The sequence below is a fragment of the Anastrepha ludens genome, chromosome 3 (genome assembly GCF_028408465.1).
Source record: "Anastrepha ludens isolate Willacy chromosome 3, idAnaLude1.1, whole genome shotgun sequence".
NCBI classification, from domain to species: Eukaryota; Metazoa; Arthropoda; class Insecta; order Diptera; family Tephritidae; genus Anastrepha; species Anastrepha ludens.
The window spans coordinates 116,987,790-117,131,968 of NC_071499.1; the positions used below are offsets into that span (position 1 = coordinate 116,987,790).

General features: G+C 35.5%; 1 protein-coding gene across 4 annotated transcripts; it reads right to left on the minus strand.

Annotated features, from left to right (window-relative positions):
- Positions 1–4,526: 4,526 nt before the first annotated feature.
- On the minus strand, positions 4,527–117,924 carry LOC128858871 (uncharacterized). 4 transcript variants are annotated; one of them, XM_054095418.1, is made up of 6 exons: positions 116,578–117,924; positions 109,225–110,754; positions 54,426–55,315; positions 27,591–27,662; positions 6,890–7,936; positions 4,527–6,133 (listed from the first exon to the last, which is right to left on the minus strand). In XM_054095418.1, the coding sequence occupies exons 3-5, from the start codon at positions 54,841–54,843 to the stop codon at positions 7,863–7,865; spliced, it is 564 nt and encodes a 187-aa protein (XP_053951393.1). In that variant the 5' UTR covers positions 54,844–55,315; positions 109,225–110,754; positions 116,578–117,924; the 3' UTR covers positions 4,527–6,133; positions 6,890–7,862. The 4 variants fall into 4 exon arrangements, with proteins under 4 accessions (XP_053951393.1, XP_053951392.1, XP_053951391.1 ...); XM_054095417.1 differs by lacking the exons at positions 4,527–6,133; positions 6,890–7,936 and having other exon boundaries at positions 26,253–27,662; positions 109,225–110,243; positions 116,812–117,924; XM_054095416.1 differs by lacking the exons at positions 4,527–6,133; positions 6,890–7,936 and having other exon boundaries at positions 26,253–27,662; positions 109,225–110,246; positions 116,812–117,924.
- Between the last annotated feature and the right edge of the window lie 26,255 nt (positions 117,925–144,179).

Genomic DNA, 144,179 nt, shown 5'->3' on the forward strand with positions numbered 1-144,179 from the left:
CAGCCCGCTTGTCCCTACTTCCGGCTTCCAGCTCGCCTGCGAATGTTTTAACTAAGCTACCACCAAAAAAACCAAAAAACAAAAAAGAAAGTACTTGAGAAAATTGCAGATAATCTACAGAAAAGTCAACTGATATTAATGGGCACGCACATCTGCAATTAATATGTTGCTGCGGCTCCTGTTGCCGCTGCCGCCTGAGATGGCAAGCTGTCACAGGGACATTAGACACGCAGGAGGGAGGACATTTTGGCAACATATGCGCACAGCTTCGAGTGTCGCCTTAATGAAAGTGCCAATAGAATTTTTTTGCAGCGTAGTAGGCAGAAATTATTAAAATTAGTAGGCAAGGAAAATGTAAGACTTGTCTGGGAATTTTTTTATGCCTGTTGGAGCAGCTGGGTGTGGTGGATGGCGATAGTGATTTTAGGGTAAATTATTTTCTAGTATAAATTTGTTATTTTTTATAGTAAAAATTATATTTATATGTTATATGTTCGTGTGATATTAGATGCAGTTTGGTATTTAATATAAAAAATATTTTTTTGTTTGTTTTTAATTATAATTAAATTGTATTTATTACTAACTGATGTTGATGGACAAAATCTAAAGGAACTAAAATTGCGAAAAACAAGCATAAAAGTAGGTTGAAACATAAAGCATAGGTAGCTAGGTAGGTGGAGTGGCTGTCGCAATGACACACTTAGACCTTTCGTAAGTCCATTGAGATACCACTGGAACTTATCCTTACCCTATGGCTTCCTTTTTAACATGAAGCATAAAAGTAGAAAACTCACCGGAGTTGAATGCGCTGGATTTGGGAAAAATAACATGGTTGCCATATATATTTTCAACAAAAACTTTTACTCAAAATATATATAAAAAATAAATTTTAGCCACTCACTCTACTTTAGACATTCAATATATTTCTAATTTTCATACTAAAATATTGCGCAGGGTTGCCATGAAAAATAAAATATTCCTAAGTTGCTCACTAAAAATAATTAAATACTGAATATTTTTGGACACATAAAACTTAGACACAACGAAATAAATTTAAAAAACTTCAGGGTTGCCACACACACCTTTAATCTAATAAACAAAGTTAAATGCAAAGAAACATAATTGAACTCACTTTTAAATGTAGCCGCTTCAATACTATATTTCAAACTTTCAAATTTGTATACAAAAAATATTTCCAAAGGGTTGCCATAAAACATCAAAAATCAAATTCATACGAGTAAGTTGATGACAAAATATAATAAAATGCTAAATATCGCTTCGAAACAGAAAATTGATATAAATAAAATAATTTTAAATTAAAATTTTAAAATTCAATTTATATAATAAAATAAATGTCAGAATTGCCATACAAACTTTAAATACAAAGTTAAATTCAAAGAAAATCAACTCTTTTAATTTTAGCCGCCTCAGTACTGTATTTTAAACTTTAAAATTTGTACACAATAAAATATTCCTAAAGGGTTGCCATGGAAACATAATTAAATTTATATACGCAAGATGATGAAAAAATATGAATTTTAAAATACTTATATCGCTTCGAAACAGAAATCTCAGGTACACAAAATAAATGTTTGAAACTTCAGGGTTGCCATACGAACTTTAAATACAAAGTTAAATTCAAACAAAATCAACTCTTTTAATTTTAGCCGCCTCAGTACTGTATTTCAAACTTTAAAATTTGTATACAAAAAAATATTCCTAAAGGGTTGCCATAAAAACAAAATTAAATTCATATACGCAAGTTGATGAAAAAATATGAATTTTAAAATACTTAAATCACCTTGAAAAAGAAAATTCTGGTACACAAAATAAATTTTCGAAACTTCAGGGTTGCCACACGAACTTTAAATACAAAGTTAAATTCCAAACAAACTAAAAGAGCTTATTATTTAAGCTATTTCAGTACTTTTTTTTCAAACTTTCAAATTCTTATACAAAACAAAATACATAGGGTTGCCATAGAAATATAATCAAATTCCTGTATTTAAGTAAGTTGAAAAAAATTATGATTAAATATTGAATGTCGCTTCAAAACAGAAAATTAAGATAAAAAAAATTTATTTTAAAACTTCAGGGTTGCCATATACATTTTGAATACAACACTAAACTTCAGAAATAAGTTTTCTAATTATTTTTAAAAAAGTGTAGTTTTCTTTAACTAACTTACTAATTTAGTTTCTGTTAAATGCTGTTAAATAATATATTTTGAATTAGCAAAGCTTTGGCACAAATTTTGCGTAGAGTTGTCATACAAATTGTTAGTGAAAAAATATTCAAATATATAGAATTCGAAACTGAATGTTGCTTTTCGAAATTTCCAATACTTTCAAGCATCTATCAAGTATTAAAATAGGTAGGAACCAAACAGCTTTCTAGATTTGCCATATATATGTATTTTCGAAATAAAATTTTTTTAAAACACACAGATTAAATTCCTCTTTTTCGTTTTCAATTTATTGTTGCCCTGTTTTATGTGAATTGATTTTTGTTGTTTCCAATTTTTTCTTTTTTTAAATTTTATGCGCTTTTCCGACCAATTGACGCTTGAAATTTCAAATCTAACAAATTATTATAAGGCCTTCGATTTTCGTCGCCAAGCAATTTCTTGCTTTTCTTTTCAGACGCAACTCGCTTTCACTAAACAGGCACAACTCCAAAAGCATACCGAAAAAAAGTGTGAGCTCGCTCGCTACAGGATAATGCAACGACATGCAGCAAGGACAATTGCAACCCAGACAATTAAAAATGCATTCGTTGACAATCGTAAATCATCTTGGAAAACAAAATAAAAAAATGAAGGGTGGAAAATAAGTAGTGAGAATTGTATGTATGTATGTGTGTGCTTAACTATTTGCGCCTTCAAAAGGACATTGCATTGTCCGTCGCGTCTTTTGTGTACTCGAATGCAATTCTTTGTGTGTTTTCGCATAGTGTTGTTCTTGTTAATCGTGTTGCATTTTGCATTTCTAAAGCCCTTATGAGACCTCTTAGATGCTAGAAAGAAACAAAGCGGCAGAAATTGTGGCTATAAAACATTTATTCGCCCCTTTGGCAAACACTCGCCATACGAGACTTTAATGCTGGCTTCTTTGAGCGCAAATACGTAACTTCATTGAATTATTGATTTATGATTTAATTGACAGCTTTATGAGGTGGCATAAGCGCTTGTGTGCACATATATATCATACATACGCATGCATACTCGCATACATGTGCATACGAATGCATATTTTTCTATACTTCTTTTATAGCACTGAGTCCTCGATATCCTCGTAAATCAACAAATAAAGTGAGCCTAAGAAAGGTAGTGTTACAGGATATGTTTTTTACAATCCTGCGAACAAAATAAGCTGGAACTTTTAGTGTCAGTTTTGTGTCAATCGGCAATGGCAGCTGACATTTGATAGCCCTAAGCTGGTATTAGAAGCGATTGTTTTTTTGTAGTAATACGTTTGCGGCTGATGGACTTTAGGTAGCATTTTTTCATATGGAAATGTGTCATGAAATTATTGAAGATGAAATTCGTGAAATGAATAAAAAAATTAAACTGTTCTTATTTCAAATTTGGTTAAACAATTTTTTTTTAATTATTTAATTAACTTATTTTTTCACTTCATTTCACTTCATTTTACTTCATATTATTTTATTTTATTTTATTTATTTTATTTTATTATTTTACTTCATTTTTAATTCTCTTTATTTAATCATTTTTATTTATGTTGGTTTCATTTTATTTTATGGTTCTTTTTTATTTAAAAATTTGAAATTATTTAGTTTTATTTCATTTTCCGTTTTATTTTATTTTATTTATTTATTTTTCTTTCTCATTTATAATTTTTAAGTTATTTAATTAACTAATTTTATTTATTTTTATTTTACTTAATATTAATCAATTTTTTTTTAAATTGGTTTCATTAATTTTATTTTATACTTTTTTATTTATTTATTCCTTTTTAATTTAAAAATTTGAATTTATTTAATAATTTAATTTCATTGCATTTCGTTCTGTTTTATTTATTTGATCTTTTATTTGGTTTCATTTTATTTTTATTTATTTATTCTAATATTTCATTATTTATTGTTATTTTTATTTAAAAACTTAAATTTATTCAATTTATTTATTTTTATTTTTATTCGAATTGATTCTACTTCGATTTATTGGGTTTTATTTTATTTTATTGTTTTTTATTTATTAATTTATATTTCATTTATTTAATTATTATTTTTTCATTTATTTCTAACTTCTTTTAATTAATTCTTTTCTCATCTTATTGTACCTCATTCATTTTCATTTCATTTTATTCCATTTTTTATTTGCTTTTACATATTCAGCCATGTTATTTATTTATTCTTTTCTTGTTTAAAAAATTTAATTCGTTTATTTTTATTTACTTTTATTCCGATTTATTTTATTTGGTTTCATTTTATTTTTTAATTCTTTCCATTTATTTATTTTTATTTTACTTTATTAAATATTATTTTTATTTTATTTATTTATTCTTTTATTTAATTATGTATTTACTCTTTTTTATTAAAAAATTTGAATTTATTTTATGTTGTTTATTTCATTTTATTTTTTAATTAATTTCATTAATGTACTCTTATTTTTATTTTTACTCCGTTTTATACATTTTCTGTATTTGGTTTCCTTTTATTTTATTGTTTTTTTTTTTATTTATTTCATATTAATTTACATTATTTCGTTTAATAGTCTAAATAATTTTATTTATTTCCATTTTATTTCTTTAATTATTATTAATATTTTTATTCGGTTTTGTTTTATATATTCCTTTTTATTTTTACTTTTTTTACTTCATATTATTTTATAATATTTCATTTTATTTTATAATTAATTTTATTTATTTATTTCCTTTTATTCCATTTTTTATTTGGTTTCATTTTATTTTTGAATTTTTTTATTTATAATATTAAATATTTTTATTTCATATTATTTTATTTGCTTGTTGTTGTTTTTTTTTGTACATAACCTTACTTAAAAATTTCTTTCCATATTCCTATTACACGATGAAACACATACACAGTGTACTCACTTCAAACACCACCCGGTAGTGAAACCATATCATATACCAAAGAATATAACAAAAACGTAGCCTACTTTTAGTGAAACCTTGAATGATAAATTAACAGCGGAATATTGAGTGCTTGCCACATACCCATTGAGCGAGCGCATTTGCTTTGCCACTCACATTCAGCGAACTATCTCGAGGCGATAACCACCAAGCAAAATCGTTGCATACAAACAGGCTGAGATGGAAAAGTGTTAGTAAAATGGCAGTGGCAATAAAAAGAAAGCGGTGTAGTGTGGAAAAGCACGCTTTAAGGCGCTAACTGCGCACACATGCACACACACAAGCATTTTACTTCATAATTTTGATTTATTTTTGTTTCTCACTTTTTTATTTTATTTTTTCAAACCATTTTCACCACATTGCCTCCACTTATCTGATTACCTGCGAGGTAAAAACTGTTTTAATTCAACGGTGCTTTAATGACTCTATCATCAAAGTTCTCCGGTAGCATCAAGCACAACCGCCGCCACACTCAGGCGGTGTTCAATTAAAAGTAATTTATAAATTTTTAAAATACAGAGTTGTTGGTGCAATTCACCTTTTGGGGCACTTGTGTGGCAACGTGAAATATATGCACGTATTTTAATGGAGAATCAATTAGTTAGAAGAAAGTTATTGGCGGAAAATACATCCATGAAGTGGGGGCATCATTTTCTAACTCTATTTTGCCTGACAAAATGCCAATTAATTTATGAAAATTTAATTTTGTAAATTACGTTAATAAATACTAGGGGGGCAAATGGTTTAGAGAAATTAGCTGTAACTTGTCATTAAAAAGAAATTTAATTTATTGAGTTGTTTGTTTGTTTGCCGAAAAGCCGAAAAATTGTTGTAGTTAAACAAAAAAGCATAAAAGGCATACAAATTTATAAAAAATTATTACGAAACTATTTATTAATTTATTTTGTTTGAAAAACCGAAAAAGACAAAAAGAGAGGTATAAAAACCCATAATTAATTTGTAGGTAATTAAATGTAAATTATAATGCCTTAAGAAAATAAGGTTCCCTCGAATTGTTGTTGCTTAAGGTACTTGACCACCTTGGAAAGCTAAAAAGTACAACATATTCAATAATTTTTTTTTCATGTTCTGTATAATATATTAAAATAAATTTTTTTTTAAATTTTTATTTAGAGCTTATATAATACAAAAAAAAATTGATTTATTAAAATTTCTTTTTTTAACATATATCCAGGAGGCGCCAAAGTCGAGGCCTGAAGAAAATCATGTCTTGCGGCGGACAGTTAATCTTAGAAATGGTAATTCTAAAACAAAAGAGAGAAACAAAATTTTCAAAAGGAAGGTTCCTTGCGTGAGAATTTACCACAAACTGACAAAAAAAAATAATAAAAAAATGGCGGATGTTTGAAAAAAAGTTAAGAAAACACCCCTGTTTTTCACAATGTTATGCTTAAAAAGCAATACTTTATTAACTTTTTTTTTGCAAAATGTGGTAAATTGGCATACAAAACATCTTAACAAATAAAACAAGACCAAAATCATTAAAATCGGCTAAGCAGTTTCGGAGATAAAGTGTCCGCCATTCGAAAAAAAGTAATTTCTGGAAAAACGCGTTTAAAGTTAAAACTTGCTATTTTCTTTCAGCTGAGTCAGCAAGTAATGAGTGCAGGATGCGCCTGCACATTTTCACTGATTTCACTTTGTTAGAATTCGAATTTAAAAAAACAGTTTCAGGTGATGATTTTTAAAAGTATAAGGATTGAAAAAATGTAAAAAAAAAAATTTAATTTTTTGAAACTTATAAGGTGGTCAAGTACCTTAAATAAGGTTAAAATTATTTCGTTTTCCTGATGCTAAATTTCGGTTTTCTATACAAAACTTTGTGCATTGCTCGATATTCTGCAGAGAAAAGCCAGACTAGCAGCCACTTTTCCTATTCATGAACTGATATTTGATGGCAAAAATAAAACTAGAACACAATGGCCTAGAAAGTAAGCAGTTGCAAAATGCCCCATTCAAGGTGTATGTAAAGCAATTATTCTTCTTTCCACGGATATGGATGGAAAATATGAAACTAGTACGTAATGGACTAGAATGCAACCAGTTGCAAAATTACCAATTAGAGGTATATGCAAATGAAATACTCTTCTTTTCATGGAAATGGATGGAAGAGATGAAACTAGTACGTGATGGACTGGGGAGTAACCAGTTGCAAAATGTCTAATCCGAGGTGTATGCAAAAGAAACATATATATATATATATATATATATATATATATATATAAAATCGTTAAGAATGACGAAATGAGAATCCAACGAATATAAATGTTGATGGGGTCATTGAACTACTTTCTTTTGTGTCCATTATGAACCAGTTCGTTCACTTGTATAACACTCAAGCATCCGGTGATTTGTGCGGCCACTTATTAATCATCCAATTTTTTTTTGTTTTTGTCAAACTAGCAGCAAACCTTCCTATTCACGAACTGGTATTTGATGCCGAAGATGAAACTAGTACGTAATGGACTAGAAAGTAACCAGTTGGAAAATGCCCAATTAGAGTTGTATGCAAAAGAAACATTCTTCTTTCTAAATAAAAAATCGTTAAGAATGACGAAATGAGAATTCAATGAATATACATAAATGTTGATGGAGTCATTGAACTACTTTCAGTTGTGTTCATTATGAACCAGCTCGTTCACTGGTATAACACATGCGTAGGTTGATTAGTCCGCCTACTTGTGCAATATAGCGCAAAATAATCATTCCATTTTGTTTTGAATAAATATTTTACGAAATACCTGCTGTCATTCTTACGCTGTCTAAAATTCCACCTCTTGTCTGCAGTAAATCCACAAACTCACCTGAAATGAGAGATAGAGAGAGAAAGCGAGTGTGAGAGAAATATTAAAACAAATTTATTTTACAAAATTGTTATGCCTATTATAAGGTATAAGTAAATATTTAATACAAAAGTCCATGAGGCCGAGGTGTAAGCCTCATTTTCTTTCAATTATTTAAATTTACTGATAATTTTATGAAATTTGGTAAAAGATCTAATTCTGTCTTGAATAAATTTAATATTTTAATAAAAAAATTTCCATTGATCGTTGGTTGCTAACAGGTTCCTAAGCACGAGTTTTCTTATTATTATTAAGTTACAGTGGGTTTCACGCGATGTGGGCAGTGCGGTGAATAGCGACGAAACAAAGTCCCTGATCTGCATTCACAAGGAGCCTTCGAGTCTTAGACAATATCTTAGTGTTGACAGTTGACCACATTCGAAGTTGTGAAGGACTTGGTCTACATTGGGGCCAGCATTAACAACAGAAATGATGTCAGCTTGGAGATCAAACGGAGAATAACTCTTGTCAAAGCCCAATTACTTTGGCACGGGCAATCTCTCTCTCGAAGAACTAAACTGACACTACACAAAACGCTCATAATTTCCGTCCCGGGTATATGGCGCAGAAGCATGAACGATGTCAGCAGCAGATAAGAAAGTTTTGGGAGTCTTCGAGAGAAAAATTCAACACAAGATTTTTTGCCCCCTCCGTGTTAGTGAGGAGTACCGCGTTCGGTGGAACAGCGAGCTATATGAGCTACTTACAGACATGGACATAGTGAAGAGTGAAAATATGCAGCGGCGATGCTGGCCCATGTCACCTGTATTAAACAAGACGCTCCAGCAACGAGAATCCACACCTCCTTTGGCAGGACCAAGGGCTGTAGGACCTGTAAGCACTCTAGATTTCCAACTGATACCAGCGAGGATAGGACAGAAACAGCTCGCCCGCGATGTTGGACTCGGCCGCGGTTGTAATGCCGCATAAATAAGTAAATAAGAAATAGTAATGCTAGGATCTGTACATTTCAGTCACAACCCCATGAGAATATCTTTTAATAGCGTCACCAGAGTGGATGCCACCCACCTACTGTACGATCTACAAGGGCATCTGCTAATATTTTTTTCTTATTACGTACAAGATATTCTTTGCATTGACATTTGTACAAGATACTCGTCTACAATATCCATACTCTCCAACACAACTCATTCACACTCGAGACCGATGTACACGTTTTCGAGGTCACTTCCACATTCACGATCGTTTTTTTTTTATCAAACTATGAGCAGACACTCCATTCTCTCCGAACCAGAACTAATTTTTGTGGGAGATTGAAATGAGGTCAAGATGCTCTTGGATAGGGGAAACATTTTAGTGCTACTATAATAAATGTTTGTCAATGAACCACTTTTTATCTGAAAGATATGTAAGATGTACAAATATTAAAGAGATCCATTCCACTCGATTAGCTTTAAAATGGCTTAAATTCCTTTTGTACGCATCTGCTTTTACACTATAAAGCTTTTCAGATTCCCAGCCGTCTTTGAGATTGCAGAAAGCGGCACGACTGATGAGCTGGCTAGGAAATGTTACTCTTGATTTCTCCGAGCAAAATGAGGCTGTAAAAAGCTAGTTGAGATCTGCTGATCTTCTCTTGAACTTGTGTGTGCCGAGTCTACTCGCCGAGCTCTAGACTACAAGCTAATAAAGTTCTTCTGCCCACTGGGAAATTAGTGGCGATCTAGGCATCTTTTGAGGCTATCAAAGCGGAATCTCTCTCAAGTGTTTGAGATCTCAACCGGACGCTGTGCGTCGGAAAAATCTTCTTGCTCAAACTCAATATAATTTGAGCCCCTTGCGCAGTAGATTACAGTAATTCCATGAGTCAGAAAACAAAGATAATTAGGTGGAATCACTTCAGCATCTACTCCAAAGCTATCCTGCTTCCGGAAGACTAAAACCTAAGCATTTTGATCGCGACTGTTTAACTAAGCTTAGCGGAATTCCACACGCAGCATTTTCACTTCCGAATATCTTAACTAGTCACAGTTCGTCTATATCTTTAGTTTCTTTCCTAGCTTGTGTTATTGCAATAGACGGTTTCTATACTTCACATGTTAGTTTCGAACCTCGTTTTCTCGTTTTTCTTCTCGTGATTGACCGGCCTGTTCCAAGCTAATTTGATTACTAGTGCTTAGAAGGACACAGTGGACGACAGTGCAGACCTGTAGAGACACCGCACTAAAGAAATTTTGCTCGAACCCCATATTTCGTTAGGGAATTCCTTATGCCCACAAATAAGTTGCATAAAAAAAAATGATTTGAAAGCAGAAATCTATGGAAAGCCGAACCGCCTCCTAGACACATCAGCATTCAGGTCATTCAACTTGGAAGTGAGGTTCAATAATAATATCGAGAGTCAAAGGTTCTTCTTTCCTTAAATGTCAGGGGATACGAAATAGTTGACGCAATTGCTAAGGCTGCTTCGTTGGGAAAATTCATTAGGCCACAGTCAGCTGTGGGGTTGTAGCTCAGCGACGCAGAAGCCTGTATTCAGCTGACTTTTATCTCAGACTCACTTTACTACTAGCAGATGCTCAATATCTGTTGGAATCATAAAATATTTCTTGACGCCCTACACAGCGGCCGAAATTCGAGAAATCTTGGTCTAAACACAGCATTCATAGCCTTAAAAGTGTACTTCAACCTAATAGGTGAAAGAGACCTGACCTCATATGAAATGTACGCAGAAAAGGATGAGATTGCGTTCTATTACGTACGTAAATGTCCAGCCTTCAGTGGGATTAAGTAAGTGTGATAGTGTAGGACGATTCTCATAGCTCGTGGTATTAGACTGGACTGCTGGTTTGACAAAAGAGTAGCACCTTTCCGAAGTACAATGGACAATAACCTGAGTTCATACGACTGTGAGTTGCTCCCGAACTCCGGATAAAAGCAAAAGAATAAAGGAAAGTTTTCGTTCCACGAGGGCCGTCAGCCTTTGCATATTTTGGTAGGGCGAGGCGGTCTATAGCCTGACTATGGGTTAGAGGAATACCAAATTACGGAAACCTGTCGAGAATTGCACGTCTAGGAATCTAAGAACTCTAATGTAGTCCATTAAAGTTCGCATGCCGCCTTGACTTGGAAACCGCAAGGAACGAGAAGAAGAGGCAGACTATTGATGACTTGGCAAAGGACTGTCCGCAATGAAACTGGAAAATCGTTTAATGAAAATCGTTTTATGTCTAGAAATAGAAATGCTTGGAACACTTTTGTGAATTTTTAAGCTCCTAAAGGGAGTATGGGATAATTAAGTTTTATTTTAGCTTGATTCACTGTAAACTAAGTTAGCCTTCTAATAGACTGACGCTTAATTTCTAGAAAGTTTTCATGTTGTCCTAGAACTTATGCTTCGAAAGGCTATGGATTTGTTAAGACAAGCTTTCAGCGCCCTAAGGCCGCGTCTGGTTAAAATTCTTATCGGCTGGCGCGATAATCTTATCTTGATTGGCATGATAAGAAGAAGAAAAACCTTTCAAGAGCACATGCACCAGCCGATAATAAGACTAACCAGGCGCGATCTTATGGAGTTAAAAGTTTCAAGGGTTAGGGTAGACTCATTCCACAAAGGCAGACAATTTCGGAAACTTAAACCTCAAATGGTTGCGAACTTTGTTTTGCTGATCTTGTTTTAGATTTTCGCCATCACTTGGCAGTTGGCAAACACAGGTGATGGCAACACTGCAGATCAGTTTGAACAGCTGGTCATGAAACGGCTAGCTGACAGTTGTTGCGTCAAGTGACAGCCAGAAAAAAATGGGATAAAGTTACAACACATTTAAATGTACTCGGCTATGGGAACAGTTAGAGTACTGAAGACATACTGAAACATGCATAAATACATACATACATACAGACGCACACATAAAAGCGCAATGAAAAAGAGGTGGCAATGAAGCAAGTGCAAAAAAAATGCTACTTATGACCGGAAGACAGAAAAAATTTGCAACAAAGCAAGTTGAGTGAGCAGCCAAGCGATAGTTGCGAATATAGTAGTGAAGGGGAAGGTACGCCGGCAGAGAAACATGGCAGTATATGAAAAACCTAAGGTGAGAAAACAACAACAAGACGCTCTGCGCAGTATTAATATGCAAAGTTGCGGAAATCGAGCAAAAAAGCAACAATAAAAAATCGTAAGAGAACAAAAAACAAATCATCAAAAATGACAGCAGTTTACGATTTCATTGTCATTGTAGAGAATTCACACCAAAGCCAGAATAAACTTGCAAATAATTCATTTACAGTACAGGTCTATTCAAGCAAAATGGCGCACTTTGGAGTTAGTATATCTTTTACAAAGCGCAAAGTAGATTAGAAAAAAAGTAACAATAATAAAAAATAAAATAAAATAACTGTGCCAGCGAAACGAGAAATGGAGCGTCAAAAATGGCTCAACACAAGCGCAATTAGCGCACAAAGAAAATTCATGAATAGCAAAATGCACAAAGGGAGCTAAGAAAATTAAAAAAAAGCGGAAATTTTGTATTCTAAATTTACTGCCTGTCACCGCCGAAGACTTTAAGAACTTTTGGCTATGAATTTTTTGTCTAATTATATTAGACTGCGCAGTTGAAGCAAAGGCCAAAGGAAGCAGCAGCAGCCAGCAGGCGGCAAAAAGTCGCACGCGTTTCAAGTTTCAACTTGACGAACATATGGCACTGCCGCAAAATGCTTAACTCCAACGCCTTGTGGCTACTGTGCGACGCCTTGTATATGGTCGACTTGAAAATAAATTAAAAAAAAAACCCTGTAGGAAAAAGCATAGGTCCGGAGCTTATGCGCTTTTAGTGAATTTAAAAACATAATTAGCTCGCATTTCTGCACTTTTTGATAAAAGTAAAATGGTATATGCATTTTTCGGTAGCTCGAAACTAGTACCAAAGTTAACAGTTGGTGACTAGTGCGCTCTGCAACTAGTTTGTAACTAGTCTGCGAAATAAAAAGTTAGTTTGTAACTAGTTCACAAATGTAGATGAGAAAAAACATGCCACTAATTCATTCTAGGTATATCTCCATAGAGACGTATGCCATTTTTCTATTATTACTTTGCTTCCACCGTAGTTTGCTTAAAATTTAAGGCGTTATTATTTATAAAAAAGCGATTACAAAAGATTCTCATCCAATCCGCCTAGTGTCAACCCGCCTAATTCAAGAATAACTCTACTCCTCTATTCACTTTCAACGACAAATTTTCAACAAGAGTCTTAAAGAGAAATAAATGGAAAGACATTAAAGGCACGGATTCAGGGTACACTGTTATTTTCACAAATGGATGTGAACGACAGCGTTGCTAGTAGGAGTTACAGCGTTCCAAAGCCCTCACTAAGCATAAGCCTTCGTTTATCTGCCCTGTGCAGCGCATTTTAGGCAGAATTGACAGTAATAAAGACGGCCTTGGTTTATATTAAAGCCTCTAACGTCACTGAGCGACCGTATAGAATTTCCTCGGATGCTAAGTTGAAGAGTTTACAGGTCTTTGGGTAAAATTTCTTGCATATTCCGGCAGTCGACTGGTTTTAAATCTCTAAAATTACACGGAATCATCGGCAAGACAGCTTTGCAATATGTGAAAGTTCTGAATAAAACGTCGTATGTGTCCCTGGAGTTCGGCTAGTAACCTATTGCCACTTATTTTAAAAGCCAAGCTGATATGAAATCTCTACAATCAAGTGCTACGACTTCGCAGGTAAGAGGGAGTGCTGAATGAGCTGGATTCACACACTACTAAAAGCATAGTAGAGATTCCTGGTCGCAGAGACAATCCGAGGACTTACACCAAGGACAATTTATAGATATATTCGTTATAAAGTTTGTCACCAGGGTAGGCAGTTTGCTATAATATTATTTTAAGTGCCGGCTCGGATCGATTTTCCTCAGAGAAGCAAATAGCGATGGTCTTCGGAGGCGCCCTATTAGGTACAAAAGCAAGTTTGGCACAAATTCGATAAAAAAAATGTCGAAGATGCTGTTACAGATTGATGGTTTCTTCTATATCTTGGTAATCGACATAATAACAGGGCACTGTCTGATGAGTATAAGCAGTATGGGTCCCAATTCAACGATTTCTGTGGCTATTTGCAGTGATGGGGAGGAAGTAGGTAGTGTTGTACACTGCCATTTTCAAGTCTAGACTAGTTTATCGTAGACGCGACATCGATACGCGACCATAAGTACTTTTTCGGATGCGTAGCAGACATAGATTGAACAAGTATTTGCTTAGTGGTTCATTTTCAAGACAAAGAAAATAACTAAGAGCTCTCTCTTCTCTCTAAACAAATGTTGTTTTGGTTCTTGGCTACTACGTTACTGTCAAAACCCGCAGACAGATGCCACTACTCCCAATTTGAGCCACACTTCGGCACAATTTCCGCAATCGTACTAGTTGGGAAGTGATACTTTTTAGCACTAGTTCAGATTTTCCCTGCCGGGTATGCACACCTATGTAGTATGTGAGGCGTATGCGTACATGTGTGTGTATGTGCATATGCGCGAATTATGTTGAAAGTGTGCAAATTTGACATTTAACTGTTGTTAAGTGATGTTGACAAAGTGACACAAAGCAGTGAGCAGGCGACAAATTATCGTAGACGGACGCAGATGGGATCAAAGATTTAATTATGTAGATATGATGGGCGTGGTTTCAAATTCAGAAAGAAAGTAACAACGTTCAAAGGTTTGCTGGTGAAAGTAAAACTAATGAGCAAAGAAATGTCCAAGTTGATGGAATTTTATGCTAGTTTATTGGCCCTTGTAGAGATGTTTGTGGGCAATTAACTACAAAAGTTTTAAGTTAAAAAACTTTGATCATAAAATAAAAGGGATGAAAGGGTGAATGTCTGTAGGAACCTCTTAAAAAATAAATAAATAATTGGCGCGTACACTTCTGTTAGGTGCTTGGCCGAAGAGCTCCTCCTTCTATTTGTGGTGTGCTTCTTGATGTTGTTCCTCTTAACTCGTAAATAATGCTTTTTGTTAGAATATAAAACAAACAAAAAATTATAAAAAAAATATTTAGCAAGTATTTGTAAAAAAAACTGTACCCCGAGATTTCAACTGCAGTCAGCAAAGGGGTTCATCTATCGATTTTTTTAGCTTTGTCGGCTGAAATAATATCCTTTATGTGTCAAAAATTTAACTGATTAGGTTAAACATTTACAAAATTTGTGGCTGTCATTTGAATAGAATCGGAAAATATTGAAAATAAATATCGAAAATCTGCCCAAACCGAATGCTCAGCCGATGCCCATTGTCATCAAAAAGTCTAGAATCAGCAATTTGATGCTCATAGACTATTTTCGGTAGGCCGTAGTTAAGGAAAAATGTTACTTCAACCATCTAAGAGACGATTCAGGAATAGAAACATGAAAAAGAAATTACTATGGGTGAGATAAGTGCCGAAACTAAGCTAATATAAAGCCGGTCAGTGTAAATTATTTGAAAAAAATTACATTTAGCATTTTCTGTCATATAAAAAACTTCCGAACAAGCGCTTTACATGGAAGAAAATAGACAACGTTGTGTGCAAAAAAAAATTGTCAAAAATATACCCGATTTTAGAGCGACTTCAGACTTACACATTTTCATCCTAAAATTTAATGGACTATAAAACTGCATACCTAAAAATTGTCAAAATATTCTGATTAAAAAGTTCAAATTTTTAAAGTAAAATTTGAAAAGTTTGTTAAATATTTGTTAAATTTTCTTGAATTTTCTACAAAATTTGAAGCTTCAAATTACAAGAATTCTGTAGTGCAATAAACCATATTTTCATAAAAAATTAACGAAAAAAAGCTTGGCATGAAAAGTTTTGCGAATATCGCCAAAAGTATAGATAAAATGACTTAATTTTATTAGCATGCACGTTTCATAATCGATTAGGAGAGTCGAAACGAGCAGATAAATGCACAGAAACTGACATTATTTCAATGATCCAGTATATTCCAGTTGAGCTGTAAATAAGCTGAATTGATTCCGCCTCATTATCCTTCAGACAGCTCATGCAAAGCGAAGTTATGTTAAGTCTTGCTGCAACATCGAGTCCGATCTTAGTCGGAGCTTACCAAACACTTTCGACTGCCTCCGATCCCTCCACCCATTACCAGAGATATTTCGTAACATTCCACTATCAGCGCTCTCGCTTAACGCCCGCTGAGATATGGTCTGGCTATGGAATATTTTTGCAATCTATGCACCGATCTTGGCGCCGTCTGAACACTGCTTTCCCGCTTCGCTAAAGTTCTTTAGTTTTTCTTTGAAGTTCTTCACTTTTTTTGTGAAGTTCGTACTTTTCTTATTTGAGTGCATACAACTTTTTCCGAAGCAGAAGGGAGAGTTGTGGAAAAAATAATTCTACCGCCTCCTATGAATATAAAATCAAGCAAATTGCTGGGAAAAATGTACTTAGCGAAATGGTTGCTCGCTCCCACCAGCGCTAAACAAGTCTACCAATTTTCACACTTTTACTGGTGATTCTCACACGAAGTGGCAATATTTCAAAGTATTTTTCACGTATAAATCATAAAAGATACAACAATTTTACAGTTTTCTTGCTTCTATACAATTCCCGTGTTATTTTACGAACAAAGCTTTTTTACACTAAAAAAATACCCAGCACAACAAAGGGCATTAAATGAGACAATGTACTCTGATATAATGTATGAGTGCGAGTATGTACGAGTGTGTGCACAGAGGAGTGAGTATAATGAGCGCGAGGCTAAGGCAAAAAAAAAAAAAAACACGACGCTTTACAACAAGCAAAGTAGTGCAAACTTATATGTGGCAAGAGTACTTAGTATATGTCGTAATAAAATTGATGACTCTAACTAGCCGCTGGAGAGAAGGCAAACTGAAATTTCCAAAAACAAAAAATTAAGCGCTCTGCTATACTGGTGGCCAGTATGACAACCAAGCACTGATGGTAGTGAAAAGTTGTGAGAAGGCGGAGAAGTAGTGTGAAAACAGTTGCAGTTAACTACTTCGAAATGAACTGTAATTTAAGAGAAAAAAGTAAAATAGAGAAAAAAAGCAACAACTGTTATTAGTGCAAACTAATTGAGCCAGCCCGAGTGCGCGGAGAGTGAAAGGCATGCAAGTGTGAAAGGTGACGTAAGCCCTCCTACTCATGTACGTGCATACATTTGTCGCTACATAAATACATAATCATTTCGCACTCAAATTGCAGCTTCGCACAACAAAGCGAATATGTATTATCAAATGACCCGTAATTTACATGCATATACTTATACATGTATGTATGTGTATGCATGTAGTCGGCAACATTCGTCGACACGCGTGGGCGAACGCATAGTGCACTAGCTTCGGCAAGCAGAGAGTGATTGCGAAGCATTTCGTTTAACGCATAGAACAACTGTGTTGAATAACTGTAAAATAGCAGCATCAGTTGACATGCAATAATTAAAACGAGTAACTTCAAAAGCAAAAAACAAAAAAAAAACAAAAACACTAACGAACAGCAAAATATTTAGTACGACAGAGAGTAAGAGGCAAGCTAGCGGTATATAGACGCACCACAGTGATAGTGCGTGTGGCAGCAATACACGTACACGGTAGCTGCGGTCATGTCTATTACACTTTTAATGAGAGTGAGTGTGCAACGGCGATTAGTGTAATTAGAAAGCGAATTAAAGAAATAAAAAGAAAAAAACAACGACTGCGAGTGTCATTCATGTGTGACTTCCTGCCAATTCAGTAGTGGAATAAAACGATATTATGAAGGTTTGTAAGTGTGATAAAAAAAGCATGAAAAATGGAACGCAATGATGAGTTAGTGCAATAGGAAAATAAATAGAACATCACCGATATGTGACGACGTTGTCGAGCAACACGTTTCACGAAGATGTGCTTTGTAGCGGCATAAGTAAAAGGGTACTGAGGAGACATCCATCCGCACAAATACATATACGTACTCCTATACATATGTACATTTATGCAGTTGGCAGTGTCATTCGATATTTAAGTGTCATTAATAGCTACCGCGTAGCTACAGTCAAACGAGCAAGCGGTGCTTAAACGTAAGTGAAGCGTTGCTATGATGAGATGTGATGCGATATGAAACAAAATAGCGCAACGAAACCAACCGCGCCGTATCAATTCATTTCGATTGTTGTTGCTGTTGGTTAGCTGCCAAAGCAAACGCAAGACGAGCAACATAGAGCATTTCGCTGTAAGCCAGAGCTTCACTGTGAGCACATTAACTACATATTTTGACAGCAATCAAACAGTTGTGCGTGCGCTACATAAATTATTTGTGAAGAAACAAAAAAAAAAAAACGAAACAGCAGCTAACACATCAAAACAAAATGTACGGTCATTAATAAGCAAAAAAATTGAAGCAATGAAACTTAATGATAAAGTGGCAAGGTTATGAAGAAAAAGAAAAAATATTAAGCACAAAAGAAAATAGGAATGGCAGGCCCATAATAAACATAACTGTTAATATGTAAGTGTTGTTTATATGAAAGCCATAACTTTACGCCTGTAATAAAAGAAAAAAATAAGACTAAGGGGTGGTTACTTTTAACTAATTAAGTTAAGGTAAAAAACTATGTAAGAGTAAATTTGTACAACTTGACAGGTTGCCAACAAAAATAAAATTGTGTAAGCAAGAAACCCGTAAATAAATATAGTAGCTTTAGAAGTTGTCAGCACTCTTCAGAGGATCCAGTTCAGAAATATAGTGGTCACCGCAAAAAGTGTTTTTGAGAGGAGCTCCCGGAGATCAGGTGCAGCTCGTTTCAGGAATACAATCGGAGGTTTGCCATTTTTTTCTTTATTTTTTTATCTTTCACCGAGATTCGAACCGACGTTCATTCTCTGAATTCCGAATGGTAGTCACGCACCAACCCATTCGGCCACGGCGGCATAAATGTAATATGTGCACAAATTTGTAGATCACTAAATTTAAAAGTTTTCTTAGAAAAAATTCTGAAAAATTCGCTTTATTCGGCCTTTTAACTGTATATAACCCCTAAAGCTTGAACTCTGAGTTAAGATTTTATGATATAATAGCGTCTTGCCTGCATACTAAATCGGCTTGACATGCGAAATACAGTTCCTCCTCACTTTTCTTCTGGTTTTCTCAATTATAACGAATAACTATATAAGTCGAATAAACATTAGGGATTTATTCGTCTATGTCAGCCTTGAAATCCAACTGAGAATCTCTTTTGCCCACAAAAGCTACTTTGAACTAAGGAGGCAATGCGATAGTAAACTACTCTCCTGACGAACAAAACTAACACTCCACAAAGCCTTACTTGAGGCTCAAAAGCTTGGCCGATGGCAATATCCGATGAGCCGTTCCTTGCCGTGTTTGAGAAAAAGAGACTGCGGAAGATTTCTGCATCGCAGGAGAAGTAATACATAGACAAAGTGCAGCGAAGACAAACGCTCCGGTTCTTAAAGTATTCGATGCGATACCAGCTGGTGGTAGCAGAAGAAGAGGAAGGTCTCCTTTGCGATGAAAACATCAAGTCGAAAGGACTTAGCTTTGCTTAGTGTGTAAAATTGTTTAAGCTCTTATTGCGCCAATCAAGAAGAGAAGTATTGTAGACAAATCCGTCCTATTTCTCTTGTTTTCCCCAACCCATAACCCTTGAAGGCTTAAGTGCAATAAGCAGCTAGGTATGCCTGAACGTCGAAAGAGCTACTTACGGTTCTTGGATTGAGTAAATAGTTTCTACTGTTTTTGGAAAGGTGTCGACTTTGCTAAAAAGAGCTGTGCGGAGTTAATTTGAGCTTCGGAGTAAGTTTGTTTACTTTTCTGTTTGTTTGAGCTTAACCCTTCTAACCTGGAAATATCTCTTGCTACTGTTGAGAAACTCCTGATCAATGCTTTTAAGTACACAGTAAATATATAAAGTATAGAGATCTGCGACAGTCAGTTATAAGAACGATCGAGGGAGATTAGTAGTATTTTTCTCACTGAATATGAATATAGTAGTCCCTTATGCCAGTATTCTGAGTAATTCTAGAACAAACGTCACAAAAATCCTATTTGACTTATTTGGAAACCTTTTTTTTCGAATTTTCCGAAATAGTAAGTATCGTCTGACTTAAACAGTCACTAAAACGTTTCTTTGGAACCTGTGATAAAAATTGGGTTAACTGGTATTGTTATACGAGTTATTTCCAATTTAATTAGAACTGGGTTATATTTTTCTTAATCTTACGAGGTATATCTAATAGACCTTAAGGTCGAAGTGCTTATCTCTATTTCCTAGCTTATCTTATCAGATCTTTAGGAGAGATAGAGGGAAACGGTTGGCATATTCCAGTAAGTGGCATTTTCATCAGAGTATTTTTCCGTCATATCAATTCTGGTCTTTCTATTTCCATATACTGTATCACAGCCGACATTACAGGCCAAAAAACCCCGAAAAATGACTTGTCATTTGAGTATTTAAATTAAGTGCAAAATTCTTCAACTCAAGCCATAGAAAAGTTTCTTGACCATTTTAATTCTCCTTCTTTACATTTGCAACTTAAAATGGTTCCTGCGCAAATTGCAATTACCGTTTTTACATTTGCAATTAAACTTGTAATTGTGTAATTTTGTCAAACTCATTTCCTATTCGAAAAAAAGTTGAACTCATTAACAAGTGCTATTTTGTGTTACAAAAATATGAAATAGCAACCAGTTTTTATGGAAACGGGTATTTAATGAAAGCTAAAAGTTCGTTAAACTCTTCGGATGCGGTCCATAAATATGAACAAAACCAACACTGACAATGAAAAGGAAAAGACAAACCAACAATAGCGTCAACCTCAATAAATTGCAACAAACAACGGATAGTCAAATTGTAAACAATAGTTGATGGCGAAAAACAGTAAATGACAAAATGAGTACAAAGGAAAGGCAACATAAATGCAGGGATTGGACTATTACGTCGTAAAAAAGCAAGTGTGCATATGAAAACTGCAAATAGTAGTAAATACTTTTAAAGCACACTGTTTTAAAAGGTATGAGTTACGTGTAATCGTACATCCCGCGGTAAACCAAAGCTCCTCAACATTGTAACCAGTTCGGACTAATTTTCTTTTTCGAATGTCGAGAAAAACTTTTGGTATGCAGGTTTATGCTAATTCGTGTCCATTCTTTTAATTCAAAAGTCGTTACTTGTTTACGGTTTCAGTAACAATTTTTAATCAGGAGCGATGGATTGTTAGCCTAGGGCCCTTATCCACAAGATCGGGTTGCCATCTTAAATTTAGCTGGTGGGAGCAGGATTTCGTTTTTTAGCAGTTTGCTACAAGACGGACGCTGTTTTGGGCGGAATGTTTATTGAAAGGTGGCACTTCTTGACCTTGTCGATAATTGATTTAACCTGTAGTTGTTTAAGGTTTTACAGAGCCCTAGTACGTCCGTATCCACCACTCGCTACTTGCCAGTGACTGCTTATTTGTTAGAAAAAACTTAGCTGCACCTCCTTGTCTGATGGCAATTTACTATTCGCAACCTGTGACTCGTCCGATAGTCTTGAATTTTAATAGTTTCTCTCTATACTATAAAAAGAATGCCGTGCATCGAGACAGCGCATTTGGAGCTTCAAAGTGTTACGCAGATGGTAAATGATATCTGTTTTATTCCCTAGAACATTAGAAATAGGGGATTGTGATCTGTCGAAGGAAGGGGCGCCCAGTGATCTTAATCGTATAGCTGCCAAGCCCGGACAATTACAGAGAAAGTGCCCAACAGGCTCCTTCTCTGAAAAGTCCACACAGCTTCTGCAATGCGGGTTAAAAACAATGCTAGGATTTTCCGCATGTGTGCCGATCGTCCAGTGACCGGTAAACACAGCTACGAGTTCGCAAATTGAATGGCGAGGAGTCCTGAGCCCTTCTTATATAGTACTAGGCCTAAAAGGTTTTCAAAATAGCACATGAAGAAATGGAGCTCCATCTTTTCTGCGCTTTCCTGAGAAATAATTTGTGCAGTTCCACTTTAGCAGGTAGGAGGTTTCTGAGGCCAATTCAGTACCCTTCCTGGCAAACTCATCAGCAATTTCATATCCCTCTATGTTTCTATGTCCTGAAACCCAGATCAGAAAAATGTTACCTTCACACCCAAGAGATTTGATCTCTTCCTTACAGGAGTTTACTAATTTCGTTCTGCTCCATGGCGTCGTCAGAGCCTTGATCGCGGCTTAACTATCGGAGAAAATATTAATATCTCTCTCGCTCCCGCGTTCCCTCAGCAATTTACATGCCTACAGTACACAGTCTTGAATTTCTCGTAAAGGAAATTGAAATCTCATCCAATTTTTTTGACTTAGACATTGGGACGTTTTAATCCATCGAAGTAAACATATAAAGACGACGATTTAAGAAAGGAGTCTGGCGTCTGACAGCGGATCCGTGATAACACAATGGATATTTTTATTGATTCGAGGGTTTAGTGGTGGCCTATCAATATTCGAGAGAAACTTTCAGAGCTGTTCGAAGCCAAACGAACTTTTAGACAAGATGACTCATGTCTATGATTTACGAAAGACAGCGTTACTATATTGAAGAGAATTACAATGCTCATTACATACACAGATAATATTGAAAACTTCGACTTCATCCGGTTCCCAGCGTAATATCCTCCAACTCGGAGAAGAAGGTGAAAGAGGTTAGTTTAGCGCTGTACGAGAACAAAACAAAGAAGCTCATGGATGTAGTTATAACTTCGATGTTGTGAAGCATTTTGTATACTCGGAACCGGCATGAACATCACTAGGAATGGAAGCCTTATGATCTGGAGAGGAATTATTCTCGTCAACAGGCGTATATTTTGGACTCGGTAGGCAATTGAAAAGCGGAATCCTCATTCGACGAACAAAGACCACTTTCTAAAGGACTCTATGTAAGTCTGTGACACAGAAACGTGGATGATGCCAATTAAATCAGAGCAGGGATTAAGAACAAGCGAGGCAACTACTCCAGAGAAACGTCCCAATGTGGCGCTAAGACGTAACTATGACGTTAAAGCTCGGATGAGTAAGGAGCATTGAAATAACCAGCCTGCATTGCCTTTCATTGCCTATTTGCCTTTCCTCCTTATTCTCAAAATATAAAAAATCACCTTTCGTATTCCTATTGCGAAATCAACGTTCTGAATCTCAGCTGCTTCACTATTTAAGGCACCCCAAGGAATGGGTGTGTCATTTGAAGGGATCACGCAGACTGCTATTGCGTGAGTCCAACAATTTTCAACATTTCAAGGTTAGCAAAGACTGCATACAAGCAAAACACCTAATTTTGATTAATTAAAAGAGAAGAGAAATATGTCAGTATGTAAAAACCGCTGAAATACTTCAAAAATTTCAGTAGAAGGGAGTATTGTTGAAAGCAAAGCCATTACAATTTCGCAAAATGCGTGTTTGAAGGTTATCAGCTGCTAGCTGGTTGATGAGGGCATTGCATGCTTGAAATTCGTGCAGTAAATAGTGAGAGTCAGTGCAAATAGTGAGAAAGCGTAGGCGCCATGGAGAGAAGCAAGAAAAGCGCGTTAAAGGAAGAGCTGTCAGTCAAAGGCGTAGCAGCTGAAAAGCCGACAGCTGTCGAAAATTAATGAAAATCTAGAATTTAAAATTAATGTTGGCGAAATTGATATGCAAGTATGGAAAAAAGCAGAAAAGTAATAAAATAAAAATTAAAAGAAGTTAGAAATATAACGTGGCGCAAAATTAATCAATTATGGAAAGATTTATAATATTTGCAAATATCGTCCTACGGCAATCATATTTGACACTGCATATTAGACAGCTGTAGCATACAAACAGACAAGCAATGGAGCACGTAAGGGTCAAAATAAAGATTTCCGTCATTTAAAATAATTTTTTTTAGTAAAAAGTTGATTGGTTAATTTTGCGCCACCCTATGTATGTGATGTATTGGGTTGGCAACTAAGTGATTGCGGTTTTTTTTTAGAAATTCAAAGACCATTTTTTCATTGGACTAAATAACTTTATTCTCTAATGTTTTGCCCATTTTGATCAATGACCTTTTGCCATCTTTCAGGCAGGATCATAATCCCATGTTCATAAAGCTTCTGGTTTTTATTAGCAACAAAAAAGTGCGTGTAGCGCAGAGGGAGAGACCCGAGAGAGAATGAGCGAGAGAGAGAGAGAGAGAAAGAATATATATCTAAATAAATTCACAACATTTGTAGAGAATACTAATAGACAAAATTTACAAAAAACGGAGAAGGGTTGACCGGTGTAGGTAAACCACGGACACAAACCGTGACAACAACGCGCACTACTCCGAGCGTTTGTCACCCGCACAAACGCAGCGACGGCACAAATTACCGCAAGGCAATACCAATAAATACGACGCCGGAATGGATAGCACTTTATAGTACGGAGAAGCACCAGCCGAGACGGAAATAAGCGCCAAAAAGTAGGCACAAAAAAACGCCAAAAAAATTGGGGCCGAACAACGCCCCAAACAGTAGGCACCAAGGAAATATAATACCAAAAAGTAGGTACCAAAAATATATTTCCTATTAGTTTGCACCAACAAGCAAGCGCCAAAAAGTAGGCAGTGTTATTTCTCACTGGAAATTAGCAACCACAAGGAAAAACTCATGAAAAATAGCCTAAAGTGTATCTAAGATACATATAAGGTATAGCTCTCTCTCCCCTTTTCCTCTACGTTATATCTTTTTTCTCTCTCGCGGAACGAAAATGCCCAAAACGTTGCATGCCCTTGAAATTTTACCCTCCATTCTCGCTCGTCCATCGACGCCTAAGAAGTTTCACTTCAAAAACTGAATCAGGTACGATCGAAACAAAAAGTAATCAGATGGTGCAAGGCCAGGACTATATGATGGATGTGGTAAAACATCCCAACCAAGCTCCAATAATTGTTTCCGAGATGTGTGTGGCCTTGCATTGTCATGATGGAATGCAATACTTTTTCAATTTGTCAATTTGGGCCGGTTTTCTTCAACTGCCATATTTAATTTCGTTAGTTGTTCAAAATAGACATCAGAATAGATCGTTTGCTTGGGTGGTAAGAGTTAAAAGTAGACAATTCGTTTGTAATCCCACCAAACGATAACAAAACCTTCTTTTGATGAATATCAGCTTTTGATGTTGTTTGAATTGGTTCACCTGGTCTGCTCCACGATCTTTTCGGCTTGATATTGTTGTAAGCAACCCATTTTTCATCGTCAGTTATCAGTCGTTTTAAAAATTGATCATTTTCATTATGTTTCTTCAGCAAATCACAGCTGTTAATGCATGGCGTTACATGCGCTTACTTCAGTTCGTGAGGAAGCCATGTAACGAGTTTTTGAACATAGCCAAGTTGTTGTAAGTGATTTTCAATGCATGTATGTGATACATCAATCTTCTCTGCAATCTCACGTGTTGTACTATGACGATCTGAATCGATTATTGCTTTAATTAGGGCGTCATCAACATCAACTGGCCGACCACAGCGTTTTTCATCTTTGAGTGAACCAGAACGAAATTTGGCAAACCAATTTTGACACTACCCTTCTTTACAGGCTTCGTCACCATAAACAGCACATAACTTTTTATGAGCTTGCGATGCGGTTTTCCCTTTGCGGAAATAAAAAAGCTAAATATGGCGAAAATGTTCCTTTTGATTTTCCATTTTTCAACGAACGCCAAACGAAAACTACGCAACCGTTAAAAAAACTTTTTTTACTCATTGACAGCTGAATTGCCAACTATCAAATAACAAAATGTGTTTCACATTTTGTCTACGTCTGCAAATCTAAAAATGCAACTGAAGCCATCTATGAGTGAAATCCTCAATTGCCACCCCATTATTTTTGAGATGGGCAAAGAGTTTTGTTTGTGGGCTGGTAAAACAATAAATTCTGAATATTATTGTAACCCTTTAGACAAGCTGAAGGAAAAAAAATCTTCAAAAAATACCTAGTTTGCAAAAGAAAAAAATTCTTTTTCATCAGGACAATGCACCGTATCAGAAGAGCATTTTGACAATGGCTAAACTCCATGAATTCGAAAGTTCGAATTGTTAGAGCATGCACCGTATTCACCAGATATGGCCCGTAGCGACTTCCATTTCTTTCCACACCCAGAGAAATGCATGCGTGGAAAGCGTTTTTCATCAAATGATGAGGTCATACAGTCTGTGTCAGAAAGCAGGAACCGCGATTATTCATGAAGTATAAAAGATATATGTATATTTAAAAATTTTGTACATGAAAGTATGTACAAAACCGCGAATCGCAATTACTCAATAAGCCGTGTAGTCTTCATCGTTGTCGAGTATAGCCTAGCATCGTCTTTATGCTTTGAACCAGCTTTTCTGCGTAGCTCGTCGACAAAGAGGACCAGATTTTGCGAACTTAACACATAAGTTGCTTTAAATCATGGACTGGCTTTCCGGCAAGATGCGTTTTCATAGTTCATAGTTCATAGTTTTCAATGGGCTTGGCGTCTGGGGACTGGGAAGGCCGGTGCAATACTGTGACGCCATTTTGTTGTTTTGTTGTTTCTCAATGTGTTTTTCTAATGTGGGACCGTGCTTTTGATGATGTGGGTCGGTAGAATATGTTCGTCTCCTTCAGTTGTCGTTCGATGGTGTAGATACTCACATCTATTCCCTTTTTAGCAAGAATTGTGCGTGCTGGCGTAGTCGCTAAGATGGGTCCCGCTTAAAAAATTGAACGATCACTTTATCCTGCTTTTTTGTCGTCACTCGCTTCAAGTCGCGTTCGGAAAAGTCAGCAACATTTTTGTATACCTTATACCGCTGATTCCATATCACAACAAACTTTTTCGATTTTTTAATTACTTTTGCAGCTGCGGCGTAAAATAATTTCGGCCCTTTCGAATGCGTGCATAAAAATACCGCCTCAAAACGCTTCGCGTACTTCTCACTCATTTGTGTTGGGTGGCGTTTACGGGAAAGTTTCGAACGACACTAACCTGAGTTAGTACTGGCGTCATATCCCTTGAGTGAGACTATTAAGCAGAACGAAATATATCTTGAAGTTACAAGAAAAAAACTGGTTCTTTTCTTCTGTCACAGACTGTAGCAGCTGTGGAAGCGTACATTTTGCAGCCCTTCCAGATTCTCACTTCAGGAATGGAGTTGGAATCTCGTTGGATAAAGTGTATTGTTGTTCAAGGAGACTATTCTGAATAATAAAGTGTATTTCCAAACCATAAAATTATGTTTTTCTTATCGAACCTCAAAACGTGGTATGTGCTGAAATTGCTAGCTATCGACTTCCGATACAAGTGACTCATTTTAATCAACTGTCATCACCTTTTCTGAGTAATTATTGTACAATTTCACGGACTGAATTCAATAAATTTGTGTTCGTTATTTTTTTGTTTGTGTTTTTTATAATATTTATCAAGCATGTGATTTTATTTTATTTTTTACTTTGCTTGAGTCTATGGCTGGCTTATTGTTGGAAACTATAGTGCGTGACTTATTTGAGAATGAGATCAGCAAATATTACAACAAAACTAGCATGAGCCTATTTTTTGCACTGACCAAGGGCTTTTACAGCACACACTTTTGAACATTTTCAAATCTAAATTCATTATAAATTTGTAAAACAAATGGATATAATTTAAATAGTGTAGTTTACCTTCATTTAACGAAGTGTCGTTAATGGAAGTGTCGAAATGGATGCGTGGCAGGGTTTTCGATTTGTACTCACCTGGAAAGAAATAGGAAGAAAATTGGAAATTTAGGCAAATATTCATAGACATAAATTATTAAAAAAGAAAAAAAAATAAATATTAAAACTATAAATATTCAAATTTAGACGCACTTACTAAAATATGATATATAAGCACAAATGATATTTTTAATAATATGAATAAAGTAATTGTTATAAAATACCTATAAATAAAAAAAATTGTATAAGCAGAATTTTGAAATCAAAATTTTTCCTGTAAGAACTTTTTCTTCACTCAATCGGCCGCCAACGGTGGCATCAAAATTAAAGATAGCTGAAGAAGTGGGCGAAAGTGCGGTCACCGTAGATCTCTCGCTACTATCTTACGAAAGTGAGCGAATCGGCGGCGCTGACAGTGAGCTCGAGAAAGGAAAAACCACCAGACATACACTGGCGTACATCAGGCCTAGTACTCGTACTGATACGTAGGCGGAACAAACACCTGGCTAAACACACAAGGTTAAGTCCAAAATAAACAATACTGAGCTAAACTAGAAACGACAGGAGCTTTGTTCTGATATCTCCGATTTTATTTATTCAAAATAATTCCCTCTGGTCTCGATACAATGTTTTGTGCGATCTGAAAGCTTTTCGAAAGACTGTTTCAGGTCATTGACCGGAATGTCCTTTAGGATGTCGGTACAAGCCTTTTGGATGGTCTCTACGGACGCAAAACGTTTTCCTTTCATGGCCAAATACCATTTTTCGTATAGGTAGAGGTCACAGGGAGCCATATCAGACGAATACGGTGAGTGTTTGATGATTAAAATGCGATTTGTAGTCAAGCAATCAGTCAAAAGAGTGGATCGATAATATAGTGCATTGTCATGCAATAGGTATTTAGGGCGAATTCGACGAATGCGATGCAACAAACTCTTTCATAATCCAAAATGATCAGTTAAAATGTGATAATTCGATGTTTTGGAGATATTCAACATTCATTTTTGATACATGTACGAACAATTTCGATGGAGCTTTCGGTTATTACTGATTTTGAGCGCACCGTTTGTTCAATGTCATTTATGTCCTCCCAACCATCTCTGAAACGAGCAAGCCACTCATGAACTTTGGCAAGAGATAGACAATCATCGCTATAAACTTTTTTCATCAATTCAAATGTTTCGGTAATCGTTTTACCGATTTTAAAACAAAATTTGATATTAGCTCTTTTTCTACAACATCTCAAGAATATTATTCTAAATTTTGAAGTCGATCCGAATAATTGTTTCGGAGATACAGCCTTCGGAATGTGTGCGCTCCAAGCCACTTTTATTGTTACTCAAAATTTTAAACGCGTTTTTCTCGGAACTGTGTTTTCAAAGTCGGTTGACAAATGTTCTCGAAAACTACTCACCCGATTTTGATGAAATTTTACACAGGTGTTGGAGATACAACTTACTCGTGCTTGAACGAAGAATTTTGTTTTTTTTTCAACTACAAATATTTAAAAAAAAAACAAAATGTCAAGCAAATTTGACCAAAATTGTCATTTTTTTGGAAAAATGTCTGCCAAAATTCCAATTTTTACTTTTTTTCTTTCCTTCGTTCAAGCACGAGTTTATGGTCTTAACTAAAACACTTATTTTTGTTTTTTCATTTTTGATGAGCCTGTCAGGAGTTATGCTGACAACGCGGACGCACCTTTTTTTCGAGGGCTCACCGGAAATGACGTCTCAATGGAGGAGTTTTAATTTTTTTTTTTTGAAAATCACAAAAATATTCTTTAAATATGTATCTATAAGACAGAAGAAAGTTTGAATTAAATAAATAATTTTTTACATAGAAAAATAAATATTGAAAATAGGCGTTTTTTTACCCGACGAAACCCATGTAACCCCTTAAAAAATGAAATGAGTGTTTTCCAGAGAATAGGAGGGTTTTTACTTTTTGTACCTGATCTTCCACTTTTCAAGTTTCACAGCGTATTGCTTTTGTTTTTAATGGGCAATATTAATTGAACACTTTTTACATTGCGCAAAGGTGCCGATCGATCTTTGCTAGCAAAAGAAAACATTTATTTTCATGCACTCAAATAGCTGCTTATTCATAGCCACAGTGGAGTTCGATAAACGTGATAAACTATCGATAAATGAGATTAAGAAGTTGCATTTTCTGTTCCTTTTCTGGTGCTCAATCCCTCGTGGGACTTAGAGCACCATAAAAGAAGTTACATAATCCTACATAAACTGGTAGACTCCACAGTTATAACGTTTCAAGTTTATTGTTGTGGGCAAACTTTCCTATAACGTTGAGATTTTTTCAACTTTTACACATCGAAAACAAAAAAAATTGCTCGCTAACGCTTAACTACTGCTAACTCAGCCCCTTTAGTATACAATAACAACACAATGCACAACAATAAGTAGCTCAGATCAGTTGAATCAATTTAAATAAAACTCTCTCAGTCATATTTATAAAATATGCAATGACAGATGAGCAGCAAGCGAATTGACGACAAGCCACTTGCACAGCCATCTCATCAGTTAAAACTCAAAGAAGCACAAAGCGGCGAAAAGTGGGGAAAAGTGAGCAGTTTAAAATGAGCTGCAATGCATTAAATTAGTCTGTCCGCACGAAAGTCCGTCATAGATGTGCGTGTAAAAGTCAAGCGCTAGTGGGGGAGTCATTACGGCGCGTTAACTATTTATGGAGCGTGCAAGAATACGCGGCAAGTCAAATCTCCAGTCAGCCAATGAGCCCTAGTCATACACTTTGTGCGACTATGTTTGTATGTATGTTCGCATGTGCATATGTATTGTAATTTCGCGCTATTATGTGCTGTTAGGTATTTATTATTCTTGGCATTCATCGTTGACGCCTACATCACCATTCTAGTCAATAAGCGCGCGCACACACAAAATTCCTACAACATCATTATTATTCATTTGTGACAAAAGTGAAATAAATGAGTATTGAGAAAAATGTATATACAGGGTTCGGCATTCGAAGTGTAACCAACTTCAGACCGCTTGCGCAGCTGATGCACGGGCATGGAGGTGGTCATCAAAAGGGTGCAACGTCACGTGAAATGGTTCAAAAAGTGAAGAAGCGACTTGACCGAAATCCCCGACGAAGTGCCAATCAAATAGCGAAAGAACTGAAAATATCGGACCGTAGCACCCGCCGCATACTGAAAAATTATCTCAAAGTCAAGCCTTACAAGATCCAAAAGGCGCATGATCTCACACCAAAGCAGCAACAAGCTAGGCTTGGGAAAGCAAAGGAGTTGCTTCGGTTGGCCGAAAGCGGTCAATTTCCGAACATTGTATTTTCTGAAGTGAAAATTTTTCAAACTCGGCATTTCGTAAACACCCAATACGATAGGATTTATTTAACCGACCGTTCATTCGAGAATTTGAGTCATCGCTTGGCCACCAGGACCTGGCAGTACCCGCCACAGCTAATAGTTTGGGCCGCTGTAACCGGAGATGGGCGCTCTCCAATCGTTTTCATCGAGCCTGGAAGGTAAATGTGAAATATTACCGGGAAAGTATTCTGGAGCTTCCTTTGAAACCGTGGGCAGACAAACATTTCGGTGACAGACCATGGACGTTTCAACAACGGGCTCGGTACCGTCGCACAAAGCTCGAGTGAGTCAAGAATGACGAAAAAACAATGGCTCTCAAATTCACCAGACGGGAATCTATTATCTTTGGGCCATTTTGAAGAGCAGGGCCGGAACTATACGAGTCACCAGTTTCGAGGCGCTGCAAAAAGTCATTGTCCGCGAGTGGTCCACAACACCTGCAAGTCACATTCGGGCAGCTTGTGATTCGTTTCTGGACCGTCTCAAGCCATAGTCAAGGCAAAAGGCAATAATAATCGAGCAATAATGAATTGGCTCTTAATTTTGTATTATTTTGACACATTTTTTATTTTGAATTGAATAAAAGTAATTTTCCAAACTAAATTTATGGTCTTTTTAATTGGTTACACTTCGAGTGCCGGACCCTGTATAGTACAGTGTTTGTTTTCAAAGCTCTTTTTTCGGTAGGTGGATACTGACTTTATGGCATTTGCTGTGACAAGTCATACCGCCTTTTTATTTAATATTATTTGACACTTCTTTGCTTAAAGGCCTTCGTTGAAGCAGCGTGGAAATTTATTTCCAAAATCGATGGTCAGCAAAAAAAATGTTCACAGAGAGCTCCCCGAATCTAAAACATTCAGCGACGAGACTCAATCCTGGCTGGCAATTGTTACATAAGGCAGTAATCTATAGGTAAGTTATCAGCAGTGACCACTTCCCCCTTTAAGATTCAATGGAATCAATTTGTAGATAAGGGGCATAATCGGGTCATACTTCTTCACATGTCAGACTGCCTGGGAAACTATCGATTATCTCCAATCAAAGAAAGTTTAAGTACCACAACCCGTTGCCGGATTAAGGCCGACTGCAACAAGTCTCGCCAGGCGTCTCTGCTTTGCGAGCGAACTCTCCAATTGTTTACAACAAGCGAAGATAGGGTTCCCTCGTCTTGGTTCTTCTATTAGAGGCATGGTCTTCTCCTACATCGTTGTCCTCTAAACTCCTTTTCTGGAGCTTCTGCATTCATTTGCTCGACTTGGCCAGCCTAGCGCAAACGCTGCATTTTGATGCGCTTGGTTATGTCCACATCGTCGTAGAGCGCATACAGCTCGGAAATTTATTCGGCGGTAGTAGTTATTGCCAACACGAGGATGACCAAAGATTTTCTGAAGCATCTTTCTATCGAATAAGGTCTGCGGCACAACCCATACTTCAGCGCCAACAGCGTCTTGTAGTGTTAGATTTGTCGTGCGACAGAGGTCTCTGCTACACATTTGCTTATTGAGACCACAGTAACATCCATTAGCAAGCGTGGCTCATTGGTTTATCTTCAGGCTGACATCGTTTGTTGTTGTGACAGCTCAATTTGGCACTGAGCCAAATAGGCTTTGAGATTAAGACTAATACAGAGGTGACTTATAAACTTCCGATGTAACCCGAATGGCACAATTTTCGCTACGGCTTTTGAGCCGAAGACATATCGGGTCGTTCAATAAGACCGCAGATTTTCTTTTATATAGAAAAGAAGACAAAATTTATTAAAACTATTTTATTTTTCATAACTTTTTCAGTCTTTGGTATTTCCATATCCATTAAATGCCCACCTCTCGAACACAGGATACACATTTCAAAACTGGCCAAGACTTTTTGCATAGTTCCGACTGCATATCATTTATAACGCATTTGATTTCGTTCTTCAGCTGTGGACACGTTTCCAATAGCACCCCTGTTTTATGCGTTGTGTGGCAAGTGGCACAGAACTGGCGAAACGACATATTGTCCAAGCTTCTGTGGTTTCGTTGATGCCGACCTTTCCGATTCTGGTAGCGGGTTGCCATCTTAGCTTCCATTATATCTACACATATCTAAGCAACTGTGGCTTCCAAGATAACTTATATTAATACAAGGTGAAGTCCAAAATAAACAAGACTGGCGTTTTTGATGGCGCCGTCTTTTTAATAAGTTAGTGCGTTGGAAGTTACATCCCTAGCTGATTTCCAATGAAAACTTGCAGATATTCGGTTCAGTGGAAGCGAAGTTATTGCGTCTAAAGTGTCAGTATGTTTGTGTCATCGGTACAAAATTGAGTTTCGAACAAAGAGCTAATATCAAATTTTGTTTTAAAATCGGTAAAACGTTTACCGAAACATTTGAATTGATGAAAAAAGTTTATGGCGATGATTGTCTATATTGTGCCAGAGTTCATGAGTGGTTTGCACGTTTCAGAGATGGTTAGGAGGACATAAATGATATTGAACAAACGGGTCGCCCAAACTCAATAATTACCGAAAGCTCCATCAACATTGTTCGTAAATGTATCAAAAATGAACCGAAATCATTGTTGAAATTCATGGAGTTGAATATCTCCAAAACATCGAATTATCACATTTTAACTGATCATTTTGGCTTATGAAAGACGTGTACAAGTTTCATTGCGCACAAGTTAATTGAAAAAAGAATTCAACATTCAACATTCGAAAGACCTCTTTAAAGCGGCGAGAAAAAACGAGAAGCTCCTTTACAACATTGTAACTGGTGGCGAAACGTGGTTTTTCCAACATAAACCTGAAACTAAGCGTCAAAATGCTGAATGGAAGACCCCAGACAAGCCAACACCCAAAAGGTCGCGTTTGGAGAAGCCAAGAATCAAGTCGATGCTCATTTGTTTTTACAATTCCTAGAGAATTGTCCACAAGAAGTTCGTGCCAACGGACCAAATCGTCAATGTAATTTTCTACCTTGGCGTTTTGAAGCGTTTGTTGTATCGCTTTCGTCGAATTCGCCCTGAATACCGCGTAACAGGAAGCTGACGCTTATTGCATGACAATGCACCATCTCATCGATCCACTTTTGTGACTGATTTTTTACTAGAAATCGCATTTTAACTATCAAACACTCACCGTATTCGCCTGATATGGCTCCCTGTGACTTCTACCTATTCGGAAAATTGCATTTGGCCATGAAAGGAAAACGTTTTGCGTCCGTAAAGGCCATCCAAAAGGCTTGTACCGACATTCTGAAGGTCATTCCGGTCAGTGGCCTGAAATACTCTTTCGAAAAGCTTTTAGATCGTACAAAAAAGTTTATCGGGGGCAGTCTCCTCTGAATAAATAAACTCGAAGTTATCAGAACAAAGCTCGTGTCGTTTCTATTTTAGCTCAGTCTTGTTTATTTTGGACTTCACCTTGTATTTAAAATAAATTAATTTTGCTTAGAGCCACCTTATTTTTTTACTGAGATAATTTTCACTCGCTTTAATACACCTACCCACATAAATTTATTTAAAGCTATTTTATACTAATTTTCGTTTCATATTTCCCATCTCAAAGAGACGAGTCTCACTTTTTTCCAAAGCATCTCACTTACAAATTTCAAATATTTCAATTCCCCACTTACATATTTCTCTCATTTTTAATGCCATCTATTTTCGTTCTGTTCAGTTTCATTCACAGAAAATTCTGTGAAGCATTCCAAAACAAAGAATTCGAAAATCCCTCACAAAACTAAGTGCCAACAACTTCACGCGAGCATAGCGCTTTTGTGCATACTTTGCTATGCAAAAATGACCTCATTTCGAGCGAGCTTAAGTACTCCTATGTATTTACATACAAATTTACACGTAATTAAATTCAATTGGAAAATGTGCGAGACAGCAACGCAATGAACAATTCGAAGAGCTGACAGTAAGTTATTAAAAAGGCTGACAGTAGTAAAGGAGGACAATATTAAAGGCGGAAAACAAAAGAATGAAAACTTAGTTGAAAGAAGTGAATAGGGAAAAATGCCTAGTACTGAAATCACTCACACAAATCGAGACTGTTTATTCGCGCATAGGAAGCTCGAGGCTTGAGTATTTGGGTTAGGCATAAGCGCGCGTCCAAAAAATGCTTCAGCGGAAACGGAGAACAAAGAAAACATTCCTACGCAGCTGAATGGCGCTTAAAGAGGATAATTATTGGAGATACTCGGGTTTTATAATTGCACGAATTTGGCCAACGAATAACCAGACTCATGAAAATAGTTGGATGTTCAAGCAGAAACGTCACTGTCTACTAGAAAACTAATAAAAAATAATGAAAAGAAAAACTAAAAAAAATTAGAAGCCGTACACTGGCAGACATCCTAGAAGCAGGTTGCACTGCAACTTTCTAAAGTATTATACAGATATCCGCTCAGAGGTTTGACATTGCGTTCCGTGAGGCGATCGTTATTAGGAACATTTTTCCCATACATTGAATTTCATGTCCACAATTAGCGTCAAGACTGGGGCGAATCGAATGTTAGCCATACCAAAACCCACACAGCGACTGTGGCGCGGTTTCGTTTAAGGGTCTCTTCGCGCTTGTGACCAAAGCCTGCTACAACTTTAAATTATTTCATAAGGCTGTTGCGAATAGCAGTAGTGTGCGATAAGTCAGTGAAATAATTAGCACACGCCGGACTTGCTTAAGCACTCATAATGAGTAGAGATTTACCGCTTCACGAAGTTTTAGAAGGAAAACTAGCACTCGTGGTGTGGCCGTAATGAAGAACAATGCTTTCTACACATACACACATACTTTAATTTATTTACATACAAACACGAGTGCATGTAATTATTTTATTGGTGCCATTAAAACAGACAAACAACAAATATAGCAAATTTCAACATTCGTGGTACTTTGAACAACACCGAACGTTTGCACCAAAAACCCCACAGAGGCCAGGCCACCCGAGCCAATTTGGAAACAAAGCCTACTGTGGAAAGCACGCATATGGTGTATCAGCGGGCAACTAAACGTCCCAGAATAAGAGGTTAGCTTGCACACACGCTTGCTGTGGTCAGTGGGGCAGTGAGAAAAAAAGCAACAACAAGAGCAATATTTTAATTCGTTTAGCAGCGCAACACCAAAACTTCAATTGTCCGACTGGCAGATGCGTGTCAGCTGTTGGTTAAAAACTCATAAACTCATCGAGTTATACCGCTAGTATTTGCTATACTTACACATGCCACAGCTGTGGTGGGCAAATGAGGCAAGACGCAACAGCCGCCGCGCGTACTCGTACTTAGTCAGCGCACACATGTTGCACATTGTGCAAAACTTCTGCTGTGCTGCGCGTTGGCCTTAATCCAAACAACATATTGTACATATTTTGCTTTGTTGTTTTCTTAGTTGTTGTTGTTTTTTTTGTTAAGAAGCAGCACAAATTGCGCGCATGTAGATGGAAAAATTAAAAACGCACTTGCTTTTGTTGTTGTTGGTCTACGATGAACAAATGCTAAGCAGCAAAACAACAAATTATAAAAATTAAGATAAATAAATGAAACTTTGAATAGAAAATTTTCTATTAAAAAGTGCGCCAAAAACTTGTAGACACAAAGTTGTAAAATTGCATGGCCAAGCAAGCGGGCGCTTGGTTTACTTTGAACAATGGGCTGCCTGACTTCGATCATTTAATGGTTGGATGGCTGAAGGTGCCGCTGTTGATGTACAGTAAAACAAAAAAACAAAACGTATGGGTGGAAAATTCCCCGAGAAAAAGCCATAAAAATGTAGTTTTATGTTTGAGCGCTACAGCGGTAGCAGCAGCGGAAAAATAGCGGTTAAAAAAAAAGCTATAAAAAATTATTGGCAAAAACAACGCACACTCGGGCTAAGCAGCAACTGTCAGCGGATGAAACAAAGGCCGAGGATGTCGACACCGTCTAGCTGAGCTGAACTATTCGCAATCCATATGAAATGACTAAGCGGATGGCAATATGACGAATTTAGGTATTTGTACCATTTGAATTCGGTGGTATCTTCTTTGTTAAAAGGGTCTCTATTTAAGCACAAAAAAAAAAGACTGGATAAAAAAGAAATCACGCCTGTGTTGAATAAACTGTAAACTTTCCTTTTCCCGCAAATCCATTTAACTGAATTTTCGGTAATGGGCTTTTAATTGAAGCTCGAAAGCGACATTTTACATCACAGATGCACATTAGCTGGAAACAGCAAAGGAAAAGCAAAGAAAAACAAAAGAAAAGCAAAGCCAAACAAAACCAGAAAAAACAAAAAGCGAAATACAAAGTAAAAAGCTAAACGCTAAAATTTTAAGTCATTTTTGATACGCGAAAAACTCGTGGAAAATTAATGATTGCAGCTAATGAGTGTGAAGGCGCACGGCCGGATGTAAGCCACGCATATCAGGCTAGACTAGCAATTAATAATTTTTTTTTTGCACAAAAATATTTCACTTATTTTTCTTCCGTTCGACCACACAGACTCAAGTTTATCATAGATTTCCGTCAGCAAGTCCAAGTACACAGTCTGGAAGACCCGGATAGGTTGCAGTGGAAGGAATAGAGAGACAAGATAAATACAGTATGGATGGTAAGACGGGCAAATTGGTGCGAGGTCGCTCTTCCGCGAATCTTTTGGACTCATTGATAAATCGTAAGAGCTCCGGAAGAGGAAGAGTATTGAAGAACTTTATCCATACTCAGTACATCGCACGCCAACATCCTAAGCCGGATTCTACAGAACGCCGTACTGCTACAGAGAAAATGCGCTCCAATATCCTCATTCTCACGGCAGGATAGGCAAATTGAGTTGTCAGTGATTCCCATGGCAGCCAAATGCTGACCACAGGTGTTGTGCCGTGATTACAAACACCAGTACTCTCAGATCCTTCCTACTAAGTTTTAGGAGAAAGATCGCTAGTTTATTGTCTGGTTCTTTCACAAAAACACCTGGCTCCTCTGTAGGAGCCCAACTTAGACCAACGTCTTCTATAGGTAGGCCTCATCAGGGCCCAAAGTCCTCCATCCATAGTTGAATCGATGCAGAATTGGTTCAGGGCCTAGTGGTATGCTTGCCGAGCCTTCATGAGCCAGTTCATCAGCAGTTTATATACAATACTACTACCCCGCCACTTTTTCTCAATTAGCCACTAATTACTACATTCAAGATGGCATAGACTTCCGTTAAGCATACCGTAGCCATCTGTCTTGTAGCGTAGCACAGTGGTACATCTGAAATTAACTCCCCCTTTCTCTATTTACGTCCGGTAACCCAACGGAGCTAAACGAATTTCATGCAGTGGCTCATTTTAAGGTTTGTAATGTTAAATAATATAGGCCTCAGTCGACATAGTGGACGAACTTTCTATTCAAAAAGTAGCTGACATTTATCTTTTAATCGAATCGCGCTTGAGATATTTCTGTCTGTACTTGAAGATCGTCGCGAAAGCTTCAGGGAGATAGCAGTTTGACTGCGATTTGTACCAAGAGTTCTAAATCTTTTGCACTAATAAAACCATTTCTTTATCGCTAAAGGAAGCCATTAAAAAATAAATAATTGGCGCATACACTTTTGTTAGGTGTTTGGTTGAGCTCGTCCTCCTCCTATTTGGGATTACAGGTATAAGCCTGCTCTGATCGGCAAATGGATTTGATGAGGAGATTTTTCATTGCAGCAATACACTTGGAGGTTTGCCATTTCCTGCCGATGGACGACCGCTATTAGAAAAAACTTCTTCTTCTGTGTTCATGCACAGAGATTCCAACCTACGCACTTTCGAATGGTAGGCACGCACCAACTCATTAGGCTATGGCGACCGCCATTACATGGGCTAAAATATAATTGAAGTCATCATTACAGATCAAGGGTATGGATCCGTAAAAGACATCGAACCAACAAACTTCGAAAGGACAATATTTGAAGTAACGCTTCTCAGATGAGTCGAAATTCAAGCTACTAATATTTGGAGTAATACAAAATTTGAAATAACATTTCTCAGATGAGTCAAAATCCAAACTACCAAGAGGAAATCTATTCGAAATCGAAATTTTTTTGATTGCATTGGGTTGGTTCACTCCGAGTTCCTTCTGCTAGATCAACCAGTAAGTAATGAATATTATGTGAACGCATAAAAGCATTTGAAGGCCCTCTCAAGAGGCCAGAATTGTGGCCGAACAAATCACGGTTTTTTTACTACGTCAATACGTCGTACACCGGCTCATATATCTCACCCTGTACGTAACTGTTTGACCAAAAGCAACGTTAAACCCCTTTCGATAGATGCGTATGCCCTGATTTTGCTCCGTGGAATCTTTTACTGTTCCCCCGAATGACTTTAACACTTCATGGAAAACTTTTTCAGACGATGGGGACGATAAATTCGAATTCGTAGAAGAAGCTGAAACCGATCTCTAAGTGAAGCCCTGTGAGAAGTGCTTTGAAGATTAGAATGTGTGAATTGGTTGCCTGGAAGACTAATATGAATAGGAATGAAGGAACAATTGTACAGTTTTTGTTTCATTGATCAATTCTGAGTACTTTTGGAAGATAAGTAAAAGCTCAAATTGATAGAAATGATTTTTCGCTTATTGTAATCGCCACTCGGTGGACATTGATCAACTTCCAAGAGAATATCTGCCATGAAGAAGCTTCCTGTTAAAAGCAATCTGTCATTCAGAAAAAGGTATATAACTACAGGTACCTCCTATGCGGGAAAAGATCAAGCAGCATACCACGAAATCGGAGGAGAAGTTCGATACCTGTCAGTAATGCATACGTCACACTATTATTATACAATAATTTCAAGTATTCACCACGCCCACTTAAGATTTACTATTTACTATTTGAATCCCATTTCTTTCGTTGTTTCGGAATTAAAGCACTCGTTTGTGCGCCGAATTGCGCACAACAGCCGAGATGAGTCATGAGGGGACGAGATGAGTTAAGATGGGCTGAGATGAGTTAAGATGGGCTGAGATGAATCAAGATGGGCTGAGATGATTCAAGATGGGCTGAGGTGAGCTAAGATGGGCTGAGATGAGCTAAGATGGGCTGAGATGAGTCAAGATGAGCTGAGCCGAGCTCTTTGGTCGTATTTGGCGCTATTTTTAAGAAGCTGATGTACGAATAGAAATTGTTTCTGTTGAAAATACACACAAAAAACAATCAAATTTATTACCTCCCATTTCGAAAGTCAGCAAAAATAGTGCTATTTCACATGTCATTGGCGATTGTTAGCAAGTGGAAATTTTTTGCTAACATTTCAAGCCATTTACGCAAGCAGCACGTAACGATTTGTATATTTTGACAGAAAACGTTTAAAATCCATTTGCGAGCTCACAAAAATTTGTGTAAATTTGCTACATAAATTACAAGCATTGTTGAGTTCGTTTAATTTGTGCTTTTATTTTATTTTCAGACTTTTAGTCACTACTATTCCTGGGCATTGAAATTAACACAATTAACACAATTGCTCGCCTAGAAAGAGGGAAGTGTGAGCGTCGTAATTTAGTACAAAGCAATTTTAACAATTTGCGTTTTCAGTTTTAATCAAAATAAAGTTGGGAGCATCTGAAAGTGAATGATGTCATTGGCAAGGCTCGTTCCGTATGTTTTTTAGTTTAAGTTATACTATAAGTTTTTCATTCAGAAAACTTCACTTTGAATGTGTTATAAAATCGATTATTTGGTAATGTATAATGACTGAGAAATAAAGAAAGTCGAAGGTTTAGGAGAATGGTTGCTTATGTAGAAAGAGAGAAAGCTTTTGATTGTCATTCATTTGGGAATGGCCATAAGCGATTAATTTGAATGCGATTCAAACATCTCCAACTAGCGACTAAGGCCATATATTCTCGAGGTAGCAACCAACCACTCGTCTGAAGACGAACTAAAAGAGAAGAGCTCTGTTGGTCCCAGTCTCATATACTCGGCTTGATTCAAACTTCGTAGCGTCTGTTCATAAGCTCTGGCGACTACATGCGAGCGTCTGATATAGAGTGAATTGCTCGCTATATTAAATAATCCTGATGAGGTCATTGGGATGCATTCAACTTGAGTTATTACCCAGATTCCGCACCATCTGCTCAGAAGTACCGGCGGCAACAAGCAAGCGTCTGATACCGAGTGAGCTGGTCTGAAACATATTAAATTAGATTAGATTAGATTTGTGGGGGGTGGTCGGCTAAGTCCAAGCACTCAGTCAGGAAGACCATTGTACTACACCCGGATAAATACCTGTGGAAGGAATAGAGAGGCAGGATAGTAGCTGAAACATATTAGATCCATCAGCCAACGTAGTCGTCTTCTGATCAAAAAAGCTCGAAATCGAATTTATCACGTCAAAGGACGAAAGGTGTAGGGCACGCTACCGGTGTATTAGATTTAAATACGAGTCGAGGACCTAACATTGACCCGGATCACTCTCTTTTTGCAGCTATGAATTCGCACACGCCTTCATGCAGCAAAAAACAGTGTGTCTAATAGCAAACAGATATCTCGGCGTCGAAAATCAGGAAACCCAAAAGACTGGTGGCAGATGACGGCTCTGTCATGTTTCCGAGACAATTGTTGAACAAATCGATGCATCAAGCGATGAGATCGCATTTCTCGTACCGTGCATAATGTCGTCTTAGAAAAATTCTCGTTTTGGGGAGTCCAAAAACATAGATGGTACCAAGGAAGTTTATCCAAGGATGATAGACACAATTGTGTCCGCTCGCTTCAATGCATTCTTTACTCTTTCAATGCGCCTTTGGTCAGATGGTAATAAAGTAAAAGGGCCACTGACTGCGTTGATTTTTTCGTATATGACCAAGATATCTCCCTTATCACATCAGCAAAAAAAGCTGATTCCTTCAAAGTCGCTTAGAGCCGATGAGAGGTTTGATGTTAGCCACATCTTTGAATTCTGTACGTGAAGTTAGTATGACGAGGAATGCCGCCCTGCCAGAGAAAGAGAATCAAAGGCGTCGGCACGATCAGGAATGGAGAATATAATAGAGAAATATTATTCGAAGAAAACAGAGCACAGGCTGAGATTGAATGCATTTTTACTAATTTGATGATTGTAATTGGGACGTAATTGGGACGTGGAAGCTTCTGTATAAGACTCAATAGTGGACTGGCTTTTCTAACACCAATCCGCCCCTTAAAGGAGGGCGGTGTTGTAAAATTTTATCGAGAATATGAAGCTGACAAATAGAGGCGCCAGACATGCCACGTGCATATTCTAAAATCTTAGTGGGTCTCAAACTCGGCGCAGAACTCTACTCTGTGGAAATTTGTTCTTTGAGCGTTTGGAAAGAGAGTCGCTTACTTCAAGTCAGATGTGCGTTGCAGTTGCTGCCTGTTCTCTGCAGTGGAAGGACTAAAGCGGATTCCCTTTCCGCCAGGGCCCCAATTGTCCACATGTAGAGCTTATCGTATCCTACTCTGGAGGACCTCGCTATGTACGAATGCAGGCAGATTCAGAAGCAATGTTACCCTCTGAACTCCATCAGCTATGAATGCAAGACAAGAGGGATAAATTAGATACAGAATTTAATACATCCTGAACATATGTAGATCAGTAGCCTAGCAACAGACAGAAAAGAAAAATTGTGTAGAAAAAACTGAATTTCCTCAAACATTTAAAACCAATTTGGTGGAGACATCAAAATAAATAATAAAAATACAATATAATAAATATTTCGGCGAATTACAAAGTACAGCCACGAGATCCTGCAAATTAGGTCATCACAAATTTTGGCAACTGCTTGGGGGTGTACATATGTATGTATGTTTGTATGTATGTATGTGTTTGTTTATGTAAATATGAAGCGCTGCGGGCTATTCACTGATTGCAACTGAGCTTTGTTGAATTAGAACGAGTGCACATATACGCAAACTATACGAATATTGTAAAGCATTTGTATGAACATTCATATGTACAGTCTGCGACAAAAATATGGGACTTTCCAGTTTTTTTTTTAAATAAAAATCAAATATTTGTTAAATTTTAAAGCTTTTACATGCAAAGCAACATTTCTGTTGTGTACTTAAAAATAATTATAAACGAAACGACTAAATCCGCTCTATATTTGGAAAAATATTATCTTTATTGCAAAAATATTTATGGAATGCTAAGCGAGAAATAGGAAGACAGCATAGTACATAGAATGGACGGATCAGATCCCCATAAAAAAGGGGAGAACGGACGAAAAAACGATACGGAATGCCAAAGATTCAAAGAGATCTACGAGAGATACAACTATTTATCGCTCATCGTGAATTGACTGCATGTAATATAATAGGGAGAGAGAGAGAGGGAGAGAGAACGAGAGAGGGAGAGAGAACGAGAGAGGGAGAAAGAGAGAGAGAGAGAGAGTAGCTAGATTTACAAGCAGGAAAGATTAGAGTTCTCCAGTCAATAAAAGACAACGGAAAACGTGGGTTAAGTTCGAATCAAATGGTTGTCCACTATGGGACCCACTCAGGTTCATAGTTCATTGTGATACCGCGTGGGAAATTTGTACCTATCTCTCTTAAAACCAGTGGGTACTTTCCAAAAATTTTATATACTGACACCTGATACCTGATACCAGATTTCCACAGTACTGAATTCTTCCAATTTATTAAAAAATATGCCTACCTAAAATGGTAATTCTACTCCTGGATAGTGCCGTATAATGGCACAGGAGATACGAGATCGTCTCTTCCTCTGCCTCATCTGGACAGCTTCTGCAAAAGTCATATGTTTGCAACCTGATCTTCTGGGCGTGTCTGCCTATTAGGCAATGCTCCATTCTAATGGAAATCCGTGAGCTAAGACTATGCTTGTTTTTGGCTTAGCAGAGCTTCTGTGCGTTTAGCATTGAGAGTTTCATTACGTCACCTTTCGTTCGTTGCTCTTACAGTTTCCTCAAAAATAAGTTGCTTACAAGCCTGTCAGTATATGGCGTCATTGCCTGTGTACTCATCAGTCAACTTGGTGCCGAGACCCTCTGGAGGTTGCCGAATCCAACGGTAACCCTAAGCTACTAAAAAAAAATCATGCAGACAAGACCACACCAGTCGCCACAAATCGGTACGATTTGTTGGCACCAAACTATGGGACTACGCCAGGCGATTTCCCTACTGCGAGAGTACAACAAATAGAGGTTGAAAAAACTCATAACCCTTCCCAAGGATAAACTGAGAATTCTCATGGGCACTCTCATAGGCCACTGCAAACTGCGAATTAATCAGCACATGATCGGGATTTGGTCTACAGACACTTGTCGTTTCTGCGATAAATCTCAGGCGACTCCAATACACCTTCTCCTGGAACGGAGCTTTATAGCGCGGAAAAGATTGAGACGTGTTGGGCTATTGCAGCCAGAAGAAAGGCATATACGCTCAATCCAACCCAGCTCTATCCTGAATTTAATAAGGGAACTGGATCTGGATGAGGTACTGTGATGAGTAGTGGGCACAAAAGTCCATCAGGTCGAAGTGCAAACTTCATAGATAATCTAATATAAGAAGTGAAAAAGGGTCACGAAAGGGACGAAAGAAGTTGGGTCGGATGGCTACCAGAAATACTGGTGCGATAAAGAAATTCATAGAAAATTTGCGGGAGAAAAAACTTTTATTATCTTTAATTGTATGGGCAGAAATATCCCACGGAGCAGCCATACCAATTCTATTTGTTACTAATACAGGTCGGGAAATCTTACGAACTTCCCTTTTTTTTCTTTGCTCACTCCACTTGGAAGCAATCCTTTTGCATCGTACACGGTTCTGGGCTGTTGTTTTTGCGCTGTCCCATGCGATGTCCGCGTCAGCGAGCTCGCACACATCGACCTTCTCCAAGTACTCTTTGGCCGACCGCGACCTCTCCTCCTCCCTTGCGAGTTCCAATCGAGTGTCATTCTCGTCATGTTATCTGGTGGTTTTCTAAGCGTGTGACCTAACCATCGCCAATTTCTGCTATAAGATGGGTTCTTCATTCGTTAATCTCTACAGCACATTGTAGCTGATGGTGTTCGGCCAGAATATTTTTCTGATAATGCAGAGGTATTTGTTGACGAAAGATTGTAACCCCTGTGTGTTGGTGTTAGACACCAGCCACGTTTCACTTCCGTACAAAAATACTGACTTCACACATAAGCTGAATATTCGCAGTTTAGAGCGTCAGTTTGGAGATTTGTTGACATCTTTATCTGCTCCGCCGTCTGCCTGGATAGTAAAGACGAGGTCGCAGAATCTTTTTATCGGGCTCCCGTCAGCCGTTTGTTATGCCTTGCTTTATTGTGGTTGATTCTCATAGCTTTCATCTTGGCGATGTTGACTATATTTTTGCGTACACTGTATGTACCGTGAGTGAATTTAGTGCATGCGGAAAATAAGTAGTCTGTGTGCTTTACGGAAATTTAGAATATTTATTTGCTGAGTAATAGAGAAAATTACAAATTTATGCAAGCTAATTTTAATTTTGTAAATATTTAAAAATTACAGGAAAATTGAAAATGTTTTCAGATGTGTTTGGGGTAAATAATAAGCAGACGTGAATGTGGTTTTGTAAGCGCAAATGAGGTAATGAGATGCAATGTAGGAAATATATATGCATTCATATGTACGGCTATATGTAGGCTGGTGATATCAATATTCGGGGTCCCGAAATTTAGGGATCGACATCAATTTCTTAAATTTAGTTAAAGTTCCATAAATTCTTGCACTTCATATGTACGGCTAGAAGTAGGCTGGTGATGTCAATATTAGGGATTTCGAGATTTCGGGACTGGTTCCGCGACTTGCATTTTTTAAATTTAGTAAAAGTTCCATAAGTTCTTGCACTTCAATGTACGGCTATATGTAGGCAAGTGATGCCAATATTCGGGAATTCGGGACTAGGCCCGCGACATACATTTTTTAAATTCAGTTAAAATTGCATAAACTCTTGCCTTTTATTTTTTTTTTTAATTAAAAGCATTTAAATATACGAATAGAAATTAGAGGCAAAGAAGAGTTGAATAACATTTATTTAGAACAGAAAAAAAAATTAAAAATAACAAACAAACAGCTGAATGGGTTCATGCTCAAAATGAGACTATCGAACTCCATTGCCTATCAACTCTTCATAAAAATCGTTATTGAATGAATGTTGATTGTCTGCTAAGCCGAATCAAAGCTGACAGCCGTAAATAGCAATGAGTCACATTGATAGCAAAAATTAAAAAAATCATTTGAGCTTGGCAACTCTTTAATATTTATTTACATTTAAGCTTGGGAGCATTGGTTAGATGGAAACATTTGAAAAATTTTTGAAGTGAAAACTTCTTTAGAATCGTTGGGAGTGATTTGAGAAAAAGTGAAACGAAAAAAGCGACACACTTGGCTACGAATATTACATATACACGTAGCGACGAACTAAATAACTTTTAGGCCAGCGCCGACAGCATGGCGCGATAGCCGAGCGGCTAGCAATGTGAGCTTCCGATCCAAAATCCTTGGTTCGAATCACAAGAAAAAAATTTTTTTTATACAGTTATTTAATTTTTTTATTTTATTATATGTTTATGAGGAGCTTTTTTCATGGCAGAAATACACTCGGTGTTTTGCCATTGCCTGCTGAGGGGTGAGCGCTATTAGAAAAATAGTTTTCCTTAATTTTGGTGTTTTCACCGAGATTCGAACTGACGTTCTCTCTGTGAATTCTGAATAGTAGTCACGCACCAACCCATTCGGCTACGGCGTTTGTTTAATTTTACTGATGCAAAAATGAGGAAAAATATATGAATAAAGTTTGCTTACTGTTTACACATTTTCCAAAGGTGACGGAGAACCAAAAAAAAAGTCGATTTTCAAACAAATACGAGTGCATATGTGTAATTGTGTTAGAGTTTCGGTCACGCAGGTTTTGCTGGGGACGCTCATAATAGCAACCGCGTGTGTATTTTTATATTCGTAAATATTTTCATTTTTAAATATTTACCGCAATTATGCCGAAAAATAATGCAGAAAAGTGTCGTGAATATCGACAGAAAAAAAAATCAATAAATAATATATTAGCATCACGGAATTCATTCACGAAAATTTAATAAAGTATACACTAGAAGTATCGCGGATACTTAGAAAAGATTACAATAAAGTTCCAATGATTTTAAGTGCCGATTTTAACGTAAATTTTGCATTGGACACAGCGGTTCCTTTAATTGACGTTCTCAATACAACATTCAATTTAAAAATGTGTAACAATCGGACTGAATCGACAACAAGATCAAAAACAACAATTGACGCGGTATTTCAAAGACATGTTGACAACATCGAAACCAAAGCATTTGTATCATATTTTAGCTATCATAAGCCACTCGTATCATTTGTTGAAATTGAAAACATTGAGGATGAATAATAATAAAATGAAGAAAATAAAATATGAACTTTATAGCAATATTATAATGAACCTATAATTATCTTGCTCCTAATGCTGCTTTCGTCTTATTCTCTCTCAGTTTGTTTTACGGAAGGTTTCACTTCTATCGCGTCTAACCGTTAGACTGGTGTTTTTTTTTTTTGTTTTTTAATTTTACTTGGACTAAAAACGCTAATTTGAATCGGAAAAATCCGGAAACTGAGGACTCATTAGATTTAAAATGCGTCTACAAAAATAGTAAAGCATTTAAAGTTAAGTCTTCTAACCATAATATGAATTTGTTACATACAACTCGGCCCTCAAAAACACCACTTTTCAAGTAAATTCTGTCTATATTGCACACTTAAGCTTGTTTTTGCACGTCAAAAAGTGCAATTTTGTTAACTAAAATATTACAAAAAAAAAACACAAAACATGACTTTGATTTTATTCCAAATTTTAGCTAAAAACAAAAGTTCGCTACGATATCGGGATTCATATCAAGAGATCCCGAAGCTTTCGGTACTGAAGTCGGCCTCAAAAACACCACTAAAGATTTCGGCATTCCGGGATTGGCAACTTTTAATGAAAGGCACGTAAGCTTTTTCGACACTTGAAATTTTCGGGATCCCGGGATTGGCATGCCTTACATAGTACGTCAAAAAGTAAAATTTCGTAAATAAAAAAATTAAAAAAAAAAAATTAATAGAAACTACACTAAATAAAAACAAAAAACATGACTTTTTCTCAATAAGAATCCATTCCAAATGTCAGCTAAAAATAAAAGTTGATTTTAATATCGGAATTCATCACGAGATTTTCGGTACTAAAATAATTCTAGATTTCGGGATCCCGGGATTGACAACTCTAGTAAGCCCACGTCGACAAGCAGGTGGCTGAATTATAATGCATAAATATTGTTTCTCTGGCCAAGAAATAAATAATTTTGGAAAATACTTAAAGCAAATTGTTGGAACCAGAAAATTGTTTTAAATGAATGCGGCTAAAAGCAGAATAAACGACAATTTATTCAATGAGTTTGGCGAAAAAATATGCAAAAAATTTGCACAAGCTTTGATTTGCTTTGTAGCTGAAAATAGGTTGAACGCTAATAAAACAAAATTTAAATATCTTTGTTTTACTTTTCAGCGCCCGAAATAGCGGCATGCCAGCCCCATAAATAAAACATCATATTTTGCCAACAAGTGTCTGGTGGCTGGTTCATGGTCGAAAAATGCGGGTGTATTGTCATCAGCGTTAGCAAAAGGCCCTAAATGGCATGCAAATTAATCGCCGCACAGGGCTTTTGTTAATGATGACAACGATATAGGATTTTATTACCGACAAGTGGTTGGTGAGTTTTAATATATTGCACACCAACACCGGGTGGGTCAAATGCTGATAACTTTTTGAATCGCATGTTGCTTTGACACTGACAGCTTTCTCCCATTCGAGATCTTAACTGGCAATGGCATGGCGCCGTGGACTAAAAATGAGACTTTTTGCACTTGAATAGTGTCAAGAAATCTTGAAAACCGGTTTGTGAAGTAAGTGTTGGATGGTCAAAATGTCGTGTTTATGCAAAGTTTTTGAAGTTTTGGCTGAAATGAAGCACACATATTTAACGCATCTAGGAATTAAAAAGGTGTGTAGTGCGAATTTTGGAGCTTTGTTATCATTGCCCTTTTCTTCGAAAATTCCTAATTATCGAAAATGGTGATGAGCCCTGATTACTGACTTTTTGAGACTGAAATTGACGCTATGAACTAAGAAATTCTTTGTGCTTCAACAGGATGACGCCCTTAGCATCCCAAAAAATCGTGGTTATGACCTTTCCGGCCGATGGAACTGTTTTCGCCTTCTTTGGAGCAGACTCACCGGGAGATATCTATTGTTTTGTTGTTTCTTAGTTTCTGTTGTGTAATGATGAGTCCAGATTTCATCAACGGTGACAACTCGACGCAAAAATTCCTACAGTTCTCGCTTAAAATGTTCCAAACACTGCCTCGAAGTTAACAGCCGCATCCGCTTGGTGTCCACCCGTGAGCAATCGCAGCACCCAACGACATTTTATTTAATCGCCAACTTAGCATGTAAAATATTAATTGCCGTTCCGGTCAACACACCTATGGCCTCTGTTACTTCACGCACTTTCATTCGTCGATCAGCGAGAATCATGTCGTGGACTTTTTGAATGATTTCCTCGCTCCTCATCGTAAACGGATGTCCGCCCACGTTTAAATTCGTTGAACCAATATCTAACTGTGGTCATAGATGGCGAAGCATCCCCATAGACAACATCCAATTTTGCTTTTATTTCTCCGCATTTTTGCCATCCAAAAACAAAAAGCGAATTACCGAACGACACGATACGATCTCTTTCCATCTTAGCGAAAATCACGAAACACGTCTTACTCGAATAGCTGCCAAATCCAAATCAACCTATTAACCCGTCTGAAATTTGTTTTGCCGTCGTTTGATAGACGGAAGCATACGATGCTAACATCAACTAACTTCAAAGTTTTACTTGCACTTGAACCACCCTGTGCTTTCAATGCACGCCAATATTATGCCGGTATGGAAGCCACACAAAGCCATACAATTTCGCATTTATTCACGATGAACTCATCGTGAAATTTTAATACTTTTTTATGCCTTTTTCACAGCAGTCGACAGCAATCCAAATGTGGGAAAACTGTTTGAAGAATCAACGCATCGCACTGACGCACTCATCGCTGCACGCTTTAACGCATTGCTGAATATTTTTCAGTATTTTTTACCATTTATTAATTTTTATGCAGGAATATTCAACGCCCAAATGAATTAATATTGGCAATGTAATCACTATAAAAATCTACATATAAGGCAACAAAAAAACCGAAATTATCAGCAACTGAGCAAACGAATTCAATATGGCTAGACACTTGGGTGACACTGTGCGGCTGTGGAAAGGAAATAAAATGAAAAAAAAATTATAGGCACTTCTATGAGCCTGTTTAATGACTAATGAAATAAAGGAAGTTGTGAAAATATCCAATATGGAATTCGCGAAATGACGCGGCAGCCACTCAACGCGCTCGTGAATCGCATCTCAGAGTAATTCAAAGTTTGCTGTTTCAAACATCGAAATATTAGAACGAATACTTTTTTGCAATAACGAAGTTGTTCCGGCAGGCAATCGTACACCTTCGATTGTGCTTTTATCAAAAAAAAAAAGAAACATTTGCACGCAAATAAAATTTCATTAATTTGTAGAACGAAATGAGGTTTGATGGTTTCGAAGAGACAACCCTTTTTCCTTCTTTAACTAGGCATACGGCCATATCTTGGAAGCAGCTTTAGAAATAGTATTACAATTCAGTACACGCATTATCTTAAAATATCCTAATTATTAATTTGATATAATTTTTATTTTCTTCACAATTAATCAGCTGTCTAAATTTCTCTTCTTCTAAAATAAAAATCTCACTAAACAGCGGCGGCTATACAAATACACACACAGTTAAACTCTGCCCGTACTTATCAAGAATGAAGGAAACAAGATTGCGCCCATCAGAGAGTGCGTGACGTCACGTTTGCCGAGTTGTGCAGTGTTGCCAACCATTTGCTCTTCGCAATAAATTTAGTGATTTTTTATACCGAAAATGCGAAAATTTTTAAGTTTCGTGTTTGTTTCTTTTTTCAATTCAAAGCTACTGAAACACTAAGTTAAAAAAAACTGTATTATTAAACAAAAGGAGGTTAAAAAATGTCATTCTGAGAAGATTTTAGTGCTAATGAAAATTTGTTGATTCCTATTAAATTTGATATTTTGAAAAAACAAATTTAATTTTTTGTTTCTTTTAAGGTTATGCAAGAATATTAAATCTTCTTCTCTCAACTCTTCTTAAGATTGAAAACCATGTACACATTTTAAAAAGTGTTTAAACTTACTGAATCCGAATTAAAACCATAGGGTGTAATCGTTTCTTCTGGTCATCAATCCTTAGTGGGACATAGGGCATTAATTTATAGTAAACATAAGCAAAAAAATACCAAAAAATACTAAAGAAACCTTAATGACATTTTTACAAAAAGAGTACCTTATATAGGTACATAACCTCAAATATAGTAAAAAAGTCGTTCCCTTAACTAAAGAGTTTCTCTTAACAAAAAGAGACTCATAAATTAAATTGTGTATAACCATAACACATTTATTTAAAAAAGCGCACATTTTAAAGACATTTTGTCACGCATACAAAGTTATTTAAGTAGTTCAATAGAAATTTGGTATTTTATTTTCTTTAAATGGGCATTTTAGTGCGTTTTTATATCCAAAGCTAGGCAACACTCCAGTAGCGAGAGAGAGATTTGACTGCTGAAAGCAGAAGAACACCAGCAACAACTGCAATCGCGGGCAATGCTACCAGATGTTAAAAAAAGTAAAGCTAAATAAAACTGAGTGAATTATTTAACTAATTTTTAAAAAATGTGTATTTCACAAAATTATAAACCTTATTTTTAATTAGAACAGGCTAGAAAAATGTCATGATGAAAGAACTAAAATTACGAAACTAAATAATAAAAAAAAATGCTAAATCAAGTTTCAAAAATGGTAATCTGGCCATACTGGTGCTAAAACGACGTAACTCATTGTCAAATTCGCTGGGCACAAAGTAACGGTACCACGATAGGCGCCATCTCATTATTCTTTCCATCATGTGTACTTATAACAGATTCCCAGATTTGTTGTTGTCATTTATTTTGTTTCGCTCTTTCATTAGCACTCCAATCTGTCGCACACTTTACGCAAGATCTCCCGCTCACGTTTACATCCCCACTGTCTCATTTTTTTCGTACACTCCCCAGCGCTTTTGTTGCAATCTTTGATGTATCTCAAGCAACAATTTCGAAGCTAAGCGAGCAAGAGACCAGCCGTGGGGGAGAGTTGGAAATGCCCTCTCCCAATTCAATAGGGCAGCAAACGTTTTGTGAACAAACTACTCGATACTTGGCACCACATAATTGATTTCAATTGGACAACAATTAGTTTGTCGTGCAACATAATTGTATCGGAATGTTAATTATATTTTTCTCTGCTCTAAAATTTAGTATTTGATAAAAGGTCAATGATTGTTTTCGATACGTATTCGACATGTTTTCTAGGTATTGGGGTAGCTTATCAGAGGCTGATAATTTTTTCTGTAATGGAGGGGAATCAGTTAACCAAAAACTCTCTTCAAAAGTTGATATTCAAAATGGAGTTTAGCTCAAGGGAAGCAGATCCTATGAACTTTTTTGTATTGAAAATTTCAATTTTAGGTTCGTTTGTGTGATCAGCACACGAGTGTCATTACCGGCATTTCTCTCTCCATGCAAATGGAAAGAGAGACCTGTTGCGAAGCTTTCCGTTTGCCTAATATATTTAGCTAGCATGGAAAATAGTGATTTTTGAGACCTTATGAGGTCTTGCAAATATTTTTCGGGGGTCTCACGGCCAAAGTTTCGGGTACAAGCTAGCCAAATTTTCCTCCAATAACCTCAATAAATCTATGATTTTGTGAAAGAAACTGCTATCGGACTATATTACCAACGATCACCAACGATCTCAGGTAATCTATTTAATATAAGTTGGACGGTACGTGTACTTAAACAAGAGTGCTTTGAACTGGATTCCCGAAAAGTCAATGGTCATATTTCAGATGAAGGTAGTTAGGTGAAATGGTTGAAGAGCCAGTCTGGCACTCCTCAAGTACCACTAAAGCACCGTTTTGATACCATTGTGAGACCTCCAACAGGCAGATATCTACAGCTAGCCAGAGTTGTCGAAGAAAGGAGCACCCAGTGATTTTAATTGTCTAGTTACCAAACCCGGACATTTAGAGTGAAAGTGCTCAACAGTCTCCTTCTCTGAAAGGTCTCCACAGCTTCTGCAATGGGGGTTAAATGGTAATCCTAACTTTTCCGCGTTTGTGCCGATCGTCCAGCGACCGGTAAACACAGGTACGAGTTTGGAAATTGAATGGCGAGGAGTCCAAAGGACTTTCGGAGTCCTCCGCATATTGTATTGACTTCTCTGCAAATATCTTAAAATGGGAATATGGGAACGAGATGAATTTTTTGTCTGATAGTCAGGCTGCGTTAAGTCCTTAGACTCATACAAAATGACATCAAGGCTTATAGGCAATTGGAAATCCCTTTAGGTAGGATCTTCTGAAAGTGTAATGTTAAGGGAAAGGCTGTAAAAATATCTCATCGCTATCGTTGAAGGTTCACAGCTGTCGAAGTGCAATTTTCTCAAGTTTTATTATTCTCTTCCAAGTTTTAGTATTAAATTTAGTTCGGCGAAAATCGAGCACATAGAAAAGAAAAATCGGCGGTTGCTCGAGTCATTGCGTAAAATCAAATTTAAAAATTTTTTTAAAGTAAAAATTCTAATAAAAAATTTCATAATTTCTTATAAAAAGTCTCATAATTTCTCGTAAAATTATAAATTCTCAGAGTTACCATTCTATTGTTCATTCACTCCACAGCTGTCAAAGTGACATTTGTACATTCTCTCTTTACTAAAACTAAATCTATCTCGGAAGCAGTTCAAGTAAATTGTTTAAAAAAATTGCTGACTAGACTAACTGCAGTCGCTCTAGAATTACTCTAGCTGCGTTCCTTAGCTACGACTCTAGTGTTAGTTCATTTGACAGCTGTCAAACTGACACTTTATTAAAACTAAATTCAATTCGGGAGTAATTCGAGCTGTTAGCTTGACTAGAAGAAGCTTAAACTACTCGAGTCATTGTGTAAAAATTTCTCAGAGTTACTATTCCATCGCTAATTTACTCCAAAGCTGTCAAAGTGACATTTGCATATTTTCTCTATACTAAAACTAAATCTATTCCGGGAGAAGTTCACGCAATTATTTAAAAAAAATCTGCATACTGGGGAAAATATGGGGTTACTCTAGCCATTTTCTAAAATTTTTTCATAACGACCACTCTGGAGTTCATTTACATGACAGCTGTCAAAGTGACATTTGTCTCATCCTCCTCTCACTTGAACTATGAAAATATTTTCTATATGTTACAATTCTTATACAAACTTACACCTGCTACCCGCATCGGCTCCATTACCCAACTCCACACCTGCATTGTTGCCACCACCACCAGCAGCGCCACCAGCACCATTGCCGACGCCCTGCCCCATCACAACCGTCGGCAGCAAATCGATTTGTTGCGCACGCGGACGCATTTCACGATAGTCACTGACGAACTCATCGCGTTCACCGCGCAAACACGAAGCCAAACCGCGCGACGAGGTGCGTCGATCACCGCGCTCCTTCTCCAACGACCGACAGTACAGGTGTGTGGTGCGCTGTAGTGATTGGGTTTTCGAGGCGCTGCCGCTGCCAGTATTGTGGTTGCCGCCGCTGATATCCGGCGGTGGCAACACCAGTTCGTTGTGCAAAATTTGCTGTATCGGCTGTTGTTTCTCTTCCGGTGGCGGTATTGCGACGCAATTCATTTTGTTTGTTGTTGTTGGTGATTGTTGGTTAGGTTGACTAAATGTTGTTTATGTTGTTGTTGATGTTTTGCTGATAGCATAAATTAAGTTTGAATTAGCTTTCCACTTGATTATTAATTCGATTAATTAGCGTTCAGTTTTTTTTTGTTTTTATTTTTAATTAATAATTTTTGGTTTCGTTTTGTGTAATCCTATTCATATTGAGTTGTACATATAAATTTATGTGTACATATGTATGTATATGTATGTTTTTGGTTCCGTTACACGCATCTGTTTTAGTTTTAATTTAGTTGTTATGTTTTTTTTCTTTAATAAAAATAAACTTTAATACTTTTTTGTTACCCGGTTGGTGTAGCGCCTTCGTGAAACGATTTTACTAGTACCGTTATATTTTGTGAATTGCAGTATTATCATAAATAGCACTCAGGTGTTTGATTGCGCGTCTAAGATTAATTTTTTTAATAACCAGTTGCTGTAAATCAGAAAAAAATTATATTTAGTTACGTGTCGAATTTCGAAAAGCTGGAATCTGTACTCAAGTTGCGGCGACTGGTTGACAAGTGCAGAATATCTTACTTTTTCTGACAGTTCTTAAAAATAGTTACATATAACTGCCCCTAAAAATTATTTGTATTTCAACCAGAAACAAAAGCAAAAACATCGTGTCTGAAAGCAGAACCCAGACTCCCCAAGTACTAAGCCAATAGAGACACCTTCGGAAGTCGTTAAAGAATATTTTCTTTAAACGCTCAAGTCATGCGACAGGAGAGATGTAGTCTCTCAGCATCTCAATTATACAGATATCTATCTCAAAAACGCCAAAAATTAAGTCAAGGTCCCACCTTGTCTTTAATGAAATTTGCTGAATCGTCGAAAAAATACTTCACTCCTGCTTTACAACCCTATAAGAACTCCATTGAGCAGCTTCTTATGTCATGAGTTCACCCCTATAGCCTGTAATAGTCAGAGACGGTACCCTTTTCCTTACAAAATGTCCATCCTATTCCATTCCTTTGTGTTCATATTTTGGTCAGCGGTATTCTTCACTAGATAATCATATCCATCCTTAGAGCATACAGGCTGCTCACCAGTAAATTTCTTATCCATATTTCGATCAGAGGTATCAATATTTAGGTAAATATTCTTATTCTTGGAAGTTACAGACGGCTTACCAGAATTCTTCCCAGTCAAATATTCTTAAGCAGAATCAACTTGACAACAAAAAGTATTGTATATTTTAATATCTGTCTAAGAGATGTCCAAGAGATGGCAGGATTTTGTGAGACTGACCTTTAATGCCTAACAATGCCTTACGGAAATAAATATTGGGTATTTTAAACTAAATTTAGTCAGAAGGTCTAAACGATCTTTCTTCTATTAACCGTTTGTCCCACTTTTCTTGGGCTTTCAGCTAATGCCTTAAGCTATGCCCATGTTGGGTGTTCGTCTATAAAATTTTTGTTTTTGTGGGCGGGACAGACTAACAAGTACAGCAATCAGACACAATTAAGTACATTGTACTACACTCGGGTTCCCTTTTGAATTTTCTTTAAATCTACTCGACGTCCGGCGAAATCTGAGTAGATCTTGTGGGTCCAAGGAGCCAAGGTTCTTAACACATCGGTGCCAAAGCCACATCAGACCTCAAGCCTAATTCGAGCGAAGGCCGGGCAGATGCACAGAAAGTGGTCCGCCGTCTCATCCTCCTCTATCAAAGATGCCCACATTTCATCAGTTCAACCAGCTGCCTACTGTCCCCTCTGCTTGGTGACAGGGGGAACTGCTCGCTTATGGGTTAGAGTAAGCCGTTTGCTAATCGTGGGTTTGATGGCTGCAGAAGGAAAGTCAGATTCCACCAAGGAACGGGAGTCCGATCAAGGAGAGGTCGAATTGGACAGGCTGACTCAAAACATTCAGTTAAGGCAGCGTCGAGTCTCTCAACAGCCGCCTCAATGCCATGTTCTTTCCAAAGTCTCCCCCCTAAACTTCTGCCAGTCTGTTCTTCTAGGGTTTCTGGAGGGCAATGGCATTTGTGCCTCCGCGCCACACTGAAGCTCAATGTACCTGTGGTCTGAGCACGAATCTTCGACAAGGACTGTCCAATTCTTGACTGACTACACAAGTTTTGAGTTTGATAGAGTGATATCAATCACCTCTTGTCTTCGAACAGTTACAAACGTAGGCTGTGTGCCCGTGTATGTCGAGGCAAGAGCAAGCAATAAACCGGAATAGCCCCGTCCATTGCACTTGCTGTTGCCCCAGATTGTATGCTGGGCATTAGCATCGCAACATAGAACAAGTCCCAGTTTGCGCCGCTCACAGAACCGCACGAGACTGGTGGCCTTCCCAGGTGGTGGCCCTTCCAGAGCATCGTAAGGTAAATAAGCAGATCAATCACAAACTTCGACCATCCGCGTCTACCCCTATAATAAAACAACAGAATTGCTCAAGATCCGTCATAGTGAGATGGGATGATACTATAAGAACGGTCCTAGATCTACTCGAACTCCTGTCTATACAATCAAAGTCATCTATGTTGCTACGTCACCAAGAGGGTCGTCCTTTCTTTCGTGATGCCTGTGGATTTCAGTCTAAAGCAGCTCCACTGACAATTTACATAGTGACCCTCGTATTTCTAAATAAAACTAGTTTCAATTTCCCCAAGCATGTAGTTTAGTCCAAATACGGTTGATGTAGAACAGGCAGAAATTATTAAGTCCCAAACGAAAATAGACAAGAAAAGAAGCAAATCTCATGCACTCAGCGGGCCTACTAAGTAACGACAAATAGAAATAAAAATAAAAATAAGAATCACTGGTTAATTTGTATGTGGGTGCTGAAAAATATGGCATAAGCGCAAAAACGGAAAAACATCTATTAAACGTACAAATGTACGTACAGACAGACATAATTTGTTGAGCGCGTAAAGCATTTGTTGAAAAATTAGGCAAGCCATGACAACTACAAGTATTTACGATGTTCCACTGCGGCACAAAAATAAGCTAAACATAATTTTGTTATTTTTGTGTGTGTGTTTTTTTTTACTCAGCTAAGTGATCTCTTATTTAATTTATAAATATGAAAAACAAAACTATTTCATAAGTGATTTCAAAACAATTTTCAGCAACCCTCAGAAATCTCAGAAATGACACTACCATTTTCAAGTTCAATACCCCAACGCTCATAAATATCAGAAAATGGCCTCCACATGCGCTACACACACACACACCTACATACATATACAAGTTGTTTTCCATGGCACTTCACTCAAGTTCAGGGCATTTTCTTCCTCCAATTTGTCTTTTTGGCAATAGTACGAAAATACTTTGACTGCCGCTGCAGTAGCAGTTGTTGCCACCTTTAGCATTGCTATGCTGTGCAAGGGGAGGTCGAAAAGTACACGGAATGGAGTTGTTGGAGAGGGAAGCTGGAGAAGGAATTTTTGTAACCTACGCTACTGGCGACTCTATCCAACTATAATGACCAAATTTCAAACAAATAGATTCATTAACCTTAGAGATATCGTCGGGTAAGGAAGCCAATCAGGAAAAGTGAGATAAAAATACGAACTATAAAGAAGATTCAATTGAAAATTGAGTTGAATTTTTTTTAACAAAAAAAGGAAAAAAAAAATCATCTGTTTACAGAAAGTCTTTCTATTTCCGGAAGAATCAATGTTTTATAATTGATTTATGCTACTTAAGAATGATAGAAAGTCAATTTAAGGGGCACAGCTCCTCCACCACTTTCAAATTGTCCATTTTTTTCCTTGAAAATCCATTTACAATCTAAAGAATATCTTTTCAGTGTTAATAGAAAGTCTAAAAAGTCCCTATAAAGTCAGTAAAGTGATGAGCGTCGAGCAAAAGATGAGTAAGAACGAAAATTTTAATCAAGTTTTTCTCGAAATAGGTTTTTTTCCGCGCTGTCGAATATGTATATCCCAAAAAGTAATCAAGATATCAGCTTAAAATTTTACAGAGATATTCTTTCACATATTGACCTTTGCATATATCTCAAATTTTATATTAATTATCACTTAAAATATAGTTTTGGTCAATTTGTTTATAAAAAAAGCGTAATTTTTCACTTTTTAGCTTAAAAAAAAAAACTTATTCTTATCCCTAACTTTCTCCTTTAAACTCCCAGACTAGTGTAGCGTCTTCCAAGCGGAGATCTCCGAAAAAAGAGTGCCTTACAAATTATATATTTTTTGTAAAATGTTATTTATCAAAATTATATTTTTTATCAAAATTAAAATAATGTTCTGGAAAAAATACGGGCATGATGAGGCTGACTTAACCTATTTCTGTTTATTTTAAAGACTAAGAAAAATATATTTTTTTAATACAAATAAAATGTATGCAATATTTGATGAGCTTAAAGGAGAATATATCGCCTTGCCTTCGATTCTGCGAAGTTTTTAACCTCCCCACGTTGTAGCACAGTTAAGCGCTCGCTGGGAGAGTACGAGTATGAGTATACGAGAGTGAGTTTTTACGTAGCCAAGCAATTGAAAAATGGAAAACTCTACGTAATTTTCCACATACAGCCAAATTAAGTTTTATTGCTGCTTTTTGTAAAATGAGAGGGCATGAAAAGTATGCACACAAGACGCTGATGCCTGAGTAAAAGTTTTTGTGTGGGCGTGCGAAGTCAATGACGAAATTAGCCGGTTTAAGTGACTCACACAGCGGAGAATTAGAAGAGTGAGCAATGCATTGGAGTTGAGAGCGCTTAAAGGTAAGTGCGCAATTTATTTCTGGTGATTTTATTTTGTTGTAGTCTCGGATTTTCACTACAACGCGAAGTGACAGAGACGGAGATGAGGAGTTGAATGAAAATTTCCTTTGGGTAAATAGAATAGTGAAAGAAAACGGTCGTTAGATAATTTGAAGTACATAATAAAAGAACGAAATAAACTAAAAGCAGGCATCCGGCGAATTTATAGCGGCGAGAGAAATAAAACAAATCTGAGACTGCCTTTTTCGGAAGTTTGCTTGAAGAGATATGCATGCAGTAAACAAATAAAGCGAATTATTGTTGTTTTTTTTACTATGCAATTGGAGAGACTCAAACAGTTAGCGGGAAGAATTATGGCTGCAGCGGAAATTTGTAAAATCATCAGAGAATCGCAAAGAAGTAATGACACAGTGAATGTAATATAGTTGAATAAAAGTAATAAAAAGAAAAAAAACGGATGATTATAGCAATCAGGTATCAATATTTTGTTCGGATTTAAAAGTAATAAAAAGAAAAAAGTGCTTGCGTGAAAAATACGTTCTCGGATTGCACTGAAGTGAGGGCTCCAACAGTTTAATACAAAATTGTGGATCAAAGCTGAGTAAGTTTTCTCTTTACAGTAGAAATGAGAGAAACTTTGTTTTAATTGGGAGTAGATAACAAACATGATTCAATGATAAAAGGTTTGCTCAGTAAGCAGCTTTCTCATTCTCTCTTGACACATCGGCTCCCTTAGCAAGACACTGGGTTGCTAGCTCTAGAAATTTTGAGTTAAAGTGGAGGAAAAGTAAAATTTGTAGAAAAAACATTTCATTTTCAAAATGGTAGGCTAACGAGCAACAACTCGCTAAAGAGTTTTCATCGGTATGTTCAGGACTAGGGTAGTATGACATGAAATACATACCGTTTAAGTCAGAACATAATAGAGTAATTGACGCCATCCGAGATCGGATGTGGTGATTTAGACGGAATTCATATTTTGCAAAGACTAGCATTTCCAAAAGAGTTACAACATGGAGAATAATTGGATAGTCCCGACGCGATCGGTAACATTGCATACTGCATTATAAAAAAGTTGCCTTTGACGGAACTTGTTTATAATGAGCCCACCTTCCCCTGGACGGATGAAGTGTCCAGAGGAGGCTTAGCAAAACACAGTACCAGCATGAAAAACCTTCTTATAAAAAACCATTTGCCGGAATCGGCTCAAAACTGTAGGTCCTTCTATTTGTGGATCAACAACAAGACGCGTGCTACAAATAGGAGGAGGATATCGGTCAAACACCTAGCAGAATTGTACGTGCCAACTATTTATTTCTTTTTAACAAAATAGTTGCATATTGGCGAAGCTGCGCAACTTCGCGATCGGTTTTAAATTTAACAAATAATTCACAAAATAAAATCTTGGATTAGGTGAAATAATTTCTTGTTTTAATATGAGACTTGGCAATTTCCGCTAATAATTTCTATTTGTACCATTTTTTACATTCAAATATTATTTAAAATTTATTTTTTAAACCGTTCGCAGTTTGTTTCCATTTAAGTAAGAAAATACTTTTTTGCTACCATTTTTATCAAAAAAAGATTTAATTTATTCCACTTTATTCACCTTCTTAAATACAACCTTTTGTAACGGAGTGTCAAAAATCGAATGTCACTAGTAAGCAAACCCTTAATACTTGAATCATGGATAACAAAGACTTAATGGAAGTTTGCGAGAGAAGTATGAGAAGCGCAAAAGAATGGAGAAAAATTATATTCGTCGAAAAAAAAATTTGTATAAGGACTGTCTTAGCAAATAAAAGTGAGATGGAAACCGTTGCTCGGAAGTAGGTATGTATATATGTATTTATAATTGGCGCGTACACTCTTTTTGTGTGTTTGGCCAAGCTCCTCCTCTTATTTGTGGTATGCGTCTTGATGTTCTTCCACAAATGGAGGGGCCTACAGTTTCAAGCCGATTCCGAACGGCAGATATTTTTAGGAGGAGCTTTTTCGTGGCAGAAATACACTCGGAGGTTTGCCATTGCCTGCCGAGGGGCGACCGCTATTAGAAAAATGTTTTTCTTAATTTTGCTGTTTCACCGATTCCAACCCTCGGAAGTAGGTAACTCAGTTAAAAGTTGAAGCATTCTTTGCGGCTGTGGAATGTCAAAAATTCTGTTAACAAGTGAAGAAGAAACCCAGAAGCCTCAAGCGACAAGACTTGCCTATGGAATATCGCAATTGCAGATTTTTGGGGTAAAATAAATGTTGTATAGTTTATAGATTCTTTAACTAAAAAAAAAAATGAATTAAAAAAAAATGTTCTATCAGAAAAGCGGGCTTGGGTAAATCTCTTTGTCTGAATAAAATTTGAGGCTTGAAAGAATACATTTGCAGTAAAAAAATAGCTTGAAATTGAAAAATTTGAAATTTGAAACGCTCAACCCAGGGCAAATCTGTAAATATCCTCCAGTTTTAGGGAACGAATATTACTCATTCTCATGACACCGGAACCCAAAATTCGTAGCCCTGCTCTAGCAAAGGCAGGACACTCACAGAGAAAAATAGCTTAACTCAACCTTAACATTAGAGATATCAGCTTTCCAGCAGTTCAGGTTAGGCAAGGTTAGAATGACTGCAGAAAGTAGCTCTCCTATACAGGTTAGAAGTAGAACCATTATGAGACCATGCTGGTCTGAAATCACTGGCCGGTCCTCTTTTATGTTAGGAAATTCACTCTAGATCACACAACTAAGTTCAGGCAATACACTTTGTCAAGACTCCTTCGCAAGACTTCTCCCTCGCTTTTGTTTTTTGAGAAACCGCCATTTTGTCAAAAAAATTTATTTTGCTTGTTCCTTCGATTAATTACTAGATTTAACATTACTTTAACGAAATCTATTTGGCCTTTTTAATTTCAGAGGATCCAGTTCAGAAATATAGTGGTCACCGCAAAGCGTCTTTTTTGATAGGAGCTTCCGGAGAGCTGCAGCTCCTTTCCAAATATATATTTTTACTAATACTAAGCCTTAAAATATATCTAAAAGATAACATAATATTTGTAAAAATTTTCAGATCAATAAATTTAAAATTGTTCTCAAAAAAAATTCTGGAAAATTAGCTTTTTTCGGCCTTCTAACTGTATATAACTCCTTAAGAGCCTTTGCAAGCTCTAGTAAGAAAGCAGATTTAATTTCTCAATAACCCGACAGACGTTCGGGAATATTTTGCCTTAGAAGTGCCAAGTAAGACTGGCGATTCCTCAGGACGAGAAGTTTTGCTAGCGTCCATAAACTATTTGAGTGGTTTGATGTAGTTTAAAGGTGGTCATTTGTCTACCTATCACCTGGAAGACGGAGAATGGTCGCCTCTTCCTTTGTCTCTTAAACAGCCTTGCTTCTAACCTTAATACCTCGGCCTCCATGCACCCATATGGATTGAAACCAATAGTGTTCCGTCATCCAATTGAAATATCTACAGCATTTAGTGGAAGACTTGGCATTTTGGTTACACGCATGCGCCTTCCGATTGTAGAGCTTCTTGACTGATATACACCTACTTGTTTTTTCCTCCCTTTTGTCTTCGAACTAGGCGCTGTATGACCATCTGGATGGCCATGGCTTCCGCCTGATATAAATTAGAGTGGTCAGATAGCTCAAAAGAGTATTTCTAGTTCCACCTCTGAGGAGAAACTTCTCCACTCACTCCGCTCCCGCTGAGTTTAGAGCCGTGTGGACTTTCGGGTTAAAGTAGTAGATGGCTTACAATAATCGGTACTGATAGGTATCGATTTAAGCGCCAACTTTCCTAGAATTGCCGGCAAGTAGTGAGATATTTCAGCAATGCAAAAACCATCGGCCGTTCTAGACGAATTGGGTTTATGCGTGAATGTCAGCTGATTGAGCTCGGGTTCGACAGCCACAGTGGGCATGAAATACCAAATGATAGAAAAGTTTTTTTTTCTAATAGCGGTCGCTAGTCCGCAGGCAATGGCAAACCTACTACTGTATTTCTGTTATGGAACGAGTCTCACTTAAAAAATCATCTGCCGTTTGCAGGCGGCATAAAGCTGCAGGTCCTTCAAGATGCCAGCAAAGAATGTACGCGACTATTTTATATGTGCATATGAGTATAATAACCATCTTCTCTGAGTCTTAAGCCTGCAATAACGGTCAAGCAACTTGAGCAACTTGTTCAAGCGGGTGCAAATTCCGGAACAGTTAAAAAGTATCAAAATATATCCTCTCAAATAATTTCGCAAAATGAAACTTATGCTCAAAATTCAAGTACTAGACCGGCTGATACAGGGAAACTGCCGCACAAAATTTCCAAGGTTGCCAAGCCGCCAACTACAGTTTAAGAGCATAAAAGTTGCACATGCAATTTAAAAAAATGTAAAAAATCATTGCGCTACTGACAGGAATACCGCGCCGGCGACAATTTCTTTTATTTAGAAATTTTATTCTTCTTCATTATTATAATTTTTGTTTTTTGACTGCTTTCACATAAAAATTTTCCCTTCAGAATATTTGCTCTCATTTTCGCACTGCAATAAAATTACAAATGTGCGAAAAAATGTGCAGTCGGTGAAAATCATGCGAGCGCCCATATATCACTGCCACGTTATTTTCACAGTGCGCGCGCGAAAAACGCATACTGCCTTGCTGGTAATAAAAGCGGCATTAGCAATGGCGTCTGCGCGTGCGAGTTGCCACATTGACGCAATGCTGACTGTGGTTGACTGTTGGCGCTGGCTGCTGAAATGAGTACTAAGCAGCGCAGACAATGGCAGCGGATGACTGCTTGCGAGTTGTGTTTGCAATTTTTTAATATTTTTATTTGCATTTCTTTAGGACGTAGCACTCAGGTTGGCAGGCAGCAGCCGGCAGTTGGCGATAGAATGCTTGGGTTGGCGACTTTTACGAGTCACTTAACGCGCATCATGAGTGTGGCAAGCAAGAAAGAATGTTGAAAAAATAAACCAAATAGCTTTTTTTTGCAAATGAATGCGTTTATTTGTTAAGTTTATGAAGGAAAAACGAAAGAATATTTGGAAGAGGGAAATTAAAATTGAGTAAATGCTTCCTCTTTCACAAACTTCTGTAAACATTCTTTGTGGAATTCGTGGTAATTATGCTTAGTAAGTAACTATATAATATTTTGTATCTTCAAATAATATAATTTTTCTATCGCAAACATAACACCAGCCCACAACTCAATCCATCTCCAACACAGTCAGCTCAAGTGTTGTATATTTAATCAAACTTCAGCTTTATTTGTCATATCTATCAACACTTAAGAACACAAACTTTTCTGGTTCTTCGCAAATAAGGTAATACTATATACAGTCGGTGTCACTGAAAATGAGACAAGCTATTTTTTTTTTTTTTTTGTTTGTGTGCAATGAATAGAAAGTTTTTAAAACTTATTATAATTTTAAATTAGTTTGTTAATTTATTATAAAAATATATACCAATACTAAAAAACAATTATTTGAAAAAAAATTAAATAATTTACAAAAACTTAAAAAAAACAAATATTTGAAAAAAATTATACAATTTAGAAAAACCTTTTAAAAAATTTATTTGAAAAAATATACCAAAAATTTTATTTTTTTCGATGATGCATCTTTGTAGCTTATTTGATTTTACTGTTATATTCATTTCTTAAATTTAAAGTGTCTGCTTTTAGCAGTTGGAGTAATGAAATTTGGTTAATATTTCCTCCACAAAAATAAAATATATAAAAATCTATGAAGCAAATATTGAATTATCACATTGAAAGTGAAAGAGCTACAAAACTGCATACTTGAAAACATTGAACTTAAATTAATTTAAAAAATTTTAATTGAAATTGAAAAACTTAAATTGAATTTAAAAAATTTTAAATTTTTGAAATTTGAAAGAATTTTTAAAAAAAAATTTTTAAGGTTCTTAAAAAGTGTTGCATTCTCATTTAGCTCTTTTTTGTTAAAATATGGCCATACTGTTTTAGTAAAGTAGCAAAAAATGTAGACATTCTAAAAATAAAATAGTAATTGTGCGATTTTTAATGGTCCTCACTGTTTATATTACATTAAAACAGAATTTTTACATTAAATTTTTATAAACATAGAAAAATTAGAAAATTGTTTTTTTTTTAATTTTTGAAATTTCGATGAAATATTGTAAATTATCCATCAGTTTTTTTCAAGCTTTATTCTATTTTTTATACAGTTGTTGTTCGAATGTCACCAATACGCGAAGTTTCAATTAAAAAAATTTAGTTTTCCAAAAAAACACGATTTTTAGTGGCACTTACTGCATACTTTCAATTGAAAATCACTAAATTTTTTAAACAAAGAATATATTGTCGATATACGATTTTCAGTGACACTCACTGTAGTACACGAGTATGTACTTTATGAGTGTTAATTTAATTTATACTTTCCATTTAAAATAAATGAATTTAAAAAAAAAATATTTAGATATACGATTTGTAGTGACCCTCAGAGTATGTATGCGAGTATATATTATAATTTAGGGAAGAATGATTTAGTTTATACTTTGAATTAAAAAAAATTAAATTTTCCAAAAAATAAATAGATGTACGATATTTATTGACACTCACTGTAGGTATGCGAGTATGCATTATTTGATTATTGATGTAGTTTAGACTTTCAATTTAACAAATTAAATTTTCCAAAAAAAAAGTTAGATGTACGACTTTTTTTGATACTCACTGTATGTATGCGAGTATGTACTTTTTGATTAATGATTTAGTTTACACTTTCAATTTAGAAAATTTAATTTTCCTGGACAAAATCAAAAAAATATTGTAGATGTATGATTTTTAGTGACACTCACTGTATGTTCCCGAGTATTTCCTTTTTGAGTGTTTGTTTAGTTTATATTTTTTCAAAAAATAGAATTTTCCAAACAATACAAAAAATAGATGTACGATTTTTAGTGGCACTCACTGTATGCACCCAAGTATGCACTTTTTGAGTGTTGATTTAGTTTACACTTCCAACTTAAAAAACTTAATTTTCGAAAAAAAAAAAATAGATGTACGATTTTTATTGACACTCGCTGTAAGTACGCAAGTATTTACTTTTTGCGTATTTGTTTAGTTTATACCTTTTTGTTAACATTATCTAGGGGATTACCTAGCATTACACAGGTGGACAGCATAAATAGGAAATAAAGAGGTGGAATTTCTACAAAAGAAAAATTTTAATTGTCATAGAAAATAAATACTTTCGTATGAAGAGGAGGACATCAAAATGTGTTGAAAATTCGAAATAAAAACCAGAAATAAATAAAAAAAATATATGAGAAAATATATAAGAGCAAAATTCAGTGCAAGTTGTGTATGGAACGATGCTGGACTCAAGGAAAATTCGTGTAGGAAAATTCACTAGTACTAAACTTAAAGTGCTTTAGTGGATTTGGAATCTAGAAATTGGAAATCAGATTTCAGAAACGAATCTATTTTCTATAGAAAGAGCTGTAAAATTTTGCGTGCCGTTGTCCTAGATGGTCTCAATTACCTCCAGCGGCAACTTAACTTAACTAAATTTTTCCGACAGGGTAAGTATGATTATGAGCATACATATGTATATGTACATAGGGAGATATATGAGTGTATGTACAGATATAAGTACCTATGTGTGTATGTATATATGTATGTATATACATTAGCTGCTGCGCTCCAGCTATTGGCATTGGCTGTTTGAGAATCACTCAAGCATAACCAAAAAATGACGCCAGCTGCATGACACCATAGACGGCGAACCATGTGGCAAAGGCATAGGGCCCTGTCAGCGACATACAGGCATACTCATACATACATATGCACATAAATTTCACTTTGTGCAATACGGGCTACACTTTTTAGGCGTTTAAAGTTATTGTTTCATGAAAAGTTAGGTAAAAACCGCAACTCCACTGTTACGAAAAAGGGCTACGCCGCATGGCAAGATAACGAAATTTAAACTCACTTCAACGGTGCTAGCAAAGTTACTTCGTAAAAAATAAAAAAAATAAAAAACAAGATAATTCAAAAGTTTCTATGTAGCATGCAACATATGAGTGCGTGCGTTCTGAAAATGTAGGTGAAGTGGCTGCAATATGTCTACTAAAGAAGTCAGCTACTGCAGAAAAGTAACTACTCTCCACCGCTAGATGCACGTACGAACTTCAATGCTTGCCACTTTTACGTGGGGAAGGCAGTAAAATTACAGCAAATGGCTATTAAGAGACGTCGCAAGTGCTTCGTAGTGTGGGGCGTGCACTCATACACATACACGCATATGTAGATGTGTACGTAGGCAAGTGTAACCTACTAAGTAGCAGTACCCACCGACAAGAAGGCTGGTATGTACAGGAAAATGCTGAAATGTTGCATGTAACGCACACACGAGATTATCGTTGATAGACGGCTGGCGTGGAAGCTACTCATACAAATGAACTTTGTGCACCCACTTGGCCACTAGCGCGGGTAATTAGCATAAATACATATGAGGTAGGTAGTTGTAGCTGAGGGAGATAGAAGATGTGATGCGCAAAGCTTACTGCTGAACTACTGTTGTCTTATTCGGGGCAAATTTTGTTAACTTTTAGAAAGCACTTGCAAAGTTTTAGCAACACTTTTAAAACGAGTAGAAGAACGAAAACTAGATAAATGAGTGGAAGACGAAGAATTTTGTGGCACACACAATTTCGAGAGTGGAAAAAATCTGCACTATAGGGAGCTTAAAAAATAGAAGAACTCATAAACACAATAAATTTCTCGCCTAGAGCTTTCAGGCATACTCTTGCAGGGTACTCTGCGAACAAAGAAAAGTACCGAAGAGGAAAGCGCAGAAAGGCTGGAGCTCCATTTTTCCACGTGCTATTTCAAAAACCCTTCGGTCACAGAAAGTCCTGCGGACTCCTCGCCATTTAATTTCCAAAGTGTAGCTGTGTTTATCGGTCATTGGAGGGCCGACACGCACGCGAAAAAGCTAGGGTTACCATTTAACCCCCATTGCAGAAGCTGTGGGGACCTTTCAGAGAAGGAGACTGTTGAGCACTTCCTCTGTAAATGTCCGGGCTTGGCAGCTAGACGATTAAAGTCACTGGGTGCTCGTTTCATCGACAGCCTAGGGCATTGCGCATACCTAAATCCCATAAATCTTTTCCATTACATCAAAAGCTCTGGGCGGCTACATATATCTGCCAGTTGGAGGTCTCATAATGGTATCAAAGCGGCGCTGTGGTGCTACTTGAGGAGGCCAGAATGGTACTTCACCATTGCATCTACTTACGAAGAGGTATATCAAACCACAGGCCAACTAGGTAACGTAGTGAAAGCGCGTTATATAGATCTCTCGCCGCTTGCAAGTATGAAATTCTTAACAGCAATTTTATTTTTCATTCGTCCAGCATATGTCTGCCCCCCTCTCCATCGGCTTATTAAATGATAAAATGAAATCCTACACTGCCTGCATATAGGAAGCTAGTCAAACAAGACGGTCACAGCAAGATCCTTCTACAGGGACCCTCACAGCTCAAAAACAAATCAGACTTCACAATCTCCGAACTCAACTTGAAGTAAGACTTTATGGTACGTTTTCCACCGAGAGCCGAATGGAGGAAAGGGGAGGTGATTGGTAGATTTGATGTCGAAATCTACACTGATGGTTCTAAGATTAACTGTGGTGTGGGGGCTGGCCTCTATTCGGAGCCGCTCAACTTATCCAAATCAATTCGACTTCCTCACTATGCCAGCAATTTTTAAGGCAGAACTATTAGCAATCAGGTAAGCTTGCGAATCACTGAAACACTACAAAGAGATTGGTGCAAAAGTAGCTATCTTTTTAGACAGTCAAACAGCTATCAAGGCCTTCGACTCCAACTCCACTTCATCCAAACTAAATTTGCAATGCAGAGAGGTACTAGAACTGCTTGCTCATTGGCTTTAAATTATTGGCTGATATGGGTTCCCGGCCATAGGTAATGAGAAAGCAGATGAGCTGGTAAGAAAAGGTTCGACACAAGACATAACAGAGGCGGTTGCAGTCCCTACCCCATTCACTACAATAAAAACATCCATTGCGTCACACTACAATGCGAAAGAAGGTAGAAGCAATTAACTACATACACTACAACAAGAAAGACATGGCCGTCTTACAACACCCAGAGGACGAACTACCTGTTAGGATGCTCTCGCTCAAACATTTCACATATTACCGCAACCCTAACAGGTCACTGAAAGGTAGAGGATCATACAGCCAGACTCCACCGTCCTTTCATGCGGTAAACCTTTCCTACAGCAAATTAATGAAATCACAGACATAGAGATAAAAATGTTGCTGTTATAGCTGGTTCTCACGAAATGGATCTGACTTAAAACAAAAATAAAAGGACATTACACGAGAACAGTGGTATTAAAACGGCGCTAGTCGCTGATTAAGACTATTTAGTAGAAATACTCAACCCTCCACAACAACAACATCACAACTGCCTGCACCCTAAAACCATGCAATTGAACCTTCGACGGTGTTCTCCGGATTCGAGAGACAACAAAGATATTTGTCTTCACCGACGACATTGCGCTTGCAAGGACGGCTAAGAATGTAGGTGATATCCGCAACAACGCGATCCATGCAGTCCTTGCAATCTTGGCTAGCACAAAATAACTTAGAATTAGCGCAAGAAAGGACAAAAGCCGTCCTTATATCTGGGTGAAAAAGGTCAGAAGAAGTCACTTTTGGAAGTTGACTGAATAAACTAACTCTTATCTGTAACGCCGAAAGAACTCTTGAAAGCATGGCGTTTTTCATCGAATTAACCTCTTTTCAACAGCCGCAAAAGCGCTCATCCCGAAGCTCAGATTAACTATTCGCACTTCTCAATACCAATTTCCGAAGTTGCGAGCATACGCAGACAACTTTGTTGCCAGAGTTCAGGAGGTTGTCCAAACTCAATGAACAAAATATTCGGGTGGCTCTAAAGCAAAAAACTGCAACTAGGTGAAAAATACTTTTTTGCCTAGTGGACTTTTCAAAGACGATAACCAAAGAATTCACGTGTGAGCTCACGAAGGTTCGATTGCTGCTTCGACTTTTATGTGTTGACGAACGATCACTAAAAGCTACAAGCGGTTATTATTGAACTCTGCTGGTAAAAGGAAAAAGAAAACTTTAAGGGTTAAAACAGCCAAGCTTAAAACAAAACTTTAAGGGTTTTTTCTGTAAAAATATAAATTCAAATTATTTAAGTGGATTTACGCACTTTATTTAATGTAAAATTATAGAGTTGTGAAGGTTTACTTTCTCTTTATGCAAACACCAGACATTTTTTTTATAATATTAGGTCACTGAACCGTTTTTGTGACACTAACATCAACCTCACACTGCTCTTCATGAAATTTACTCTTCTACAACCGGCAAACATTTTGATGTCAGCCAGTAGAGACACTCAAATTAAGTAGATATCAAGCCATAGTGTGCCTCTACAAACATGTATGCAGTAAATGCATACTTTTTTACTTGCATCTTCCTTCATATCTATGGACGAGTACACACACACACACAAATGTATGTAAAAGAAATGTCAAGGGTCCACGAGCACAGCTGTGCAAAGAGTAAGTACTACTCTAGTCCAGGTGGTAGCTGTGATATAAGCTAGCGCCCAATTTTAGTTAATGAAAATCAACAACCACGACAAGTAGATGGAGAAAATATGAAAATGAAAAAGCTGTGTCATCAGCGTCATTAGGGCAGCAGTTGAAGTAAGCAGTAAGAAGCGCAACAATTGAAACATTAGTAACATAAAAGAATGTGTGTAACGATGATGCATATTTGATAGCTGTAATAAATCGGCAACTAGTCCGAAACTAGTACATTATGGACCAGTAATATTTTAAACGAAATTCATAGAAAAGGTTGCAAAATGTGTTTAATTTACTTCAAAAGTGGTTCACAGCAACTAGGCCGAAAGTAGTACTTTGTAAACCAATACTAGTTTGAACGAAATTAATAGAAATTGCTGTCAATTTTTTTTGATTTACTTGAAAAGTGGGCCTCAGCAACTAGTCCAAAACTAGTACTTTATGAACCAGTTCTAGTTTGAACAAAGTTTATAGAAAATGTTGTCAAATGTCTAAGATTTACTTCAAAAGTGGACCTCGGGAACTAGTCCAAAACTAGTACTTTATACTTAATGAACCAGTACTAGTTTGAGCGAAATTTTTAGAAAAGGATGTCAAATGTATAATATTTGATTTACTTCAAAAGTGGTTCACAGCAACTAGGTCGAAACTAGTACTTTGTAAATCAATTCTAGTTTGAACGAAATTAATAGAAATTGCTGTGAATTTTTTTTTTTTACTTCAAAAGTGGACCTCAGGAACTAGTCCGAAACTAGTACTCTATAAACCAGTTCTAGTTTGAACAAAGTTCATAGAATATGTTGTCAAATGTCTTTGATTTACTTCAAAAGTGGACCTCAGGAACTAGTCCGAAAGTAGTACTTTATGAACCAGTACTAGTTTGAGCGAAATTTTTAGAAAAGGACGTCAAATGTATTTGATTTACTTCCAAAGTGGGCCTCAGCAACTATACTGAAACTAGTGCCTTATGGACCAGTAATAGTTTGAACGAAATTTATAGAAAAGGCTCTCAAATGTTTTTATTAACCACAAAATTAAGTCCAGTGCTTGTCGGCCTCTTAGTGTCGCATGCGAGAAGCGAATTTTTGTACTTACGCCCTTTGCCTATACACTCTGCAGTACGACACTCCCTTCAAGTGACTTACACAATTTTTACTGCAGGTATAAGTAGGTATTAGCACACATATATCACAGATACATACATATAAACGCGTTCCAAGTGCATGCCTATGTGTTTGTGAACCCAAATGACACTTGCAGTAGTTCGCGGCGCTTTTTGGGATGCTTTCGAAGGCACTGAACTGTCATAATGAGCGTCAACTTTGCCAGCGATCTTCCTTGTATGTATGTACATTTGTATGTCTATTGTACCTATGTGTTACTTGACAGGCAGTTCGTCGTCTGTGAGCGTGATGCGCAGCAACTGACGCAGTGAGGCAACTAGCGCCCAAGAGGAGTTCAACAGACTACAAATATTTATTCGTACATAAATATAGTTTGTAGATGCATATGTATGTACGAATGTAGTTTTTCTTTGTTGTCTGTCAGCAGTTGGATTTTTTGTTGTATGGATAGTTGTTGTTGTTGCCTACATGAGTACGACTACTTATTGTTTATCATTTGTTGAATGAAACTTTTTCATGCACATCATCGTCATCGTCATCATCAATATGGCAGTCAAAGCATATCACGACGGATAGATACTCGTATGCTGATGAGTTTAGCTGCCGATGAACATACTCGACTATTGTTGTTATTACAATATAATTTGCTGCTGGTTTATTTAAGCTACGAAATGAAGGCACTCAAGTGTTAAGCTTTGCTCGTTTCACATAACCAGAGCGGGCCACTCTACACCCATTGCGCTGGCAGGCATTTCTATGTTCTGGAGCTGCTGCTGTGGCTTTCGCTGATTTCTTTTTTCTTTTTATTTCACTTTATTCTTTTGCGAGGTATGTAATTTCATGCTTAACGCTTCTGCTGTCTTTCTTTCGCCATGTTCTACTGTTTGTGTGCAGGAGTTTTATGAGAGCTTAATTTCATATTCATAAGTGGTGTAAGGAATTATGATTATAATCATAATTTAAGATGGCTTTCTTTACAAGAACAATTTATTTCACTTTCCCGTTGAATTTGACTGTTTCTTGCTCTATCGTTTCTGCTTGTCTCTTGCGGCATCTGCCATTTCCATATTAAGGAATTTGAATTGAGAAGCTGTATATACTGCATCAAGCTTCATATACCACATCAAGCTTCTCTGGTTCGATTATCACTTCAAAGAAGCCATTGTAAGTCTTCCCACAGTCTTCATACTACATCCAATAGAATTCCATGAAATGTACCTCAGTCTGAGAAACAGAATTACCTCGACCCATAGAATTAAATAGGACTCTTTTAAGTCATATATGAAAAGCTCCTTTTCCGATGCCATGGTTAGTCTGGAACCCATCCATATACCACATATGACTGCTCCCCGCAGATCAGATAGTTACCTGTCACAAATGTAGCACTTTGGCAAGGTAGGTAGGTAGGTAGGTATGGTTGCCCAAGGAATGAACACACTTGGACGAAGAAAAACGGTTTCGTTCTTTGTGATACCATTATAAAAGAGGTGAGGTGAAAGAGAAAGACCGATGGGTGGAAATAAAAGTTGCCTTATACGCGATCTACCAGCTTAGAATATCTATAGTCTGGTTAGAAGTCTTGAAATGGTCGGAAGCAGGCCTTGGTAGGCACGTAACTGCATTCCCACAGGTTTCAAATATTTTATATATAAATGCAAACGCCAATTATATCTATCAAAGCTCTAATTTTCTATTTCAACTGTTTTACACAAATTTTACATAAATATTTCGGCATAATCGCTTTATTATTAGACATTTTTGCATACACATTTATGTAGATCAGCAGGCATATTATTAAGCAAAGGTCAATGGACACAGTAAAACCTCTCCACAATTAAATATGTATGGCTTTCAGCGCTTTTAAACAGGAAAAAAAGTGTGCCACCATACGAGTATTCTTGAAATCACTAGAGCGGCAAAGCTTGAAACATACGGCCGATATTTTTTCTTTTCTTTTTTTCTTTGATTTCAGAAGTAGATAGAATGAACTGGAGCAGATTAAATAGAGAGCGAACTGTTATGTAGAAAGAAAGAAATACTAATCGCAATAAATTTCAATCAAATAATAATACAGTAAGTGTGAAAATGTTGGTAATGACCTTCAATAGCTTAGATGTGAATGGCATTTAAAAAAAAATTTCACTACGAGGGAGAATGTGCTGAAAGCAATTTGGGCCACTGGAGAAATGTTTCATGCAAGAAAAAATTTAAATGAGTGTAAATAAAAATGTTTAATCTTCTTCTTCTGGTCCTCAATACCTCGTGGGACATAGGGAATCAATTTAAAAAAAGTTTAGCTTTTGCTTTGCCATCAATTTAACCGCTAAAGAAGTGCGCTAAGCAGGAGAAAGAACTAAAAAAACTTAACACAAATAGCAATAGGACAAATTAAAAATGTATAATGTGGGCAAATTATCTCTAGACCAGACCAAATTACGGCAATAATGAGTGTATTTGGGTTAAATGAAGCGGGTCACTGGAAAGAAAGAAATATATTATTATGCCAGTCTATTATTGTGACAAACTCAGTACATCTTGGAGAAGTCTGACTACATAGACCCGACGGTAACATTCAATAGGAATTTTACCACTCTCCTTCCATCAAAGGAGAAATGGAGTTAGGGACTCTCACTGGCAGACGGCTCTAAAATGGATTATGGTGTTGGGGGTCTCATATACTCAGAATTGAAAAATCTGTGCGTCTTCCTAATGTCTGCAGTGTCTTCCAAGCGGACGTACTGACAATTGGGTCAAGAATCAATCCAGCAACAACAACCTCTAAACTGATGGAACCAAGTAGGAATAGCCTTACCATCTTGAGTGAAAGCCATAACGTCCATTAATCTGCGTTCCGATACATCGGAACATTGAAGGTAACGAAAAAGCAAATGAACTGGCAAGAGGGGGACCTGCGATGAATAACGCTATTGTATGTAGAATCGGTATTCACACCATTAGGTGCAGTAAAGAATATGAGTACAATTTCCCTAAAATACCTCCGAATCGCGGATTGTAGATGGAGAGACCAGACGAAATGCAAAACTAGCAGGACGTTATGGCCCAACTACAACCTCAAACAATCGTCTCCTTTGTTAAACATGAAACAACTGTCTGGGTTAGGCATCAGCAGCTCCTGAACTGCGCAGACCGTACATGATAATGCTGTAAATAACCGTTAAAGAAGTTGGTAGCAAAGATGTGGCAGCAAAATAGTGCGGAAGCGCTAATTGGATTCTGGATGAATAACCACTTCAACCAACCAACCAACAACAAGACTAAACTTTTCTAATTTAAAACATATGCTCCTAATATAACTTTAACACTTATAAACATTAAAGACGGCCGCCGTAGCCGAATGGGTTGGTGCGTGACTACCATTCGCAATTCACAGAGAGAACGTCGGTTCGAATCTCGGTGAAACACCAAAATTAAGAAAAACATTTTTCTAATAGCGGTCGCCGCTCGGCAGGCAATGGCAAGCCTCCGAGTGTAGTTCTGCCATGAAAAAGCCCCTCATAAAAATATCTGCCGTTCGGAGTCGGCTTGAAACTGTAGGTCCCTCCATTTGTGGTACAACATCAAGACACACACCACAAATAGGAGGAGGAGCTCGGCCAAACACCCAAAAAGGGTGTACGCGCCAATTATATGTATATATATAAGACTTAAAAAAATTATAAAAAAATGTTTTTAAAATAATTTAATTTAACTTAAATATATAATTTTTTATTATTTAAATATATACATATTTTTATTCAAAGATATTTTATTTATTCAAATATGTAATTTATAAATTTATCAATTCAGAGAAAAAAAATAAAGGAAAAAAACTAAACTTACAGTGTGTGCAGTTTTTTTTTGGCCCAATTTTTGTTTTTTTTATTTTTTTAAATTTCTATCTATAATGAACAAAACCAATTTCTTTTCAAAATTTTCTAGTTTAAAAAATATGCTTCTAGTATAACTTTAGCACTTAAAATAATTTCAAAAGATATAAAAAAAAGTTTTTAAAATAATTTAATTTAATTCAAATTTATATTTTTTTTAATTATAAAGGGATATTTTATTTATTCAAATAAATAATTCACAAATTTTTCATTTCAGAGAAAAAAAAACAGAAGAACATAATTTGTTAAATTTGAGCTTACAGTGTGTGCAGACTTTCTCTATACCAAATTTGTGTTTTTTTTTTTTAATTTTTATCTATTATGAACTAGACTAAATTTTTTACACACTTCGCTAATTTAAAAGATATGCTTGCGGTGTAACTTTAACACTCGAAATAATTATACAAAAACAAAAAAAAAAATTAAACAACTGCTTTATGTATTTACTATATTTTTTTAAATTTTTGAAACTTTTTTTAATTTAGTGTTAAATACATATACATTTTTTTTCTTAATGAGCCAGAAGTAAAATTTTTTATGACCATATATTTTTAATAAAATTTTTATTTTTATTTCAATTTATTACAACTACTGTGCCATTTCCAACTTTAAACGTAACAAAACCTGTAATTATTTTTCTAATAACATTAAATTCTTATTTCACTGATAATTCCTCACACTAACACGTTTAGCCTGTTATAATATTTCCAAAAAAAAAAAAAACACGAAACAATTAACGATCAGAGTTGCTTCCAACGAAAAGCGCCAACAGCGTTGCATTTCCCTTCAATCAGCCGCAGCCGCGCCAGCTGGCCACCGTTAATGCGCCAAACCGTTAGCTACACTATCACTTAGTGCATTTTAATTACCGTTAAAAATGCGTTCACCACAAAGTCAGCTGGGCAGTTGAAAAATTGTCGGTCAGCGTTAAGCCACACTCAATGACAGGCAATGGCAGTTCGCTGAACAAAATGTCAAAAAAAAATCACAATAGAGTTGCAACGAAGGCCACTAGCCTGGTTTTAGTAATTGAGATTTTTATAAAACACCCATTTAGGTCGCATAAATATTTACCACATATTTTCGTGTAATTCTCATTCCTTGCATTGACTTTAATTTAATTAAATTTTTATTTAAGTTGCGCAGCTAATTTCTTCTACACACATTTTTTGTTTTGCCACAGCCGTATAATTTAGCGCTCACATGCCAGTTGATCACACGCACACACACACACTCATACACACCGATCTTCTGACAGACAGCAGACATCATGCATCAACAATGATTATTTTCCAAGTGTCACCACCAGCTTACAATGAACGACAACAACAATGCAGATCAACGCATTTTGATGGGTCTTTTCTGCGTCTTTTGCATCGCCCGCTTGTTACGTGAATTTTTCTTCGAATAATAGTGCATCTCACAATAGCTGTAAATAATAATAATTAATACTCAGTTAATATGACAATAGCTAGCAACACAATGGCGATGCAACAATAACTGTAAAAGATGGTATGCCAAAAAAAATGTGTGCACAATTGAGAAAAGCTTACGATGCCGCCGCTGAGGAATTTTTTTGTTCGCTCAACGTTGGTATTGTTGACAATTGTGATATTTCACAATTCTTCTTTGTAGCTGCTCGCATTTTGACAGACGCACGACATGACAGCGCTGGTCAAAAATGGCGATAATTTGTCAACTTAATTGGAAGAGAATGCAGTAAAGAGCTGAGTCGAGTTGCAAATGTGGTGATGTAAGAGAGTTGAAAGTAAGCTAAAGAGGTGGTGAGAGGACGCAGATGCCTTTAAGAAATCGAGTTGTAGTATTCGGGTGGCATTATATTAACACCCGATACTCTTAAGCCGGTACTTCTTGGCATATTAAGCAAAAATGTGTGTGTATCAAAATTAGACCACTAAAAAGAATGCCAAGTGGTATTGGCCTAAAGAAAATTTGCGAGCCGGTCGAGAGGATTCAAGAAATGCCATCCCGAAGTGGAAGAGCGCCTCTGTATAAACTGAGCTTCAACTAGAAAGAGCTGCAGTTAAGTGCCAGCAAAAAACTTATTAGAAACCAATTGAAATCAAATGGCAAAGGATAGACTTAAGTTGGAAGCACTACAAAAATAAAAGACTTAAAGCTCTGCAGAAGTAGAGCTCAATCAGAAAAATAAAGGAAAGGTACTTCTCACGTTGCGTGAAACTACTAAAGAAACGGATGTAGACTCATAAAAAAAGAATTAGCAAAAAATTGACAAATCACAATTAAAAGGTCACAGAAAGAAGGAATGAATGCGGATTCAAGGAACTGGCAAGCCGACTGGATCTGCTATAGCTAAAATGCGCTGAAGCTAATGACACACGAGACAAAAAAAAACTTCTACAGAAGCTTGAGTCACATCAACAGATCCGTCACTACCAGAACTCGACAAAATTTCAGTACTTCATTATAAATGAAAATATTTGGCGCTTTCACCTTTTTTGGGTGTTTGGCCGAGCTCTTCCTCCTATTTGTGGCGTGCTTCTTGATGTTGTTCCACAAATGGAGGGACCTACAATTTTAAGCCCGATATTTTTTATGAATATTATTACCTAAGATAAAAAAAGTTCAACCGTTTCTGGAAGACATAGGGGCTTAAACGATTTGTCGTTCAGCCCGTCATCGTTGAGTTTTATCCCAGATAAAGGGCAATCGCAAACATTTGCTACAATTCAATACCCTCTTTGATTTCATAACAGCATAGGAATTGAACGAAGTTTGCGAAGAAACGAATAGATCTTCTGTCGAAGTGCTTACCTCACATAATATCCATCTAACTGTGTGTTTAACCCACTTTCAAGGGCTATGAAGTCATCTATATCCAAATGTATGTATAATATAATTGACCAAGCTGTACCTCCTATTTGTATTTATGTTGTTCCACAAATGAAGGCATCTACAGTTTTAAGCCGACTCTAAACGGCAGACGGTTTTTTATGAGGAGCTTTTTCATTGCCTGCCGTTCACTTGGTGTTTAATGCCCGGAGATTCTAACCCGGGCACTTCCGAATGATAGTCACGCACCAATTAATTCGGCTACGATGACGCATGGGCCTGTCTGTGTGATTAGCAAATCTTTATAATGTCATAGGTGGTTCGATCCGATTAAGTTTGTGTTTCCGTTAAGTAGGAGTTTTCGCTGAAGGCTCGTCGAAAATGTACGAAAATTTTGAGCACTCTGCTCACCTTCAACTCGGAATTGGTGTTACTCATCAAGTTCTTCACTAGAATCAATCCGTTACATTGAACACTCAAGAGAAGACATTGAAAACCGTATAAGAAATGCGAAGCAAGCTTTCGGTGCTCTAAATTCTGTGTGGCACTCCACGATTATCATACGGCGCATAGAAGTAAAAATATTTAACTACAAACATTGCAGGTTTTCACCAATCATTGTCTCCGCACAGTATTGAGAATTTTCTGGTCCGACGCGATCTCAAACACTGATCTGTGGAATCGTTGTAATCAGACGCTAATGCGCCTAGAAATCCTGAAAAGGAATTGGGGCTGGCTCGGACACGTGTTATGAAGAGACCAAACCCAAGAAAAAGAGACCGTATGAGCCGTCGTAGAGGCAGACGAGTACTGGCCTGGAGGAGGAATTTGGAAACTGCGTATTCGAAACTAACAAAACCTGGAGCGCAATCAAGAGGTTGGCGCATGGCAATGGGAAATGGAGGAACCTTATCACGGTATTTTGCTCCTCCGCAGAGCCATAGGACCATATATATATGTACATATTATATATTTATTAAACACTTCAGAGACTCAGACATTTTAATTCCTTATAGTCGCTTGATGAGGACTAGAGTTGCCTCGTTAAGGTTGATTGCATGACCATGAGGAAAGGCGAGAAGTCAGTAGATTATAGTTCTAAGCGTTGAACGGTTGAGACCTTTCAATTTCTTATGTCGCATGATAAGGACTAGAATTGTTTTGCTAAAGTAGACTGTGTGTCCGTGGGCAAGGACGGTCTAATTAAGGTCCTCCAACAATGTTGGAACGCAGAGAGGCCTTCTGCTCCCAGTAAGATTTCCTCGGCAGTTTTCTATCTAGAATTTCTGCGGGGGAAGTCAATAGTTTATACTTCTAAGCAATGAACTCGTTTAGATCTTCAAATTTCTTATATCGAATGGTGAGGACTAGAATTGCCTTACTAAGGGCCTGCAATAATGTTGGACGTACGGTTTTCTGGATCTCGCAGGGAGTTTCGCTCATCAGTTTTTTATCCAGAAATACTTGACATCCCACAATTTTTAATTTTAAGTACTGGAATAATTTAGATTTTCCAATTTCTAATGTCGCATGACGAGAAAAAGAGATGTCTCTTCAGACTTTCATGTATTCCTCTTGGAATCCTCCTGACAGGAATTCACTTAAGTCATTTGCTTGGATAAAAGAAAGGAGTTTGGTATCATTCTTCTCCAGAACTTTTCTTTTTTACTCTTCCTGACTGTAATCATCAGAATTAACTAGCGTAGGTTTGTAAGCCTAAGACCTCCTATCGAGATTGTAACGACCCCAGACTTCACTCCGATCCAGTTGCTGCGCTTCTCCTGTAAACTGCCCGACTTGAAAAGCCACCACGCATTTCGGATTGTTGTTGTTGTTGTTGTGGCAGCATAAAAATTTCCCATTCATGTACGGGGGATTGCTGTTGGAGTGACAGTCCTTGGCCGGATAAACATAAATCCGGGTAGTTCCGATAACATAGAACCGACTGGACTGTCGTGGGAACGTATCTCGGACTGTGTTTCTGTTTACCTCCTGGAAGACACCAGGCATACCTACATCTTAAACAGGATTGCCCTCCTGTTCCATCCTAAAGAGGATTGTGTTCATCTGTTCTTCATAGAATTTTTGCACATTATTCGTATAGGTTTTGATGTGAGTGAAATTTTACACCGCCATAAAACTGCGGTTTGGCACTTTCGCTTGATATTTATTGCTAAAAGTTCTCGAAAAATCGCGGCTGATTCTTAGAACTAATACATTAATTGATAGTAGTAAATATTTCTTGCCCTCAAAAACAAAGGAAATATTTTCAAATATTTTACACACAAAATCGAACTAAAATCATAAATCGTCTGTTAAGTGTAAATATCTACAGCTGAAGAGCGACAACGGCGCAGACAATGGGATTAAATATTTACCAATGATACAGATTATTGATGCCGCACATTAGAAAGGTAAACAAAAATTTCTTGCGTATACTTACAGACTTCCGGCTGCTGTAGTCAATGCTAACGTGGACCAAAAACAAAAATTTGACTGCCTTCGCTTTTGTACCTCAAAAAGATTAACAAACGCTTGCAATCAGATGTTGTTGTTGCATTTTAATTTCGGATTTTTATTGTAGATTTAATTTGTGTATGTGATAATTGTAATTGTAACGCCGAAAATAATTTTATTTATACACAACTGGTTGTGAGTGAGACTGGCGTATCGAGTGGAGCACGGGACAGCTTTGAATGACTTTGAAATCGTTGTTGTTGCAACCTAATGCGATTGTAAGTTGTAAGTGTGAAACGAGAATTGGGAGTGTGCGTGCGGTGGTGAGATTTTATTATATTTTGACGCTTTGCTTATGGTGCATTTCAGCGTTGCCGATAGCTTAATTTTGGGGGCAACGAAGTAATTTTTTTTTTAATTTTTTGAACTTCTTACGTGTGATTGAAACCATTAGTGATTGAAGCCAAAACTTGTGAGGTGGACGTTTGTAGCGTCATTATAAGAACAATTTCAACCCATGGCGCCTTAGTTGGGTAGTCTGCGTTGCGAACAAACGAGGCAGTGCGCAAAGAGCATCGAACCTGCTTCGACAGGGACACTAAATGTAATGGATAACCTGATTATTAATGGTTTACATCTAAAATTAGAGACAAAACTAAGGTTTGCGGAAAGCTAGGCTTCTTTTGTCATGGGTCGCTCATAAAGAATATGCAGGCAAAACGGACAACAGTGCGGACTATTTGACAAGTTTTGACGATTTATTTGTTTCTTAATTGATTTTAATACAAAAACCATATAAATCCAAGTTTCAAAATTTGTCAAAACTAAAAAAACAATGTTCAACAAAATTTCATAATGTTTAAACAGAATTTTTAGAAAAATTTCGAGTATGCAGATTTTTCAAGTTTCAAAATTTTTGCAAATTAAAAAACAAATGCATACAATTTTCATCAATTTTTTAACTTTTTAAACAGAAATGTTAAAACCTTGCATTTTAAAAGGTCTGCATTTTCAAGTTTCAAAATTTGCTCAATTTAAAAAAAAAACAAAAAAAAAACAATTAAAAAAATTGTCATCAAAATTTCAAATTTTTTAATAGAGAATTGTTAGAAAAACTTCGAATATGCACATTTTTCAAGTTTCAAAATTAGTGCGAATTAAGAAAAAATCATCAACAGATTTTCATGAAAAATTTCAAACTTTTCAAGGAGAATTGTTTGAAAAAATTCGAATAGGCAGATTTTTAAAATTTCATAATTTGTGCAAACTTAAACAAAAACTTAAAAAACTTCTATCAAAATATCAAACATTTTAAACAGAAATGTTAGAGAAGTTTCGAGTATGCAGATTTTTCAAGATTTAAAATTTGTGCAAATTAAAAAAAATTTTTTTTTTTTTTTTAATTTTCATCAAAATTACAAATTTTTTAAAAGAAAATTGTTAGAAAAATTTTGAGTATGCAGAATTTTAAAGTTTTAAAATTTGTGCAAATTAAAAAAAAAAAAATTTTAATTTCTATCAAAATTACAAACTTTTTAATAGAAAATTGTTAGAAAAATTTTGAGTATGCAGAATTTCAAAGTTTCAAAATTTGTGTATGCAAATTTTTTAAATATCAAAATTTCTGCAAATTAAAAAAATCAACAAATTTTCATCAAAATTTCAAACTTTTTAAAAAAAGTTGTTAGAAAAATTTCGAGTATGCAAATTTTTCAAGTTTCAAAAAATTTTGTGCAAATTAAAAACAAAAATTAAAAACTTTTCATCAGAATTTCAAACTTTTTAAACAGAATTGTTAGAAAAATTTCGAGTATGCAGATTTTTTACCGCATTGAATTTTGGTATGACAAAATGCAAGTTTGAAGAGGCCCTAAAATCGTGTTGATTTTGAAAAATTTGTATTTGCTGATAGAGGTGTTAAACTATTGCGAGTTTTACAACTTTATTGTTGCCTGCTTGTTTTTTTAGCTGCATGAAATTATCGATAACTATGGTATGGCAGCTGAGAATGGCAAACTGTGATTACACTTCTCTTCGATAAAGTTTGGCAAGTCATCCTGAATCGTTTAACGCCAGAGCGACGCGTCCAAATTATGGAAATTTACTTTGAAAAAAAAAATATCTCTTCGAAAAGTTCATAGAGCACTGGCCATAGAGCGCGCTTAACAATCGATTTATTGCAAATTCAATTTGGTGACAAGTTTCCTTCCCGAAACGGTTATGTTTTCTGTCTCCCTCGTTCGTGCGATTTAACGCCTCTGGACTACTTTTTATGGGAATATGTTAAGACTTTGCCTTATGCCGACAAACCAGCAACTCTTGAAGAATTGGAAGCTAATATTCAAACCGCCATTGACGTCATATGGCCAAATTAATTGGAAAAAGTAGTCAAAAATTGGACTGATCGAATGTAATTCGTAGCTTCGACGAACATATGCCGGATATCATATTCTAAAAAATTACATCCATGAAGTTATCGAACCGATTAAAATAAAATAAATGTATTCCAACAATATTTCAAGATCCTAAAAAACACCCGTTATAAAGAATATCTAGCAAATCATACTTCTGTATATTTTGCAGAGCTCAGCTTTAGCAACGTGGAACGATTTACCAACCCAGGAAACATCTGGTGAATCGTGTGCTGTATTTTCAGTGAAAGACCAAGTCCACTACATTTCTTTGAATGAAATCGGTGCATTTTAACACCATTTTTTTTATATTTTTTTAATACTAGAAATAATGTTATTAATTACTGAATCCACAAAAATAAAAAAATAAAAACAATTATTAAAATTTCCCGTGCATTTGAAAATTTTCATGCGTCAGTTACTTTTAAATTTATTCATTGCCTTTATCAAACCCAGGCATACTAATAAGAAATAAGTAAAAATAAAATAAAAATATAAAAGAAAACAGAAAATCATTAATGAAATAAAAATTCACGCACTCAATTGAAACGAAAAAAATTACTTAATTATAATAAAATGAAAATAAATCAATAGAAAAACGCAACTACTCACGATATACCAAAAAAAAAATAACAAAATAAAAGAAAAAAATGCACCCAGCTCTCGGCTGAACGCACAAGCAGAAAAACGCATTGCCAGACAGGCAGCTAGTCAGCCATCACTTGAGAGTACAAGGCGTTTTCACCCAATAAACCAAAGCTACTGGCGGAGCTGAATGTGCAGTTGCACGAAATATAATATATCGAACAGAATACTCCCAAATTTGAGTTCATCTCGATTACTCGAGATATCAATTATGCAGAATACCAATTACTTGGGTGTGAGCCGAAAAAAAAATTATTCAAAATGTTTCTCTAATATCGAACTTCCCTTATCAGATACTCGACACTCTCGAAGCGCATTTTTGAAATGTTTCCACTACAAAAAATAAATAGTTTACATTATTATTTTGCCAGGAGTTATAGTAGTTAAAAGTACTTCATATGAAGTAGAATAAGTTTGGTAGAGCCAGCTGCCTAAGAAAGATACAAAAACAAAAAACCATGTAGGGTTTACAGAATACTTTCTACCTCCGGAGCTAGGATCAATTAACGACAGCAGCCCAGATTTGACTTAAACAGGCTGCATAGTGAAAATCTTTACTCTATAAAAGCATCGAAATAAAAATAGAAAAAATATTTACTCTATAAAAAAAATGAAATCAAAATAGAAAAAATGTTTACTCTATGAAAACATTGAAATAAAAATAGAAAAAATCTTTACTCTATAAAAACATCGAAATAAAAGTAGAACAAATCTTTACTGATCTACAATGAATCTTGAAATGGCGACTTTTTGATGCCGAAAATTGGAGCTCGTGATCTCCACAACAAGACGCCGGACGGCGCTACTTGCCATACAGCTCGTAAAACAATGAATTTACCGGTGAGCAACTTATCGCTCGTCTCGAGCGAGTGGATTGGCAGCCAAGGTTGTGTGATGATACATATTTCGAATTTTTTTTCTGAGGGCGTGTAAAGTCTTAATAATTTGTGGATAAACCAGCTTCAATTGAGGCCTTCGACGCCAACATTACCAAAGTTATTTACGAGATACGGACCGAAGTCCTCCAGCGAGTCATTCGAAATTGGTGTTTACGGATTTTACGGATTTGAAAGGCATTATCTTTAAAAAATAAATGTCATGAATGGTTCTACATAAAAATAATAAATATTCCCCAATCAATTTCAATTTTTGTTGTTTTATTTCAATTTAAAATCCGATACCTCTAAATTGGCTTATTATATTTTATTACTTAGAAGATGACTTCGGGTTTGCGAAGGGCAAGTTGGCCTTCTTCTGCCGAGTACTGGGACAATGACCGTTAAGGTGCTTGATATTCTCTTGCTGGCCAATTTCTACAGCTACAACTGGTGTAACTTGAGTTGGCTCCTAATTAAGGGTTTGCCATTAAAAAATATCCCGTGAGAGACCTTGATGTATTGTTTCTAATTTTCTTGTAATTCAAAGGTATCGATGGCAGTCTTCTACAGCGAAAAGATCAGTACGGCGTTTCAGTTTCCCTCGTTAAACATTTAGAGTAATAAGGCAGGTGAGCCATACGGTATACTCATACCTCATAGAAATCGATGCCAGCACCGCAGGCATGGAAATCGAATTTTCTTAGGGGATGCTTTACAAGCCTTTGAGGCTGAAAGAGTACATAACAAATTTAGTTCTTGATCAAAATCAAGATAAGTATGCCAAAAGGTAGCAGCCTAATTTTTCTATCACTTTGCAGCGAATTTGAACTTTTTTTTTCTCTTGTTTTTTAATTCTTTTGGTTTGTTGGGTTCTGCTACGCAGAAAAATTAATCAAAATCAAGCAGCAATTACACGTTGGTTGCGTTTTATTTGTTGCTTTTAATGTGGTTGTTGTTGTTAATACATTCAATATCAGTAAATAATAAAGGTGTAATTGGAATAATTGATAATGAAAAAATTAAAAAAATGGAAAAAAATAAAAGATAATCTTTTTGCAGTAGAAGAAACTACAAGGCTGCTGAAGTGAGTAAATACGAAATAAGTGGCATGCATAAAGTGTACATTTTTGTGTCTGTAGATATGTATGAATTAAGGTTTTATTTAATATGCTTTATTTAATTTTTTGTTATTGAAAAAAACTATATTCTCTTTGTTTTGAAATGGAAATTTCCATTTTAATTATTATTTTTTTTAATTTTCCTTCACCAACCAGCAGCAATCCAAGTTACTTATTGCTGTTGCGAAATTTTCCTTTGGAAAAATTATTGTTCATACTATTATATTATTATGTATATTTTTCAATGCGTGAAAGTGTTGAAAGCAATGGTTTGTAATTGCTGCGAACTGGCAATGCTTAACAAGCAAATTATGCTAGGTACATGAGAAAGTTTTATAGTTGTTAAATGAGAAAAAAACTTAATTTTTATACGCGCAATTAAATTTGCAGTGAAAGATGGATAATAAAATAGCAGCCTTGCGATAATGCAGGAGCTAAATTTGCAAGAATTTTTTGTTTTTTATGTTTCAAACAGGATTTCAAATACGAAAAAGTTAATGAAAAAAGTTGATAAGTACAAAAGTAAAAAATTATAAGTACAAAATAAATAATAAAATAAACGTTCAAAAATATTTATTTATTGTAAGCACACAAAAAAAGCTTTATGCTCCACGCTGGAACTCAAAGAATTTATTGTGAAAATAGCCAAAAACAATTTTCTTTGAGTAACAAAAAAATGTTTTAAATATTTTTTGGCGTTTATTTTTCGGTGCAGGGTCGTTAGTGTAGCTTAGGTTGAATTGAAAAAAGGCACACAGACTATCAAAAAATAAGTTCTAAATAAATTTGATGGGGTTTTCTATGTTGTTTCAGTAACAACCACAACCGCATAGTTGACATAGTTTTGAATACGCTTGATAGGTATATGGCGATAGGACAGAACATCACATGTTTTTAATAAAAAAGTTTACAGGCTGGTAAAAAGTTTACAGTCGACTAATTTCCACATAGTCTTTATAAAACTTCATCCATTTATCGTTGTTTTTTAATAAAATAATCGACTTATCGTTGCCCTATGCTGCGACTTTTGTAAAAGTCTTGCAGAAGTACCGCTAACCGATTGATTCTTTGTAGCTGAATCATCACAATGTATATTTTATCGATAACTTTAATAAATATCGATATAATAATTATCGACAGCTTTGATAAATATCGATATAAAGTATCGATATCTGTGATAAATATCGATAACTTTGATAAATATCGATAACATATTTATCGATATTTTTTATAAGAATGGGCATTATAATTATCGCTAATTTTGATCAATATCTATATCACATTTATCGGATATTTTAATGAATATCAATATCATAATTATCAATAATTTTGATAAATATCAGTATTATAATTATAGAGAATTTTGATAAATATCGATATCATAATTGTCGATATTTTTTATAAACATCGATGTTTTCTTATTTATTGATATAATAATTTTTGATAAATATCAATAAATTGTCTTATTTTCATTTTCCTGGTATTATTTCAGCACTTACTAGATTATTTAGAATAAAGTATAAAAAGTAAGCCAAAATATCGATACAAATTTATCGATATATTTTCTGATTTTCTCATCCCTTATTTGGAACAAAATTTAAAGCGTCAGCTAAAATATCGAAAGCAGAATCGTCAATATTTTTTGTTGGTATAAAGCGATTCAACAATTATCGATTTTTTCTCTAATTTCATTATCACTTATTTCATCACTTTGGTAGAACTAATGATTAGACAACTACATAAATATTACATTTAAACATTAATCTTGCAAAAGCGACACAGCCGAGGAGGAGCGCATTCATGAAAGGCGGTGGCACTGTAACAACAACCATATTTTGTACGTTTGATTGTCAAAACGAAGTATTGGCAAAGTAGAAAACAAAGAATGAATTCGCTTTGTTTCATTCTAGGATGACAGTCACATGGACACGGAGAAAGAAAAACAAATCAGCTGATTTGCCGATACCACCTTTAGCAGATTCGCCTTGCTTTTGCCATTGAGCTCAGAACCACTGCAACTTTTGAAAATTGCTGCTTAATCAAGTTTAGATGCTCCTCTAATTTTTATTTTGGCTTATTGAAACTTAATAAGCAGAAAGAGGGCTTTTAGCTGGCTTCAAACGGCAGATTGGTTTTAGGAGGAGTTTTTGGTAGGCAAAAATAGTGTATTAGAAGGACAACACCAAAATATACAACTATCAAATTTATATATCTGCGATCGGGCGCAACGCGAGCCATGTGGGATCGCTACAGAGAGATGAAAAAGGAAGAGAGACGTATTATCCGACAGAAGAAACGAGAGGCCGAAATACGTGAGTGCGAGGAGCTTGAGATGCTGGCCAATAGGAACAACGCCCGAAAATTTTACCAGAAAGTTCGGCGGCTTACAGAAGGTTTTAAGACCGGGGCGTTTTCCTGTAAGAACAAAGACGGCGAACTGGTGACTGACGTACAGAGCAATCTTAAATTATGGAGGGAACACTTCTCGAACCTGTTAAACGGGGACAGCTGCGCATGTCATAGAGAATGTGAAGATCCCGATACCCCAATCGTTGACGACGGAATTATCGTTCCGTTACCCGACCATGACGAGGTGAGAATAGCGATAATGCGGCTAAAGAACAACAAAGCCGCGGGCGCCGACGGACTGCCGGCTGAGCTATTCAAACATGGCGGCGAGGAGCTGGTAAGGTGCATGCATCAGCTCCTATGCAAAATATGGTCGGATGAAAGCATGCCTGCCGATTGGAATTTAAGTGTGCTCTGCCCAATCCATAAGAAGGGCGATCCTGCAATTTGTGCCAATTACCGCGGGATTAGTCTTCTAAATATCGCCTATAAGGTTCTAGCGAGCGTATTGTGTGAAAGGCTGAAGCCCACCGTCAACCAACTGATTGGACCTTATCAGTGTGGCTTCAGACCTGGAAAGTCTACCATCGACCAAATATTCACAATACGCCAAATCTTGGAAAAGACCCATGAAAGGAGAATCGACACACACCATCTTTTCGTCGACTTCAAAGCTGCATTCGACAGTACGGAAAGGAGTTACCTGTATGCCGCTATGTCTGAATTTGGTATCCCCGCAAAACTAATACGGCTATGTAAGATGACGTTGCTCAACACCAGCAGCGCCGTCAGAATTGGGAAGGACCTCTCCGAGCCGTTTGATACCAAACGAGGTTTCAGACAGGGTGACTCGCTGTCGTGTGACTTCTTTAACCTGATGTTGGAGAGCATCGTACGAGCCGCAGAACTTAATCGCTCAGGCACAATATTTTATAAGAGCGTACAATTGCTGGCGTATGCCGATGATATTGACATCATCGGCCTTAACAACCGCGCTGTTAGTTCTGCCTTCTCCAAACTGGATAAAGAGGCAAAGCGAATGGGTTTGGTGGTGAACGAGGACAAAACGAAGTACCTCCTGTCTTCAAACAAACAGTCGGCGCACTCGCGTATCGGCACTCACGTCACTGTAGACAGTTATAATTTTGAGGTTGTAAAAGACTTCGTTTATTTAGGAACCAGCATTAACACCGATAACAATGTCAGCCTTGAAATCCAACGTAGAATCTCTCTTGCCAACAAGTGCTACTTTGGACTAAGTAGGCAACTGAGCAGTAAAGTCCTCTCTCGACGAACAAAACTAACACTCTACAAGACTCTCATCATGCCCGTCCTAACGCATGGCGCAGAAGCTTGGACGATGACAACATCCGATGAAGCGACGCTTGGAGTGTTCGAGAGAAAGATTCTGCGTAAGATTTTTGGACCTTTGCACGTTGGCAACGGCGAATATCGCAGGCGATGGAACGATGAGCTGTATGAGCTTTACGACGACATAGACATAGCGCAGCGAATAAAGATCCAGCGGCTTCGTTGGCTGGGTCATGTCGTCCGAATGGATACAAACGCTCCGGCTTTGAAAGTATTCGATGCGGTACCAGCTGGTGGGAGCAGAGGAAGAGGAAGGCCTCCTCTGCGTTGGAAAGATCAGGTGGAGAAGGACTTGGCTTCACTTGGTGTGTCCAATTGGCGCCGGTTAGCACGAGAAAGAAACGACTGGCGCGCTTTGTTAAGCTCGGCCAAAATCGCGTAAGCGGTTATCGCGCCAATTAAGAAGAAGAAGAAATTTATATATTTTAATTGAGGAGGAAGTTCAGCCGAGCAGCTAACAAAGAAGGAATAAATATATAAATAAATTTATAAATATTAAATTTAAATTGCATTGTTAATTTTATAGGTAAATATTATTCTTCTGGATCTACTAAGGAAGACACAATTTTTAATTTCTTGCTTTTAACGTACAATTACAAATTTTCATATCTGCATTCCGGATAATTCCAATTTTTACTACCCATAAATTTATCTTTGCCGTCACTTCAACTTTGTCCATAATAAACTAAATATTTTTAGATCCTTTGCTTTTCACAAATAAATTTTTCCATACTTAGTACGTCGGTAAAAGTGCTTTTGAACTCCCAACTATCATAAACTGCTGGCCACTTTCTAAGGTAAGACAGACTTAAGATAAATTAAGTTTTAATTACCATACTAAGAAACGAGGCGAAGACAACTGCAAGTTGTGGTTGCCAAAAAAAGTTTGAAGTTGGCAAATTTATTTGCAAATCTTTTACTTTCACTACGATCGCATGAAAGTGGAGATTTGTATTTAGATGCTTGACTGATATTAAGCAAAGGCTCTGGGTGAAATAGAAACTGCTGGTTTCTAGGTGAAAAAGTTTAATTTGTTGAGTAAGTTCGATTTCACTTCCTTAGGCGTTTGAAAAATGTAAGAAATCGTGGAAAATTTAACAAATCGTGGAGAATGTAGCCTAAAACTGGCTTTATTGGGAAGAAGACGAAGAGAATGAACGCCCAAGCGGCAACTTACTATAGTGCGGGAATGACAGAGTAGATAGAATTGAGATTGTGGTAAAGGCTGTGGCTGGACAAATTCTGTGCATGACAGTATTACGCATTTTGAGACTAATTCTACATTCTCTCACTAAAGGTGGGCATCTACACAGGTCTTGGTTTTTAATAGTTCGGAAGTTCCCTTAAGAGAGTCTCATACAAAGAAGAAGAAGTGCCACCAATTCTAATAACCGGTGCTCCTTTAGTTTTTCAATAAAATTATTACTTAGGCGACTAATAATGGCATCTCGGATCCCAAAATTCGAGGCTCCCTTGCCATTTTTGCTTCATGAACTCACAAGTATAACTTTTTCCAATCCTCGGATTCCCTTATGTAGTCGTACATTTTTTGCTATGAGTAGATGAATATGCATTAGGGCGGCTAGCCGAAATCGTTGCTGTTGAATTACCATAGTGCAATGGTTCGAAACCCCGAGCACGAAACAGCAAATGATTAGAAAAGGTTTTTTTCTGATAGCGGTCGCCCTCGGCAGGCAATGGCGAACCTACGAGTGCATTTCTGCTCCTCTTCAAAGCATCTGCCATTCGGAAACGGCATAGAACTGCATATCTTTCCTGTATGGAAAGCATCCAGGCGCGCGCCAGAAATAGGGGGAAGAGCTCGGCCAAATAACAAATTGAGTGGCTGTCATCCGACCCACTTAGTCCTGAATAGTCCTATAGTTCTTTAGACTCCTGAGTCTTCTGTGAACCAACCTCGGATTTAATGAGTTTTGCTGATTTCACCAACCCTATTTGTGAGACCACTTCAATGCTGTCGAGAATCCGAGCCAATCCAAACGTAGAAAGCTTTCAAGTGCTTTATGGTTACTCAGGCTCGTTTCGTATTGGATTAAGAGAAGAAATGTAAATCCCGAAAATTTATAAAAAATTTTCAAACCCCGAAATTTCGGGACTTACAAATTTGTCCGTGTTTGAATGCCCTTAGTCTCCGTGGAGCACTTTTTTTTTAAGAAACAGAAATTTTAACTTGAGTGCTTTAGTGATTTTGTCTTCTCCAAGATGAAATAATTTTTTAAAAATTGTTTGATTTGAACTTCTTGTTCTGGAAACTTTGTACAATCTCCAATATTTATTTCATGCACTGCACTTAACGGCTTATTTCTTTATTTTAATTCAAATATTAAATTTTTTTGTTTGCTCAAAATGCGAAGGTTCAAAGTGCTCCAAGTTTAAGTTTAAAGACATTCTAAAATTTATTCAATGCCTAATTTCCGATAAAAAAAGCAGGCAATTTTTTTAAAACAAACACGCTTTCTCTTCGTTTTAAGTTTTAAACAAATTTTGAAATCATTTGAACTTTTTCCTCATTTTCGTTCAGCGGCGGCATCAATAGCTTCTTTGCCGTTTTTTCAGCTCAACGCCAAGAATTTCAATTTCACTTACGTAGTGTCTGTATTATGCGTCTAGAGTTAAAGGGGTTTATTTTTGGAAATGATATAAATGTACGCTTAATACAACAACACTTCTCAAGAAATATGTACACAAAAATTTCCATTTAGTAGGTGTGAGCGAAAATATAGGCAAACGTGCTTTGTTTACGCGCCGGATGTAAACAAATTGCCACAGTTGTTTTATTATTTAGTCTGAATTGAATTTCTTTTACACCAACGCAATTTCAATTTTTCTAATTTTCAATTTTACTGCGAGTAGTTTACTAAATTTCATCCACTCTTTCCCACCATTAAATGTTTGCAAGTAAATTGCAAAATTTCCCAATAAAATTATAAATATTTAACGGTCACTTTGAATTGGAAAATTGGCGCGAATCAATCATTGGCGTACAACTCAAAGCGCCACACAAAACGGTAAGCCACAGCCAGTAGAAGAAAATATAAACTAAAGAAAAAATCGATTTCCTGACGTTGGAATTGCAGCAATGAAATTAACAAAAACAAAAAATCAAATAAAAAGGTAAAGAAAAACAAACTAATTATTTTATCCGTTTAGTCATTCTCAGCACAGTTCCATAAAACTCATTCGCACAGTCGTCCAGCGCTGCTGCTGCTGTTGCCTCATACATAATGCATATGGTCCGTCTGTCTGTCAGTCAGTGGAAGCATTCGTCGGTCTGTCCTCCACTTCAGTCCTTCTCACAAACTTACAGTTGCACATTTGTTTGCCGCTTGAGTCGTTCCAGCGTTGCACTTTTCTCAGCTAACTGCACGTCTGTCTGTCGACCTGTGGGTCTATCTGCCGGTTTGACGGTCGGTTTGTCAATCAATTGATCTGCCGGCCGGCCTTTGTAATCATATACTCGTACTTATGCATCCAGACTGCGTTTGCCCAACCGCAACTCTTTTGTTGCAATTTAATTTGTTGGCCGTTTCTAGTTTTTTATTGTTGTTATTGTGTTTTTTTTTTTACCCTTTCCATTTTTCTTTTTTTCTCTGCGAAAAACCACAATTTCCGCTGAATTGCGATTTTCCTTTCCTTAAGCTGTTTTTACGTGATTTTTTTTAGCACAATTTTCGATCGCAACTTTTTAATGGATTCTTGCATGGGAATGTTGCAGATTTGTATGGAAATGAAAGCATTCGCCATTAATGAAACTTATAATAAAATTGTATTACATTTTCCAATTTAAATTATCACTGCATGCAAATAACTGTACTAAAAAGTTTCACATGATACTAGGGGGGCTCAATAAATATCGGCAATTACAAGCGACACCCGCATACTACTTTCAGTCATACATTTTTCGCGGCAGAGGGGTTCAATGAAGCTCGTCAACGTAAGCCTCAAGATCGACGAGGAGTTGCGTCCTTCTCAGGCAATGCTTGTCTCCGTTAATATCCGCGGATCAGCACTCGCGGAATCATATCCAATTTTCTCCTAATCCCGGCTGCGCCAAGCTAACATATTAATTAGATGCCTTTCAGTAAGGGGTGGGTGGCTGTATTCGAACCCAACCTCCCAGATGTTAGTCCACCTTTAGAAGCGGCGAGAGTAGCCATCACTCATATACTAATCCATCTCTCAGTGTAAATGTTAGCCCACCGAGAGTAGTCATCACTCATATACTAATCCATCTCTTAGATACTAATCCAGATATTAACCCACCTTTAGAAGCTTTCATCTCTAGAGACTTGCTACTTAGGTATTGCGACACAGGGCTCTCACTTAATCACCCATTTTTTTCTTACTTTTGCCCACTATAAGTTTTCATTTAAAGAGAGTGCGAATGCATCAGATTTCTAATAATTCATAAAATACGAACTGAGATTCCAAAATAGCTGAAAGTTCCACCGACAGACGCGGTCTGCTTGCTTAGAAACTGCGTCCACAGCCGTGAATAATTTGCGTCGAATAATGCGGCTAAACGCACGAACAGATTGAAAAAGTAAATACATTTCATAGAAGCCTTCGGCGGAAGAAGCCGGATAGACTGGAAAAGCAAATTCAATGCGATAAGCTCCTTTAAAAGCCTTAATTATTTGCGGGAAATTCTTAAACGGCAAAAACCCAACTCAGCATCTTCACATCGTAGAATATATGCCGCAGTAAACTTTAAGTGCACCGTGACCCACTAGACAACTTTTGAAGTAGCTTGGAACTCTAATTTTAGGGAGCAACTGAATCAAGTGAGCATATTTGGTAAAGCTTTGAAGCTCTGAATCTCCAGCAAAGAAATATATTCCATCCGTTGAGGCAAAGTTTGACTAGAAGGCGCCTCTAGAGGTGGTAAAAATGTAGAGTTGGATCCCAGATAGATCTCCATGCTTAAGACGACAATGGAGGTTTTCAACGCTAGTCGGAAAATCCCGAAGGAAATCTCGAGGATAATATAAATGGGCGAGCAGCATTATAACCGATATTTCTTTGTATTGTAGGTGGCTTCCCAAGAAAACTGTATCCAGAGAGTACGAGTCAGGCAGCTTTCAGAGCAGTGCTCCTAATCAAGGCAATATGAAGCGACTAACAAACCAGGCAACGCCTTATAGTGCACCTTTTGATACAACTTCTGATACTTGTGATGACCCGGCATCATCGGACTCTCTTGCGTAATCGCCGAAGGCAAGGAACTTAGATACATAAATAGAACTTCGGATGGTAAAAATTTGATACCTCTCGGGGATGAGAGCTATATAACTAATAAAAGTTTTGCCTGATTAAGCGAAGATTTACCGCATAGCGCGGCCGGTTTCGCTGAGAGACGATATTTTGCGTGTGCTTTTTGCACACAAATAAAAAAATTGATTAGAAAACTGAAGTATCCCGACTGTTGGTTGGTTGAAGTGGTGATGCACAAAGAATTCAACTAGCGTTTTCCCTCTATTTTTGTGCGGCATCCTCGCTACCAACAAGTTGAAGGGTTATTCCTTCAGGACTATATCCAGTCTGTGCGACTGAGAAGCCTTTTAAGGTTGTTTATGTCTATAACGGCCAGCCCTTCACGATTTTCAAAACGCCTCGCCATCCATTAGGCTGGGTATTCTCAGAGGAAGTGGAAGATAGTTTCCTTTTTCTCCGGTTGATTACAACTATGGTGGTATAAAATATGTTGTAAGGGATACCCACTCGGCTGCCTACTCTGCTATGAACTTGAAGCCAGTTATCACTAGGCGGTCCATAACGTTCCCGACTGTACTGTGACAGCAACCATGAAGCCTCTCTTGAGCTCTGAAACTTAAAAAAGTATTCTGACGCTCTCTCCTTCCATGTCTCTTTCCTTATACGGTCACGGTTACGTTCCCGACTGTACTGTGACAGCAGCCACGCCGCCTCTCCAGAGCTCTGGAACTTAAATAAGTATTCTGACGAGCTCATGCGATCGACAATTAAACTCGGCATCGTAGCAATACGCTTAACTTAATACCTCCGATACCTTTTATTAAACGCTCTCTCTTTCTAAATCTCAAACTAAAATAAAACCTGATTCTCGGACAATGGATAATAAGAAGGAGAGATGACAGATTTCACACGAGGAACATCTCATATATGGTTGCAAACCTGAGTACCAGATATGTATGCAATGTATTTATTGGGCCCTCGTTTTACCGGTAACTTACTCTGACACTGAAACGCTTCTTATCAACCGCTTTGAGGTCACCGATTGCATTACTGGTGTTATACTGAGGCTAGAAGAGTATTAAAACTTTTACTGAACCGAAAACTTTATGTGAGTGATAGTCGTCAAAATCAGGCCAAATGATTTTGATTCCACTTACCTCGACTGACCTCGTCTTACTGAATTCAGAACAAAAAACACAAACACGAATTGAATGCTCGAACTGTTTTCATATTAAAGGATTTGAGTAGAGAGTTCAATTGCACTAAAAGTAGTGCCCCCACCACCTTTCGTGCTCGTTTTGTGTGCTCGCTCCTTTCCTTTTGTTTAGTGTTCTGTTTTTCACTTCGCTTTTATCGCTTACTACATTTAATGGCATACTCAAGTGTCTTAATTTAATTAGCACATACGTTGACAACAACAACAACAACAACAAGAAAAAATTCCAAGTTACTGAGCGCGGCTGAGTGGCTGATACGCCGTCAGCTGGCTTGAGCTGATTTATGCTGATTGCGCTGGGCCGCACAGTGCTGCTTACTTTTGGGAATCGGTTTCGGGTCGTCGCCAAAGTGAACGTGTGGCTTCAAAATTTGCTTAGGCAGCAATTTCATTACTCACACACAGTGGATTATAGTGGCTGCTTTTGTTGAAATTGTTTGCTGCTTTTTTTGTATTTTTTTTTTTGTTTGTTATTTTTTTACTTTTTTTTTGTATTTTTTGTGGGTCTTCCAATTACAATTGCAGTTGGCATGTAGGTACGTTTTTATTTGCCCTGTTTTTAATCTATTTATTTTCTTTTTTTTTTGTTTTTTTTTTGTTTGTTGGTTTTGTATCATGAATTCGTGTCAACATGTCGTTATATACTTATAGAAGTTATAACAACAACAAATACTCATCGCAATTTTACAAATGACGACTGTCTATTGCGGTGTGAAAGAGAGGAGGCTTTTGAATCGCGTCATCAGGCATCAAATGCGGCTTGCGAAAAGTCGGGAGCCGGGATATTTTTTCAAGTACATACACACATACGTATGTACATATACGAGTAGGTAAATTAAATAAATAAGTTGTTGTATTTTTGTTTGGAAAATGTTTAAGCTGACTAGAGCTTTTGCATCATTTTACAGTTATAAATTTTATTTTTTATTGCGCGGAAGCGCAGTGGTTCTAGGACTGTCATGCGAAAAAAGAAAAGAAGACGAAATTTTCGGTTTTCATAAGGTGACTCTTAATCATCCTATCGGAAGATTTATAATTTTTACATTCACTTATATACATATTTAACACTTGCGAACTAAACAGCTGCAGTATAAAAACAGATAAGCAATGGAGCGCGTAAAGGTCAAAATAAAGATTTCTATCACTCAAAATATTTTTTTTTTATTTAGAAGAAAAGTTATTCAAAAGCAAAATGGGATGATTAATTTTGTGCCACCTTCTAGTTAAGGAAAACTGTCACTACGTTAATGATAACGTATTTTTTCTTTCGCGTAAAGGTCAAAAAATATTTTTTTCTTCTTTATTTAGTAAAAAAGTTGTTCAAAAGCAAAATTGGATGATTAATTTTGTGCCACCTTGTAGTTAAGGAAAACTGTCATGATAAAATATTTTTTTTTAATTTTAATATTTCTGAATGTATGTAGCTGCGTGTATATATGTACGCACAAGTCTTTGCATGTCTGCTGCCTGTTCAAATATGTAAATTTTTCTAACACGTTTTGATAACCCCTAAACTTTTTTACGCTTTAATGCATTTTAGGGTCATTTTTAAAGTGTACTTTTGATACTTGGTGTGTTAAATATTTACTATAACAACGATAAAAAATATGTAAAAAAAAAACAAAAAAAATAAACATAAATAAAATTAAAAATAATCAAATTTATAATATTGTGGTAAATTAAAAACTTATAATTTTCACGTACTTTTGAGACTTGGCATGTAAAATATTCACTATAACAAACAGAAGCTAGAAATAAGAAAATATGAAAATAGAAAAAAAAATTTAAAAAATAAAAAAAAATAAAATAAATAAAAAAATAAAAAAAGTTAAAATTTTTTTTACAATACATTAAAAAAAAATAAAAAATAAAAATTTAAAAAGTAAATGATCAAATTTATAATATTGTGGTACATTAAAAACTTATAATTTTCAAATTTCGTGCTACTCTCATAAATTCTCGCTCAAACAAGAATAGTAAAGCGCGAAGAAAATAAATAAATAATAAAAATTCATATACAAATTTTGAATGATATTTTTAGAATTTGATTAAAGTCTATGCAGCACACGCAAATAATAGCTTGGCTGCATTACACTAATAAAATACATGTAGTTATGGTAGAAAATGAAAAATATACTGAATACCATAACTTACAAGAGAAAAATTTTCAATTAAATATTCACCAAATTTAATTAAATATCGGTAATGCAACATTAAGATTTCTACGCTTTTAAATACTTAAAGCGAAAATTCCTATTGAATTGCAGGAAGTTTAAAAATATAATCATGATTTAAAGAATTTAGAAATTTTTTTTTTAGTTTAAGTATCATACAAAATTTTAGTGATTAAAAATCATTTTTTTTTTAACTTTTTTTAATTTAAAGTTTTTGATTCCTTAAACAAAAAATATGCATTATAATTTTAAATTACTACTGAATAAAAAAAATATTTTTGCAATTTATTATTTTTACCATATTTTTTATTATTTATTTATGTATAACACGAAATTTTTGTATTTAAATTTTTTTTGGAGTTTTTTCGAAAAAATTTTGTCATCTTAATTTGAATTTTTAAATTTCTTAAATTAAAAAAAAAATATGCTTACTAATTTTATATTACTATTTGAAAAAAACAAATTATTTTTACCATTTTTATTAGCACCGAAAAATATTTTATAAACATCTTTTACCCTTAAATTTCAAGCAAAAAATGTTCAGTACACCTATGAAGCATTTTGATGCTTTGATAAATTCCGGAATATTTGCAGCACTACATTTGAAGACCTATATTTCGATATTTTTATCGAAAAGTTTGATATTTTTTAGCTCAAACTTACATATGTATAACGTTTTCACTTACGAACTTCATTTATTCTTTTTTCCCGAATTAACCCGTGAAAATTTTCGTGCGATGATTTAGTACGATTTTCAAAGTGAATTATTGAGACAGAAGTCCATTGATCTACCTACTTCGACTTTTAGCGATGAGGCACCACATGGCCACTGCGAAAAGCTGATACAACGTGTTCCAACATGGCCATTGCGCCTTGCAAGATGAATTTCATGAAGGCCGACCAAAAACGGTTGTTCTACCGAATGCAATCAATGCTATGCGTCAATCGAGAATGCAAGATCCTCACGTAACATATCGCGAGATAGAGGCATTTTTGAGCATTAGTGGGACCAGCATACATTCAATGTTTCATGAACATTTGGTCATCAAGAAGATTTGTGCAATCTTTGTCCAAGATTTGAACAATTTCAGCCGCGTTGGCTCAAAGCTCATCTGCCATCGTAACAGGCAAAAAATCTTGAATCTAAGCATCTTTGCTGCAAATAAACCAGTAATCGAGAGTATGAGTGTTTCAAAACAAGCTCAGTTCAAAAAAGTTGTTCGCGGAAGAAGCGACTCAAAGAAAATAGTCGCCTATTTTTTCAGAAAATTTGGCCATATCGGAATCATCACAGTCATTTGATTACTAGCAGCTTTCAGAGAATTAAGGAGAACCTATTGCCAAAAACGAATCATCCGTCACCAAGTCAATGCTCTCATTTTGGCTCTCATAAGAGAGTTTTTGAGCACTCAAAAGGTAGAATCAATGGGTCATTCGCCTTACAGCACTTTGTAATTGGGCACCTAACTATTTCATTTTGTTCCTGAACTTCCTGAACATCTAAAAGAAGTCAACTTTTTCAACGCCTGAAGCAGCTGTTGAAGCCTTTAAACGACTCGCGTTGGAGGCAACCTTTTCTGAGTGGCAGAAGAGCTTTAAAAATTAGTTCAAGCGAAGACTTTCTGTCTGCACAAAGCAAATATTTTGCAAAATAATAAAGTCATTGTCATTATTACTTTACTGTGTTTTACAATGACGATTTGGCACAAAATACTTAAATTAAAATTTTATTTTTTTTAGTCAAGCTGTAATTTTATTAAAAATTCTACTACAAAAAAAATAAAATTTTAGCTTGACTGTAAAAAACTAATTATTCTATAGGAATAAAACTATTTTATAAGAATATTTTGTTTACGGTAAAACTAATTTTTATTAGTATAGAAATTTAAAAAAAAAAATTACTTTTATTTTTTTTTTTTTATAAAATTACAGCTCGACTAAAACCAAAATAAAATTTTAATTTAAGTATTTTGTGTGAAGTCGTCATTGTAAAACGAAAAAGAAATTAATTTAGTACAAACATTTTTATTTTATTTTTTAGTATAAAATTTAATTTTTTTTAGAATAAAATTATTTTATTTTTATTTATTCTATATTTTCCCATATAAATTGTTTTATCTTTGGTATTAGAAAACCGCAAAAGTAGAAATTTGACAACTTTTAAAATATTTTTAATAAATTCCAAAATAAGTTTGCCTCTAAAATATTGAGGTTGTTTAATTACAGGATAAATTGTCAAACTTTTCATCAAAAATTCGAGCCAAATTTTTGCAATTTTTTTTTTTTTTTTTTGCATTACAAATGCAAGGATATTAATTTTAAAACGTTTCCAATTTTTTTTTAATAAATTCAAAATATGTTGGCATAAAGTATTTAAATTTTTTTTTATTAAAATAAAATCTTATCATTTAAATTTCTGTTAATTAAAATGTATTTGCACATACATATACAAAGTCGTTCTTAATTTCTTTTTTCTAAAATTAAATTTTTAAACTTTCGATTTAAAATTTCCTTTTTCTTTAAAAATCAAATTTCATCACTTTTTTATTTTAATATTTTTGCCCATAACATTAAAAGAAAAAAATTTTGCAAAATACCAAATTCAAAGCAAAAGTACTAAAAAATGCTCACATATTAATGCCTTCCAATAAATGAGAAAAAATAATACTTTCGCTTCAGATCCTTTTATTTTGTTAAACATCCATTAATCATTGCAAAGTGTTACATTTCGTGTAATTAGTTTTAATTACTTCACTCCGAATATTTCCCCCTCTAACTTTCATCTTAAAAGCTAAAAAACTACTCGTAAACTCCCCCTTGGATAGCCCCCAAACTCAACCTATTTCAATTTCCATTTGCTGCTATTTTTAATACATTTTTGATTTTATTTTTACGTCAACCTTGAAACACTTCTAAGCCGCTTTTTTGATTAACACTCGTACACAACAAAAACAAAAACAACAAGTACTGGTAAAATAGAAAAATAGTGTCATAGCGAGAAGTAGAAAATACAAAACCCGTTCGCTGCCGGCGATCTGACGCTCGTAATCTAGGAGACACCCGGCCAGACGACGACGCTAGGCAAGGCAAGTGGCGTACGGCATACACACATACATACATATGTACGAATGTGTATGATATATGAATTTGAATAAATAAATGCATTTAAAAATATGCGTTTGCCAGCGCACTACTTTGCCGTTTGTAATTTACGCTCGACTGAAATTAATTTGCATAAATTGAAAAAAATTTACATACGAAGGCATCCATAAAAAGCCAGCAAGCGGGCAATTAATTTGAAAAATGAAAAAATTCAAAACTAAATTACACATGTATGTGTGCTTATGTGTGTGGTGTATGCAGGAATGTGTGTGAACAAATTTTTAAAATAAAATAATAATGCATGTGAATGCAGGCTTGTGAAAAAATGCAAGTTTCTGCTGGCAAACACATTTGCGTTGAAACTGCAGCGTGCAAGCGCAATAGTAAAGAGATCATGAAGTGTATTGCATTAATTTATTATTAATTTGAACTTATGAATTGGGTTCAATTGAATGTTCCTTGAAATGTTTGCGCTGAGAAGGGCATGAAATGAAATGAAATAAAATAAAATAAAAAATAAAATAACAAAAATAAAATAAAATAAAATACAATACAATCAAATAAAAACTAAAATAAAAACCAAATAAAGCAAAATAAGGTTGAAACAAAAATTTTTAAAATTTAAAACCAAAAAAAATTTAAAATTTTAAAATTGAAAAATTTACATTGAAAATTACAAAGGCTAAAAAATATAAAATACAATTTTTAAATCAAAAATTAAGAACTAGTTGAAAAATTAAATAAAAAAAATAAAATAAAATTAAAAATTAAAGAACGAAAAATATGAAATTTAAATATTAAAATTTAAAAATTAGGCAAATTGAACGACTAAACATTATAAAATTAAAAAATAAGATTGAAATATTAAAATTTAAAAATTAAGAAATACAAATTCTATAAATTGAAGGTCTAAAAATTTTGAATTTAAAAATTAAAATTTAAAAAATAAAATTTAAAAGTTCAAAACTACAAATTATACGAAACAATAGATTAAAAATTTTAAAAATTAAATATATGAAATAAAATTTTAAGCTAAAAATTTCAAACAAAAGTTAAGAAATTAAAGTTTAGTATTAAAAATTAGAATGAAAAAATTGGAAAAATTTTAAAGTTAAAAGCTTAAAATTAAAAATTTAAGAATTCAAAATTAAATATAATAGGACTATGAATAAGTTCGTGCGGTTTTTTTCGAAATTTGAAACTTTATTGACGTAAAATGGTTACAAATTTAATATTCAAAATATTGTCCATCGCTTACTACTACTTTTTCCCATCTTTCTGGCAATTCACGGATTCCCTTTGTGAAAAATTCGGTCGGTTTTGCCGCAATCCACGAATCGATCCATTTTTTGACTTCATCGTAATTACGGAAGTGCTGGTCAGCCAGGCCATGTTGCATCGATCGGAAGAGATAGTAATCGGATGGCGCAAGGTCTGGACTATACGGCGGGTGGGGTAGGACATCCCATTTGAGCGTTTCTAAGTATGTTTTGACCACTTGTGCAACATGTGGCCGAGCATTGTCATGTTGCAAAATAACTTTGTCGTGTCTATCGGCGTATTGCGGCCGTTTTTCTCGCAGTGCTCGGCTCAAACGCATCAATTGTCGTCGGTAGACATCCCCCGTAATCGTTTCATTCGGTTTCAGTAGCTCATAATACACAACACCCAGCTGGTCCCACCAGATACACAGCATAACCTTCAGGCCATGAATATTCTGCGCCGACGTCGATGTTGAAGCATGGCCAGGGTATCCATACGTTGCCCGACGTTTTGGATTGTCGTAATGGACCCACTTTTCATCGCCAGTCACAATTCGATGCAAAAAACCCTTTCTTTTGTGCCGTTGAAGCAGTTGTTCGCATGCCATAAAACGGCGTTCAACGTCTCTTGGCTTCAATTCATACGGCACCCAATGGCCTACCTTTCGGATCATTCCCATGGCTTTTAAACGTTTGGAAATGGTTGATTGATCAACTCCCAAAGTTTTTGCAACCTCTTCTTGCGTTTGAGCCGGATCTTGATCGAGCAATTCCTCCAATTCGGTATCCATGAACTTTGGCGGCGCACCCTCGCGTTCTTCGTCTTCCAAGCCAAAATCACCACTTTTAAAGCGTGCAAACCACTTCTGGCACGTTCGCTCAGATAGAGCATGCTCACCATAAACTTCCACCAAGATACGATGACTTTCGGCTGCTTTTTTCTTCATATTAAAATAAAATAATGAAGAAGAATTCCCCGCAAAAACACATTATTTGGCACGAAATTCGACATTTTCAAGTGTGGTAAAAATATTGTTGTTTACGCTTCAAATAAAAAACTTATACTGACGTTTGTGCCTTACGACAGTAGCTCTCCAATGAATGTTTGGAAATGTGGATCGATGGAATAATAATCAAGTTACGCCATCTGTTGTAAAACCGCACGAACTTATTCATAGTCCTATTATTATTTGAAATATTAAATATTAAAATGTAAGTATTGCAAATTACATATTAATAATTAAAAATTGAAAAAAAGGTTAAAAATTACAAATTAAACTCAGAGTAAAAAGTATAAAAAATAAAAAATAAACGATTAAAAAATTTCACTCGCGAAATATTAACATTTAAAAATTAGATAATAAAATTTTAAATTTAAATTAATAATAAATACAATTTACAAGTTAAAAATTTAATAAATAAATACAAACATTTTAAAATTAAATCATCAAAAATTAAATTATTATTTATTGCGAAGTAAGAGCTAAGTAAGGTCTGGAACGTATGGTGGAGAAACACATTAGGACTAGGGAGCTAAGTCGAAACCCTCCCAATGTCAGACAGCATGCCAAAGTGGGACATCTTGCGAATCGGCCCTGCACGAGTGCGTCTGCATAATCGAAAACGGGATGGAAACAAGAGAGTACACTCTTGGTGTGTTTGTGGACATTGAAAGAGCTTTTGACAATGCTATCTTTGACCCTATGTGCCCTTCTATCAGAAGTTATGGAGTAGAAGAAATAATTGTCAGATGGATTCACTCGATGCTATCCAAAAGACTGCTTACCATGGATAGAGAAAGCGATGAAAGAGTCAAGGTTGAGGTTTAGAAGAGTTGCCCACAAGGCGGTGGGCCACCCCTACTTTGGTGGTTTATTGTGGACTCTCTTCTTAATCATCTGCAGGAAATTGGACACATCCAAGCCTACGTAGACGATGTATGCGTATTAATCTCAGGACGGTCACTTGAAGTTATATGCAAAAAAATGCTGGTAGCTCTAAATAAGATTGAGCATTGGTGCGAAGTGTATGGTCTTTCGGTGAATCCTATAAAAAGTACCTTAGTGCTTGTCACAAGAAAACGCAATATGGAAGGCTTGTTACCACCCACATCGAAAGGGGTAACACTGCAACTGTCTTCTGCGGTTAAATATTTAGGAGTAATCCTAGATAGTAAGCTTACCTGGAAGAAGCACATTGAGCAGAAGGTCTCTCGAACACTAAAAATCTTCTGGCAGCGTAAGGAAGCCTTTGGCAAGACATGGAGTCTAAGACCGGCTATAGTACACTGGTTGTACCTCACCCTGATTAGAACCATTATACATACGCCTCTGTAGCGTGGTGGAAGGCTACAATGGTTAATTCCAGAGTAAAGCCCCTAAACAGGCTATAGAGAAGTGTGTGCTTGGGTATCACAGGTGCCATGAGTACGACATCTGGTGATCCCCTTAATGCCATTCTGAACTTGCAACTTCTAGACCTTCAAATTCGAAAAGAAGTGATGAAGGCGGCGTACAGGCTCAAGTTAAACGGAGTCTGGGGAAATGAAGATATACCATTAGTTGTCGGAGCGGTGCACATTGTTCCCTATGCCAATCGGGTGCCTGTCGTTAGCTTCGGTAGGAAGTATGATGTTGGGTGCCTTGACATTGTGGTATTATAGGGAACAAGTTGGCTGTTAAACTAACTATTGAAGGCTCTGTAACTATACCACTAGGCCCTGAACCCTTTCTAGGTGTCAATTTTGCATCGATTCAACTATGGATTGACGAGCTCATGAGGTCTGCCTATAGAGAGCGTTGGTCTGGGCTGAACTCGTGCAGAGTAGCCAAGCCTAAAACTCAGCAGAAAGGACCTGAGAATACTGGTAGGTGTAATCACAGAGAACAACGCCTGTGGTCAGCATATGGCTGCCATGGGAGTCGTAGACAGCCCGATTTGCCTATCCTGTCTTGAGAATGACGACACTGCAGATCATTTTCTCTGTAGCTGTCCGGCGTTTTCCAACATCAAACTTAGGATTTTGGCGTGCGATGTACTGAGTATAGATAAAGTTCATACTCTTCCTTTTCTGGATTTCTTAAGATTCCTTAATGAATCCAAACGATTCCAATTTTTCAGTCTTACCATCTATACCGTATCTATCCTGCCTCTCTATTCCTTCCACTGAAATCTATCCAGGTGTAGTACAATGGTGCTTGGGTTGGCCAACCATTCACAAATCTAATCTAATCTAATCTAAGAGCTAAACTTTAAGAGATCTACTAGCTGAGTTCTGTTTCTAATTTATGAGGATTTGCAATAAGTCACTTGGATGAAAATCCAAAAATAAAGTTGTATTAAAGAAGCTGAAGTTCATACTACGGAAAGTTAAAAATAAAAGTATTTGTATATTCTGTAACAGCCAAGTTACTACTCTGGCCCTTAATTCATTCAAGAACACCAAAAATGGTGAGAAAATCTTTACAAGTGTCGCAGGATGTTACCATCACGCGGGCAGTGGTTTTGTGTATCTAAGCAGACTGTCATTTACACTCGAAAAACTAGTTCCAATTTGCTTCTTTCCAAAGGCTTCTAAGAGCAACTTTCCTCTCGAAGCAACTAAATAACATCAATCCTTTGACTTGGAAGAATTTTGTTTTCTTTTTATAGAAAAAGGCATCTCAGAATGATGCCAAAGCTCCCGATCTCACAAAGCTTGGTGTCGCTGTAATATCATAGTTAGCTAAACTCTAGTTTCTTCAGCTTTCCTATGAACTGCTTTTCTTTCCTTTTCTTTCCAAAGTTCGGTCACCTTTTTTCTGGCAACACATTTTGACAAGTCTCATCCACTCAACATTGAAGCCGCTGACTTCTTTCCATCACTCAGTGCCTTCATGGTCACTTAAAGCTGGCACTTGGTTTATGGCTTGGTTTTATTTTCTTCCCTGCTTATTTACCAACAATTAAAGGTATTAAATAGCAACATTTTTCTTCAAAGAAACAAACACAAAAACAAAAAATGTTGCAAACATAAACCACGTTTATTAAAGTGTGTCCATTAAACAAAGCTTCTATTTACCGCCAACTGTGTTGACTCGGCACAGTCGAAGCGGCTGTTTAGAGCCAAATTGTCTAGCGATGAGCAAATGCGCTGAAAAATGCTTTTAACTGTTTTCTTCAGAGTAATCAATGCGGCGATTGTTTGCGTTGTGTGCGTCTATATGAACGTTTGTATAGTTGTTCTTGGATATTTTTTTGTTTGCATTTTTATTGTGGCTGATCTTTTCATTAGTGTTTTGACGATTGCGTTTTACTGAAATTTTTGACGGCCTCATAAGCAGACTCGAATTTTTTTGGGTTTTTCTTTATTTAATTTCCAGTTATTAATTTTTAATTTTAGAATTTTAATATTTAATTTTGAAACTTGAAAATTTAAAATTTTTAATATTTAATTTTGAAATTTTAAAATTTAAAATTTTTAATACTTTTAATTTTCAAAATTTAAAATCGTATTTATTTTTGTATTCAGTTTAAAATTTTATGTTTTAAGTTTTAGAATGTTTAAAGTTAAAATTTTTTAGTTTTTGTGGTGGGTTTTGAGTATTTAATTTTGATTTTTTTACTTAAAATTCTTAATTTTTATGTTAACTTTCAATTTTTTGCTTTTAATATTTAGTTTTTGATTTTTAATTTTATGCTTTAGTTTTTTAATTTTTATTTATTATTTTTATTGCTAATTTTTAATGTTTAATTCTTATGTTTAATTTTAATCTTACAGTTAAATTAAATTACAATTTCCAATGTTAGGTCATAATTGAATATTTTTTTATTTTTATTTTTAATGCTGATTTATAATTGAAAATAAGAATAAATTTAATTTAATTTCAAGAATGATAGAACACAAGAATGCACCCTTTGGAAAGAATTTTAGACAGTAATTTTTGCGTTATGTCACACTGTTGCAGTTGCGGGAGAGAAATGTGAAAATGCCAACAACAATGCCGGAAAAAGTAACTGTTTGGGCCGACATTTGCGCCAAAACCATCATTGGGCCATATTTTTACCGAGAAAACGAAACGGCCGATGGAAACCGATATCGATGGATGTTGGCTCATTATGTCTGCCCGAAAATGCGTGAGAAAGGTTTAGACGGTTACTGGTTTCAACAAGACGGTGCGTCATGACATACTGCGAATGCAACAATTGAATTTCTGGAACAAAAATTCCCGGAACGTCTAGTGTCAAAAAGAGGCGACATCGATCACCCCCGGACTTCTTTTTGTGGCATTATCAGAAAAGTAAGGTTTACGCCAACAAGCAGCAGACTATTGACTATCTTAAGGCAAACATTCGTAACTATAAAACCCGAAATGCTTGACAAGGTGATGACAAACGCCGAAAAAAAGATCGCAGTTTGTGATTGCTAATAAATTGTAAATAAGCAAACCAAATAAAAATACCTCACTTATACAAATCAGTTTTTTTTTTTTCAAAGTTATTCAATATTTTTATACCGACATAAAAAATGGCGCACCCTCTACAATGTGACTCAATCCCACTATACTTTAACCTTGAGCCATCGCTAAAGACGGCAGTGAACCATTGGTCTCGGACAGGTTGGACCAGTGAGCATTTCCCACCATCAAATGCGTTTTGGAGCCCGGTCGGCGATATTTTCCCACTGCTTTCTTCCAGAAACTCATGTGAAATAACTGACATTAAGTTGAAATTAAATTACGCCGTTAGTTTACAGGCGATGACTCAACCAACCAACATTTCCCATTATTCGTTGCATCCCAATATGTGAAATATTACGTTTTGCAACTAAGCAAAGCGCAAAAACAAAAGCGAAAAAAAACGTTTCCCAACACTGTCATCAGCATTCGATAATTCTATTAGAATAATTTGTCATTTTGCACGTCAACTTTGAGTACAGATTCCCAAGCAAAATAGCTAATAAAGTGTTAAAAAAAGTTAAATTCTCATACTTACCAATACAAATGAAAAAGAAGCAAGAACTTGGTAGTACTACAGGTGCATTGCTAGCTGACGAACTGCAGCCAACGGTAGCACCAGCATCCGCACCAGCGCCAGCACCAGAAAAACTGTAATTTTTACACTTTTCTTTGTTTATCACTTCGTTTCGCTTTCGTGCGCGCACAAACAATTTTGCTTTTGCCAGTAGTGCTATTGTTGCACTTATTTGTTGTTGTTGTTATTGTGATTTTTTTTTCTTCTTCTTTGTGTTTGTGGCTATTGTGTTGCTGAGTTTAAATGCAAATTGCAAATCAGAAAATCGAAGCCGCAATTAAAACGTCAACTAATGACAGTTGAGGTTGAGCTGATGGTGGCGACGGCGGTGGCGGTGACGTCGACAAGCGACGCACTTGGAAGTACCGCTGGTTGTGTTGAGTTTTGGCGAGTTACAAAAGAGTAGGCAATAAAGTGTTGTTGTTGTGTATGCACTTATGGGCCTAACCTGACAAGCGAAGCTTTACCGCCGCGCGATCGTTGCTACTCAGCGGTTTGGAAAATGGTCAGCTGGGCGTGGCGACACGCCCTGTAGGGTTAATAATTATGGGGAAGGGGGAAATGGGAGAATTTTTCGACGCGCTGTTATTAGTGTTGACGTTGCTGTTGTTGTTGTTGCTATTGCTGCTACTTTGCACTCGATTGCTACGCTGTCGTGCCAAAGCAAATTAACTGCCAATGCGACAAAGTGCAGTTAGCATGCAAAAGCTGCTGCTGTTGATGTTGTTGTTGTTGTTGTTGTTACTAAAGTAGTTGTTCTTATTCAAAAACGCTTGCTTTACAGCCATTTGCTTGCTTCACCCGTCACAACTGTCACTTTTTTTGCAAATTTTTTATGGTTTACTTTTTTTGCACACACTTTTCTAGCTGCCACTGATTTTGTGTGTGTGTGCGTGTTTTTTTTTTTTGTTTTTGTGTTTTTGTTTCTTTGCTTTACTGCACTTAACTTCGTTCTCTTCTCGCACTTTTTTCTACGCTTACTGCTGCTCAAGCACAAAAAAAAGTTGGTAAAGGGAAAAACAAAAACGTTAAAAAATGCAGTTAAATGCTTTGCATTGTTTTGCTCAAGAATTCTGCGCTTCGTTTGGTCTTCTTCTTTTTTTCTGCGTACTGGCGTTTGTTGTTGTTGCAGTTAGTGGTGTTTTTACTGTGCTCATTAATATTTCCTTCAGTGTGCTTTCATTGTTGTTGTTGTTGTTGTTTTAAATTCTCGATTTCCGCTTACATTAGCGCGTATACATACATACAAGCGCACGCACTGTGAGCGACAAAAAGCGCAACGACCACAACAAATTGCCAATTGACTGTTGTAATTTTTTGTTTTTGTGTTAAACGATTTTTTTTTTTTTTGATGTTTCAGATTTTTTTTATTTCATTTTGGGCACTGATTTCCGCTCATTATACGCCCCACTGTACGTGTTCGTATGTACTTTTATATATGCGCATCTGTGTTTGTAGGTAAAACGGTTGAATGAGTCCGAAAATGGCGCGCTGTTGGTGGCACAAATATTTTTGTGGTCACTCAAAGAATTTTATTTTACTAACTTCGAACTGTTGTGTAAATATGCAATTGGCCCTCTAGTAATGAGTTTTGTGGATTTTTGAAAAAAAAAACAACTTAAGGCGACTTAGCACCTTCGAGCAGCCAAGCCCAGAAATTATGCGCTGCAATGCAACATTTAAGCTGCTACACCTTCATAAACCTTATTTCAGAATTTATTTTAATAGAAGTTGCAGAAAAGAGTTTCATTTTTTTCTTTGAAGTTCACAATTTATTGGCCTAACCCCAAAATCACGTTGCTTGCAGGAAATGTAATGAGCCGCGCACAAAAGCAAGCCTGGAGCATCTCCTATGCTGCTATTCTGGTCTCTCTCGAGAGAGAGAGAGTGCTCTCAATTTTGAAACACTAAAATGTCTCCCTGAACTGGGGATTGAGTGACTCCTACGCGCATCTTGAGTACTGCATATTTTCGCTAAAAAAAGTACTCTAATCTGGTATCGCTATGGACGAAAATGGTTTCTATGTGGCTTCGGCCAGCCAGTATAACCTAACATAACCTCACAATTTGCTAAGTGAGATGAGATGAAACCAAAAAACCAAAGAACTATTTTGCAACATATTTGGAATTAAGCTGGGATTTGTTGAGCAGTTGAATAAACTTGAATTTGGTATGGAATTGTGGATGGCCGAAAATTTTGCTCAGGCAATATCGCTCATTGTGCGAAAGGTCTAGAGAGAGGGTTTAAAGGAAAGGAAGAGACAGGTGGCGAAGAAATTAATTCCTCTTATGCAAACTTCCCAAGTATTTTGAAGAATTCCAGCAGTTTGTCGAGGGAAAGAGAATACAGATCATCCAATCTCAATACATCCCAACCAAAAATATACCATCTAAGTTCGTACAATGGCAGAAAAAATGTTCTCTACTATCCTCATCCCCCAAACAAGATGTATACAGTGGATCGTCGATGTTGTAAACTTGAGCTTAAGTGTGTACCGGGATACTGAGCTGTTTAGTGTAAAGAACTAGCCGAAAACTTGGTTAAAATCATATCACGGAAGCCTTAAAAGAGACTTGAGCTCATTAAAGACCTACATACGTTCGGCCGCCTTAGCCGAATGGATTAGTGCGCGACTACAATTTGGAAGTGCACAGGCTCGAATCTCCGGGTATGACACATCAAATGATGGAAAAAGTTTTTTTTCTAGTAGCGCTAGCCCCTCGGCTGGCAATGGTAAGTCTCCGATCGTATTTCTGAAATAAAAAAGCTCCTCAAAAAACCAATTTCAGGAAACCACTTGTCATTCGGAGTCGGAAAAGACCCACAAGCTCCGAAGACTATTGACGCAGTTCAGGCGCCTGCTTCCCAAATAATCCAAGAAGAGAAGTAGCGAAATGCTAACTCAGATTGATTGGAATGGAATGAAGTATTGCAGAAATTCTATAGACTCAAATCAAGTTCACAATTTGGGTGCTGGGTAACCACAGTTGAAACAAAGTACCCCGCGAAGAGATCTACAAGCTGCGAAGACTATCGACGCAGTTCAGACGCCTGATTTCCGAATAGCCCAAGAAGAGAAGTAGTTTGAAAATCTCAAACCCACCCTAGCTACCATCGATTAAGGCGACGACAACATTAAGGTGACGTATTTTCGAGTCAAACACGCTGATAATAGCCAAAGTATAACCTCTAGTCAAAAAAGAGTTTTCTAAGTGTTAAAAATATGTCTGAGAAGTTTGAAGAAAGATGACGAAACCAGCAATTGTGTGCAATCTTCCATTTCCTCTGTGAATATCCTGCCCTATGGAAGGACAGAATGTTATCCCTGGGCAAACCGCTGTTCGAGAGTCTCGAACAACTGTCGGGCTTAAATGTCAACAGCCTAAAGGCCTAAACCGCACAGACTGGATAAAGTTTCGCTGTAAATAATTGTTAAAGAAGTTGGTAACGAGGATGTAGCAACAAAATGGTGCGGAAGCGCTACATGGATTTTGGATGATTCACCACCCTAACCAACCAACCAAGCAACTGTGTACTCTATTCTTAGCCTACTCATGCTTTCTCTACACTTTAAGGCACCTATACAAGTAGGAGACTACTGAGTCTGAGTATTCAGAAAGCCCAAACCTTTTTTCTGGTTACTTCAAATCCAATTTTATTAAGTTTTTTATAGAAATTTCTTTTATTTCCGTTTTTAAATTTGTAATTTCAAAGTTTATTAAAAACTACTAAAACTTTAAGAAGAGGAACCCTTAAACTGGTTTTTAAAATTTTCTCATCACCGAAAACCTCTGATGGCAGCGAATGAAGGCTATCATCCTATTCCTTTTCAATTCGGAAAAAGTGATGTCGAAAGTCATCCAATGTTATCGGGAGTTTAGGGCGAGCATATTCGCCATTGCTCACTTAGTTCTGGGTTCGATGGTTTAAGAGTTGGTAGTTGTGGAGTCGAAGATAGGAAACGGACTTCCAGAGGAAAACAGATAGGAACAATAAGAATTTATAGCTGCTCCTCAGTGATGATGCATCTCAAACGTAAAGACATCTCGCAGAAAAGTTGGAAGTGATACAAGCAGCAATTCCAAAGCGCCTGAATATATTCTGACTTAAAAAAAAGCAAGGAAACAGGCTGCCAACTGAGTTGAAATCTCTCGACTTCAAAACACGCCTTTATATGTCAAAAATGCTTCTTGAACGCCGCAAAGAAATGTTTCTGCATCGATAGGTGGCTAGGCAGAGAGGATTGAATCCACTAATGACAGCCCCTAAAAGATTTAATTATTTGTGAAATCCGAGCTGAGACCAGAAGTGAGTAAACTACTACGAGCTTGCCGGAGCTAACCAATTACACCATCAACAAATGATTATTTTTAAGAAGGAATAACGATGTCATAGCATGGGTCTAGACACGAGCGTATAACTTTCCAGCATGACAAAGCGCGACAACAGGCCAAAAGGCCGTTTAAAAAGACTATGAATGGGAAGTCTTATTGTAGAAGCCGTTTCCCCAAGGGCTCTTCTGTCACTTGGTCCCTTCTGATTTTCACTTGTTTTTTTGCCACTTTTTTCACTTCATTTTTTGAGGTTTTTTCAATAATCGATTTAAAGTTTTTAATTTTTTGGTAATTTTGATTTTTAATAAATTTTAAAATTATAATTTTTAGACTGTTTTTTTTTTAATAAATGTCTGCTTATATTATTATTATTATTACTTATTTTTGTAAATTATTTTTTTATAGCAATTATTATATATCCTATTAACTCGAAAATTTTTTAAAATTATAATTTTTAGACTGTTTTTTTTTTAATAAATGTCTGCTTATATTATTATTATTATTACTTATTTTTGTAAATTATTTTTTTATAGCAATTATTATATATCCTATTAACTCGAAAATTTTTTACCTATGCTTTTTCAGTTTTTATTAAAATGGAGTTTTTTATCCTTTTTCAATATTTTTTCATTCATTCATTGTCTGGTGTCTTTAGCCAATAATCCATTTCTTTAATCATTCTAATATTTGTTAAAATTTTAAAATTATAATTTTTAGATATTAAAGGAGTGCCAGATAATTTTTTTTATTATAAGTTATTATTTTAATTTTTATTATAATTATTTCAAGATATTTTAAAAACACATTTTAAATTCAAACAAATTTAAAATTTTTTGCTATTTTTAAGAATTATGTTTTTTACGAAATTGGAAATTTTTGGGCCGATATCTTGCGATTTCGCTAAAATTTTGAAATTATAATTTTTGGGTATTAAAAAATAATTCCGGACAATTTTTGTAGTTTTTTATGTTTATTGTACTTTTAAATTTTATATTTTTTTATTTTAAACTATTATAATTATTTTTTGTATTTGTTTTTTAATTTGTTTTACCCGTCATTGCCTTTTGTTATAAGTAATAACAGCAATTTTTCAGAATTATTAAATATAAATAAATATTATTTGAATTTTTTTTATTATTATTATTATTTTTCAATATATTTTTTTAATATTTTTTATATCTTTTACTAAACAAAAAATGTTTGGACTGGCCATCAGAATTTTAATTTTTTTAATGATATTAATATTCTAAAAAAAATGTGTAGTAATTTTTATTTCAAAACCAAAAAGAGAAGTGTGTGCCAAACGCAGGTTTCTTTTTGAATCTCATGTTACTTTCACACTGAAAGCTTTTGAGCGCTAATAAAAATGACAAAAACTCAGCGTCATCTCTCCACGGCACGAAATGGCTCACTTTACGTTTGAGCAGCGTTTCGAAATATTGAAGACTTACTTGGCACTACAACCGTATGTCGGTTTTGGTCGACAAAACTAAGAACTGCTACATTTTTCAAGCCATCAGTTATGCTAGAAAACAAAATTGTTGCATCTGGTGAGCGCTAAACCCGCACCGATGAACTCAGAAGCCACCTGATGGATGGTCTATATGCCGGTTATTATTATTATTATTACGTTAACCCCATTAGCATTTTTGTGACGTTTAATTAGGTATCGGAGTTCTACGCATAAACTAGAAGCGATGCAGGCTCTTACGCTATTCTTCTCTTCTTCTTCCTCTCTCCATCTTTATAAGACCGAGCTAAAAGTTGCCAGTATGGTTCTGGAAAATTATGCTGATAGGAAGAGCAATTGCAGAACTAGCCCAGGCAGCAATTTGAGTGAAGTTAGATGAAGTTAGATTTTACAATTAATTGATGGATTTACCCTTTCTAATAAAACAGAAATCAGTTCAAAAATATAGGAACGGTCTTTGTTTCAAAGAATTTTTGAAAGAAACCAACCTAAGGATACTTAAATATGCCTCTTTTGCTTCTACATTTTTATTTATGTTTCTCATTTTTTTAATATTAATTTTCATTTTAATTTTTGTCTTTATTTTTATAATTTTTTTTTTAATTTTATTTTTATTAAATTTCTTATTTTATTTTATTAAATTTTTTATTTTTTTACAATTTTTTTTCATTTCATTTTTATAATTTTTTTCAATTTTGGTTTTAAAAGAAACCAACCTAAATATGACTCTTTTACTATTACATTCTTATTTATGTTTCTCATTTTTTTTTAATATTAATTTTCATTTGAATTTTTGTCTTTACTTTTATTTACATTTAAATTTTTATCTTTATTTTCATAAATTTTTTTTTTTATTTTATTAAATTTTGCTTTATTATTATTATTACTATTACTTTTTTTTAATTTTTTTTATTGCATTTCTTTTTTAATTTTATTTTTATTAAATTTTTTTTGAATTTTATTTTTATAAAAACAAATTTTTTTCTCAATTCAATTTTTTTATTTATTATTACTAAATTTTTTTAAATTTTTTAAAACTTGTTTTTTGTTATATTTTTATTTTATTTTATTTTTATTAAATTTTTTGTTTGTTTTATTGTTATGAATTTTTTATTTTTTATTTTATTTTTATTAACATTTTTTTAATTTTTTTTATTAACATTGTTTTTTATTTAATTTATTATTTATTCAAAATTTTTTTTATTAAAATCCAGCCATTCACCACTTTTTACGCTTTTTCAGTATTAAAAGCGAGCTATTAAAAAAATTATAAACACCAAAAAGCCACTTCGCGCTATTGTATTAAAAATGTTGACGTTTTTCGCGCTTAAACACAGCTGCATTTCTTGGCTGCTTTGTTTTGTAAATGTTTTTGTTTTTCTTTTCTCTACTTTTGAATTCCTGGTTTTTTTGGTTTTTGTTAATTATTTTTATTTTATGTGTTTTGTTTTACTTATTTTTGGTTCCCTTGTTTTTGTTTTTTTTTTTGCATCAAAACTTTTATTTACCTCAAATTCGCGCTCATAAAATCTGTAACTTCACAATGAGAAGCACACAAAACCTCACCAGCGATCGTCGTCAATCGCAACGCGTCCGGGTCATTCGCTTTGCATATGAAACTCTACACACTCATACATACAAGGATTTTCGAAAATCCAAAATTAAAACTTTTTAACAACCGCCAGCGCGCAGAAAATCAGGAAAGTCATAAAAATTTTGCCAAAAGAATATTTGCAACCAACCGAGCGAGCGCAACCGGCCAACTGGCTCCTCCGTATCACTGACTGACTGATTGTCAAGTTGACTGACATGCCATTGCCGCTGCTGGTTAAGTTATTTGTTTATTTGACTTCACTCGCATGCGCATTCGCCCATATCTATGCTCATAAACTCACACACGCACACACGCAAACATATGAAGGCGCATAAAAAATATTTACATACAGCGAACATCAAACAATTAACAACAAAAAACACGAAACATGAAAAAACACCGCTACGTAAAAACTACACCGAAACGTTTTCCGTCATTTTGGCCAACACCGCCGGAAACTGAATGTGAACTGCACTTGGCGGTGCGTCGCGTTATGGCCGAGAGTGGCTGTGTGCGCGTCAAGTGTTCTCAACGTCCATCCAAGTATTCTCATACAATTGGGCAACTGTGGGCAACTGTGTGTGTGTGTGTGTGCGAAAGTGTTGGTGTTTCGTATTTTCCAAAGCGTTCGTATAGGCTTGCGTCAGCGAACGCAACGCAGCGGCAATGAAATTCATTCAAAACAAAAAATTTGGAAAAAAGTACTTGCTTGCTTTTGTTTTTATTTAGCTGCTTTTGTTGGCCTTTTTCTACTTTTTTCGCTAGCAATACTCGCACCTTAGCCCCTTCGTGTAGTTGTTCCTGCATTCTTATGCTGTGCTTGTTGTTAGTGCTGTGCATTGCAATGCAACGTTGCGTTTTCAACGCGTTTTTTGTTTTTTTTCGTTTTTTTTTTTTGTATTTTATTCTGATTTTGATTAGCGTTTTTCCTTTTGGCAGTTTTATTTTGTTTTATTGTAGTTTTCGTGGCTACTTGAATATCATCGAAATCGCAAACAATATTTTTTATGTGTGTTTGTGTGCACTCCGTTGCGTATGAGTGATCATCGGGATTCTATGGCTACTTCGTTTTTAACTGGCACAGTGGATTAGGTTTATGTTTTAAAAGTTAAATTAAGCGGAAAAATCAAATGAAGATTTTTGAAGGCCTGATCCCGAAAGAAGTGGGGAAAATTTAAAAAATTCAGCAGCCAAAGCTGATGAATAAAAAGTAATGTCTATAGAAAATTAGGACAGCGTGAAATCGAGAGAAAAAGGAATATGTACATATTATAATAAATTAAAATATTTGAAACACTTTTGTAGAAAGAAAGAAACACCAACAAAAAATAATTAAATTTTATTTAATCTTAAAAACGGCTTTGGAAAAAGACCGGAAAATAATGATAATCAGTAGTATGAATTTTTTTAGTTTTCACTTAAAAAGTTTCACAAAGTCATCAATTTAAAAAAATGTCTAAACAATAAATTTTATTCACTATTTCCAAATACAGTATAATCTCGATAATTCGGACAATTAAATAGCAGAGGTTGTCCGAAATATCGAATTTTCCGGATTATCGAGTGGGTAAAAAATTTAATAGAAATCAGTAGATCAGTAATTAAATGAAAAAAACTTTTATTTAATCTTAAATTGATTAATATTCAATGAGTTATATGTACATATATTAGTTTTTATTCGGCCGTAAAATAATTCAATATATTCGTTTGCCGCAATTTTGTTTCATTTCTCTTTCTGAAGGCAATATTTCTGAGACTCACAAGTTTTAAAATGTCTCCGGATGAAAATTTCTGTTCCTCTGCATATTTAATATAACTATCAAATGCGACAATAGCTTGAGAGTGCGAAATTTTAGGATCTTGACTTTCATTTTCGTCAAGACTGCTGTTCTCGTTATCTTCTTCCTCAATCTCGTTGATATCGCAATTAGTGTCGTCATTCAACCACTCAGTAATCTCGTTATCATTATATACATCAGGGGATATTTCAACAAGAAGATCAATTATTTTAGTTGAGCTGCTGGGCCGTAGCATCGCAAGAGACAAATCATCATCTGAGTCCCATTCTTCGTCATAAAGAATTTTGTTAAAACATTTTCTGAGCACGCGTTCATCCACATTTTTCCAAGCATTAGACGATAAAAAAGCCACATCTTTTAATTTAAAGTTTTTTAAAGATTCCGGGAGATTGCTCGTTGGGCTGGACGAAAGTAGAGACAAAAAACTCTTCCGATAGTTTGTCTTTAAAATTCGGATAGCATTTTGGTCCATTGGCTGTATAAGAGCCGTGCAGTTTGGTGGCAAAAACATAACATATATGTCCTTATCGACATCCGACAGTGATTGGGGATGGCAAGTTGCATTGTCTAGCAGTAAAATGGCTTTGGCTGGTAAATTCTTTTCCTTTAAGTAACGCTTTACTTCTTTAACGAATGAGTTTTCAAACCAATTTTTAAAGATTTACTCTTTTGGTATAGGAGTACCCAAGCGGAAGGTTTACTTTTTTAAACGCTCTGGGGTTTTTGGCTTTCCCTATCATGAACAATGGAAGTTTATGTTCTCCGGGGGAATTACAGCAAACTAGAAGTGTTACTCTTTCTTTTCCAATTTTGCGCCCGGGTGCGGATTTTTCATTATGCAATGCAAGGGTTTTTTCTGGAAGTTTTCTCCAAAACAAAGCAGTCTCATCTGCATTATAAATCTGATCATACGTAATGCCCATTTCTGCAATTTTCTTTCGCAATTTTTCAATAAAGGGTTGCACAGCAGTAGAATCATTGGAAAGTTTTTCGCCAGATATTTTTAAGAATTTAATTCCATATCGGGAGCGAAAATTACTAAACCAACCATTACTAGCCACAAATTCCACACTTTGTCCGTAAATTTGGGAACAGAATTGTTTGCCCTTTCTTTGATGATTTCCGAGGAAATCGGTGCATTGTTTCGTCTTGCGTTTACAAACCATTTATACAAGTGGTCTTCCATCTTTTCAAACTCCGCAGGTCACATAGTTTTACGCTTTCCAAGGCCATATTATGTTCTAGCAATGTAACTGCAAAATATAATCAAAGGAGTGTAAACTCTTCTTACAAAATGTTTTCGTTTTTTACCTATCAATCTTTAATCCACTTGATTTTATGTCCGAAATTGTAGATTTACCTACATTGTATTGCGCAGCTAGCTGTCGAATTGACTGTCCTTCACTTAGTTTCTTAAGAACTTCTTTTTTCTGGTCTATCGTTAAAAACGTATGTTTTTTCTTAGCTGCTGGTGCCATAGTTAAATTTATACAGCCCACAGTTAAAGAAATTATGGAGTTAATGTTTGAAATTAGCTACTGAACTACGCGTTACGCAAATATGCTTATGAATATGAACTAGGAGGCTGACGAGCACTTAAACGCACTATTCACGCAAAGTAGTTAGCAGGGGAGTCCCCTTTATAAAATAAAATAAGAAATAACGGAATTCCTTTTTATTTCAGCATATTCACTGGAAAATAAAGAAGTGTCCGAATTTTAGAGGTACATGAATACGTGGTGTCCGGATTACCGCGCTGTCCGAATTATCAAGTGTCCGAATTACCAAGATTAGACTGTACTAACAACCAAATACTTTTTTAACGTTTTTCATTCTTGAAAAATTCTTCAGTAACTCATCAGCTTTAATTAATACTATAAACCGTTTTGCATAGCTTTAGCCGGAGTACTAAAAAACATTTGGGCAGTAAGCTTTTTTATGGCGGATGCAAAGAATCGATACGTAACCTTAGCCCCCGAAGAGCAAAATAATGAGAGACTGGCTGTGGTTTGCAATCGAATCAAATTTCTTCTTTATTTTTTGAGAACTTTAATTCCTTTTTTTATATTTGCCTTAATTCTAAATGAACGTTGCTCAACTAAATTAGGTAGGTGAAATGATGGAAATGCCAGTCTGGCACTCCTCAAGTAGCAGTAAAGCGCTATTTTGATACAACTAAATAGAGTAATGGGAGTTTTGTACTAAGTACAGTACGAATAGAATTCTATGTTCGAACCGTCCGTTAATAGAAACTGCGGCTAAATTAAGATGGCCGAATAATATTTTTCCCAAAAACAGAAGAAAAGAAAAAGAATCAGAAAAAAAAAGTTTGAGAATTTTTTTTGACAAAAAATAATTAAAAAAATTTACTTTAGCTAAAGATAAAGCAAAAATTGTACTGAAAATAATTTTTCACTAAACGAATTTTTTTAAATATTTCGATAAAAAAATTAGTTTTTACTAAAATCGATTTTAGAAAGCCTGAGAAAGAAAACAAAATGGTTAGAAAATAAATTTTACACTAAAAATTTTGCACAATTTCGCAAAAAAATATTTTTGAATAAATATATTTCACTAAAAAAGTAGTTTTTACTGAAAATCCTTTTAGAAAGAATGAAAAATAAAACAAAAAAGTGATAAAAAATTGTTCCACAAGTAAAAAGTTTCAAAGAATAGTTTTTTACAGTTCATCTGGTAAAAATTAAATTTTCTCAATTCAATCTATTTAACTAAAAATAATAAAAAATATTATTGTAGCTAAAGATAATAGCAAAAATTCTACTGAAAATAGTTCTTCGCTAAAATATATTTCAAAAATTAAAAAAAAAGTAATTTTTACTTAAAACCATTTTAGCAAGCCAGAGAAATAAAAAAATGCAAGAAAAAAATTTTGCACACATGAAAAGTCACAGAAAATATTTTTTAATGCAAATAATTTATAAAAAAAATTAATTAAACAACTTTTTTCATATCAAAATTTTTATTACATGCAAATATTATTTACACTGACAATTCATCTGGCAAAAATTAAATTTTCTCACTTCAATTTATTTAAATAAAAATAATACAAAAAAGTTAGCTGAAGATAATAATATAATAATTTTTTTGTACTAATTTTATGCAAATTTTTCAGTGAACAAAAATGTAAGAAAAATTTTTGCACAAATAAAAAGTCACAAAAAATATAAAAATTTATAAAAAATTAATTAAACAACTTTTCTTCATACAAAAATTTGTATTACATACAAATATTATTTATCACTGACAAAATAAAATTTTCATAGAAATAATAATATCACGAAAATTTGTTGACTAATATTACGAAAATTGTTGAGTAAAATTTATTTACTAATTTTACGAAAATTTTTCAGTGAACAAAAATGTAAGAAAAAATTTTGCACAAATAAAAAGTCGCAAAAAATATAAATAATTATTTTTGCTAAAAATTATAAAAAATTAATTAAACCTCTTTTTCTTACAAACAAAAAAAAATGTATTACATACAAATATTATTTATCACTGACAAAATAAAATTTTCATAGAAATAATAATATCTCGAAAATTTTTTTACTAATATTACGAAAATTTTTCAGTGAAAAGTTTTTGACTAATATTACGAACATTTTTCAGTAAAATTTTTTATACTAATTTTACGAAAACTTTTCAGTCAAAATTTTATTTGTGCACGATAAATTGTCAGTGATAAATAATATTTTCACGTAATACATATTTTTTTTTTTAATTAATTTTTTTATCAATTATTTGCAATTTATATTTCTTAAATATACAATTTTCCCGAAAATTAAAATATGTACTATTACCTGAAAACAAATATTATTAACGGACAATCTAACTTCCAAAAATAAAGTTTTCATGAAAATATGTTTTTACTGATATTTACGAAAAAAAATTAAAAAGAAAAATATTTCACTGAAAACTATTTTTCTAATATTTACGAAAAAACATTCAAAAACAAAAATTTCACTTAAAAAATATTTTACTGATAATTGCGAATATTTTTCTACAAAACAAAAACAAATTTGCAATATATATTTCTTAAATTTACTATTTCACTGAAAATTAATATACTATTACATGAAAACCCTGTTTATAATTGATAATCCCACTTCCAAAAATAAAATTTTCATTTTTAAAATTTTTCAATAAAAAACTAAAGATTTACAATAATACTTTTTAGCCCTCATAAGCCTCAGAATCAGCTCTCATTTTTTAAACAATAATTCTTTAAATTGTTGAAACCAAAAGTTAAGCCATTTCTAATGACTAAGGTTAAAAAACTCAATATTACATCAAGTCTGCGCACATTTTGTAATTAAAATTTCTAAAGACCATCCGCTAAGAATTAAAGAGAAATCACACTTGACATTCCATACCATCAAATATAAACGCTTTCTAGCACACAGCAACAATTAAGCAAAAATGGCAGTCAAAATGAACAGACACGTCAAAAAATGCAACACCTACAACAACTATAAATGACAATTGAGACAGCTAATCGACAAGGCGAAAAAACGGCTGGGTGCAAGCGGATAGTAGGCAAATAGCCAGTCAGAAGCAACATTGTGTGGATCTTTTGATTGAATCGGTGCGGCCGATGTGCAGAGGGAATGTGGAATAGCTCGTATTGTGCTGAATGCGCGTGCATGCGTGACGGTGAAGCCAACAACAGAAATCGGAAAAAAATTTCAATAAAAAATTGCACTGCACAAAGCAGTAGGTGCAGGTTTACAAAAATTTAGTGGCAAATAAAGGGAGGGAAAGGAAAATGTATAAGAAGATTTTTAAAATGAAATAAAGCACATTTAAAATGAGCAAAAACTAGGCGTGGATACGAGCATAGAAGGACTGTCAAAAATTTATTTCGAAATTCAAAATAAATTTATACTAGGAAGCAAAAAAAAATCATGAAATATTTAGCGAGTCACTAAAGGCAGAATAGAGTTCATTCTAAAATAAAATTCTAAGCAAAACCTAACCAAAGTCAAATAGGTAAAAAAAAACTCAAAGAAATTTGTTTACAAAATCCCCCACACTTTTTAAAATTCCAGCTACGCGGCGAGCAACACTTTTGATACATTTCATAATTCAGCAACATGTTGCTGCAACATTGCATCGAAAGAAAACACAAATATGTATGTGTGTGTGTGTGTATTCGTGAAGTTAGTGAGAAGAGTACGCATTGGCAATGGAACACTCGGTATTTGTGTATGCACGTTTGTGTGTGCGTTGAGAGTGAGAGCGGAAGCGGTGAATTATTTCATTTGTTGCTTTCGCTATGCCGGTTGTGTTTGTTGCTGCTTTTAGTTTGTGTGTATTATATTTGTTTCTGTGGTTAATCGTAATTCCAACATTTTATTGACACTTTTGTTTTGATCGGCAGTTTTTCGTATAGCACTTGAACCACATTTGAAGGCATTAGAAAGCTCATCAACCCATTAGGATATCTTTTATTTGAAAACAACTTGCAATTGATTGAAATTGATTTTTATAATTAAAATAAGTGCTGAAAATAACTATGTGAAAGTGCTTAAAAAAGGCAATTAGAGGTTTAAAATGTTCTACACGTCTTCAGTATCCCTTAAGAAAATTGTCAACTTAAAATTTTATATAAAATTTGTGTATAGCATAACCCACTAATTGCATTTTTGAGGACTTTTCTAAAACCTTTTCAAAAGCGAGTCATAAAGGCCCGCTCAAGTAGCAGTCAAGGGGTTAAATGCTTTAAAACGAATGTTCTATAGACCTTTGTAAACAGTGCAGAGGTATTGAAAGTTAATTAATTCCTTTTTTATTCGAAAAACGGGAACTTCATTCATCCGCAAAAAGATTGTGATGAATTGACGCAAAATCCTTTGAGACTTACGCCAGCACGTAAATACCAAAGTTGGGAATCGGTTGAATTAAAGCACTAAACCGCAATCTCTCTACTGCTCCACAAAGTAAAATTTGTCTTATAAAATTTACAACTGAGACGATCACTACTAGTCTCGAAAACTAGTTTCGCTAGAAAACTAATTTGTTAGGTGTATCATCAAAGCTGGCAATGCCAAGCTTCACTTTAACATGCAAAAATATTCAATAAAATCTCTATGAATTAGTTGATGAGATTGAAGGCGTTATATAATTTTCTAGCAACTCTGCTTTCGCGAATTTGAAAATTTGTCTCCCGTACAGATTTTTCGTGGGCTCATTTCTTTTGTTTTCAACCCATGCACATCCACGAATTTCAATAAAATCGAATATTTCAATAAAAATATATATCAATATTTCAAAATATATTTAAAAAAAATTTTTTTAAAAATCGAAAATCCCACAAATATCTTTAAAAAATATATAAAAAAGAAATAAGTTGAAACTACTACAAAACTCGAATTCTCACTTACCTAATTCACTGTAGAGCGTCGTATTCATCGCTATATCCATGGGACATGTATCTGAGTCCTCTGGTTCCTCACGCAACGTCGGCGGACCGTCCCACAAAGCTTTTGCGGGTCGACGCACACGATCCAGCCGTACGCGTGGGTACTCATTGAAGAGGACGTCTGTCAACTGTGAGTACATAAATAAAAAATGGTCAAATTCGGGCAAATACAGGCAAATTTTATTCAAAAAATTTAGCGACTTGAATACTTGAAATATGAAAATGATCGGAATTATAAAAAAAGACTTACAAAAGAGAAAAAGTTAAAACCTGATAAATATAAAATTAAATAATAATAAATTATAAATGAAAAATTAAATTTCTGAGTTCGGAGGGGGTAGAATGGATTTTAAGAGGAAGCTTTCTCCCCCGATTGCATGTAAATCACGAGGCTGAGATATCAGAAGTAGCCAAATTATCAGATTATATGATCTGATCTGAAACCCAGGCACGACACACCAAATGATAGACAATTTTTGTTCTAATAGCGGTCGCTTCTCTGCAAACAATGACAAACCTCCGAGTGTATTTATGCCATAAAAAAGGTCCTCATAAAAAACCATTTGTCATTCGGAGGCCTCGTAAAACATGCAGATGTGAAAAACACCCAAATGTGTACCACAAGTAGAACTAATAGACAAGAATTTTTTCCAAAAAATCTACAGAAGCTTCAATGTAAGCGAAGAGAATTTCATTTTCCTCTAGGTGCCTATGAAAATATATTTCACGAGGATCTTAATGTATCCCTTTCTAAGTCTACTGATCTACATAACCTCTTCCTTTTCTGAATGCTTGGCAACCCTAATATAAAATAATGACCGCGAGAGCACTGACGAATTGACTAAGATAATAGTCACACGTTGTTCAACCGAAGTAATCAAAAGAGCAGGATGCGTAATGAACAACGTAACGAGGGATTGTAAGAGCATAATTCATGCAGAAAAATGAAGAAGGTTTAATCAAGGATGATAGACTGCCAGGTTTGGCCATCCGAAGTAAAATAGTGAGAGTAACTTCTGCAGCCACTTCACCGGGTACTTCGCTGCAGAATTCTGCCTACTAATTTCACACGTATTCACACACTCGTCGAATCAGTCATTGTTCAGAGAACAACGAAGTTACATGAGCGTAGCTGGGTTTCGTTTGGGTTTTTTTCGTATATCACCAACACTCACTTTTATAAAAACCAACCGCTCTCATGACACCAGTTGCTTCAGCCAATCAGCGGGTTCCTGCAAAATCGCTGAGAGCCGTTTAACGGTCTGATGTTGGGCACACATCTGCATGCTGTACAACGTGAGTGTAATAAGAATAGAGAGCCTTGTAATATTGAACTAAAAATCTCTGCTAAAGCTTAACCTCGAAAGGTGAAAGTGGCAGTTAAAAACTTTTTTTTAACAAAATGAGTATAAAAATTAAGAAAACAAAAATTAAATGGCTTCGTAACTCTAATAATAGTAATAATAACTATAATAACACTAACAACACCAACAACAATAATAATAACTTAAAATTTAAATGAAAAATCGCTTGCTTCTAGCTCCAACTAATTTCTACCTTTAAGTATTACCCACCTCTTTTTTAGGTGTAGCCGGGAATATCTACGTTTATTTTAATTTTTTTAGTGTTTGTTTAGTTTGTTTTGTTTATTTTTGTTTGTGAGATGTGGATTTGCAGCAATTAATGGTGAATTTAAGTGAGGTGCGTGGTGAATTTTTAGTAAGTTGTTTCAAGTGTGAGAGCAGGAAGAGAGAGAGAGAGAAAAAGAGAAATATAGCAATATTCTGATATTAGTTAAGCATTAATAGCGGTAATTAGTAAGCTGGGGCGCTTATTTGTATAAATTTATATAATTTTTATAAAATCTTATTTATAAGGAAATTTTTACTACATAAGTCAGCTTTTATTGATTTTACTATATTAACTTTTTTTAACTTTGAATTACAAATTGTTATATTTAGAAATATATCTAAAACTCCTATATTTTAATATAATTTTTAGATTAATTAGTTTTTAGTAATAATTTTAAGTAAATTGTTTTTCTTACCGATATCTCCTCACTGCAATATGCCGTAAATGATTGCTCGTCTTGCTGCAGGACACAGTACAGTGGACTCCATGGCAGAGTTTTGTGCTTACGGGTAAGTTCGCCTTCTGATTCTGCAAGAGAACAAAGGGGATTTGATAAAAAAAAAACATTTTCCATAATGTTTTGATATATATTATTTGCTTTTAAAATAAATGTACACACACACATTTTTGATAGTGGAAGTAAAAAAATAAAATAAATTCGCATAAAAATTAAAAACGAAATATAATATAAATAAAATAATATTGAAATTAAAAAGATATTCAACTGAATTAAATAAAAAAGTAAAATATATAGAACAAAAAAATTTAAAAAAAATTTATTTAATAAAATTTAAGAAGATAAGTAATTGAAAAAAATAGAACAAATTAAAATTAAATAATATAAAAATCAAACAAAATAATGTAAAATGAAATATAATAAATTAAAAAAATAAATAAAATAAAACAAAATAAAATACGATAAAATAGAAGAGCAAGTAAGAATTAAAAAAGCCGTTTAAATAAAAAATTTAACTATATTCAAATAAATTAAATTAAATTTAAGACAAAATATTGACACAATAAAAATTTAAATACCTAATAAATAAATAAATAAAAGTACTCAAAGAATTCAAAAATAATATATTAAAAATTGTGAATTACATTAAAAACTAAATAGTAAAGTAATAAAAAAGTAGAGTAGTAAAAAACTATTAAAGTGAAACTAAATAAAACAAATCGCTTAAAATTAAAAACGAAATATCAAAGGAAGATTAAAAAAAATGAACTAAAATGACAATAAATTAAATTTAATTTCAGAAGATGAACCAAATAAAAAATAAATAAACCAAACTAATGGAAAATTAAATATAATAAAGTAGAAGTATTTAACTAACTAAAAAATAAAAAAAAATAAAGTAAAAATAGAAAAAAACTCTTTGATTTAATTCAATTTTAGAACATGAGGAAAAACTAAAAAATAAATTAATTAATTAAATAGTTATTAAAAATAAAATAAATACATTAAATAATTATTAATAATAAAATAAATTAATTAATTAAATAATTATTAAAAATGAAATAAATAAATAATTATTAAAAATAAAAAAATAATTAAAACACATAAGAATTAAAGTATAAAAAGGAAATAAAAATTAAAATTTGAAAAACAAATAAGAATACATTTTTTTTATTAAATTAAATAAACAAAGAATTAAATAAAATAACGCAATAAAACTGTAATTAAAAAATATGTTTAATTAAATGAACAAAGATCAAATAAAATAAACTGAGATTAAAAAGGAAAAACTGAGATACAAAATGAATTAAAATATGAAAAATTCAACAAAATTTCAATATACTAAATTAAATTTAAGAAGATTTTATTTCATTTTAATATAATAGTAAAATAAAATCAATATACAACTAAAATAAATCAAGCAAACTAAAATGAGGTATATGAAATAAATCAGAATAATAGAAAATTAAATATAATGAAATAGAAAAAAGTAAGAAAGAAACTTTAATTATTTCAATCTAAGATTTAATGAAATAAAGCATAATAAAACATTAAAATTTAAGAAAATAAAATTAATTTAAACTTAAGATAACTTAATTATATAATACTAGCAACCCGCCCAGCTTCGCACGGGTATAAAATATATACCCTATGTCACTCACTGAAAAAATGATTAAAATCGATCCAGTAGTTTTGGCTTATTCATTATTGCCCGTGGCCCGCACGCGTTAAATTTGGAGTAAAACAATTCCCCTTTCTTTATAGCATGAAGATTTCCTGCTATCTTTGGGATATCTAAATTCATACCCTACATTTTTGCATATTAACTTTTTGCATTTTTACATATGTATTTATTTTATTTTTACAACAATTACTATATTACAGAATGTCTTTATATACAACGTCCATAGCCTTCTTGTCATTAGACAATACAAACATGTTTTCTCTAGAGGTTACTCTTGAAAGAGCGACATACAGTTGGCCATGTGAAAAACAGTCAACACTCAAATCTAAGCCTGCAACGTTGAAGGTTTGACCCTGAGATTTATTAATGGTCATTGCAAAAGATGTCTTTACCGGAAATTGTAAGCGTTTAAATTGGAATGGTAGATCCGATGGTATCAGAGGGATTCGGGGAATCAATACATCTTCTCCGGTACCACATCCTGTGAGTATTGTGCACTCTATTATGAAAGTTTTCTGTGATTTTACCATCAAACGCGTGCCATTGCAAAGTTTAGGTGGACTTAGGTTTCTTAATAAAATAACAGGACAACCTATTTTCAGCTCCATTTTGTGAGGAGGGAGTCCAGACGGGTTCAAAGAATTTAGAAATTCTGTAGGAAATTGAACAGCTTCTTCCAAATCGAGAACAGTATCGACCGAGTAGTATATTTTCGTCGGCGCATCAATCTTTGAAATAATCAAGTTATTTACTTTATCTACTTATTCGTTGGTTGGTGACAGAATAGCTCTTTCTTTAAACCAAGATATTGTCTTACAACTTATGTTATCAATGTCAGGATAGACATTGTTGACTAACTCTTGGATGTTGTCTATCAAAACACAAAGGTTTTCTAGGTTAATCCTTCCCTCACTTTGTGTTAATTCTCCATTGCCAACTTTTAGCAGCATCTCTGGAAATAGCCTGTTCTCACGTGAAGATGACGAAATCCTCATATTAGTTTTAAGCTCTAATTTATTGACATACGACTAAAGGTGGGATCTTTTTAGCGAAGCATTTATTTCGTCAGCACGTGTTCCTCGAGTCACAACTGGTAGGATTTGACGGAAATCTCCTGAGAACAGAATTGTACATCCACCCATAGGTGTATTTTTGTTGCGCAAATCGCGCATTGTCCTATCCAGTGCTTCCACAGACGTCTTGTTTGACATGGTAGCTTCGCCCCAGACTATTAATGAGCAGTCACGCATCAATTTTCCTGTATTGCTCTGTCTAGAAACACTACAGACGCTGTTATCATCATCGGTGGCGATTTTCAGCGGGTGCTTCATTGTAGAGTGTGTGGTTCGGCCTCTTTCCAAAAGACTCTTTCCAAAAGAGTAGCTGGCAATGCCGGATGACGCAACAGCTAACGCAATTTTTCCGGTAGATCTCAATTACTAATTACTGTTGTAATATCTTGAAAAATATTGTTTTTAATTATATGCTGTAAAGAGCCATATACATAGATCTATATGAAAACAACAATGTATTTAAGGTATTTAATTGGATAAGGATTAATGTTGTACCCATTTGTTGAAATCGCTTCGAAAATAAGCTATTAGTTGTCGTAAAAAGTAAATGACAAAAAATGTTATTGTATGGAATTGATAGCAAACTAAACGCGCTCCGAATCAATAAAAACTATTCAAAAACTGTATTTTAATTATGTGCGATTTACTAATATAGAACCTGAAAATAGCGTTTTATTTCGCTGTAAAATTGTATGTATGTACATATAATTACATGGAATTCAGTACATACATAGATACATATGTACATATGTCCGAAATGAAATAATGCGAGCGATTCGTAAATACATACATACATACGTCACCATACGATGTAATTCAACATTAATGAGGTGTGGTGAGATTCTCGCTTAACGCCTGTTGCTTCATTCGGTTGACAGCGAACACACACACAAACAGCTTTTTTGGAAAAAGAGCTGCTTTTGTTTAAACAATTTTGGTTAAATAACAAATAAATCAATTATTTTTTTTTATGCAGAACGAAAGTAAATATTTCAAAGTTAAACTTCAAGAAAGTTTCATTTTAATTGGTTCATTCGTTTATGATTTATGGCCGTGAAAACAAAAAAATTATGTTTTTTTGCCACATTTTGACCGATTGCCACGCCCCCTTTATATATTTCTTCACATTATATAGATGTAAACCTTCCTCTTCAATCAATCTAGCTTTAAAAAAAAACCGCATCAAAATCCGTTGCGTAGTTTTAAAGATTTAAGCGTATAAGGGGACATAGGGACAGAAAAAGCGACTTTGTTTTATAATATGTAGTGATATATAATTGGCGCGTACACCCTTTTCGGGTGTTTGGCCGAGCTCCTCCTCCTATTTGTGGTGTGCGTCTTGATGTTGTTCCACAAATGGAGGGACCTACAGTTTCAAGCCGACTCCGAACGGCAGATATTTTTTATGAGGAGCTTTTTCATGGCAGAAATACACTCGGAGGTTTGCCAATGCCTGTCGAGGGGCGACCGCTATTAGAAAAAAATGTTTGTTGTTTCACCGACATTCGAACCTACGTTCACTCCGTGAATTCCAAAAGGTAGTTACGCAACTTAATTAAATCAAATAAAAATATAAAAAAATAATATAATAAAGTAAGAAAGAAGCATTTAACGGAGTAAAACAAGAAAAAACATTAAAATTTAAGAAAATAAAATTAATTTGAATGTAAGGTAAAATAATTAAAACAAATAAAAGAATAAATCAAAATAAAATAAAGAAAATAAAATAAAATTATAAAATTTTATTCCAAAACATCCCACTTTCTTTTTCCACCAACCACCATTTGTTTACTGCGCGCTGGCAGCTCTAATTTGCACCACCTGACGGCGTAATTTGCATAGCCAGTACTACAGCTCGAGCTTATTTAGCGATGACACAAACCGTTTCAGTATAAAATATCCCACTGGCACAACTGGTATAAAATATAAGAGGGAAATTTGTGCGCTGTAGCGGGTTTTTAATGCAACTGATTTAACGGGTTTTGTATGCTAAGAAAGAATAAGGAAGATTTTGCTTAGATTAAATAAAATTGGTTTTTAATAAAATAAATAAAGAGATAAATAAAATAAACAATTAAAATAAAATAAAATAATTTCTCTAGAAATTTTTTCTCTAATAAAATTTGCCACTTAGCATTTTTTTTTGGTTTTTTTTTTTGTTAATGTGGCTAAAGGAAAACATTTTATAACTTTGAACTTTTTTGTTTTTTGTTTTTAAGTTTTTATTAGTTGAGAAAACCAAGCAACAAAAGTACCCTCTCCCATTCCTTTCCATCTCAATTACATACATAAAATGTTAAATTCGCCCAAAAGTGAAGCAGGTCAAAGTGTTTACAGCACGTTTGTTGTTGTTTTCGTTTATTTTCTTCTTTTTTTTTTGCTTTGGCACATAAACACAATTTGACAGTTGACTGCATGCAAATGCAGACGAAAAATGTTTCCTGTTTACATGGGATGTCAGCCAAAAAACAGAAACAAAAATATGAAAAATTTTGAAAAGCTGAACTCAGTGCAGCCAAGCAGACAAACAGCGATCACATAAGCAGCCAGTCAGTCAGCCAGTCAGTCAGACAGACGAGCAATGAAGAAGAATTGCAGCCCAGCCAGCTGCTGGCGCTCTAAAATTGATGCCAAAAATATTAGAACGACAATCAAATCGAACGAAAAATTATTGTGCGTGAAATTTTTCTTCTTTTATGCGTTTGTAACTATGAAAGTATGTATGTATGTATGTGTGTATGTGTTTATGCCAATTTAATAGCGCGAATTTGATTCGACATTTGGGAGTTTCGATTTCTAAGGCGATAAAAATTTCGTTTTCGCTAAATTTTTTCTAGTTCTTTTAGTGAAAATGAAGACAATTTACAGTTAGTTTTGATTTCACGTTCGTGCATAAAATCATAAAAAAATTTAGTTTTGATATGATATTTTTTTCTTTCTGAAATTTACTTTTTATTATGCAATAATTTTTGGATTTCAGAATAATAAAGTTTTGCTTTATTTATTTTTCCACTGAGTCCATTAAACTTTATGCATATTTAGCCAAATTGATGAGCCGTGGCGTAAAACATATGCACATATACATATGCTTATATGTATATCTAGTACCTAAAGCTTGGGTGCCATATGGGAACTCAAATATTGTATGAAAAAAAAAATAAAAAAATAAAAAATGAAAATAAAAAAATGTTTATGAAAATAATAAAACAAAAATAATAAAATAGGAGGAGTAACGCTTCAACAAATCTTAAATTCACAGTCTTAAGGGCTGCTTGCGCAGGCCAATAAAAAATAGATTGAGCTGAATTGTGCTTATCACTCAAAACAACAACATTTACATAACTATGGATCTACGAAAGTTCGAGAAAACTGAGAAACGCATACACGCATACGAGTAGATATGTGTATATTTTCAATAATCAAAAAATTTTATGTTGCTTAATTTTATTAATTTGTTTATTTTAATTATTGTTTTTAGTTTTATCTTCAATTTATTTTATTTTGTTTACTTATTTTATAGTATTTCTTTTATTTTTTAATTTATTTATATTTTTCCTACTCTTAATGGCATTTTACTAATTTTTATTAATTAATTTTTTTATTATATAAATTTATTTAGTTTTAATTTCTTAGGTAGACTTCTCTTAAAAAAGGATTCACTCGTTAGCCATTCGCATCCATTGCAGTGCTCAGGAGAGATTACTTAGTCCTATCTTTGACACAAATCAGATAATTTTGCGAATTCAATCAAAGTAATACCCAGAAGAAATTCTTCACTCTAAATATGAAGCGCCTGCTCGAAGTGTGGCACATTCACACAGAAAATTTTCTCAACGGACTATGCTTGATCTCTCAAACTCCTATCTTTAAGCAGCACAACGAACCAGGCGACCATTTGGCCAATAGAGGTCTGGCGAATATCAGACCGTTAATCGACTCTCAGTGAATTTAACAGACTTAGCTGATAGGCTGACGAAACAGGGGATATATTTACAAAGACAACTGAAATTGTGTTGGTGAAATACGAAAAAAAATCAACACAGGTACGCTCCTGTCACTTCGTTGCTGTATGAACAACGACTGATTGGACGAGTGTGTGTATACGTGTGAAATGAGTGGACGTCAGAAGGCTGTCGGCAGCCGAAGTTCCTCGCACAACTTTGTTCTTCACCATAGCTAATGGCCAAACCAAGTAAATCTATCCAAGGATGATAGATACCAGGTTTGCTCGTTAGGTATAGTGCAAAAAAATGGTTTGAGGGGAACTTTTGGATTCTACGTCATTCGTTTTGTGTTTTACAAAATTTAGCTTTAGCTTAGTGAAATACAAAACGAATGACGTCAGCATGTCTGCCAAATTCGCATGCCGAATAACGGTCTGCTAGATAGTACAGCTCTAAAAAATTTGTCACCATGAATCTATCATCACTGAATAGTTTAGTGTCTCGTGAATATTCCCGTAAGCACCCATGTATTCGTGAGAACCTCAAAAGTGCTGGGTTCTTTTTGTTGTTCGAGTGCTGGTTGCAGAGCACGCAATTCTTTTCAGTTACTTACCTTCTACTCAAATATGAACAAGACGTTATCAATAAAACGGTCCGCGGATGACATATGGCAAAAATAAATTTTTTGTTGGATGGTAGGACTGTTATAAGCTTACATGGCAAATTTCAGCGTGATATGCCACATAGTTTGTTTTCTGTGCTACTGTAAACCAGTCAAGCTCGAGTGTGTTCTTCGAATTTAACGATGGAAATTCAAGTTGAACAAAGAATTTGTTTGAAATTTTGTTATTCCAACAAAATTTCGGCTTCAGACGCCTTAAAAATGTTGCAGACAACCTATGGGGACTCTGCTCTATCGCGTGCACGTGTTTTCCAGTGGTACAAATCGTTCAAAGAGGGCCGTACATCGGTTGAAAACTTGCCTCATGAACGTCGTCCAACAACATCAGTAAACGACGAAAACATCGGAAAAGTAAAGGAAATTGTGCTTGAAAATCGCACAAATCGCAAAATCGGTTAACGCTGAATATTATTTAGACGTTTTAAAGCGTTTGCGCGAGAACATTCGTCTTAAAAGGAAGGAATTGTGGGACAACAAGTCATGGTTCTTGCATCACGATAATGCACCAGCTCACACATCACGTCTAGTTCGCGGTTATTTGAACAAAAATAATGTTAATATCGTTCCGCAAGCACCGTATTCGCCTGATATGGTTCCATGTGACTTTTTCCTGTTTCCCAAGCTCAAGTTGCCGCTCCGTGGAAAACGTTTTGAGACAATTGAAGTCATATTTTTTATTTTTACTCCTTTTTTATTTTGTTCTCCTGTGCTTACTTCTATTTTGCTTGATTTTATTAATTCCTTTGTTTTTATTTTTAGTTTCATTTTAATTAAGTTTATTTTATTTTTATTTCAATTTTATTTTTTGTGCTACGCTTAATTCTATTTTGCTCTTGTTTACTGCTTTGCTTATTTTGATTTAAATTTTAGTTTTATTGTAAGCTACTTTATTTTATATTATTTTGTTTATACATATTTTTTTCTTTTAATAATTTTTTTTTTCCTTTACTTCATTTTATTTTGCTAGATTTCATTAATTCGTTTATTTTAAGGGGTAGTATGGTTAATTCGGTGTAAAACAAGCATATTTTTCGAAATTTTTTTTGTCGACACAGTTGATTTATTCAAAATTTTAAAATTACTTCATTATAAAGTCATATTTAAAGAATATTGTGTGAAATTTTCATTGATTTTTATGAAGAAATGAGTTGGTGGCAGCGAATCTTCGCGGACGTCTCTTAAAAAAGTTTTATTGCGGTGTCCCTCAGAACTCATTACTGGATCAACTAAAATCAAAAAACCAAATTGATTTCATCAGCTAATAAAGTTTCGCAGGTAACAACGTCGAATTTTTTTTTTTTTTTTTTTAATTTTTTAAAGCGCTTTGAAGTCAAAACGCCGATTTTTCATAAAAAAAACTTGAAAACTTTGTTGTTTTAAAATATGACAAAATTAAAAAAAAAAAAACTCGACGTCATTACCTCGTGAATAAAGTAAAGAAACAAAAAAACCAAATTTGAAAAGAATCGGTGCAGTAGATACGAATCTACAGTGGACACCGACCGTAAAAAAGGCAAGTGTGAGAAAAACGCGTTTAAAGATTTGTGAAGATTTTTACAGCGTGAAATCCGGTTGGAGAGGTAGATACTTAATCCTTTGTGTCTTTGTCAATTTTACTCTAATGCACTTCAAACTTTCACACAATAATCTTAAGATGTTATAGAATAATTTAAAAAAAAAAAAAAAAAAATGAAAAAAAAAAAATACCATACTACCCCCTTAATGTTTATTTTGCGTGTTATTTTAAGTTGTTTTATTTTATTTATTTAAAAAATTGTTTTTTGTAATTTTTAATTTTAATTTTTTATATAAATAATTTTATTTTGCTTAATTTTATTAATCTTGTGTTTTAATTTTTATTTTTGTCTTCATTTTAATTTAGTTTAATTTTTCTAGTTTTATTTTAATTTATTTAATTTAATTTTCTTATTTTTTAATATATATTTTTGTTTTTATTATAATTAATTTTATTTTCTTTATTTATCCTACCGAAACTTTTTAAAGCTTAATTTTTAATTTTGGTTTTCTTTTTAGTTATTTTTGGTTTTATTTTTTATAAATGTTTGTTTTTATTATATTTTATTTCTTTTTGTTTACTTTTATTAATTGGCTTATTCCAATTTTTCTGTTTAGTTTTTTTTTAAATTTATTTTGTTTATTTATTCAACCGACATTTTTTTACCCATATATCATTTATTTTAATTTTCATTTTTGGTTATCTTTTAAGTTATTTTTTTTTTCTTACATAATTTTGTTTTTATTATACTTAATTTTATTTTGTTCATTTATTTAATTTTTTCATTTTGTTCCTACATTTAATATTTTTTATTAATTTCCTTAATATTATTAATTCGTTTGTTCTCATTTTTATTTTGGTTTTATTAAGTTATATTATTTGGTTATTTTATTTTATTTATTAGTTACGGTTTTGTTTTTTTGTTGTTTGTTCTTCTTTATATTCTTCTTCTTCTTAATTGGCGCGATAACCGCTTACGCGATTTTGGCCGAGCTTAACAAAGCGCGCCAGTCGTTTCTTTCTCGTGCTAACCGGCGCCAGTTGGACACACCAAGTGAAGCCAAGTCCTTCTCCACCTGATCTTTCCAACGCAGAGGAGGCCTTCCTCTTCCTCTGCTACCACCAGCTGGTACCGCATCGAATACTTTCAAAGCCGGAGCGTTTGTATCCATTCGGACGACATGACCCAGCCAACGAAGCCGCTGGATCTTTATTCGCTGCGCTATGTCTATGTCGCCGTAAAGCTCATACAGCTCATCGTTCCATCGCCTGCGATATTCGCCGTTGCCAACGTGCAAAGGTCCAAAAATCTTACGCAGAATCTTTCTCTCGAACACTCCAAGCGTCGCTTCATCGGATGTTGTCATCGTCCACGCTTCTGCGCCATACGTTAGGACGGGCATGATGAGAGTCTTGTAGAGTGTTAGTTTTGTTCGTCGAGAGAGGACTTTACTGCTCAGTTGCCTACTTAGTCCAAAGTAGCACTTGTTGGCAAGAGAGATTCTACGTTGGATTTCAAGGCTGACATTGTTATCGGTGTTAATACTGGTTCCTAAATAAACGAAGTCTTTTACAACCTCGAAATTATAACTGTCTACAGTGACGTGAGTGCCGATACGCGAGTGCGCCGACTGTTTGTTTGAAGACAGGAGGTACTTCGTTTTGTCCTCGTTCACCACCAAACCCATTCGCTTTGCCTCTTTATCCAGTTTGGAGAAGGCAGAACTAACAGCGCGGTTGTTAAGGCCGATGATATCAATATCATCGGCATACGCCAACAATTGTACGCTCTTATAAAATATTGTGCCTGAGCGATTAAGTTCTGCGGCTCGTACGATGCTCTCCAACATCAGGTTAAAGAAGTCACACGACAGCGAGTCACCCTGTCTGAAACCTCGTTTGGTATCAAACGGCTCGGAGAGGTCCTTCCCAATTCTGACGGCGCTGCTGGTGTTGAGCAACGTCATCTTACATAGCCGTATTAGTTTTGCGGGGATACCAAATTCAGACATAGCGGCATACAGGTAACTCCTTTCCGTACTGTCGAATGCAGCTTTGAAGTCGACGAAAAGATGGTGTGTGTCGATTCTCCTTTCATGGGTCTTTTCCAAGATTTGGCGTATTGTGAATATTTGGTCGATGGTAGACTTTCCAGGTCTGAAGCCACACTGATAAGGTCCAATCAGTTGGTTGACGGTGGGCTTCAGCCTTTCACACAATACGCTCGCTAGAACCTTATAGGCGATATTTAGAAGACTAATCCCGCGGTAATTGGCACAAATTGCAGGATCGCCCTTCTTATGGATTGGGCAGAGCACACTTAAATTCCAATCGGCAGGCATGCTTTCATCCGACCATATTTTGCATAGGAGCTGATGCATGCACCTTACCAGCTCCTCGCCGCCATATTTGAATAGCTCAGCCGGCAGTCCGTCGGCGCCCGCGGCTTTGTTGTTCTTTAGCCGTGATATTGCTATTCTCACCTCGTCATGGTCGGGTAACGGAACGATAATTCCGTCGTCAACGATTGGGGTATCGGGATCTTCACTTTCTCTATGACATGCGCAGCTGTCACTGTTTAACAGGTTCGAGAAGTGTTCCCTCCATAATTTAAGATTGCTCTGTACGTCAGTCACCAGATCACCGTCTTTGTTCTTACAGGAAAACGCCCCGGTCTTAAAACCTTCTGTAAGCCGCCGAACTTTCTGGTAGAATTTTCGGGCGTTGTTCCTATTGGCCAGCATCTCAAGCTCCTCGCACTCACGTATTTCGGCCTCACGTTTCTTTTGTCGGATAATACGTCTCTCTTCCTTTTTCAGCTCTCTGTAGCGATCCCACATGGCTCGCGTTGCGCCCGATCGCAGCGTGGCTCTATAGGCGGCATCTTTTCTTTCGGCGGCAGCATGACATTCCTCGTCGTACCAATTGTTTTTTCGGGCTCGCCGGAATCCGATTTCTTCTTCGGCGGCGGTACGTAGGGAACGAGAAATGTTGCTCCATTGCTCGCGCATGCCGGTGTGCTGGGCAGTGCTCTCCGAGAGCAGGAGTGAGAGTCGAGTGGCGAATCTTCTGGCTGTCTGTTGTGATTGCAGCTTTTCGATGTCGAACATTCTTTGCGTAGGTAGATGTACGTTTTTTGCTGCACAGAGGCGTGTGCGCAATTTGGCTGCAACAATGTAATGATCCGAGTCGATGTTGGGTCCTCGGATCGTACGTACATCTAATACACTAGAAGCGTGTCTTCCATCTATCACAACATGATCGATCTGGTTTCGCGTTTTTCGATCAGGGGACAGCCAGGTAGCTTGGTGTATCTTTTTATGCTGGAATCTGGTGCTGCAGACTACCATGTTTCGGGCCCCGGCGAAGTCGATCAGCCTCTGTCCGTTACCGGATGTTTCGTTGTGCAGGCTGAATTTTCCGACTGTGGGACCAAAAATTCCCTCCTTGCCCACCCTGGCGTTGAAGTCGCCAAGCACGATTTTTATGTCGTGGCGGGGGCAGCGCTCATAGGAACGTTCCAAGCGCTCATAGAAAGAATCCTTGGTCCCATCGTCCTTCTCTTCCGTCGGGGCGTGGGCGCAAATTAGCGAGATGTTGAAAAATCGCGCTTTGATGCGGATTATTGCGAGACGCTCGTCCACCGGAGTGAACGACAGTACTTGGCGACGAAGTCTCTCTCCCACAACAAATCCGACACCGAATTTGCGCTCCTTTACATGGCAGCTGTAGTAGACGTCGCAAGGTCCTAGGTTTTTCTTACCTTGCCCCGTCCATCGCATCTCTTGGATGGCAGTGATGTCAGCCTTTACTCTCACGAGGACATCAACCAGCCGGGCAGAGGCACCTTCCCCATTAAGGGACCGGACATTCCAGGTGCATGCCCTCAAATCGTATTCCTTATTTCGTTTGCAGGGGTCGTCATCAGTGTTGGAAGTTCTCATCCGAGGCTTTGTTGCTGTTTTCATTGGGGGGGCTTTTTAAGTGGCGGGTCCCAAACCCAGCGCACAACCAGCTATGCTGGGATGCTTCGCCTTCTCACTTTAGCTCACTCCCGAACGGGTGTTCGGAAGCTAACCAGAGGATACGTGGGCTAATCCCGGACGTTGTGAGCTGCTTGAACCATATGTAGAAGAATCGTCCTGGCCACTCCCAAGTGAATGGCGATCAGTAACTTTCCCCACTTGCGTGGACTTCTACACATGGAACCATCCTCTTCTTTATATTACTTTAGTTAATTTCATCTTGTTTAATTTTAATAATTTCATAAATTTTTGTATTTTCTTTCTATTTTTGTTATTTTATTTTATGTTGTCTAATAGGTTTTTTTTTTTTAAGTTTCTTCCACTTCCTTTAGTTTTATGCTTTTCCCTTAATGCTTGGTTGCATTTTAAATTATTTTACTTTGCCTTATTTTATTTTGTTTTAATTATTTATTTTTTTCTCATTTTCTCTTATTTAATTTCATTTTATTTTATTTTACTATTTTTACCTTTCCTTTAATTCTATTTTTTATATATCAATATGCGAGTAGGTACTTATGTATATGTACTTACTATATAGGTGTACTTATATATTTTTTTTTTTAATTCATAAAAATGTGTCGAAAGTTGATATTTGAACTGTGGTTATTTAGCTGATTTGGCAAATTTAGTCGCCTGTTGTCCCCTTTTCGATTTTGCTAAATATTAATTCTTAGCAATTTTCTGTGGGCGAATTTATTTTCAACAATGAAGTTCGATTATTAAGAAATAAGTAGGTAATAAAAAATCGTGATTCATATTGAGCTGGTTTTCAATAGGGTACTTTGATAGAACAGCCGACAATCCATATTTATAGTTTAACACAGCTTTCTCGTGCCACTCAGGACCACTTTGGATCATCGTAATAGAGTTTATGAACGCATTATTGCAATTGCCAATTTATTTTATTAGATGGTCTTTGACTACCATGCAATTCATCAGAATATCAAGCAGTTCATCAATTATAAACTCCGCTAATTTTTAATATTTGCCTTTAACAGTTAGAAAATTGTATGGGCAACACCATTAACTTATAATAAAAAAAAATATTTCCATGAGCAAGCATAGGTACATATGTGCATATTCGTATAAAAACCGTTTGTTGGTACGTGCCAGAATGATCACAGCGTGTAATAGGGCAACCAACAACAATTTGCTAGCTTTTTATGGCCAAAAGCAGAGGCTACTGACTGCTAAGCAAATAAACAAACAAAAAACAGCCAACAATAAATCTACCTTATTCATAACTATCTTTATATGTAGCTATGTGTGTATGTATAGATGTAAGTAACTACAGCAAGAAGCTAATTTACGGTTGAGTATCTGCAATTTTGTTGCTAGTGCGTCTGTATTTGAGTGGGCAAGTAAGCAAGCAGAACTAATTTGTATGGCCCGCCAAGCAACAAAATACCTGTAAAAATCTTCCTCATAGCCAATTACATAAACACATACATATGCATACCTACACTATAGTAATGCATGTAGGTATAGCGTACCTTACCGGTACTTTATAAAAACAATCATTATTTTATGCTAATATGAAAGTACGCTCATGACAGCCGGCAATATGAGCTGACGAAGAAAAGTAGAGAGAGAGAGCTTAAAAAGTATACGTCGTTCGACCTTTGGACCACAGAAGCTGCACCACGGCTTCTAGACTTCCTTTATTGGCTTCTATGTAATTCCTTAACTCTTAAATATTTAGAAGACTTAGCTTTAAAGCGCTAAATCAACCTTGAAAACTTTTGCAGATGCTTACAAATTCTCACTTGACTTATGAAATATGCACAGCCTGAAATAAGCAGCGGCCTTTGCTTTCAGTTTCACATGTTTTAAGATCTTCTAAACATCCTTTTACTGGTCTCTAGGCAATTTCTCAGCTCAAATATATTCGGTTCTTTATTGCTGATTAAAAACAGCTCGAAAACCCCTCATTTAAAGGTTTTAAATGTGTAGAATTTTAAAGAGTTGAATGGGCCTTCAAAACTTTTGTCCTTTAAATTATTCATCCATATCGGTTTTCGTTTGTCACTCAAGCACTAAACTTGAAGTTTTTTGTAATTTTCCTCACAGGTTTTCAAGTCTTAGAGAAATATGCTGGTCCATGGTAATCCAGAAAGCTGTTCCATGCTGATCCAGCTCTAGTGGATCTTCGTTTTGCTTTAATTTCTAGTTAGAAAATGAATTATAAAAGCTCTACAGTTCGGTGGAGTTCTGGGCATTGGAATCTGCATTCACAATATTTGGTGGCATTACTTTTCTAACTTAAATTGGCATTGCAACAATAATTTATTACTTCTTCTTCATCTTCTTCTTCATTTATATAGAAAAATTCCTGTTTTATACTAATTCCTCAAAAAAAAAAAATGTTTCGAAGGTTGATTTATGAGCATATAATTTCCATTTTTCTGGGAAATTTCAGATTTTTTGGGCAAATTTTGTAGTAGTAGAAGCGTAGCTAATCAGAATAATCAAGTTTAATAAGTATTAATAAAAGTATTTTTTTTTGACATTTGTTGAACTAAGGAGATGCGTTTTTGAGCCACACGAATTAAGAAATGATCAGCTCATGTGGCTCAAACATACCATATATTCAGTTTCATCAGGAAGTCACTAAATTTTGCAGAGAAGTTATCCTTGTACAGGTAATATCCGCCTCGTTTTCTCATTTTTTCTGCCTAGTAGAATGAGCGTTGAAGTGCAATGAGCTTTCATACCAGACTGCTTGGCATATTACTCAATTATTACTCCTGGCCTATTCAAATTCATCCATCCAATCTAAAATGGATGGGCCTATGCTAAGTGATTAATTAAGCTTTTAACTTGAACTGTTGGAAGAGGCTGTGTTTAATTATTGCTTAACAAGACTTCCAAAAGTTTTTATTTTGGTGAATATTCTCAGAAGACAGTAGTTTTCTTTTTCTTGTTTTCTTTACCGTATGCCCGTAAGTCGAAGAGACTAGTAGACAGAATGGAGCTTTAAGCCCGTGTAAAGTGGTGGAAGTGCATAATTGGAATTCACTGGGCCTAGATTTAAAAGGAAGGATGCAACTGTTTGATGTAGCTGGTTAGTAATTCGTTTATTCGGGGAGATTGAGGTTAAGGCCGATAACTCAAGCCTGACCAAGTATTGGCTGCCAAAAGAAAATTACATAGTATAAGCCAGTTGCGAATTATAGCAGTATACGAATGAGTGAAAACACAGTCATATATCGCATTAGCAGACGCACTAAGCATTTCTGTGCATAGAAGTGACAGAACAAATAAATTATCGCTTTAATTGTTTTTTTTTTAATTTTCTGTTTTTCGGTAACAGTCTCTCCATTGGTCCATACAATCAGAGCACTTGTCATTTCGAAAAAGCTTTAAAAGAAAGAACTGATCAAATGTTCAGACATCAAAAAGTTTACTCAATTCTACAATTACTCTCCAGTTATCATACAAATGAATGCTCGCACCTTTTTACGTCTCCTACCTTTTCTACTGAGTAGCGCACCAACGAGTCGTCTAAGACTCGACAAACTTTCTACATATCTCCGTAGAGCCCATACACACACACACACTTCAATGAACGTAAAATTCACCTTTGCGTGAAGCGGCCGCGGTGAAGTTGTGCGACTGTGAAAACGATAATTTGCGCGCGCAAACGAAGCAGCATGGATCTACTACTTAGAAACTTCTAAGGGGGTGTATGTGTGTGTGTTGGCGTATGCGCGAGCGGAAGATGAACTTGTGAAGCGCCAGCTGTCTAAGTACGAGTAAGTTGTATAGGCAACAAGGAAAAAAGTTAGTGAGTTAGGCAAATTTAGAAAAGTGAATACAATGCACTCGCGATAACTCGAACTAATTAAAACAGGCGCTGTTCGATTTATCGAATTTGTTCGACTTATCAATTGAGTGTGCTATGTTAAAAAAACAGTCATCGATATCGATTTTTTTCAATTAAATTTATTTATTTATTTACATATGGATATGAACATGAATATGTTTAAAATAATTAATTCGTTTCAATATTTTTCATCAAATATTTGGCAGTCTTTGTGTCAGTTACACAAAAAAAGTCAGCTTTAACAGAAAAGTTAGGCCGAAAAGAAAGTTGTAATGTGTGTTTGTCTTTTCTTGCCTGCAGCAATGTTGAATATGACTTTTTCACGCAGCAATTGAAGAGTGTTAACCTTTGCGGGGCTTACTTGTTCAGTTGTGGCCCACTGAATTACCTTATTGATAGAGCTAACTGCCTCCTCAGATGATATCCGCTCACATGT

Bases quoted from the DNA above. Each gene is read 5' to 3' on its own strand.
- LOC128858871 (XM_054095417.1), bottom strand. From the start codon at position 54,843: ATGAATTGCGTCGCAATACCGCCACCGGAAGAGAAACAACAGCCGATA. The intron at 27,663-54,425 runs GTAAGTTTGTAT...ATTTCTTTCCAG, and splicing joins AGCCGATGCGGGTAGCAGGT to GTGAGTACAAATCGAAAACC.